We start from the raw sequence: 118,744 nt of genomic DNA, 5'->3' as shown, positions 1-118,744 counted from the left end.
ATCAAAATGCATGCGTTCACAATACGTGGCAGTAAAATTGAGCTTTAAGGGCGTGTTTGGATTGTGTACTGAGCGACAGCGTTTGGGAAAAAAATAAACAAAATCGGACTTTGGGAAAAAAAGAATGCCGTAAACAACTTTTGGGAGTACTCTAAAACCCCTTCAGAGCTCTTACTAAGATCTTTGGGAAGTTAATTAGCATATTTAAACAGTAATTACGGTTCCATCCATGCATTGCTTCAGGATTTTCGTCTTCTTAATTCTTGGTTACTTGTTTTGTACGTTTTCATTGTAGTATCTCAACTGATGCCACCAAGCGGCCAGTTCTTTAGCTTAATCATATTATTATATACAATGTCTAAGATTGAGGATTACATTTGAGGATTGTGTTTCTATTATATATTAAAGCAAAATGGCGTCAAAGCTATTAAATAAAGATGTGTTCCTTCGCTAGTTTCATCATCGTAAGAAAGCAAAACTCTACCCTTTTGACATTTGAGCCGATAATGTCATGATCCATACAGGACAGTGACTTGAGTAAGAAAGATGAAAATCGCTATAGAAAGTGAAGAAAATTCCAAATGTCTATTTACACCATTCGCTGAAAATCAATATAAATGAGATAAAAATGTGATAAGAATTAAAAACTGGTCAAATTTTTGAAGAATTTGATCAATCCCGACAAACCTTCTTGTATCTTCACAAAATCACGCCTTTAAGAATGTGCACTGCCTTTTGATCCCCCTTTCATCCTTTTGTCGTTGTCATTTTGGGGTTGCTTGTCCTGTCTAGATATTGTGAAGTGTATTCACTGAAACTGTTGATTTAGTGCCATCAAAAATTTGTGGTGGAAGTCTATGGTCTTCGCACGTACCAATGCTGATTCAGGTCATGAGAGGCTCCTTCCTGCAATGCATTGCTTTCTAGGCATCGACGTCGCCGTGATCCTCGCTGCCATGGGTACTGCATGATGGAGCAGATCGATCTATGGGCCATCAGTCATTAGTACACAAAATAGTTCAGTGTCGCAATCTTATGCTGTTAGTGTTCGTAAAATAAATGCTGCATGCAGCATGAAGTTGTGTACTCCACTAATCCGTCAATCAATCAGAATTTGGTGGCAAATGTTTTTGGTGGGTCGATCGTTGACCATTTCAGGACATAAACCGTCAGTAATATATGTGGCCTTAAGGTGCTGCATATGATTTTCATCTGTTTCTCACTTTCTCGGAAACTGAATTATGGCTGTTATATTACTAACTCTTTTCAGAATCCATGAGAAATCTATAAGAAATGCATGAGACCGGTGTTAAAATTATGAATAACATGTCCCATCGAAACATAGCTTTCGCATGTAAACTGAGATCATCGAGTTTATGCCTATTCCAGCAATGCGAGAAGTTGAATTCGGTTAATGATAACCGAGGCTTTTGAAGGGATTATTGGAGATTGAAGCCCGAGCACATCAATTATCTAGCATAAACAAATGTACATTACTTCTCATCTACACTAAATTCAAACAACTTTCATTCTATGTCGCTATAAAATAATGTAAATTTTGTTCCACAATACGAATAGCTACTTTGTTCGTACTTATAAATTTAGTACGTCACGTTTATACCTAGTTTAGAGATGAGATTGTCGGTCGCATAAATCACGGTTCCAAACCGGTCATTTTAATATAATTGTGTCACATAATTAGGGATAAATAGATTTACGCGATTACGACTAGATGTTGAAGTTACAAGTATGTGATTACTAAAATGTGGCAGCACCATATTTATGTGATTCGTGTGACCACAACTTTAAGCGACACAGGGTTTGATCCCCCTATTCCAACGCCGCCAGAAACTAAATTGAGTAAATTCCATTCAAATAACCAACAATTTTAGAGGGTCTGTTGGGATTGAACCGCGAGTGCTTAGAGATAAATGAATGCCAAAGGAATTCTTAGGGCGGGGTATGGGGCCAAGTAACACTTAATGATAGAAGGGCTTAGATTATCATCCCACAGGCTCCCGCATTTGGGCTTGAATCACCGATGTTTTGGACTTGATCGACAAAGTTTGACAGCGTGATCGACTATTGTGATGTGATGGACTTCGTTTTGATGCAAGGTGGATTCCAAAGATAAAAAAATATCTACAGATTTTACGTGTTTATTGTATTTTTAAATCTTTTTCATTGGGGCGTCAATTTTATTTATTGAAAATCCTTTGAAAATTTCTTCAATTAAAACACAAATAATAAAGGGAAACTACGTGTATTTTTTATTTTATTTTTTGCTTGAGGGGTACGAATTTCATTCATACAAAATCAAAAATTAAAAAAAGGAAAGAAATAAAGAAAAAAAAGGTAAAGCTGGTGACTGTAATCTACCTGAAAGAACTTTTTCACCCAAGCCAAAGCAGAAGTCAGAACCAGAGCCAGTTAACCGCGGTAAAAAATGCACTACAGCTTACGTAAATATCACCAACTATTATCACAGGTCTCAATTTCTCGGTCTCGTCACACGGTAGCAGTCCTTCGCAAAACAAAGCCACAGCTGCCGCTGAGGCAACACAATCCACGCCGCCTCCCCCCCCTTCTTCTTTCTTAACTCTCTCTTTTCTCCTTTGCAGGTAACTTTAACCCATTCTCATTCTCCGTTTTCATTTCGCCGTAGTTTCCACTTCCGGCTTTGATTTACTCGGACCACAGCTCATCGTCTAGGGTTTCGCACGGATTTCTCATAGATCTCGTTCTTCTGTTATTCTATTTCCGCTCTTGTCTGTACGTTTAATGTATCCGTTGCTTTTGGTGATTATTGCGTGAATCTACAGTGTATGGTGGTTGTTGTCATTTTGGGGTTTAGCATGCTGATGGGTTTAGTGTTTGACTCTGATTGTATGCTTAATTGCTGATTGTTTCCTGATCCAGATATCGGAGCCATATAAGACTTCCTCTAAAGTTGAAGAAAGAAATGTATAAGAAATTTAAACGACAAAAGGAAATTTGTCTCTCTTTTTATATTGTTATTATTTTGGTTAATTCCCCTTGAATGTAGTTGTTGAGGATTGAATTTGTTTGAATATTGTTATTCCCTTAGAAAATATAGGAAATATGCCTTAGATATTACAGTCCTTGATATGTTTTTCCTGCTGTTTCAATCCAGCAAAAGAAACCAAGTCATTTGCCTGAACTGCTGCCTCCTTCCCCACCCTGATCTGCGTCTATTCGTTTATTACATGAATTGTGATTAAGTTGTGCATAGCAAAAGTGCAACTTCATCTGGGACAAATGTGGACCAAATGAATTGATCAAGATGCTGAAAATGTATAACTTTTGATTTATTGTGTTAGTAAAGATGGTCATTGTTCATAAAGTTGCAATTGAAGTTTGTCATCACGCGATGGGTATTCGGCTAACCCCTTGCTTCTTTGTGCATATCTGGTTGTACTGCAGCCAGAAACTTGGTTGGGTAGTGATAATTGGACGTTCTTATGCTTTTCCAGAGAGCAGTCTGGTGGCGTTTCTAATTTCATGTAAAATGATGCTTCTCTGAAAATTTTTTCCCCTTAAATGTGATGATTTCTTCCAGTGGATGTTCAGGCCATTGTGTAAAGTAATTTTGACGTGGTCCAATAGATAAATGAGATACCTGTACATTATGGACATAAATTATGATTTCTTCCCCCAGTAATATATTGTTTCTCACAGCAGTAACATGTCATTTAAATTTTTGCAAAATGTGTTGAGTTGTATTATACGCTTTGCCAAGTATGTTGTTGCATCATTCAAATTGTCGAAAATGTATTTGCATTTATATCATTACTTTTTGGAACAGATCTTACTTTCATTTACTTGGATATAGATGAGATGTTTAACATTTATGTACTTATTTGTGCCTGTTGGCTAGGATTTAATTTTGGACTAGATGGCAGCAAGATTGAAGCAATTGCAGTCCAAGGCAAGCCAAGCTACACAATTTGTGTCCAAGCACGGTTGTGCTTACTACAAGCAGTTGGTGGAAGAGAACAAGCAGTACATTCAGCAACCACCTACTGTGGAGAAGTGCAATGAGTTGTCCAAGCAACTGTTCTACACTCGTCTTGCCAGGTTTATACCGTTGGTGACTTGATGCTTAAAGTATTTATTCTACCTGTTTTGCTTTTGTTGGATTGCCACCTTAACTACTATGTGTTAAATGGGGGAAAACCATTTTCTTCTGACTTTACTGCTTAGAAATTGACTTTTTACCTTGTCACAAGTTAATTCTGGTGATGGTTTGATGTGGCAGTAAATGAAGTTACTGGTTTTATTGAAATTAACTCTTCTAACGGAGAGAGAACTCAGTCTCCTATTGAAATTAACTCTTCTAATGGAGAGAGAATTCAGTCCCCCATTTTTAACTTATTACATTTTCAGTCCCCTGGTTTTAACTTGCTGATTAACGTTTATCTAGATCACTGTTATTGCAAAGAATTAATACCATGTTATGCATGACTTTGCATAGTATGTGAATGATTTCTGTGAAACTGTCTGTGTCTAGTGCTTGATTTTCTGGAGTCTTCTGATCACTAAAAGGGCAATTCATAAAGTTTAAGGTTTGAATAAATTGCAACTTTGAATTTAGTATAGCTCTGGATGATGGAAAGTTACAACTTGACATTGGATTACAATTACAGCATTTTATATGTTAGATTTACGTGTACTGCATATCTGAGTAACATAAATCATTTATTCTTTAGTGTCACTTGCGGAGCTGTGAGGCTTTTGCCATGTTAAATAGCTTGGTGGAGGATGAAGAATGGAGGCTTTTGCATGGTTTTCTAATTGGAATTGACCACCCTGAAAGGATGTATGAAAATATTTTGCCGGGTTGAAAATGCCTTTGGGGTTCTGGGGATTTATGGAATTGTTTTTCGGAATGAATGCCCTTGATTGATTTGGTTGGCTACAACTCTTTTTTATTTGCTCTAGAAGTGATGCTTTTGATTAATTTGATGGGTGCCTCTACTATCTGAATGTTGTAAGTTTCCTTGCAGAAGAAAGATGACCAGGTCTAATGACAATAATCAACACGTCAGTTAGTTGCTTTATTTTCTTTTTCAGTCTATTGGTCCTATTTTAAGATGGAAAGAATAGAGTGTTATTGGTTGTTTGAAATCATATTGCAGTTAAGTATCAGTTTGGGAACTAGTTTGCAAACTTCCCGATTTCTATACAGTTCTAATCATGGCTTTTATGTGATTCTAGGGGCTTAAGTATAGGTTTCAATTTAATCAGTTGTTTCTTTCACACGAATGTATATTGATTGTAATGATGAGAGCCAGATGATTTGCTTCTTTAATTGCATGCTATTATTGAAGTTTTACTTCTTGTTAAATATGCTGAATAGCTGCACTAAAATCATTACTTCTTACAGTATCCCTAGTCGCTATGAATCTTTCTGGAAGGAAGTTGATTACGTCAAGCATTTGTGGAAGAACAGGCACGAGTTGAAGGTTGAGGATGCTGGCATCGCTGCTTTGTTTGGCATTGAATGCTTTGCGTGGTTTTGTGCTGGTGAGATTGTGGGAAGGGGTTTTACATTCACTGGCTACTATGTTTGAAAACCAGCAGAGGGGTATAACATTAATCCAGGAAGCTGACTCTATGAGCCCTTTGTCATAATTAAGTTTGAATTGAGCCACCATCGTTTTACATGCAAGATTTTTGTTTCCTGCAAAAAGTTTTGAAGCTGAGAAATCAGTGGTCAAATTTATTGCCTCAATAATCTGTGAATTTGATATTTTAGTTCCTTCTCCAGTTTGAATGGATAGAGTAGTGAAATTTGTAATAGAGTTTTTGGTTGGAAGGTACTCCTACTCGTGATCGTGATGGATGTTGTTTTGACCAAAACTAATGCTGCTCAGTTATCAATTAGGCATGCACGGTGCCAAGGTCATGTGATTTGCGCAATGTCTGGCAAATATGCACATATTTTTGCTAACATGATTATCTCAAAATTCTTTAATTGACTTTGGGCAGGGGATGCAATATTTCGTCAGAATATGCGACATTTCAGTGTAATGGGATTTACATGTTGGAATGAAGTTTCCATGTCCTTGTGGATACTTTTTTCCAGGCTGCCCAGCCAATTCTAACTGACCTTCACTTTCATCCCGCTAAATTATGACTATGATAATGGGGATGCTTAAACCTTTGGTCAGTTTTGGGACTCTCAGGGTTCGGGGTCTATTACCCTTAATGGTGATCACCTGTGGAGACTGGAGAGTTCACCACGCTTTCGGATAGAGGTGAATTGCGGGGTATCAATATAATGCTTTTGTTTGAAATTGCCGTGGAGATGGCTTTGATAAGAATAAATGCTAAATAAGAGAGACGCTGAGGTAGCAGTAGGCAAATCCACTGATCGAAGCATTTGAAAAGTAGTTTATGCCAGATCAAAGTATTTTGGTAATTTTGCCATGTGGATATAATTCTTAGAGATTATACCAGAAACGTAAAATAGAATTTCCCATAAATATATTAACGATTCTAACTAGTAACTAATGTGCGTTCCAAACACAAAAAGCAGGGGACGTGAAGGTCACGGGCATTGGTTGATACTGCAAATTTCCCCCTATTAAATCTGTTATGATATTTTTATTTTTTCCTCTTGAGGCTCACGATTTGTTATTATTATTTTTATTAAATTTTCTTGTCCCATGAGGTGAGGGGGGCATGTGTTAATTAGAGGTCAACTACCATGCCTACAAGTTGAATCCACAAAGACAAAAATAGACATCCGCTGTAACCAATCAGCCAATCAGGAAAGCCCGCTACGTCCACATTCCGAATCTTCTGGAGGCCATTATGGTCATCGACGCTGTTCTTTTGTTCGAAGAAAACAAGTACTCAGAAAACAAATCGCAAGGCACGAAAACGAGGGGAGAGAGATTGAAAGAATCACTTGGGGGGAAAGCAGAAGGAGGAGGCAGATGACAGAGAGAGGAATGCAACGGGGCAGCAGTAGTGTTTCGTTTCGGACTCGTGGCCCTGCTGCATTGGTTCTTATAACCATCATCTCTCTCCTCTTCTTCAATGTCATCGCTGAGACCTCCAACAATTCTCAGGTATAGATTCACATAGTTCACAATTTTAGTGCCTTTAGATAAAGCTTTTAATGTTTGAAATGGTCGAGTATTAAATTCTCTTCTTTTTTCCGTTCCTTTTTTTTTTTTTGGTGTTTTGGATGTGGTTGGTAGGTTGGATGCAGCAAAACCTGCGTTGCAGAGAACTGCAACTGTAAATATACCTCTATCTCTTTTTCTTTTTCTTTTTAATTTATTTTGTAGTTGCGTTTTCTAAACTTATTATGCGTTCTATTGAGATTTGTACTTTTTTTAAATAAAAAAAAAAATTGGGAACAGCAATTGGGATTAGATACGGGAAGTATTGTGGAGTAGGGTGGAGTGGGTGTCCAGGAGAGAAACCTTGTGATGATCTGGATGCTTGTTGCAAGATTCATGATGAATGTGTCGAGAAAAAAGGTATTTTCCTTTATGCCTATAAAACTCAACGGGTAGCTCTAAATGCAAAATAGTATCAATTTGCTTTGTCTCATTTCGGATGAGGGTAGCTTTGCTTATTACTTTTGGTCAAGGCACTTAACCACAGGCATCTGGTTCGTTGATCATCAATTAGTCTTTCTTTTTTTTTTTTGTCAACAAACGAATTAGTCTTTCATTTCGCCGAAGGTCTGCACTTATGCTATTGGTTCCATGCAATGTAACACTATGAGGCATTAACTGATCGCCCCAAATGAGCAGGTGAACTTGCACTCTGTATACGAACATTGGGTTGCAGGGTTATAAAACAGCATTTTCCATTTTTCAGGCGACCATTAAAATGGCTCAACTTGATACAGATTTAATTCTTTTTTGGTTTCTTAGACAATTTTCCCTTTTTGTCCTATAGTCCACTCAAAGGATTAGGTTTGCATTTGGGTGCAAAGTGCTAAATAACTCATGCTGCATTGTTTCCAATGTTTCCTAACTACTTGTACCCTCCTCAAGCTACTGCACTTATTCTTCAAGTTACAATACCTCTCTGGCAATGATTTGGACCTACATGAGAATTGTCAGACTACTCCTAAAGAGTAACTATAGAAATTGCCTGGAACTGTGGCTTTTCCAGTACTCTTGGGATTTCTTATATTGAGGTCCATTTTCTTGCTTGGCCCTTCTTATATAGTTATATGTAGGAGCCCTTGGTGGAGGGGTTTTTATCTGCTAGCTTTGACTGCCAAAGATAATCAAACAATCATAGTAACTTCAGATAGAATTAAGATTAGTGTTAACCCAGCTAACGTTGTCAGATTGTTTATTTGGTACATGCTCTTTTAGGGAGATTACCTTAATCTCATGTTTTGACCTCTTTTTGGGAATAAACTTAAGATCAATTGCACTCCTTTAGCCTTGGGCCACTAGAGAAGACATCGCATTCACTTGTATTAGTGAAAGAGCACTAGAGGTTGTTATGATTTTAAGTGATCCTGCACAAATCGTGGCTGTTGCCTATGTAAATTTGGGGTACTTTTGTGTGCATGGCTGTATTCTTGTTATACATATTTGGTTTGTGGCCTTAACTTAGTACTTATTCTGGAATTCAGATACCAACATTGGGAATTAACTTGGCCACTTATAAACTAGAGTTGTTCCTCTGTTTGAGTTGTACATCTTTAGTAGCTTAACTTTTAGTAACTTTTACCGTGCTTTGCTAGTTAGGTATAGCATATAACAATTGGTGTCACTGTCCTTCACCTTGTATCTCCATAGAAAATTTTACCTCTTTGTTGCTAATATTTTCCTTTAAGAAAAGCAATTTGATGTTGGAAAATACTTCAATGGCTTGTTAATATGGAAATTTCTTCTTTCTCATTGTGCAAATTGTAGAGTGGTTGAGCAAGAAGGAGACAGAATAAGCTCGTGTACTACTTTAACGAAATACTAGCCTGATAACTTACTCTTTATGTTTTAATCTAATGCTAGGGTGAAATTTAAAGGAAATTGGTATGGGCTTTAGAATTTTGTATGATTTTTAGATGAATCTGTGGATGAGGATTGAATTCTAGTTGATTTGTCATTTCAGAGATACATATTTATTGTGTTCCTTTTTCATTAGCATTTTTGCTAGTTCGTGAGAAAGCATCTCAATGAAAAAATGATGCATTGTCTGCTAAAGCTTGAGCAATTTATACATCTGTTGTTGTGGGACAGTAAGAATTTCCTTGTACCCTATTCACAAAGTGTTTCTAAAAAAAAACTATAGAAGTGATTATTATACCTATTTTGCTCAAACGCTAACTTGATAAGGGAGTTTGCAGGTCTAACTGACGTTAAATGCCATGAGAAGTTCAAGAAGTGCATTAAGAAAGTACAGAAATCTGGGAAGGTCGGTTTTTCTAGAGACTGCCCATATGATACAGCTGTCCCTACAATGGTGCAGGGTATGGACTTAGCAATCATGTTTAGTCAGTTTGGCAACTCAAAGGTCGAGCTGTAATTGGCTGCATAACGCAAAGTCGTACAGGTATTCTTTCCAATCAACAAAAATTTGATTCACGGGAAAAGGAATTTTGGACAGAGTTACTGATGTTTTAGAGGTAAAAAACAATAATATAATTCTACGATAATATGTTCTGTCTGGTAGTGTGTTTAGGTAGATCTCTTTAGCAGGTTTCCTATGAGACAATCTCGCCCAGTGGAAGGTCCATTTTGCTTTCTCCTGGTGCAATAGGACATTCATTTGAAAGGGGATGGCTTCAAACTGAAATTATTGTACTGAATTTGTGATCCGATGACAGAAAACTGCGATTCCTCGTATGGAAGTTTCGTGTATCTACAATTTTTTCTTTTTGGGACCGGGGGGGAGGGGGGTTGTTGTTAATGTGGAGGGCTGAAAACCCGCTACAATACAGCATACCTAGGCGTTGTAACACCCAAAATGTCCTTCCCTAACACACAGTCCTCAGGTTTTGTGGTGGCTCTTCCGAAAAAATTCGCCCCCCAGTTGCAGTGTCAAGCTCATCTTGGCCAACGTGTCTGCACTGCACATTGGTTCCCCTCTCTCTATATGTCTGTGAACTCCCTTGTCTTTCTCACTAATCAAATCACAAAATTTAAGACTTTGAAACTTGTGTTAATGATTGTTACATGTCTATGTACTTTTTTTTTTCTTTTTAGGGTTTTCTTTTTTGGCTGCTACAGCCGGCGTCATAATAAGGATTTGACCGTGTTCCAGATAGGCTGCCAGAAGAACCTGTTCTTGATTGAAATGTCTTTTGATAGGCTATGATCTCCTCTCTCTACTTTTGGTTAAGAGGAACAGTTTCTAGAAACCAATTGACAAGCAGATGAGGCCCTGTCACATTTGGTTGGTGACTTCAAGGCTGTAACTTACAAGTCTGTGGTGGCTTTACCCAGAAATGATGGGGACGATAATGCAAAAAAAAAAAAAAAAAAAAAAGAGAATATAATTAATGTAGATGGTAAGTGTACCAAGAAACGAATTGACTTGCAAAAAGAATATAAAAGGACTTGAGTTAATGTAGATGTACTACTCTGTTTCTTTTTTCTTTAAATATTACTGTGAGTTGAATCAAAATTGTTGTAATAATTTAGGATTTAGGCTGTATCTCCGACGAAGTTTCGTAAACGACATTAAAGTCTTGACGCTCTTTTCACTTTGCATGATAAGGAATAAACTTTTAGTTTATTGTCCACTGCGTTCACACGCAACGGCGCCAACGCAGTAACATGACAAAGATAGCTAAAAGAAAATTATGCAAAATGACCATGATAAGGTTTAGGAATTAGGTCTCAGGAGGAAGGAAGATGACGTCCACGAGGAATTTGACAACTTTGACGCAGACGCGTGCATGTTCCGTCCACGAGAATATTAAGAGGTTGTGTTACAAAAGTACTAAGGCAGCAAAGATTTACCGAGTAAAGGAATGAGAGGAAAAAAAATACTTAAAAGATAAAAAGTAGTACGTGCCAATTTTTTCTTTTTTACCTTATCAAAGTACAATTAATTCTCGTGTAATAAATGATCGTAAAACTTAGATTGTTTTTATTATTAATATTTATGATTAATTTTGTATACACTGATGATGATGCATATATTATTAACTTTAGATGAATGATAACATATAAAATTAAAATTTATTTTTTACATATATATATATATCATGAATCCAACGATAATAATATTATATAACCGTTCAATCTGCAAGAGTTGTTTCACCATTTGAGAATATACTAGTAGTAAAAACACGAAGAAAAGAGCAACATTTTGAATGCTTGAATTGCTTTGCAATTTCCAAAAGAATAAAAGAAAGCTGATGGAACATGGCTCAAGGGTAGACACATGGGAAGCAACTGTACAACGAGCAAATGCTAAATACAATCAAATTTCCATTTATTCATTGACAATTAACCCCATTACTAGTGTATTTTATTGTCTACTAGCAAATCCTCCACTGATTTTATTCACATTATATATGCCAAACAACTGCAGTGCACATTTCCTTCAAAAAAAAAAAAAAAAAGGCTGAAATTAGAGTAGTGTGTCCTGACAAATCAAGGAAACAACATTACAACACGGTTACCGCAACTATAGTTCGATGACATGTGGAGAAGCGGATGGCAATTTTTTGGTCAGACAAGGAGTACCAAGTCAAAATCTCGTTAAAAGACAAGCACTTCCTTCCTAATCCCAAGTCGGAACAGCCCATCACTTTTCATTTTTAACCCCTTTTTTTGGCTGTGGTTTTTCATTCCTGCGTCTTGAGGAAGAAGTCCACAACTCTTCCTTTCTCTGGCTTCTCCTCTGTAAAGCGAATCCCAATTGATTTCTCAAAAATCGAACATAAAAAAAAAGGATTTTCATCCTTCGTCGAATTTCTTCCTCCCTAAGTTCCCTTCCGTAATTTTAATCCCCAAGAAACCCTTTCAGTGATTGAATTCTCCGCCATCATCAATCCTACAGTAATTTCAGATCAAAATCAATCAATATTCGAGCTCTAATGCTTTGATTCCTTACTATATTACTCGGAAGAAGAATGAAGAAATCAAAATTTCTCCATAATCCAAAAGACATGCTCTCCAAGAGCTTTAATCCTGCAAAATGGTGACTCTCTCTCTTCTTTGGCAATTCAATTATGCTTTTTTTTCTCTCTCTTATGTAATTCGGTGTGTGGTTATATTAAATGATGCAGCAAGACAGCGCTGAAGTTAGCTGCTTCGAGAATGAAGCTAATGAAGAATAAGAAGGAAGTACAAGTGAAGCAGATGAAGAGGGAATTGGCGGGGTTGCTTGAGTCCGGTCAGGACCAGACCGCCAGGATTCGGGTATTACTTTTTTTGTCATCTCTTTCTAACTGTTTTGGTAAATTTGTTTTTATGTTCTTCTACAGACTAATATAACTGCTTGATTTTCTTGTCTATGTTTCTCCGCAAAATTGTATTGTCTAACAAGCGTGCTATTAAATGATCTAGAGATCAAACATCTATTTTGCTATCGGATAATTGAGTTTTTTTTTTTATCACTTGGTTTGTTAAAAACTTGAATCGTATAAATTAAATTTGATCTCTATATGTCATGAAGAAGTAGCAATTACCTTGGCAATTTTTTAAAAGGATTGATAAAACTTAACGAGGGGATACTGTTGTAGATTGATTGGGTGACGTTTCTGTTTGTCTGTCTGTTTATTTGGAGGGCTTTTAGATATTTTTCTGAGAGCTTTATTAGTGCCAGTTCTAAATACTTAGAATACATCAGTAGTTGATCAACAGATCAGTAGCATAATATATTTAAGAGCGGAAAAAGGATCAAAACGGGGAGCCTTCTGGTTAAGCTAACTTTTCAAATGATTCCACTTATATGTCGATGTTCTATGGGCTCTATTTAGCAAAACATCCTTTTCCCTAAAACATCTGGCTGCCCTTGCCAGCTTATTCCCTCTGTTTCAATGAAGTGGATGTTCGTAATAACTTACTTTTTCATCTGGTAATGTGCTTTGATGCTTTGATGCTAAGACTCGTTTATACTAAGCCCTGGTCGCTTTTAGTGGAGTAGGACAAAGTACTGCAGTAATTGTTTTTGTAGTTGTCATTTTGTTTTTCTTTGGACTTTCGTTTGAGAATATATCTTCCTCCCTTCATAGTATTTATTACAGTATTCGTTTGCTAGCCAAACCATAGTTGTTTTTTTTTTGTGATGGACGAGATGTTTTTGACTTTCTTTCATCCTGCACAATTTCAGGTTGAGCATGTAATCAGGGAAGAGAAGATGATGGCAGCATATGACCTTATTGGCATATATTGCGAACTCATTGTCGCGCGCTTGCCGATGATTGAGTCTCAGAAGTATGGATAATGATGTCGTTTGGGATGACTTTTCATCTCTACTTGCCAATTCTGCAGTTTGATTCTACTCTCAATTCTGTTGTTGGTTTCTTAGTTTTATGCTTTAACCACTTGTCTTCTACTTGAAGTTAGAGGTTTCTTAAGTAGTATTATGCCTACAACAGTGGTTATTTGAAGGATTTGTGGATTGTAAGAATGGACAAAATCCATGCCCAGCCAGATCTGCATTTGTTAGGTGTCTATATGAATAAATTTTTAGTTGATATGCACATGTTGACACTTTTCTTGATGTTCAAGTCATATGAAGATGCCTGGCATAAAAGCGTATTCACTACATGGTTTAACTGTCTGGAGACAGATGAAAATGCCTAAATGGGAATTACTGTCTTAATGATGTTATCTTGCTCAAAATATGTGCTGTTTCTTTGTATGGCACTTCATTGGCCCTTTTCTCACAGACATGCACTTTGTGTAGATATTGTCAAGTTAATCTAAACTTTAGTTAGGGTTCAAGATTCATACTGTTCTTTGGTTCTTTCACAGGAACTGCCCCATTGACCTGAAGGAAGCAGTTACAAGCATCATATTTGCATCACCACGATGTGGAGATATACCTGAACTTTTAGATGCAAGAAAGCATTTTACTGCAAAATATGGAAAAGACTTTGTAACTCCAGCCATAGAGTTACGCCCTAATTGTGGTGTAAGCAGATTGGTATGTTATACATCTATAAAGCTCAAACAGTTACTTGTATGTAAATTGAAATATTAGATTCAACAAAATGCACTTTATGGTAGTCAAAGGTCTACATCTATGATCGTCACCTTGTGCTGCTCTTTTCTCAGTTGGTTGAGAAATTATCTGCAAATGCTCCTGATGGGCAAACCAAAATTAAAGCTCTGAGAGCAATAGCGGAGGAACATAATATCAAATGGGATCCAGAATCATTTGGACAGAGCGATGCATTGCCTTCTGATGACTTGCTGGTATAACAAAATTGCTTGAATGTTATAATCTCTTTAGTGGAGCACAGTCATAACTTCAAAGTTGAATATACATGAGAACTTTTTGAGTGTAATTACTGAATTATTCTATATAATGATCAGAATGGACCAAGCACCTTTGAGAAGTTCAGTGCAGTACATGCTGAAGCTCGTCCTCATGTAACTCCTGATATTCAAGCTCCACCTAGTCATCACATGATGGATAATCAACCTGTAAATTTCCCTGAACAGAACTTGAGATCTCAAGAAACCCAGAAACTTGCTTCTAGAGACAATACTCTCAGCAGCAACAGAGTATCTTCTGTTCCACAGGGTCAAATGAGGCCTTCAGGTATGTTACAATCTTCAGAAAATAAATGGTGTTATAATTTTTGGTGTGTAAATTTTACTTTTTCTCATAGATTTCTGTCCATCAGGAGATGGAGCAGACATGGGAGAAGTCAGTCTTTCATTTCAGAAGGAGAGGAATTCTTATTCCACTAGGCAAAGTTGGGAGATGGAATTCAAAGATGCTACCTCTGCAGCACAGGCAGCTGCTGAATCTGCTGAACGGGCAAGTATGGCTGCTAGAGCTGCTGCAGAACTTTCAAGCCTTGGCAGGGGTGCAACTCAACCACAATATCCCTCAGAAGTGCGTAGCTCTGCTGGTGATGCTCGTAGAGATGAGAGAACTGCAAAACATGGGAGCTCAAAATACAAAAGTGATAACCTTCCTAGAGATCCAGCTAACAGCTCCTTTTCCAATAGACAACCTAGGTTTCAAAACAGACCAATGGATGGGATTGAACATGATAACGGGAGATTCTCTGGGAACTCCTACGGTGATGGTCATGATTATGGAAAAATATATGCACATTCTGCTTCCTCAAGATCAACAGCTTCATATAAGATTGATACTGCTGCTCATAGTGTTCAAATGCCACCAGATGGTAATCATCATAGAAGCTTATCAAATGAGGAGGAAAACAAAGTTCAAAGCAGTATGCAAAAACAATCTGGTAAATCTCAGATTGAAGGTATGAATCACTCGCAAGAGGGTTTTAGTTCTGAGAACCTAGATTATTCTCGAGAAGGTAGGATTAATAAACAATCCAGTGTCCTCTCTTCCAGTTCCCATTCCAGCGTCTCTAGCAGTGATGAAAAATACTCAATTTCTGGCCACAACATGTTTGACTATGATGCTGGTAAGGAATTTTCTGTTGATATTGATCAAGAGAAAAATGCTAGAGATACTGTACAACCCAGCTATCATGCTAGTGCAGCTCCTGTAGTTTTTGATGATTCTGGTTCAGACACTGAAGATTTTGTGTTTGATAAGGGTTTCCGGATTGATGAGGAATCAAATTATCAGTTTGCACCACTGGGTAGGAACTCACCTCCTCGTCTTTCTAATAGTAAGGGGAATGAAAGCCTTGAATCTAAAACAACCAAATCACTGGAAAGCTCTATATCAGAATTTTCCACCAAAAAGCACTCCTTCCCCGAGTCTTCTGAAAGCTTAGAAGCACCTGTGGATGGCTCACAAGCAGATAATTTTGGTCCTGCGACCTTTGATGATTCAGATGGTGCAAATTCCGAGAGCGAGATTGATATGCTTCATTCTGTTCACCATGCGACAGTGGATTATGGTGATCTTTTGACTGAAAAAAGTAGCAGTCTTGGGTTTTCAGACATTGAAAGGCATAGGAGTGACTACTACAGAACAGAAACTGCTGTTGACTCCTCACAAAAATTTGGTTTTGGTGATTCACCTACCAGTCAATCTTCTTTCAGACTTGGAAAGTCTCATCGAGAGTCCATTAATGCTGGCAGCAAGTACGATAATGTAAAGCTTCATGATTCAGATGGTGCAAATTCTGAGAATGAGATTGATATGCTTTATTCTGGTCACCATGGGACAGTGTATTCTCAAGATCTTTCAACGGAACGAAATAAAAGTCCTAGGTTTTCAAATGCTGAAAAACATAGGAATGACAGTTACAGAGCAGAAACTGTAGTTGAGTCGTCGCAAAAATTTGGCTTTGGCGATTCACCTGCCAGCCAAATATCTACAGGACTTGGAGAGTCTCGCCAAGAGCCCACTGTTGTCGGCAGCAAGTCTAGCTTTTACAATTCAGTGGATGGGGTGGGAAACCTCGGTGCCTCGGGATCAAAGAGTTCGTTGGTTCATGAAGTTGAGGACAATGTAGGGGTATCACATTCACATGGAAGGCAGATGGATGATGAAAGTTCAGATGGTAGCATGGGGTTGAGCTTAAAGAAGTTGACGGGTGGCCTTCGGCAGAAGGGTTATATGCGCCCTCCTTATACAAGGAGTCAAGTGGATGATACTTCATCCTCGGCTGGAAGAGTTTCTGAAGCCAATCCAAACATGATTCCACAGCCTGCTGCTTATATTACTACTGAAAGCTTGGCTAATAAAGGAAAGAATGAAGGTGTGGGTAGTGGTAGAAGCTCAAGATTGTCAAATTACCATTCTGATTCAGAGAGTGACAGTTCCGTAGAGGAACTTAGGAAACAGCCAGCAAGTCGCAGACAAGACCCAAATATTCAACATCCAGGGAACAAAGATAGAAAGCAGTCAAGCTTGAGAAGTTCAGTAACATATTTTGATTCGGATAGTAGTGACTCGGAGGATGATTCTGCTCAAGTTTTCACTGGCAGAAGTCATTTGGGAAGTGGAATTTCTAGGAGGACAAAAGCTTCTCCATCGAGTTCTACCTTAGTTTCTAACTTAAAGGGTGGGTCAAACTCTAGGATGCAAGTAAATCCTGATTCTTCTGTGGAAAGAAATCCAAAAAGACATTATTATGGTGTCGAAACTCCTCAAGAATCTAGGACCCGGACTAGGAACTCAGACCAGCAGGCAGATTCCCAGCAGCCTAGCTCAGCAAAAGTAGTATCTAATCCAAGTTTTATGTCTAGTATTCCATTGCCAGAGGAAAACAAAAGCTCATCTAGAGTAGAACAGCTCCCCAGCTCAGAACAAAAGGTAGATACATCCCGATCACGGACTAGGCACTCAGATCAGCCAGGAAATTCTGAGCAGCCTAGCTCAGCGAAAGTAGCATCTAACCCAAGTTTGGTGTCTAAGGTATCATTGCCCGAGGAAAAGCGAAAGTCATCTGGCTTAGAACAACCAAAGAGCTCAGAGCGGAAGTTAGAAACATCTGATAGCACTGAAAATCAGAAGACAGCAAGTGGGAGTGCATTTAGTAGAGAGGATAGCTTGAAGAAAGCTAGTCATGTTCATCCAAAGCTCCCAGATTATGACACGCTAGCTGCCAAATTTCAGGCTCTTCGGACGAATCGTCAGTGAAATTTTTTTTTTCTCGTATGCTTTGATTCTTTGATACATTGCAATAAGGGGATCTGGCTCTTTAGAGGCGACTGGAGCTTGTTGTCTAAAGAGAATTCTGAGAAGGAAAGGATGTTACAGTATATAAAGTTCGCATAGTGGAAAAGTACGTTGGTTCATACATCTCAAAGGATATAGTGTTGATTGCTGTATAAAAGATGCCTCAATTTGTTTTGTACATGAGTTTTGGTTTTTACAAAAGATACCTCAAGTGAGCAAAATAATCTTTGGTTGGCCTTAGCTGTATGATTTTTTTAATCTTGTATCTGCTGCTCTTGAAATAACAACTCGTTGAATCCTGATAATTTAGATGCTGCTCTGTGCTGACGATCAGGAGCCCTTTCGCGAATCTAAAACCGATCGCTGCTCTTTGCCTAATTAGTTGGTACGACACCAGAGACAGGCTAACTAGAGCTCGTGGTATGTTGTTATTGTGTGGGATTTGAGATCTTTTCCTAATGCTTAATACCATAAAAGCAAAAAGGGGAATAAAGGAAACATCTTTTTCGTTGAAATTTGAAGCATACTGATAATTTGTTCTCTCACCGTATGGACATCCTCCATCCCACAACAAAAGAGAATTAAGAGTGTTTGGCTCTGTGGATTTCTCATGGTAATGGTATAGATTGAAATATTGCGAGAAATATAGTGAAATACTAACAAATTTGGTTTTCAAACTGATATTTTGTGGGAGATCAGGCAGCAAAACTGTGTTTTTATCAAGAAAAATGAAAGAAATTTATACATAATGCGTTATCAACAGAGGGAGTTGAGGGCATAGTTGAATCAGAATTTCATAAAACTAACTAGGAGACGAGCAAACAACTTGGCAAAGTTGGAGTGCCAATGCTAAATCCAATAATTGTTGTTGGAGTAGTTTCGGTGGGATCTCTTCAACACAGATTTGTCCAGACAAGTGACTATTTGAGAAAAAAAAAAATTTTTTTGATTGCATCGTTTTTTTTTAATCAACTTCCTGATTTTTCAAGTCCCAACTATCCTTTTATCTTTCTTACCTTACGTTACAAGCATTGATACGGTATTAGTTGATCACCTTTTCATTTTTTCAACTGCATTTTAGTTGAGTAAAGTGATTCATTTTCAACAAATATTTTCAATCATGAAGTCACAATTACAAACACCAATTGAAATTCAATCCATCCAACACAAGATGTAATAAAGATGAATCACGAGAGTAGAATCCAAAACATAATACGAGTAATCGTGACAACCCAAGGACATTTAATGCTAATAAGGTAGTTAAGACTTGAACAGAAATCGAAAACCATCCATCTGGAATAGGTGGTGCTCCTCAATGCGAAATGTCTAAATGAACGCACAACCCTAAGGCGCAACCATCATATGTCCTTGTTTGAATTGTGATTTTCTACCAAAAATTTTTTTTACAGTTTTTATGAATATATTTTTAATTTTTTTTAATCTAATATATATTAAATCGTTATAATACAATTTTTTTTAACAAAAAAAGAAGTCCTAAAAATAACAATTCAAATAAGGTCAGTGACTCAAGAAATACCATGCCTAACAACATGAGTTATAGGAGTATTAACTTTTGTGCCATGCCTCACAGCATGAGTTATAGGAGTATTAACTTTTGTTATACTAGGTATCCGTATAACAACTATCACGATCGGTCCACTCCTTAGTCCTTGTAGTAATCGGCAAAATTACTACACCTTGATTAAGGTTTTGGATTCTGAATCGTGAAGAAAACATCAACGTTAGAAGAGCTATAACCATTGAGTTTGGTACAGTAGTTATCACCAAGCTTGTAAAATTGGTGAAATGGGAGATTAAGAGTTCAAATCTTATCTTCCACTATCTGTCAGTATATGTAATTTACTATTTTAAAGTGATTTCAAACGGATGCATGATACATTTGGGATCGATGGTGATTTAATTCCCATCGATTTTCTCTTGAGTCTCTTTAGGTCTCCGTTCCATAGCATACAATAAATGTAGATCTATCATATTTCCAAAAAAAAAAAAAAAAAAATGGGGGTGGTTAGAAGATCTACCTGCCAAGATCGAAGAGGTCTGACAATCCAATGACCATCTCTAGATTAATGCGGCCACTGAACGATCACCGCAAGGGATGGTGACGGTGTACCATCAAGTCGTCCACGTCAATACTTCAATACTTCAATGCTGTCGCCCACGCAAGGGAAAATGCCGTACTCTACTTTCTTTGGGATTCCTTCTCTCTTGCGACACTCCAGAGAACGGGAAAACTTAAAATAAGGCTTAGGGTACTCTCTTTCTCTCTTCTCTCTGTTAGTACGATGCTAAATCGAGGCTTTATTTTGTGATTTCCCTCTGGTTGGAGAATGGCATGTTTATCATTCAACTATTTCTTTTTTTTTTGCTCAATTATTTGATAATTTGTTGCCTTTACCGGTGCATTCAAAGACTTTTTTTTTTTTGGTTTCTAAGCTCATCTAAGCAGTTTGTACAGGTTTGGCATAAGTTAATGTCTTCTTGAAATATTAACACTCTAATGTTGGGACTTGGCGAGATTTTGATCAACATGCTATGGTTCATTTAGGTTGAACAAGCCTCTTGATTCTTTTTTACAGTTAGATTCGTTTCTTGATGCACACAAGGTGGTGTTTCATCATCAATTCATGGATTCTACCCTCTTAACTGCTTTTATACGTATTGGTAATCTGTAAACTGTTGAGTGGAATGAAGACGTCAAGGAATGCCCCCTTTTGAAGTTCAAGAGCGACTAGTAAGGAGATATGAAGTCCGCAAAGTAGCAGGGCTTCTAATTATTTTGTTTAATACCTGGTTCATTTATATAGTTCTGGTTGAAGCATGTGTAATAATTTCCTTGCACATTATTAAACAAGGCAAAGGTAGATACATGGTGCTACAAAAATTTAGAATTCACCAGCATAGCTTCTGCTGTTTAGCGTTCTGCATGTTGGGGCAAGTTCACACATTGCAGAAATTTTTGCTTTCAACCAAATGCTGAGAATTGCTGAAATTCACCTGCTTACTCTTTTCTCTTTCTCCTTAACTGAACAAGACAAATACTATCAAAAAACTTTGTTTGGATTGCTGCTATATTTCTCCTCAATGTAGAATCAACCTTTTGATACATCTATCTATATCTCGTATAATAGTCAGCAAGGCAAAAAGATTAGTGTATGGTCCTTTACATGTTTAACATTAGTTTTGACAGCACTAGGCCTCAATTAGCCTATTATCCGTTCAATAATTTACTCTGTCATCTATGTAGTTGCTTGGGAACAATGGAAAACAAGGGATTGTTGCAGAGTAGGGAACTCTATCAGGTAACCTTATTCCTCTAGTTCGAAATCTGTGTGTTTCTCTACTGGAAAGCTTAATGGCACTCATTCTTTTACCATGACTCAGTACCTCCTGGAGACTAGTGTCTATCCACGTGAACTGCAGCCTCTCAAGGAGCTAAGGGATGTTACTGCAAGTCATCCGTGGTAACATTTTTCAAACTGTTAATTGCTCCATATAGAGAAGCAAGGAGAAGACTAGTAGACTGTTTCATTTCATGTTAATCTAGCCTTTCCCAGCTGTTTGCCCTGGAAACGAAACCAACAATATTTGCCAAAATTCAACTGGTGATAATTTTGAAACTGTCTGACAATTTACATGGAAAAAATACTATACTTGACTCACCCCTGGGCTCACAGAATACAATTTGATTAATTCTAGCATCTCTAATTTCTGGAAGTAAACTTTGGATAGTCATTTGAATATTGGATCCATACCTATCCCAAATTGACTTGTAAGTTTAAACCTCCAAAACAGCAGACTTCTATACTGTTGCCTTTAAACTAAGTTTGCTTTAGAATGCATACATATATGACAGTCAAATCAGTCATATTTTATGCCTTAAGATTGCTAGCTTCTGTTACAGGGCCACTATGGCAACTGCCCCAGATGCTGGTCAGTTGATTGCCATGCTCTTGAAACTAATAAGTGCCAAAAAGACAATAGAGATTGGTGTCTTTACTGGATACTCCCTACTGCTTACTGCCCTTACAATACCAGATGATGGCAGGGTCAGAGCTACTAACAATTCTTCATCATTGTGAATCAAACATATGGAACTGTTTCTTGGCTTACAATATTTATTCTTGCAGATTGTAGCAATTGACCAGAACAGAGAAACATTTGAGATAGGGCTGCCAATCATAAGAAAAGCTGCAGTTGAGCATAAGATCGACTTCATTGAATCCGAGGCTCTTCCAGTTCTTGATAAACTCCTTGAAGAAGTACGGTTCAAGTAACTTAAATTTGTTCTCTTATCTCTTCACCATACTAACCTTCTGTTTTATAACTTTTCATGTTTGGAGGTTAAGTTAGCTTATCTCTTTTAATATCTTCTGGTTCTGTTGTAGAATCTTAACCATGAAGCCTTTGACTTTGCTTTTGTTGATGCGGACAAATTAAATTATCTGAAGTACCATGAGAAACTGTTGAAATTGTTAAAGCTTGGTGGAATAGTTGTATACGACAACACACTTTGGGGAGGAACAGTGGCCTTGCCGGAAGAATCTGTGGCTGGGGAAATGAAAGCAGGCAGGCATTTCACAATTGAGTTCAACAAATTGCTAGCTGCTGATACCCGAGTTCAAATATGCCAGGTTCCTCTGGGTGATGGGATTACTATTTGTAAGCGTCTCCACTAAGCTTATGCTGGAGTACTTATTTGGTAGCTGTAAATTTCTGTTCTTTATCAACATGCTTGTAAGCACGAAGTTGTGGAGTTGAGATTCTTGTTTTGTGTTAATATCAGCCTTCAGTACAAGATTTTAATGCCTTTTTGAAATAGATAAAAGAAGTCATCGTTGGAAGGAAATTATTTGCTAGTCACATAAGATCATAGGAAATGCACATTGTTTTCTAAGGTTTCGAGCTACCATGATCGAGTATATATAGTCTGAGAAAACAAGAAATTCCTTCAAGCTATATTAGGGAGATTATAATAGTTTATTTATAATAATATGCTTGTAAATAATGTTTTTGACATCAAGGGCAGCAAGCATCATTACGGTTTGAGGAGCCTTATATTACAATAGCTAAGTACTAATTCTTCAAAAGTTTCTTGATAATCACTCGTTGCTTCTGTTTTGGATGTTTCCAACTTACAAATAGTACACCAATATCATATATCAGTGAGCTGGAGAATGAATTGAAGGATATGAATTTAGCTTGGGAACACTACTTTGCCTTTCTACTCTCAGACCCTCCTTATTTGCTTGGAAAAATTAAAGTTACTTCAATTGAAACTAGGCTGGTCTCTGCTGTCCTAACTCCCAAGGATGTCGTGGATTTTCGTTGGCAATTAGATAATTGTACTCGAAAGTGTTGGTTGTTTGAAGCCATTGCAGTTGGTAAAGTTGATAAAATGACAAACACATGCTTGCTGGACATGTCTCAGAACATTATCATTGCAGTTGGTAAACTAGCTAAATTAATACGACCAAGTGTCGGTTTTGAGGTTTGTTTTCTTTCTTTCTTTCCTTTTTTTTTTCAAATTTGATTTGTTGAGACATTTAACCTGGAGGGAATTCGTACTTAAAGCAATCTACAATCATGACACAGATAATCATCAGGAAAAAAAAAAAAAAAAAAAAGAGAGAGAGAGAGAGAGAGTCCTACTTTTCTCTTCTTTTGTTACTTCATCTGGACCCGTATTGGTGTGGTAAATTGGTCCGTGCTTAGAAGGTGAAGACTTAAAAATTAAGCGAAATCTGGTTTTGAACAGAAAATAAAACGAAAGGGACATGAATTATTTGATTTAGTTAAAAGCAGCCCGAATTCTTGATTCGCAGCATTTTCTTCGGGTCAGTATATTTGACTTATCATACACACTAGAAATTTTGTGTAGCAAATCCTTGAATTGTTAGTCGGATTGAGCTGGTAGTGAAAGAATCAGAACAAAATCTAGAAAATGCATTGCTTACAATCACGAGTAGGTAGGTGCGTTCAAACGTTTTTGCAAAAAAAGGAATCTTCTTATCAAATGTAACATATAAGTCAGTCATCGACTTACAAATTACAATGGAAAGGTTGCTACACGATGGTCTCCACTCTATAGAGTCTTCTTTTACTATTCAAAATTTGAAATCGTTGGCCAAATTATTCGTTCCATGACCTGCTACACAACTCTCAATATAGTAGTTGACTCAATGGAAATTTCTTTCAAAAATTAAAGGGAATTATTAATTACTCCTGTGGTTAATGTACATAATGTAACTGTAGGCGATTAACGGTCTCGTTTGGCAAATGAGTTTTTGGGTATTTGTTTAAAATTTTACTATAACGTTACTGTAAAAGTTGTAGGAAAAATTTTTAAAATGTGTAAATTTTTTAATATTTTGAAAGGTATAGTTTAAAAACTTCGAGAAGTTTTTTGAAGTTGCTGTAGCTAAAATTGTTAAAAAAATTGTAGAAGACAAAAGTTTGGTCAAAAACTTGTTTGCCAAACAGTTGGTTAGTTGGCTGTTCAGAACATCTGGATTGAAGAAAAAAAATCCCAATTGCTTCCCCAGAACGAAAGAAAGCTTAAAGTGGGGGAAAATAAACATTATGCGAACATATTTTGCAGATAGCCAATCCGTGATTAACTGAAAACCTTTCAAAATTTAAAGCCACAAAACACCTTTTCAGCAAGTAAATATTAATTTTTTTAAATAGAAAGGCCCAAAACGAATGTTCTTTCATAATTGCATTCCTTGTGGACTCTCCTCTTTACACAAGGATGAGGTCTTCCCATGTACCTATTACCTAACACCGCCCCTTGTTTTAGTTTCCCGTCAACGTAAATTCTTGTTGGGGCATTTATCCATAAGGGGACGAGGTAGGTTGCTATTGAATTGAGTTGAATTCAAATAGTGCACTATTCGAGTAAAAATGCTTCAGTTCAACCTTATCGAATTCCTCAAAGTTGAACTCAACCTCATGTTCGAACTTATTTTATCTTATTTAAACACAATCAAATTGAGCTCAATCGAGTTTTCAAGTTCGATTGTCTAGTAAGTATTTATAATTTTATAATAAATAATTTAAGATTATATTATAAATATATTAATCAATAAAACTCGATGAGTATTTGAATTTTGATTTTTTCTATTCAAACTCGATTTGATTATCTTATCAAATTGTTCGAATTCAATCAACACCAAGTACGAGATGAGCCTTCGACCGAGATACTTGCGAGCCCGAGTCGAGTGTGGAGCCAATCACTTACCGAATCCTTTTCGTGCTTAGACGATGGTATTGAAGATGTTTAAGAAGAAGAGATATAACTACAACTTTGTACAAACTCAACTCACCATTGTACACGAATTTGGCAGCACAAGTTACTGCGTCAACCCAACCATATGGGAATTGCTCTGCGCTTTCCTTCCTAGAGCAGCACGACTGGAAAATTCCAACTCTTAATAATAATAAGCAGATAAAAACGCCGAAACCAACTTGTCAGAAGTACGAAAAATGAACCCATAAGACTAAAATCGTGTCAGTATTGTACTCTTCTCCTAGGTGAGTCATATAATTGGGACAACCTCATTGAGTTGATTCCTTAATTACACCTTCATAGCAATATTCGTTGAATATCAGTAGTAACACCTTTCGTAATTGGACTTTCTGGCTAATCACAAATCGTATGGCATATCTACTATAGTATCTACATTCACTAAACTCAAGAATTTGATTTGAATTGGTTGTCAATGATGTATGCTCATTTTGGAGTATTTTGATTTGTATGACAAAAGTAGGGAGCGGCATTTTCCTAAAGCAACCGGCAAGAGTCGTAGGGTAGAATAGCTTCCCTTTCTGATCACCTCCTTCTTCAGCTCTCGGTGAAGAACACAACAACTAACAAAGAAGAAGGATAAATGGGAAGCGAGGGATTGTTGCGCAGTCCAGAATTACGCCGGGTACGTACGCACTGCTGGTCTCATTGCACGGCATTTTGGATATATTTTTCTGCTTGTTTTCTCGTTTCGTGTGAAGCTATTAACACTTGAAAAAAAGGCTTAACCATGTCTACGTTTCTGTCTAAAAGTATCTGCTGGAGACTAGCGTATATCCACGGGAGCCACAGGTTCTCAAGGACTTGAGGGCTGTCACTGCAACTCATCCAATGTGAGTTCTTGTATTAAATGTTCGTTCTTGTATATAATTTGAGTATGACGGAGAAATGGAAATGGTGCGGTTCTCTTGTATGTAGCAGTAGTACTTAGGACTAATAGCCGGCCGTACAAAATTGCGATTTTCAGGGGGAACCGACGCTGATGCGGGTCAGATCAGATGCTGTCTTTGCTGTTGGAGATAATCAACGCCAAGAAGACCATTGAAATTGGGGTGTTTACTTACAGGATACTCCCTGCTCCTCACTGCTCTTACTATACCCCAGGATGGCAAGGTTTAATTCTGCTCATCTTTAATTTTATTGGAGCTCAAAGCATGTAACCCCTATTTGGATTGCCATTTTTCTCCAAAAAAAAAATTTTTTTTATGAAGATATTTCTCAACCTTTTTTTTACCTTACATATATATATATATATATCAAATCGACACGATACTTTTTTTTTTTTACAAAAAATCGGAAAATAGCAATCTAAATACTTTTTAAAGTGTTACAGCTAGCTAACTACTACTAGGTCCTTTCTACCTTACGTTACTGTTCCAAATGAAGTCACTGCTACATAAATATCACCAGCTCCTACGTTTTTTTTCCCCTGATTTCCTTTCTTTTTCCGTAGATCATAGCCATGGACCCGGATCAGGAGGCACATGACATCGGATTACCATTTATTAAAAAGACTGGAGTTGAACACAAAATCAATTTCATCAACTCTGTGGCTCATCCCGTGCTGGATAATCTCCTGGAAGATGTGAGATTATTTTGAATAATTTGTTGTTGCACCATAGAAACTACTCCATCGAGTAATTCTTTCACGTTAACATGTTTATGGGACGGTTGATCATGGATTTCTTCTTCTTCTTTTTTTTTTTCCCCCTTTTGGGTGGGGGCTCTGCTGCTGTAGTCTAATGAACATGACAGCTTTGATTTCGCCTTCGTTGACGCGGATAAAGCGAATTATGCAAAGTACCATGAGAAGCTATTGAAATTGGTGACGGTTGGTGGAATAATTGTGTACGATAACACACTGTGGATGGGAACTGTGGCTGAAGCAGAAGACTCGGTTCCCGAGACACTGAGAGAATCCAGGTTTTACATAAAGGAGCTTAACAAATCACTTGCTGCTGATCCTCGGGTTCAAATCTGCCAACTCCCTTCAGGCGATGGGATGACCATTTGCAGGCGACTCCGCTGATCTTCCCGATTTAAAAGTGGCCTTGAATAAATTTGGTGAACTGGACGTCCTTCCACAGGACTCGTCACCAATGCCATTTCTCAGCTTTTCTGTGTTCGTTCGGTTTTTTTTTTTTTTTTGTCAACACAGGGGTAATCCCCTTCCGTGTTCGTTTCTTATAGACTACGTTTTGGTCTCCATTGAAAACTTGGTGGAGTTTCTCCAGTTCCAGTCTTGTGCCTTCCTTTTTATTATAAAAAAAAAAAAAAAAAAAAAAAAAAAACTCTTACCGTAGAAGAGTTATACATTCTAATATAATTATTTGTGCAAGTGAGCGGATTTCAAGTCTAGCATACAAAGGCAATTGTTCAGCTGTTGGCTCTTTGTCCATGATAGGTTCTCTATTAAGTCATGATAGGAAATGGTTTGCCTGCTTCGTGGTGCTTCGAGTGCCTTGCTGAATCCATTATTGTGATTCTTCAGCCTTCACTTGTAACACACTAATGATTTAGGAAAGAGTTGAAATAAAATCCCTTTGTTACTCGTACCATTTGAGCACTTCTCCATGTACACAGAAGCCAAAATGATGCAAACATGTTTCTCAAAGGAATCCTAGAAAACAAGAGTAATTTCTCAAAAAGCATAAACCCACATAATGATTAAAGGAGGTGGAGTAAGACATTGTTGAATATGTTTCCACCCCCTACCACCTGTAACAAACAAACAAACAAAAAGCTTAGGGGAAGTGCAATCTGGGAACTTTCTTTTGCTTTATCTGCACTAATAAGTTGGGCAACCTAAAACTCTCCTCGCCTAAAGATACAATTCAGATCTGCCTAAATCACAAAATGTGAGGTTCATGGCCTCCTATGGTCATTCTAAAGTAAAAGAATGGAAATGAAATGCAGCACATATCTATTCCTCTTGAGCATCAAAGTTACCAGAAGCTGAAGAATTACAATGGAACTTGTTGCTGGCGTTGTATTTCCTTTCCAATGTAGTATTTCATCACAACCGGAATGCAATTTATAATGCGCCACCTAGAAAAACAGCATTGAACAAAGGAGTGGAACTTGACGTGCCAAATAGCATCATCAAATTTACCAGGACCAATCATTAGCTATCCACCGCAGCTGCATTATCATTTTAAAACTTCATCCCACACAACGTTATTTGACTTTTGTAGCAAAGGTTTCTGCTACAAGGAGAGGAAAGGCAATCGTTGCATCACAGTGAACCTGCTAAAAGAAACAAATTGTAATGTGACAAAAATATACAGATTTTACTTTCTACTAATTATATCATCAAACAAGCAATAACTAGAAGGTAGTAATTGAACTTTTGTTTTAATGTGAAAATAAGACTTGATCTAATCTCAAAACTTAGCTGATAGCAAGCCTCAAGGCATCTGAGAATGCAGACAAAAGCAAAGGACTAAAAAATGTACAACTCCAAAAGAATTAACCTTCACAGCCTTCGCAGAACCTCGTATCTTTCCCCATGATACAGCTTCATCTGGACGGGCACCAGAATCACTTCCATCGTATTCTTGTGCTGTGTTAATAAAAACAGCAAAGTCTGCACCATTACGCATCATATTTGCATTACATATATGATGCTTGGGTAGTCCCCCTCCAAGAATTATCATTCCTGTCTTCCTGAGACCGACATGGACAGCCTCGCCGTTCATGTTCCTAATATCTGCTTGCGATTATAACATTTCACCAAATTGTTACCAGAAGTACTATGCCTTGGCAGAAAATGAGAATGATATGTCGTTACCCTGCACAATGTCAATAACCAGGCCAGGATTGCGGAAAGAATGGAAATATAGCATGTCACCCAGTGAGCCATCTGTTAAGCCAGGACAAAAGACAGGAATGTTGTTCTGAAAATAAATGGAGATTTTAGAATCAGTAAGCAGATATTGCAACCATATAACTTTTTATTTTTCCTCTTAGCATCATAATGATATTGTTCATCACAGTACTCCATAACTACAAAAACAAAATACATAAATTGATAAGCACTGAATGGGATAAAGCTATTCATGCCATGATTAAACAGAAAGTTCTCGTGTTTAGCAATTTTATAACTGTTCTTCAAATTCTTTTATCAAAAAATGGACAAGCTAGATTACACAGCACGACAACTCAAATTGAGAACCATTTGACACAAAAAAACGAGTAGTCTGATTGAATACCTACCTTGTAGGCCCAGTACAAATATGAACTCTCATCATTAATTTCTTTTCCAAGGCGGGAGATCACTTTAGATGGCGTCCACAGCATATTCTGCAAGAAGATAAGGAAAGCTCATGATATATTATTTTTTATGCTTTTCCCCATCAACACCAATTTGCTCTCCCACTAGAGAGGGAAAACAACAGAAAAGGATATTGAATTTTACAAGCACAAGTAAGGCTAATACAAATCTGCAATCATTCAAGACATCTAAGAGTAATCCACCAAAATTTTATCATCTTAAAGCAGCCAATGGATGGCATGGCATCCAGTACCATAAGCTATCCCAAAACAATGAAATTTTGATACCAAAATGACAGTATACAGCCTCGCAATCTTGATCCTTGGAGTGGCTAGCACGCATCATTTGCGCTTTTATGCTTACAGCTTCAAAACTACAGCATGCTATTTAAAGTACAATTAGATCCAAAACCAATTTGTCAAATGCCAGTGACACTAAGATGGACCCAAACCAATTCTGATGCAAGAATTAAGCTACAACAACACCAAATTAGTAAAACAAAACAAAGAGGGACATACAAGGATACCTTTGAAGTCTGCTCTTCCAACATCTTGTCAAAAATTGGAATAATCCAGTCCTCAAATTTGCAGTAATTGTTATTAGGAACCAACAAGTTACCAATACGATTCAACCCTTTCGAGCGTAAAGCAGCTCCAGGCAAAGAGAAGTCACCTTTATATGTGGGTGCAAGGCACTTGATAAGATCCTCTTCCACACCACCAGCTGTTGTAACAACTACATCAACCTGCATTACAATTTTCAAGCATTCACCTTTGAAAATCAAATTTAAATGAAGCAGGAAAAGGAGACCAAAAAAATCAACTAACAAAACATTTGCAGCACCCTATTACATAAACAATCATCACCCACCCATCAATTAATGTGGAACAAGTACATCCAACTAATCTAATATAAACTACTCCATACCTTATCTGACTCTATGACAGTGGAAATTGTTCTCCTAGTTGATTTAATAACATCATCCAACTATAAACTGGTAAAGTCGGTAAAGATGATGCATTTACCAGTAAAGATGAATGCAGACAGTGTTTAAGGTGACTAAGATTAAGTGAGAAACCAACCCGTAAGTAACCAATAAGGTACGTATGAGTCTATTCCAGAGCCAGAAATGTCAAGTATCCTTTACTAAATAAGCAGAATAGCACATGATTCCAGCAATTATGCGTATCACCTAAGTTTAAGGTCAACCTTTGTGTCTCTTAACTAAATACCAACTTCTACAAAGTCCATTTACCTACCCGACGTCCTGAATCATCACAGAGAGTAATGCCTAGAGACAATCAGTCCTAGCAGAATACAAACTGACCAAAGCACAATCAGAAGTGATATTTACACAACTGCTCACCATGTGATGCTGAACAAGATACCGAATGGTGTCTCGAACCCCAGAAGATACAAGATTTGAAGTGAATCCAAGGAAAACTTTACACCTAACTGACTCTCTAAATGCTGGATCTCTCTCCTCTTCACTGCAATCCTCCGTTGGACACTCGTCTGAAAGCCTCCAATCCAGCTTTAATCCATTATACCGAAAATCAAACACAAACATTGACAGCAAAAATTAAAATAGACAACTGGATGTTGAAACAAAAAAGACACCCTCATTTCAGGGCATTTCCATCCTAAGCTGTCAGCAAGCAGCATGTACTTAAAACCAATAACATTTCGGCCTACCTAAGCGCTTCATGAAATAGTAACTAAAAACTCAAACAAGATCGAACCTTTTGACAACTGAAATACGAAGAACTCAAAATCAAACAGAAAAAGGTGAGTGATCATCCGGTTAATCAATTAATACATCCTGGATTCGAGTGACTGACCATTTGGTTAACTACGTCAATGGCGTCACCGAGATTGGAGGCTTGAAAACCAGTGGAGACCATTGATTTGAGAAGCTCCGGATAGTTGACGCCTTGGTTGAAATCATAGCCCTGAATTACGGGGCAAGTTCCTTCTAGGGTTTCTGACTTCTTAAAAGCTGCTAAGCGGGCGGACTCCAAGGGGTTTCCGCCATTCATGGCGTCGCCCATCCTCTGCTTTGTTGAGTATCACCACTCAAAAAGTAAAAAGAGCGTAAGCTCAAGAAAACAAACAGAGACCTGAAAAATCAAGCGCTTAGACGACGCAGGTGTTGCATTAGTTTTTTGCTTTGCTTTAATCGGACGCTTCTGAAACTATACTAGCAAAGCCAGAGCCAGCCTCCCGTTCCTCCGTTTAAATGACTTTTTCATCCTCGCTTGTCTGTTCTATTCCACTGCTTTTCCCTTTTCTTAGCTCTCTTTTTAACCCTTCTGACATACAAGTAACAAGACGGGAAGGCAATTAGACCACCGGAAGTGCGCTCACAACTCCATTTACATCACTTTGGCCTCCGGTGTCGACGTCAGGTCGAAGATTTTCCGTTTGCAAAACAATTAGCTACCTTTGTACATACATTATGGCAACGACATGGATTCTTATAACTACAGTAGTAATTTTGGAGTATGTCATTGTAGTACCTTTGGGACGTTCGTGTGCTAGCTAGCTAGCAATCATCCGGACTAACGAATCCAACCGTTTGGAGCCAATCTCGAGCAAGCAGTTCGAAGCGAGCTCGATTCGAGTTCTAATCGAATTTAAGTTAATTAAGTTGAATTTAAAATCGAATTCAAGTATATATATATATTTATAATTTTGACAGTAAAATTGTATATATATTTTAAATATTTTATTATTTATTTAAAAATTATTATTTTATTTATTTTTAAAAATAAAATAATTATTTTTTCAAATTTTTTAAATTTAAATTTGAATTTGACATTTTAAACTCGTCAAATTCAAGTTTTATAAAATTAATTTAAAATTTAATTTAATTAGATAAAAATTTGACTCGACTCTATTCATTTTCATCCTAAGCAGCCAACCTAATTTAAGCACGGTACTTTGAGTTCTAGTCTGCTACTTCCGAAAATGCCCCTACAACAACTGGTATACTAAAAGTTGTAAAATGCCAAAATCACCGCAGATTCCAGGCTGAACCTCGATTTGGCTGCATCCTCGACCTCGAGTCGTGTTGTGGGGATGTATCACTAGTATCATATGGACGATCTCCCTCCGCCATTGATCCTCGACGTCCTGAGTCGACTAGGCGACTCAGCTGACCTCGCTCGCTGCCGAGTGGCATCCAAGACCTTCAACTCCCTCTCTCGAGATATCCGATCCATCAACCTCCACTGCTCCTTCGACCGCTACGCCAAGTCTCGCTGTCCCCTCACTCGATCCTCCATCACGCCCTTCAAAACCATCCTTAAAAACTTGGTTTCCGAGTTGAGAATCGTCGAGTCCGTCACAATCGGCATCGATAAGCCGCTCCGTACCGTGTCTTACGACGATGTAGAAGATGAAGATGATGATTTGTATCTGACAGAGGTAAATTTTGTTGGCGAGTGGTTGCCCAAGGTTTCCGATGGATTGACGTCTTTTTCAATTTCCGATTTTTGGGTGCAATCTTGTTGGCGACGATCCGAGGTGCTATCCCTCATTTCTTCTTACTGTGAGTCCCCCTCGTTTGACATTTATTTACTATATACTAGTATTTGTTGTAGTTGATTGATTGTCATGCTTTTTTCTTGTGAAATGAAATCACTAGTAAGTAATATTTGTTTCTCTGGTTTTTGGCTTACTTTGACTCAGCATCGCCCATTCGTTATCAATTTAGTGTGAACAGTTGAGAACAAATACACAATTGGGTTGCATTTCTAGCTGGATGTGGCTGATGAGTTCGTTAACTCGATATGGCTGGATGATGGCATTGATATTTTTCTAATGTAATTGATCAGACTTTGCAAAAATTTGGCAATGCTAATGATGGAATGGAAAGAAGAAGAGAAGACAAAGAAAAAAGCAAGTTAAAAAGAGGAGGGAAATTTTATATTTTGTGTTTTTTTCCCCCATTTACTGAATTACTGCCATTCAATTTTGTGAGTTTCCTGAAGGCCAGTTTCATTTCTACATCAAAACTGGTGTTAGTTTGAAATTGGACTCGTTTCCTGTACAAAATTTGCTGCATCTTTATGGTAAACTGTGCTAGTTACAACCTTTAAATTGAAAAGGAAAAAGTGAAAGAAAGATTATTATTTGCTTTCTGACCCGGGACATCAAAGAGGGTAGAGGATAAAGTTTTCATTTCACTGTAGCTTGGATTTCTTTTTATTTACTTCAATCTAGTTTGTAAGTACGATGATGGAAATTTTGTAGAACATTCCTTGAGGGACCTGCAGTTGATAGGATTCACATTTTCTCAATTCCTCTAAAAATTTGCCTTCATTTTTTTGGAAAATAATGTGTGAGCGCTTCTTGGTGTTTTGAAAGAGCTCATTGGGTTTTCCTTAAAGATGGTTCTCTGTTTATCAATTGATGGTGTTATTTTCCTTTTGTGTAGGTCATAAGCTGGCCGAGCTACAGATCAGGAATGCTTGGTTGTCAGTGGACGGTTTGAAACCAATGCCTAAACTCTCTAAGTTAACACTTGAGTACATTAGACTGGATGATGAGGACCTCAACAAGGTAAATGAGAGCTTCCCAGGTCTGCAAGTTCTCAACTTGATTGGGGTTGGAGGTCTTAAAGATCCCAAAATCCATCTTTTGCAGCTTAAAGCCTGTCGGTGGACTGTGTCTAATGCTGTATATTCTGTTACTATAGTTGCTCCAAATCTTGTTAAACTAAAACTCAAATGTGTGAGGCCAAGAGCACTTGTTATTGAGACTCCATCATTGGCTGATTTGCATCTTTCTGTTGAAGAGGCTAGCAGCTTCAAAGTTGAAGAGTTTGTCAATTTGACAAACCTTCATCTTGAATCCTTGGACCTTCGCCGGCTGCTTTGTTCGTTACCATTTGGTAAAACAGTTAAGAACCTGAAACTAGGCTTAACAAAATCTTCTGAACTAATGGGAGTATCTAAGTTTGGTTTTGAGTCCTTGTTTAGTGTTTTCCCGAATGTCAGCTCTCTTACTTTCACCCCTTGGGCTTGGTCAGTTTTCGAGATGTATATTTGCCCTGAAGGTGATGAAATTAGGTCTCGGATGAAGGGGTTGAAAGAGATTACTGCATATTTAGAGATTCATGATTTTGAGACTACGCTGTCATGCATTTTCTCCATTTTGGACAACTGCTCTAACCTGTTCGAAATGAAGTTATTTATCCACCGTGATGTCGTCTTTCATGTTACAAGTACTCTTATTTCAAGATGTATGACCCGTCATCCAAGAGTTATATGGAGATGGGGGATGTGGAAAGAAGGTACAGAAGATGCTTGGATTCTTGATGGCGTCTTATAAGCTTTATGGGTGCCGAAGGCTTAGTTGTTGATGTTTGATTCTGGTCGGAGCATATCTGCTTTCACGCTGGTACATATTTTATTTTCCCAAAATAATAAGAACTGGCTACGCTTAGTGTATGTAGCCAAATTAAACATCCACTTTGAGTGTGACATATTTGTGCGGCTTTGGTGAATCAAGATAGGCTTGTATTGGGGGAGACGTCAAGTTGGGGAGCGATGCAGCGCGTGTTCCACCTGCTTTGCATCATCCATCTGAAGTTGAACCTTTCGATGACTCCCCTATAAGTGGGATGCAGACCGCTGTCGAGAACAGCGACGAAGTCTACCTGAACAAATGCGTGCAAATAAATCACTGGCTTGTGTACATAATTATTCAAATGTTGTATAATACAGTAGTAGATACCATGATGACTTTGCAGAAAGTTATATTGCGGACACGTACTGTAGTTTCATGCTTGTATTTGAATTATTTAATAAAATTGCTGGAAATTTTTAATCCGGGTAATGATGCCATGTATGTTGCATGAATGTGATTGATAATTCTCTATAATTTCACTTAAGCATCGTTGGGGGTTGCGGTGATTTATAAAAAACACTTCTTACGTAAATGCTTTTAACAAAAGCGTTTTTAAATTATTATATGTTGGACTATTTAAGTTATGAAAGATTAATTATCAGACACTTTAAAGTACTTAAAAGCACTCATTCAATGCACTATAACCCCAAACTTTTAAGTAGTACCTTTTTTTTGTTTTTGATAATTTAAACTAGTACTTAAAAGCACCATTGTTCCATTTGTCACAATGTTAGGTGTTACATTTATGGTTTCTAATCCAAAACTTGATGTCGATGCAAAAGGTTAGGGGCTGTGAATTTCTGCATCACTTGCTGGCTGCTTCTAGTGTAACAGTGCAACGAAAGAGGAAAAACACCACTGGATCCGAGATTGCCACCAGCTTATACCTCCTCTTACTCCATATTTTGAATTGAGAGTCTAAAAGACATGCTAGCAATACAAAAGGGGAAACTATCAAATAAGAACTGAGATCAAGAGTTTGCAGGGAAGACAACAAAATGGGGCGTTCCGAGAATCGAACTCGGGACCTCTCGCACCCAAAGCGAGAATCATACCACTAGACCAAACGCCCAATGTTGCTCTAACAAAATTATAACTTTTAGAAGTTCTTGTCCCGAATCCATACTCCCAAGAGCTACAACAGGGAATGGTCTAATCTCTCGTGTTCGCTCTTATAACCCACGAAAAGAGCATCAATCAAGGATAAAGCCCCCGGCTTGACACATTCACCAAGATCCCTTCGTAATTGGGCTCAACCGCAGCCCAAACCAATTGATTATAGACAACCCAATCACTATTTTTTTTTTTTAAAAAAAAAAAGGCAAAGAAAGAAAGAAAATAAAAGAGTTGGCAAAGTACGCAATAGCGGGGAGTGGGTGTACTCCATGTAAGCGGCAAGGAGGGAGAGGAAAGGAAGCCGGACACAAAAACACTACTACAGTAGCATTTTCGTTATTTTCCCGCCTGGACCAACATTTTCCCGCCCCGACCACCCCAAAACCCTAACCCCCCCCCCCACCCCCAAGCCCCCCAAATCATGGGAACCAAACATCAGTCCTCCTCCGATCCGATTTCCGACCCCAAGAAGAAACGACGGGTTGGATTCTCCAAAATCGGTGAGTCATTCACTTCCAATTTGGCTTTCTTTACTTTCCTTTTTGTTCCTTCCCTAATTATTTTCTGTATTTTTTACTTTCTTTTGCTGCAAAAATGTTGTTGCAGATGCTGGTGTTGAAGCCAACGAGTGCATCAAAATATATCTTGGCACGGTTTTGTCATTTTTAATTTATCTCGGCAGAAAATTTAGAGCCCTGCTCATGACGTTCACTATTTCGCATTATTTGGACCCTTTTCTGAAGTAAACTGATTTTTAGCGTCTTTTTTTCAAAAAATCTTATTTGAAGTGAGCTTTAACTTTTTGGGGCCAGAAAACTCTGGAGTTTTCTTTCATAAGAATATTTGTGAGCTTGGCACTTTATTTTATAGTTGATATTGGCCGGGCAAAATGTAGTAGTAATTTTGCTGCTATTTTTCTTAAAATTGTAACTGGGAAGCTGCGATTGGTTTATGGAAGGTGACCATCGTGCAGCTTGTTTGACAGCTCACCTGAAATTTGATTGGGCTTGTTCGTGTACCTAAAATCATTCGGCAATTGGAAAATATGGCTGTTTGAAAATTAGGCTAACAAGAATAACTTTACAAAGAAGATGGGGACTGCAGGGTTGACACATTCAGTGAAGAGTAAAAAATATAAAATTGTGACCAAGTGTTTTGGGGGAAATATTTCAAGGCAGACGGGAAAAATATGAAGGACGGATGCAATCAATGAGAATAAATGGTCCAGAATTAGAGTTGTTTTTTTTTAAAAAAAAAAATTGTTATTTAAAAGTTAAGTTCATTTGCTTACTCACTTTTAATCTTTTATTCCTACAAGAGAGGCAATTCGCAACCTTAACTTCCTGTCATCTGTTTTTTCTTACTCATCTATAGTCTCTAGCAAAGAAGAAGTGGGTTCTCCAGACAGTTTCTGTATAAAACCGGTTGACTTGAATCACTTCTTTGAAGAGGATGGGAAGATTTATGGTTATCAAAATTTGAAGGTGAAATTTCTCCGCCTTCATGGATGTCATTTCTGTACTTTTTGACTGTTAGTATCTCCTCTGTGCAAAGTTCTTCCCTCAAGTTCTATGATAAGTAGCACTTTCATCTTTGCTTACTTTCTTTCCAATTTGCTCGTGTATGGCTAGTTGGTGTATGTCATCTTACTCATATACTGCACTTATTTACAGAATATGGTTCCCCTGTTGACATACATTGATTTAGTCTGTTCGATGGTGACTTTTAGCATACAGCATCCGTGTATGGTTATAGACTGTTTTAAGGACAATTGGCCATGATTATCTGAAGTATTCCTTTGGAAGGACTGGTTTGTTAAACATAAACAACCTCTAACCAAAAGATAATAATTAACAAGGACATTGAAGTAATGTTTTTATTTATGAGAACATGATTCAAGTATTTGAATATTTATCTGGTCAAATTGATTTTCAAAAACTCTTATATGTGGTTGATTGCACAATTTCAAAGGTGCAAATCCACTTCATGTGCATCAATGTTGATCTTTGCCTGTCGCTCTTTACTGGGCCTAATGCTGTTCTTATTATTTATGCAGATTACCATATGGGTTAGCAGCATATCATTTCATGCATATGCTGATATTTCTTTTGAGAGCACATCAGATGTAAGTGTCTGCTCTAATTGGGATTCATGATAGAGGATGCTAACAAGGCAGAATTGCTCTTTATCTTATCTCTCAAACATAGGGGCCATTTACGTAAGCTTTCGTGATTAGAAGATATGCACATAATATCTTACAGTCAAGTATGAATACTGTTGATTTTGTTGAGATACAAGTAGGATTGTACGTCAGATATAACTGTCTAGGGAAGGATGTCTTTCTGTTGTTCCTGTACCTGTTTTTCTTTCAATCTCTCTCTTGGTTACAATGTCCTTCTGACAGTTGTTCAATTATACTTTTTAGTGCTTGTTAGGGATGGAATTTGAGTTGATATTTCCTGCTAAATTGTAACACTAATATGTCCAAATGAAGGGTTAAAGTGTGAATCTTCCTTGATGAATATTTTTCAGTTCTGATCCTTCATTATTCGTTAGTGATTTGTGCATACTGTTTGTTACAAGGGAGGCAAGGGGATCACAGATCTCAAAGCTGCTCTTCAGGTAATATTAGCAATCAATATTTACAACTAAACTGTTATTCCTTGTTTATTCACATGTTCATCTAACCTTTTGATTGTGATCCTACTTTCATTTCTCATAGAATGTTTTTGCTGAAAATCTTGTTGAGAAAAAAGATGAGTTCCTAGATAAATTTTCAAGTGATCGCCGATATGTTAAGTAAGTCCTATTAGTGCCAATCCTACAACCTCTGCAGTCTCATATGTTAAGTAGATATATTTTGAAATACTTCTGTTGAGTTTCCGAGTTCTACTTCCATGCAGATCTGTTATCTCGACCGTGGCGGCACTGAAATTAACAGCTGCCAATGGACACAATGGTGATTCTAAATTCGACCCTAAAGAAGACACTGCAGATTTGGAGGTTTGTACTATGTTATAGTTCAAAAAACAGGGACCATTCTGGTCATTTGCGTGCTATATTGTCTGCTTCGTCACAGGTGCTTTCTATTGGCAATATTGTAAAGATGTCAGAGAATGTGTCCTTTGCTTTAAGAGTAATAATCTGGTTGTCTGAATCTGTTTTCTAGTCTCTGGTTGTAATTCCAGGTGCACAATCTTATAGCAAATCATCTTCATAGGTGAAAGGAAGGTTGTCTTGGAATTTATAGTAGTCATTTCTAATAAGGCATTAGATGGTCTAACTCTTAAAAATTTTCAATTCTTTGGGTCACTAATTGTTAATTACATGTACTTGCCTAGAAGAGGTGCAACATAGAATTCACTCATTTTCTGGAAAATGCTAAGAATTGATCTGGATTGCAATTATTTGGGAGTATTTGTTAAAAAATACTGTAGCACTTTTTAAAGATGTGATGTTTTTGAGGTAAGAAAGTGATTGAAAAATGTGATAAGGAATATTCTCACGGAAACCCAGAAATTTTTTTTTTTTTTGCCAAAATTGCAATCCAAACGAGGCGGTTTGTTTCTATACTTGTTTTTTGAGAGAGAGAGAGAGAGATTAATATGATACATATTTGTGTTTCTTATTTAGGTGTTCCGCATTGTTGGTGAACCTGTGGGGCACCTTTACAGTCGCCTAGTGCCATTCATACTTCTTCTCATAGATGGTAAGTTTTATTCATCTGATTGAGATTTTGGCACTTAAACTACAGCTTAAATCTTTTAAATGGTGCCGACTTTGAACAGGTAGCAATCCCATTGATGTTACTGATCCCAGATGGGAAATATACGTATTGGTTGAGAAAGCAATTGCTCATCAGGAGGATAGTCATCCTAATTTGCTTGGGTTTGCAGCTGTTTATCGTTTCTATCGATATCCAGATAGCATGCGCTTGCGTCTTGGACAGGTTTGCTTGAGTTTTTTTTTTTTTTTTTTTTTTATGTGCATATTCAAATTACCAACCTAGCTTTGTGTGAATTTTAGATGTACTTTGGACTTGAGTCTCTTATATCTTCTAGATGGTATGAGATCTTTGTTGATGGCAGATATTGGTATTACCACCTTATCAGCGCAAAGGTTATGGTGGTAGCCTCCTCAAGGTGCTTAACAACGTGGCAGTATCTGAAGATGTTTATGACCTGACTGTCGAAGAGCCAGAAGACTCCCTTCAACATGTTCGGACATTGATTGATGTGCAACGCCTGTTTGTTTTCGGTCCAATCCAGGCTGCCCTTAATTCTGTTGTGGCACGTCTAAAACAAGAAAACTTTTCGAAGAAAGTTCACTCCTGCCAATGTGGTCCACCTTTGAGTGCTGTTGAAGATGTGAGGAAGAGTTTGAAAATCAATAGAAGACAATTTTTGCAGTGCTGGGAGGTTCTCCTCTATCTTGGCCTAGATCCGATTGAGAAGTACCTGGAGACTTATCGTACAATTGTTTCATCTAGAATAAAGGCAGATGTGATCGGTAAAGATTCTGAAGGCGTTGGGAAACGGGTTATTGATGTGCCAACTGAATATGATCAAGAAGCATCATTTGTTATGTATAAGTCACTGAATGGTGATGCAACAAACAGGGAGATGGCTGAGAACCGGAGTAATCAAGAGGAACAGCTGCGGCAACTGGTGGATGAAAGGATGAAAGAAATAAAGTTAATTGCAGAGAAAGTATCATCCTTGAAGCATAGATGAGGAGCAGTCCTGTTGTACCTGTCGTTCAAGCTATGATTTATCAAATATCTGGAGCCCTGAGATTTTCGTCACACGGTTCGTTGTGGGTACATAACTACATAGATTTGAGTGCCGTGCTGTCTTCAAATGAACGTGACCTGTACCTGTGCCAAAATTAGATTAGTTTACAATTAGGATGTTAAGATTAGTGCTGCAGCACCTGCTGTCTTCTGTACTTTCTGATATTTGATCCAGGTGAAAAATGTTATTCAGCATCTAATTTGGCACTCATGACATCATATCCAAGTTTTATTAGTGAGACATTTCACTTGGAAAAACAAATGTGTTTCGAGTTTGTATATGCCAAATTAGCTAATCAAGCACAGAATGGCATGGGCCCGCAACTAATTGTAGTCTGGTTGCTATCTGAACTTCTGGGCTTCATTACAGGTGATAAGTAAATAAGTAAGAAAACATTTTCCTTTAAGAAAAATTGTTGAATTACAGCTTTCAATTTGTGGCTTCTAGTTTTTGTCATCTTGCTCCCATCATCCCGTTGAAACTCGCTTGGTATGTTCCTAGTGATTCATCAATAAGAATGAGGAACGCAAATTAGCTGCCATGACAAGCGGTTCATCAAATTCACTTCCTTTTCCCTTGACATGCATTCATCGAGTTCAGCTGAAATGTATCCTTCAAAAGCAATCTCAAATCCAGGAAACCATTTTTAATCTGTCATCTGGGACCCAGTTCATTTCTTCGCTAGGTTGAGAAATATCGGAAATTGTGCAAGGCAAGAGTGTCGCTGCTCAAATTTTGTGAACGCTGAACCCTGCATCCTCTGATGTCAAGTTTTCTCTCCAGTTCTCGAATTCAGACCCGCCGAACACCACTTGCTTGATCCCGACGTAGCTGTTTTGAAAAGATACAGGTGATATCAACTATCCATTTCATAAAAGGAAGGCAAGATATTCGATCTAAGCTTGTACGAAAAATGCAGAAACTTTCCATTTTACATAACCAAAAACAGGATGGATCCTTTAAAGTAACTGAAAATGTGACCGAGACAAGAGTGATGGAGGGTATACATTCCGTAAGAGAAACAAAGGACGTTCAGATATGACGTGGGGTGAAGCTTACTCAGAGCTTATTTGTGTCAAAGCATTAATCAAAACATCCAGAAGCAATGGTTCGCTAGTCCCAATGTCTACCCTGTCACAAGCAAATTAAACAAAATGAGCGATGAGCGCTATGACTCTCAGATCAGAGCCAGGGAATGAAATTTATAAACATAAACGTATACCATATACGGGCTAAGTTATCTTGAATCTCAAGATCTCCGATGTTATAAAATGTGGTTGGTGTGACATTGGCTCCCTGAACGGCATCATAACTTGGTCTTTTATCCGAAGCAGATTGTGACAGCTGTAAGAAGCAATACAAGTTTTTAATAAAATTCTTAACACTGACCTTTTATCACAAGACTGGTTCTCAATTAATCCATGACTTAAAGACGCAGCTCTATTTCGGTTCTTAGACTGTTGGAATGCGAAGCTTTAAACTAATTTTCACGCTAATCATGACTGTAGAAGGGATGGTTTATAGGCACGCACTTGCATATTCATTGAATTGCATCCTCCCAGTCGTCCAACAATGTGCCATGACCGAATAGTCTGCAGATTAATCCAGTCAGCTATGTAGCACTCGCAGCAAGAAGATGTCATTGCCAGGTGTTCAGGGAGTAAAACTTACATCACATATCAAGGAAACATCTTTCTCCAGAAGGGCATTATAGAACTCAAACCATATATATGAATTTGAGAACTCAAATCTGAAAACAGAATACAAATGTTAACTGATGAAAATGCACATTTCTGAAAATATCCTACAGAAAAATAAGGGGATGAAAAAACAATTAAGGATGGAATGGTGTTCTTTTATTTTCTTTTTCTTTTTTTGCACTCTTAATTGGTTGCAAAGTGAATCCTCCAAAGTCACCTGTAGCAGTACACAAACTAAATCCATAGAGCAAAACATTCACTCTGTCCCACCACCCTAAGAAATCCAATGACAATCCAATTCTATTTAGCAAAAGATGGAGAATACAGTATGCCATTTGCAAGTGTTCTAGCACCTTGCTGATCATGACTTGGGATTCTATATCCTTAGCTAGTAGCCTTTCCTCTTGGACTGGTAAAGGTTTTTGTTTTCCCAACTAGACTCAATTCAGATTCTCCACAACATACACAGAAAATCTCCATATCACAAATATAAAAAACCAAGGTTGTTCATGTGCTGTTTCCCTTTTTCCAGGAGATTTCAGCCAGGTCCTCACCCACTGAGATACAAGGCATTCCAGGAATAGTATGAGATAACCATCAGAAAAGAATTGAAAAGCAACTCTAGCGCAGTAAGATAAATATGTAATATTCAGTAGACTTAGTGACAATCAAATTTTCAAAAACAGCCACTGTTGTCGGGGAATATTCCAGTGCGTACAGATCAAAGTGGAACTGGAACACTTCTCGTCTTCAATAGCATTACAAGACTGCTATTCTGTCTCTCTTGGCGTTAGCCGTGCAAATGGAGACTCTTTCATTTAACATGATCAATCTCGAGTGTTGATTTGCAATTGTGAGTACATACAGAGTTGATTGGGTCGCCAAGAAGTCTTAGCATGCAGGCGACTTAGATGCATTACAATCCGAGTTTAGAGTTCCAAATTTAACATGGACATAATTCACCATATAATGCCATTTCTACACAGTGTAGGTAAATGTCTTTAGCTACATGGGCAGGGGTAGAGAGGAGCTAGCTGCTTGCGTAGAAAGGCCCATGATGACAAATGTCAATCATACGAAGCAAACAATCGTTTAAACAGATAGCCATTACGTGAAATTTGATAAACATGCCATTGAACTTACTTGTTGAATACCACTTTCATGGGGGCTGCTGAACCAGTTTTTGTATGTAATATTCTGTTTCTTTTCTTTCTCAATCTGTCCTCCATCTGACATCGCAGTTAACCACATCAATCAGCAGTCATAACCCCATTTTTCTTGGTCTTTTTGTGGCGCACAAACACACATATAAACCGGGCAGGTAGACAGTAGTGAACCTTCAATAAATAAACAAGGAAAGAAAGAAAGACAAACTCTCTACAAAAAATTAAAAGAACTTACTTTAGACCTAGCTTTATCTGGGTTATCAAGAAAACTCCCAAGAATCTCAGCAAACTCAGGGTCTCTATCATAATCTTTCTCCTCTTCTCTCCCTCTAAAGCCTCTTCCACTCGAAAACTGACTCTCATCCCCATCATCATCATCATCATCATCATCATTCTCATAATAGTTGTCTGCATCATTGTCTTGCAGGTTATTCGTTTCGAGCCTATAGTTTTCGGTCGCCTTAGTGAAGAGTGCAAAATTCCTCTTGTGGAAATGGTATTGACGTGGAACTCCAGCTGTTAAAAATGGCGGGTAGTCATTAGGTTGATGGGATATTGTTTGGGGTGGTGAAAGGTGGAGCAATTGGACGGAAGGGGTGCAGGGGTTTAAGACGAACATTGGGCTTTGGATGGTGGGTTGAAGGGTTCTGGGAGGAAGCTACCAAAAACTCCGAGCTGTGAGTCAGGGAGGCTGTCTTTGCAATTTGCAGCAATTGAATTGCAAGAACACCGAGTTCTAAGCCCGGGCCTATGAGAAAATCAGTTGAACTTTCAGTTCACGGTCTAAACCGGTTTGATCGGTTCAATCCTGAGTCACAGATTTATTTATTGAGTATTTATTTTGATATTGGAAGGTTTGTATAATATAGAATTTCTGGATTTAGTAATATTTCACTTGTGCCATGGTCAATTTGTGATTCGATCGATCCGTCTAGTCATTTCGATCTGATTTTCATAACACCGTTAAATTAAACACTAACAACTAATAACATCTGAAAACCATTAAAAAGGACATTTCTTTTTCACCAATAAATAAAAGTAATAATAAATGAAAAATGCATAATGCAATAGTAACTCTTTTCTTTTCTTTCCTTAATTTATTTTCCAGTCAACAACCTATAAAGACTAAAGTTGCACAGTCGGGTGGCAAAGTATTCGGCTACGGGGGTATTATCTAAATTCTTTAAAAAAAAAAAACTAATAAGGATATCCATATACTTATCAAAATAAGATATTTTCTTAAGCACTCGTTAATATGGATAAAAAACAAGTTACTTAATGAATGTACTAATTATTTCATCCTTGCAAAAACTATTTTTAAGAGATTCACATGTTAAATGACATGCTTGACCTTTTCCCTAAAAATGAATTCAGTAAACCAAGCACATACATGTTGTTTAATTAGGATAATTAGAATATCATACATGATTTGTTTGGTTTGTCGCTTTTGTAATTTATTTTTTGAATTTTATTTTCTTAAGCACAAACAGTCATATCCAACTTAATTTTATCACACCTTTGTTTGTTTGTTTGTTTGAATGGTCTCTTTTATCATTTGTAAAATTCTTTCGTTACTAGAAGTTTTCTAAAATTAAAAACACCATCTCTTAAATGTTAAAATTCGTCAATTATAATAATTTTATCCATATTAACGAGTGTCCATTGAACATCCATTAGCAGTAGGTTAAAACAATAAGAAGGGGATATCCTTACACCATTTGAAAGCGTTCTGGTTGGATTGCAGATATCATAAATTAGCAATCTACTTCAATCATCAATTTGGCAACTAATAATAATTCTAAACAAGCAATTTCTTCTCTTGGAATCATTCATTGCCTTTTGTTTGGCAGTAACGGTCTACTAAATAATCATACAAAGAATATTCAAATCCTACCAACTTATTTCTTGAAGATTTTGTGCAAAACATTTGTTCTTTGAGTAAATTTTATATATACTGACAGTGTATACACTATCACAGTTGAATGTATCATACATATACAAAATTTGAATTTTAAATTCAAATTCGGATATATGTCATGCATCTAAAGATGAAAGTATATACAATAGTGTCAGTGTATAAAAAATTAATTCTTTTTCTTTTTGGTCTGCATTGGCTTTTGATATTATTATTCCGAGGTCTTGTGTCAAGTTGAATCACAAACATCATCCAATTAAGCTGCAAGTCAACATTTGCATTTAATTTTTCTTTTGGGCGGTTGCCCTAGAGGGATGTGTTAAAGCATTACTGATCATATATAACATATTTTTATCTTCACATTTACCAATTTTTATTTAGTTTTTACTTTTTTAAACGTATAATGAAAAGAAAGAGAGGGGAAAAAAAACAATTACACTATTATGAAGCTCTTTCATATGCATTTTTTGGACTCTTTTTTTTTTGTTTTTCTTTTGACAAAACAAAAAACATTGAATCGATATGCCTAAAAGACAGCAAATTTTGGACATACAAATCATTTTGTTGCAAACATTGAATTGAGTTCACTAATTTTTTGAGGAAACCCAAAAAAAAAAAAAAAGGAAGTCCGAAGTCCCAACCTGCCTGCTTCCAAGAAGATTAATCAAACCGAAGGGCAAAGTACAAGAAATCTCAAAAACGGCTCTCATCATAAGACAGGAAACCCGCAGCGTATTGCTGTAGATAACGCCACACTGAGAAGATATTCCGTCCTTGCTCACAGCCCCCTCGCCCAAACCAAACCCCTCTCCCAAAAAAAAAAAAAAACCGATAATAATTTTACCCCTTGAAAATTGCCCAGAATAGAAGAAAGCTAATAAGTAGCACGGTATACTACAATTGTGATTTTAGAAACAGTAAAGATGGATTTGTTACCGCCAGCAGAGGCAGCTTCACCAGACCTGATGAAGAAACGGAAGAGTGGCTTTCGGTCCTTGAAACTAGTCGAGGTCGACATGGACGCCGTTTTAGCGGAAGAGCCCTTCGGAGTAGACTATGGCAGACTAGACAATGGCCTGACTTACTATGTCCGATCCAATCCAAAGCCTAGGATGAGAGCTGCTCTTGCCCTCGCTGTCAAGGCCGGGTTTGTTCTCTCTCTTCCCTCTGCTGCCATTTCTTCAATTTCTTGTTTGCAGTTAATTCCAGTGCAATTAATATGAATTGGGTTCTTCTGTATTTATTTTTAACGCATTGCAACTGAGAATAGAGTTTTTTCTTTTTTAAATATAGTAGAATTGTGCACACTGAGTTCTTTATAGTGGGTTGTATAGGTGTGTGTGTGTGTGCAGACTTCAGTTTTTGATAATTATGTGGAAACGGGAGGATTTTTATTTTTGGGTAAAAGCAATATGTTTTTACGTTCTCCCCTTGAATTTTTACACGTGTGTAAATATGTATGTCTGTATGTGATGAGGGAAGGGTTACCATGGATATGTGCATGTATGTTCAAAATGCTATCTTTGACACTAAAATATACGCCCGTATGTATATTCCTACAAGTTTAACTAAATAATGTCCTTTCATGGCTTAATGCATATGTATACAACCACAAGCCTTTGCCTAAACCTTTTTTATCTTTCTACAGCTATATGCAGTATTTTTGGAGCGATTTGGAAAATCAAGATTGTGGAATATGTGTACTTGTAAGTTTGTGATATATGCATGCGTCAAAATGCTGTCGTCTGTAGCTTATATATCCATGTAGTAAGTAGAATACAATTTGCAAAGGGGAGAAATGTGCGTATGTAATAGTAACTAGATAACCACAAGCCTATGTTGAGACCTTTTATATGTTTTAAACAGCTATATATATTATGTAAAGAATTTCTTTTGAAAGAAAGATGGTGCAATACATGTATGTGACAAAATGCTATTATTTCTTGTCTATACAGCCATATGTACTTGTGTGCTTGTATGTGCCAAAATGCTATCCTTTGTTGTCTGTACATCCATGGACAAGGATTATGCATAAGCGCAAGCCTAATGCATGACCTCTTATGTATTTCATCCAGCTAATCAGTAAGGAGAGGACAAGTTTTAAATAAAGATGGTGCAATATATGCATGTGTACCCATGTGCATTTTTCCTGGTTTTTTTTCTTTAATTTATGTCTGCTATGATGTGCTGGCGATGTGTGAAGCTAATTGAACTAGTTGACGTTTGAAAGGTGTGCATATTATTGGAATGACTGATATAGTTAGCAAGCTGAGTTTCTAATTCATGGCAGCTCAGTTTTGGAAGAGGAGGAAGAGCGTGGAGTTGCTCATATTGTTGAGCATCTTGCTTTCAGTGCTACTACAAATTACACGAATCATGATATCATCAAATTTCTTGAAAGCATTGGGGCAGAATTTGGTGCCTGTCAAAATGCTGTCACATCAGCTGATGAGACTGTTTATGAGCTGTTTGTTCCCATTGACAAGCCTGGACTACTGTCTCAGGCTATTTCGGTCTTGGCAGAATTCAGTATGGAGGTGCCAACAAGATTTTTCCTGTTCTAAAATATTGTCGAAAGTGTACGGGTATTTCCTTAATTTTCTGCTTGCGATTTCCAACTTTCTTTGCTTCTATTACATAGGTCCGCGTGTCAATGGAAGATCTGGAAAAAGAAAGAGGAGCTGTCATGGAAGAGTATAGGGGGAATAGAAATGCTAATGGAAGGATGCAGGATGCCCATTGGATTCTTATGATGGAAGGTTCAAAGGTTGTTCTTCAACCCTGCTCCAATTCTTGTACAGCCCACCTTACTTCCCTCTTGCTTTTACAAATTGTCCTCTACTCGATACATGGAGCTGTATGAAGTTCTGGTGCCTCTACAGAATTACTTAAGTGGATGAAAATAATAATTTTCCCATTGCTAATTTGATGCTTGACATTTAGCAGTTCTTTTTTATTTCCCCCCCTGATGCTTCTTCAGTTGTACAAAATCCAAATTTGGGCAGTAAGACTAACAAAAAACATAAGAAAGTGGATGGACAAAGATGAAAATTAAAAACTACTTTTCCCTTTTCTTTTAATATTTTAATTTTGTTATTGATTCATGTTTTCAATAATCTTTAGGAATCTTTTCTTGGAAACAGGTTTCGTTAAGTTGGATTAGCCTATTCTCTCGTGTTTCATTTCAATTAATTAATGGGTGGCAATAGTTTAGGCCACTAAAGAAAAAGGAAAGAATACATACTTGTTCATGAAGCTCAAAGGCCAAATATTTCATGTTTTGTTTATTTTTGGGGTCAGGGTTCAGGGTTCAGGGTTTGAACAATGACTTTTTATTCTCCTGCTGACTGGTTGTTTCATTTTGAAGATTAACACTTCTAATATGATTGTAGTATGCTGAGCGCTTACCCATTGGATTGGAAAAGGTAATACGTACAGTTTCACCTGAAACAGTGAAGGAGTTTTACAGAAAATGGTACCACCCGCAAAACATGTGCGTGATTGCTGTTGGAGATTTTCCTGATACACAGGTTTGAACATTTTCTGCTGTTTGATTCTGAGAGATAACCATGAAGTTGTTTGAAGTTAAGCCTTTGTGCATTGTAATTTTCTCCTCTCTTTTTCTCTTCATTGCAGGGTGTTGTTGACTTGATAAAAGCTCATTTTGGACACAAGTTTTCAGCTGCAGTCCCTCCAGTTATGCCATACTTCCCTGTTCCATGTCATGAAGAGCCACGCTTTTCATGCTTTGTGGAATCTGAAGCAGCTGGGGTCAGCTTTTCACTGCCCTTTATCCATTTGAGGATGCACTTATAAATTTCTTGTCTTCCTACTATACGTGAAAGACATCCTCTATGCATTAGTAAATTTTTTTTTTATTTAATAATTGGTTAGATAATACATACTAATAGATTTTTTTCCCCATTTGGCTTGTTAACAGTCAGCAGTGATGATTAGTTGCAAGATGGCTGTTGAAGAGCTTAGAACTGTGAAGGATTACCGAGATTTGCTGGCAGAGTCCATGTTTTTTCATGCTTTAAACCAGAGATTTTTTAAATTATCTCGTAAGAAGGATCCACCATATTTTTCGTGCTCAGCTGCTGCAGATGTCCTTGTTCATCCCTGTAAGGCATACATAATGACTTCATCATGTAAAGAGAAGGGGACCATTGAGGCACTGAAATCAATGCTCACTGAGGTATGCCTCTTTTGTGATCTTATCTAAGTACTTATTATACATTTCAGTGATACCTTCCATTTCAGGTTGCTAGGGTTCGTATGCATGGGTTCTCTGAACGTGAGATAACTGTTGTTCGTGCTTTGCTGATGTCAGAGATTGAATCTGCATATCTGGAGCGAGATCAGATGCAATCAACCAACTTGCGAGATGAATACTTGCAGGTAGTAGTTGGTTAATCTCTCTCCCTCTCTCTCTCTGCTTGGCTTCTTACCTATACTCTCTTATTAAAGGAAAACCCCAATGGTTTTGAAGCAATCCTTTTAAATCGCATGCCTTCACCTTTTACTTTCAGCATTTTCTTCGGAATGAACCTGTTGTTGGAATTGAGTATGAGGCTCAACTTCACAAAACTCTTTTACCCTGTGAGTATTTCTGAGTGCTTCATTTTAGGTAGCTAACAAGAACCCAAGCTTGAAACTAATTGCTCAGCCTTCTTTTTCTTTGACTAGATATTACGGCATCTGATGTATCCAGATATTCAGAGAACTTTATGACATCACATAGCTGTGTCATAAAGATAATTGAGCCTCATGCAACAGCCATAGTGGATGATTTGAAAGCTGTTGTTCTGAAGATCAATTCCCTTGAGAAAGAAGGGGGTATTTCTCCGTGGGATGATGAATACATTCCAGAAGAAATTGTTAGTACAAAGCCAAATCCAGGGTACATTTACCTTTCTGATTATCAAATATACTATGGATGAGTACGTTGTTTTAGTAATCTATCTTGTTAGGTTTTGGTGATATTTCTCCTTATCAACCAGTTTTTATATTGTCAGTTGCTATTTACAAGGTCATGCTGTCTAAATCTATTAACAATTATTGATTCAATTTTACTTTGTTTCAGGTCCATCATGCAGCAGCTTGAATATTCCAATATTGCAGCAACTGAGTTAGTTTTATCAAATGGCATGCGAGTTTGCTATAAATGCACTGACTTTTTTGACGACCAGGTATTATTAAATCTGATGAAATTTGTTTGATTTGAAACTCCATTCTGTTGTCGAGATTCTCAAGGAATAATGCATGTTAAGATTCAAGTCTTGGGGCAAGTTTGTCAAGTTCAGCTATTATTTTCTAAATGACACGGTCTGGAGTTGAATTAGTGAAACTTTTGATGTTATGATTTTCAGATTTGGCGAATTCTAGGATCATATTATAGCAGCATCTGCTAAAGAAAACATGAATAGTCCATTGCATAATTTTTGGGATCCATGTAAAGAGAGGAACACTTTGAAGGAGTTTAGGAAATCATTTTGCACCTTAAAGCTGATGATTGGAATTATTGTAGCTGGATAGATAGCTTCTCAAAGCTGGTGTATCTTTCTTCATTCTCTAGGAGTGTAGATGTATATAGAGAGGTGATATGTCTCATATTTTGGCTCCATTCCTTGGCCCAAAACAAAGACATAGAAAGAAGGAATGGAATTGGAGACTAATATATACCCAAGGAAAGCCTTGTAACTGTTACTTGATAATAGCTCCTGTTAAGAAACTTGATTCTGGAGGGTTGGAGCTTGCCTTAGACAAAGGTTCTCCTGCTATAATAAAAGAAAATAGTTAGAACTCTTGATGTTTAAATTACTTGGACTCTTCTGAAGAAGAATCTGAGTTATTTCTTATGAAAAAGATTTCTGTTAGATAGTTACTCCTGACAAGATTTCAAATTGCCATGAGCATGTTTTCATAATTAACTATTTGTTTAAATAGGTTTTATTCACAGGTTTCTCTTATGGGGGCTTATCTGAGCTTCCTGAAAGTGACTACTTCTCATGTTCAATGGGTCCAACAATTGCTGGAGAGATTGGTGTTTTTGGCTATAGACCTTCAGTGCTTATGGATATGCTTGCTGGGAAAAGAGCTGACGTTGGCACAAAGCTTGGTGCATATATGAGAACCTTTTCTGGTGATTGTTCACCTTCAGACTTGGAAACTGCCTTGCAGGTTGGTTTTGTTTGTTATAATATCTATTACATGGTCAGCACACCACGTAAAAGCATAGTCAGAGAGTTCTTGACACAGCATAACAGCTTGGCAGGCCAAACAGATTTTGTAGGGTAGGTTATGGCTTTAAAACTTGCAGTCTATAACAAGATTATAGGCAAATTGCAGGTGTCAAAATTCTCTAATTCTAATAGAACAGAAAGTTAAAGAAAATCACAGAAAGCACGCAAACAAGGAGGATATCAGATTAGGACACTTTAGGAATCACTTCTAGAAACCTCTAGGCATCTGCATCACTTTATAAGACAAAATTCTGCAGGGATATTATTAATGAAGGAAATCTGTCTTATCTTTGTGGAAACGAATGAGACTTGTGTACACTTAGACGTGACTCCTACTCTAATTAAAATTCTTAACTAGAATAGAATTATAGTAAAAGCTTGCTTATTCACCCCAAGACTGACAAATAAAATACTAATTACCACAAGTAATCACCAAACAGTAAATTAACATAAACATAAAATTCCCGTGAGGAGCCAAAATTACTGAAATATCCCTGGTAACTCAAATGAGAAGATAGACACATTAAGACTTAAACCAACTCCTAAATAGGTTGTTTGTGTTCAAAAGCACGCCAAATCAAAGCTTGGGCATTGGAAAAATCCTTGCCACACCTCTTATAAACCTTAGGTGATTCCTGCTGCTTATCTCTATCAGTTCTGTTGTTCAATTTTCCAGATTTATTCTTTACTTCTTTAACGTAATCCATAGTTGATTTTGTGAGAGGAATAACAAGCATCATTTTTTAGTTTTTTTATTTGTTCTGGGTAGAAAAAGCAGTAGATTAGATGATTGTAGACGGATTTATGCATTGGAGACTGCAACTTTGTTTCTAACCCAGATTTCATGAGCATCGATACCTGTTTTGTTGAATGAATAGCTTCTCTGTGCCCCTTTGTATTTAATTCAATTTTTTGGGTGTAGGACTAATAAATTTTGGATTTGCTTTCACTTGTATCCTAAATATTTCACCATTTAATGTTTATCATATTGTGTCCAGTTTTAATCTTTTTCATTTACATTCTTTCCAGCTTGTATATCAACTTTTTACAACAAACCTGGAACCAGGAGAAGAAGATGTTAATATTGTGATGCAAATGGCAGAAGAAGCAGTGCGTGCTCAAGAAAGAGACCCTTATACTGCATTTGCAAATCGTGTCAGGGAACTCAATTATGGGAACTCTTATTTCTTCAGAGTGAGTGATGAAGTAATTTTGGATCTTTTAGCAGTTTGTCCCATTTATCCAACTTATAAGTTGAACATTTTCCTGCAGCCAATAAGAATCAGTGACCTTCGAAAAGTTGATCCATTTAAAGCATGTCAATTTTTTAACAATTGCTTCAAGGATCCATCTACTTTTACTGTGGTGATTGTTGGGAATATTGAGCCTGCTATCGCATTGCCACTGATATTGCTGTATTTGGTAAGTCACTTCCCTTTCTGAAGGATATTTGAGTTAGGAAAACCAAGCATCTCTATTAAAGGTATACATTTCATCATGCAGGGAGGGATACCTAGGCCTCTTGAGCACATTTTAAGTTTCCACCGCGACGAACTCAAAGGCTTGCCATTCACTTTCCCTTCAACCATAATTAGGTATCTGTAGTTGTATACTGTTTGCGCATAGTAAAAGAATAGAATGTTTTACTTTTCTTTTTTTTGCATAGGAACCTCGTCCATCTAGTGTCATTGGATACATGACTGTGTAATAGCTTTATCTTTACACATGAATAAGATGGACATGTTCTCTCAAAAGCCAAAAGCTAATGTAAATGTTGCATTTGGTTGTAGAGAAGCTGTTCACAGCCCTATGGTTGAAGCACAGTGTTTGGTCCAGCTATGCTTTCCTGTTGAGCTAAAGAATGAAAATATGGTAAGTACATTCTTCGTTTGTAATGGACTTGGTTGTTCCAGTTGCCCAGAGATTCTGTTTTTTCTGGTGATTTCCAAATTGAATTCTTCTCCCCTTGAAATGTCAGATGGAAGATGCCCACCTCGTTGGCTTTCTGAGCAAGCTTCTGGAAACCAAGATATTACAAGTCCTCCGCTTTAAGCATGGACAGGTTTCATAGCTCTTCTTTGCTTTATTATCTGCAAAGTGTCTTGTCTATGGCCTCAATCATGTTATATTGTATATCAGATTTACTCTGTCGGCGTTTCTGTCTTCCTTGGTGGCAATAAACCCTCAAGAGTTGGTAATGTTCGTGGGGACATTAGTATCAATTTCTCTTGTGATCCAGACATCTCATCTGCATTGGTAATTGGTTTCTTCCCTTACAAATTTGGGTAGTTTTTCGTGATTAAGCAAAAATTCTATTTTGCCCTATTTTGCCCAGGTGGATCTTGCTTTGGCTGAGATACTTCGTCTTCAAGATGAAGGCCCTTCAGATGATGATGTCTTAAGCATTCTTGAAATTGAACAAAGGGCTCATGAAAATGGATTGCAGGTCAAATTTATCAATTATATTTTTTGCTAATAATGGTTAGAAAGGAACTGCAAAATTCCTTATATTTTTGAACTTTGACAAACTCACCAATTTTCTGCTTCATCAGGAGAATTTCTACTGGCTGGATAGGATTTTGCGTAGCTACCAGTCAAGGATATATTGTGGTGATGTTGGTGCTTCTTTTCAGGTTGGTGTCTTTATGCTGATATGGCGAATTTCAATATCAGTGGTTTTCATGTTTTGCTTGTGCTATGTCATTGGCATGAGCAAGGACTTTGTTGGAAAAGTATCTTTGAAACTTATTGCCATACTGACATTATCGAGTACAAGCAATAAGGGCTAGAAGGATTAAAACCTTTCTTTTTCGAGTGATGCAAATATTTTCTTATGATTTTGGGATTTGAAGCATTATATCCAGATTATGTGTATTGACTGCTTGAAGAATTGAAATTATCCTGTTTATGTTTTCTTTGTAAGTCCACATCTTGAGTTCATTTTTCTGAAACGATTAATAAAGCAAAAGAAAAAGAATTAACCCTGTCTAGAAAGTTTGCTATAGGTTTTTTGCTACTGGAGTGCATTTTTCTTCTGAACAACTTGACACGTTACAGTATTAAACTGAGGGTAGCAGTCATTACACTTTCGTTTCAGGGGAGTTCATCTGCTTTAAGCAAACTGTAAAAGTTACCAATCACAAATCATGTGCCAGTCAAGGTTCTATATGATTTTCTAATTGTACTGCTCTCCAAAATTGTTATCTGTGAACCGTGTGTAGAATTTGTTAGAAAAATGCTTTTTAAGTATGATTCTCTGTGTAGGTTCAAGATGAGGGACGTTCCAAAGTAAGAAACTCATTGAGACCATCAACAGCACAGCTAGCTCTGCAGAGAATTTTACCTTTTCCTTGCATCAAGCAATACACGGTTGTAATTCTAATGCCTCAGGCATCTCGTTGGAAAAGGTTAAAGTCATTTATCAGATCTGGCAGAAAACACTATGGTAGGGATGCAAAGGTCAGTCACTGTATCTAATTCCTGGTGGTCGACTTTTTGTTCACATGAAATATTCTGCACACATGCTGTCTGCAGCTTCAACGTTCTTGTTATATATAATTTTATCCTTTATACTACTTGAAGGTGCTTGCTCTAAATTTGAGAACTGCATCTTATTAACTGTTTTTTGAGTAGGTACTTGTAATCAGAGTTTTCAGGAGCACCTACTATCATTTTATGTTTGGTTGCCTTCTTCAACAGAACTACCATTTAACTAATTGATTAACCTTGGCATCTTCCTATTATCTCCAGGAAGCTACTTTTTAACTTTAGTACTCAATTATTGGTGCAGTTTTTGGCTGGCATTGCTGGCTTGGCAGTTTTGGGTCTAAGTTTATGGAGGTACTCACGAAGTACACTGAGATCATAGCGAAAGTTGTTCTCCTCTTCCCAACCAGATTACAATGTCGTCGTCAGACTTATAGTGGACTATGAGTCGGCATGCTTGTTCACATAAGGTGGATGGCACATTCAACAAACAAGAAATAATCCTTGAAGAATTGGACTAGCCTTCAGGTGGAGGAGCACTTCAAATTCTTTTGGAGATGATTGAAGCTTGGACTTTCAGTTTATACTGCATATATAAGTTGATATACGAGAATATTAGTAGACAACATTTATGAGACACGTGGAGGTGATCAATAAACCTGGGAAGTGAGTGCACCGTCAACATTATTAGGCCTGATCAGAATACAAGGTAGGATAGCAGCTGTGTGCAATGTATCATAGAGATTGCCTGGTCCGTAAAGATCAGGGATGTTAGTTAATGTACTATTTTGGATATTCTATGAATTCGAATGTGTACAATGCTTCACTGTTATTGATGGGGTTTTGAACAGATTTAACATGGAAAGTTGGCGTGCTCACAGATTGTGCGAGCGAGAGAGACTTCATCATCATCATCACTGTAATGCGAATGACGATTCTTACAGGAATAAAATTGCTTGAGCACTCACTATTTCTGCTTCATCGAATATTAGAGGCCCGCCCTCAGTTTCCTACTACGCTACATTGTGGAGTAAGAACTCCCAAGAATTCTCTTTCTTCATCCCCAGTCGAATCACTGTTTGCAGCTCAGGAATCTATTTATCATCAAGGCAAAAAGAGTAAAGAAAAGAAGTTGGAAAAAGAATTTGCAAACTGCCACAAGACAGACGTCCCAGACTCCCAATTAATGAATCAGACTTGCATTCCCAGAATTTGCGGGTGTTGACAATCTCAATCCTAAAATTAACCGTCAGCCTTTGGATTGGTGGCCAGCACCAAGTCCTTAAGGCTTGATGAGGTGGGAAATCAAGAGTTCAATCCTTGCCTTTCACGAAGTCCTTAAGGCTAGATTGATGCGTAGTGCATCCATCTGGTTTGATGATGGTTCAGTCTTTATTGGCTTCCAGTAGGTTCAGTTGGGTCTCTCCCTTATATTAGGATAGAGTAGGATTATAAAGATAAAGTAACGATTGACCAAAAAAAAAAAAAAACAATCGATCCTAATATTAAGTTTGGTTGGGCCGAGAAAAAATCTGTGGCAAGGCGGCCCAATATAAAGAATCCACAAATTATCAGTTCACGGGCCGGCCCATCATCAACACTACCAGCATTCACCCGTCAGTAGCCCTAGTAGTTGAAAGGGTCTAACCCCTCCCAATCATCCACGTCTTACAACTGGTTTGCCGCCTCGCTCCAGTGTTGAGGTCTCTTGTAGTCTTTCTCCCGCTCTCTTCTCGCCCCTTTCCACCAGCGCATGTATCTGAGAAGCACACACATTCTAATTTCTTCTCAGATTATTAGAATTGCTTCCGAGCAAACAAAATATTGATAATCTGTGTTTTCGTTGTTTGTACTGATGCAGTGTTAAACAAGCAGAGGGGCAAAGAAAATGGTGGACAAAACTAAAGGAAGAAAAGAGGAGGTGGTTACCAGGGAGTATACCATCAACCTCCACAAGCGCTTGCATGGCTGGTAATTTTACCACGCACAGAAAATTTCACCTATGCCCTTCTCCTGTTCTGTCTTTTTTGTGAAAATTTAGACTTGCCTTCGTGACAATTTATTTCAATGATGTGTTTTTTTTTAAGTCGAGGAAGGGTCTTGATCGTTAGGATTGATAAGATAGTTCTTATTTACTTTCCGAAATAGAATTTATTTTCGTGGTAGCTCTGGATAATAAGTTGCAGCTTCAGTAAATGGGAATGGGAAGGGAACCAGTTGTGGTGTCTTTGTCAATTCTGTAGGATTTAACCCTTTTTAGTTGTTGTTATTGGTCAAGTTTTATGGTAGTTCTTGTCATTTGTCCTAGGTGTTTTGGTTTAGCTGTAATCCAAAACTTTGACGCTGATCACTCTGTCATTTGTTGTTTCCTTCATGACACACGCAAAATGTCCTCTACTCGGGTCAAGGCTTTTGATTTGTTGATGTCCTTTCATGATTAACCAATAAAAAGACGGTTTTGTTCTGAATTTAGGAGTGTTTCTATTTTCATGAATTTTAAGGAAAGGTGAGATAAAAGAACTTGAAACTTTACCAGCCTGTGTTTGGTTTGAGCTGTGGAGTTTGTTTTCACAAGAGCAACAATTCTTGCAGTTTATATCCTGTAATTTTTGGAGGAAAATTTCTATGCTTGTCTGACTTTGTTGACAAATCCATTTCTTTGAAACTTTTTTCTGCTCAAACAGACCAAAAATACAATTAATTCCCTTTATTGCTTTTCTTCTTAAAAAAAAAGGTTTCATACACAATGCCGTCCTTTAAAAATGTGCATCACTTGGCGTTGTTTGTGGCTTGACAAATTATGGCTGCTTTGATGGATGGTACTTGCAATACAGTATTTTGGTCATTGACGTTTGTCATCCATGTTGCTCTATTTTGTTGCTTGGGTTAATTGTGCGGTCTTATCATGGTTAACAGCACTTTCAAAAAGAAAGCTCCTAAAGCCATTAAGGAGATCAGAAGATTTGCACAGAAAGCCATGGGGACAACAGATGTCAGAGTGGATGTGAAGCTGAACAAGTACATCTGGAGCAGGGGGATCCGAAGTGTCCCAAGACGTGTCAGAGTTTGTATCGCTCGCAAAAGGAATGATGATGAGGATGCGAAAGAAGAGCTTTACTCTCTTGTTAATGTTGCAGAGATCCCACTTGAAGGGCTGAAGGGACTGGGTACCAAGATTATTGAAGATGATGAATAGTCTATTACATTTGACTGGAATGATACATTAAAGTTTTTGTTACTTTTCTTCGTCCATGAGATGGATTTGGTTTTTTCACAGTTTATTCTGTTCTTAAATTACCAGAGTGCGTGGCTTATTCAGATGATGTTGCTGCAATACATGTTTTTTGGCTAGGAAGCTGCAAGTTTTGATGCTTTGTCCTTGTCAAGCAATTCTCTTTCAATGCTGAGTTTAAGTTATTTTCTGTGGCTGCCGAACTGGGACTTTTTTGCTGTATATGCTGCCAGTTATGTTTGGAATGCATCTAGAACCAAAGCAACTCAGGATATGCACTTTTATGCTCAAGCGAGCCTAATAGAGTTGAACAGCGGCTTTGATTGGTTACTTCGAAGGCCGAATTCCAAGCGAGAGTTTGCTAAATCTGAGCTTTGAGTGAGCATCTTAAATTTTTACATGTAAATTTCAAGTTCTATGCTTATTAAGCCAAGTTAAAGCTGAGTTTGAATCTAACACATTTTATTTATTCACGCAAGCTTGGTTATTTTATTCGAGTGGCTTGATTAGCAATGAAGCTGTAGCTGTGTCATAAAACCTGGCAGATTCGTTGCTATGTGATGTAAATTCAGCAGATACTTACATTTTCGTAAGCTTTTGTTCCAAAGAAATTATTCAGCATTTGCGTATCCAGCTAGTTATTCAGTTGTCATTTCTAGACGAGCTTTTGTTCAAAAAGAATTATTCAGCATTTGCGTTGTCTAGCTAGTTATTCAATTCTCATTTCTAGCATTCGATGTAAATACGAAGAAGCTATTTTCATGGCGATGTGGCAATCACATTGTTGTTGTGACTGGCCTATGATCAAGTACAAGCCTTCGTAGATGATTGGAGTTCTGAGAGCTAAGCCTTCACTGGCTATCCACTCAAAAGAAAAAGCAGAACTAGTAAATACCACACTCAATCCCACAAGACGTCTAAAATACACGGGAATTGGCATTCAAGCACAGAAATGGTACCAGGTCCATGCTTTGCAACCAGTCATTTTGTCTCTTAGCCAAGTATTAGCGAACCAGTCTGGCAAGTGATACCTTTTGAAGGCTTTTCAAGCACAAGCACAACTTACAGCATGGGTATAGAACCGGGATATTTGATTGAATTCTGAAATACCAATATGTGAACGAAAGCAAAAGAACCAAAAAATACTAAACAAAAAATTCTGTGAAACCGTCAGTCGAGCTAAGCTATGTTAGGATGTGCACTAGTTGACCATACAATCACAAAAGACAAGATGCTTCTACCACGGAAAATGATGCATCTTGACAAGTAACCGTTCTACAAAGTAACCATTCGACTTGAGGACCAGTGAAGCCGGTCCTCTTGCCAAAGAAGCCAACTTCTCTTCACTGAAGAATCAGAAGATTGTTGTGTATGTGTTTTATCTGTTCATTTTTAACAATGATCCAAGCGGAACTTAACTGGCCTTGTAAGAATACATATATCCTCGAAGTTTTCTAACTTCTTCAGATGACTCATTCAGTAAATGGTCAACATAAAGGCAGACTCCAGCTCCACTGCAATTTCAGGGAACCATGTTCTGCTCATTTACTCAATAAAGAATTAAGTTAGCATAGTTCAAAGCAAGCTCACCTGAGGGGACCTAGAGGAAGCCACAAAACATCCCATCTATACTTTGACAATCTGTGAAATAAAGGAAACAAACATTAAGTCTTCATTTAGATCAGATTTATAATCAGTCAAGTTTGAATGCAGTTGCTTGTTTACTAAAATATGAGACAACTTATTTTTATGAAAGTTTTGTGCATTATATTGTGAAACCCCAATACTAATTGCAACTACGGCTAAGTTCAAGTAACTTTCATCCTTGATTAAGGAAAAGAGATATAAAAAAGTCGGTTATTCTACCATTCTTTACAATGTTCTTCAGATCAGATAATAATTGCAACTATGGCCAAGTTCAGATTAAGTGAAGGAGATGTGAAAAAAGTTGGTTATTCTACTATTCTTCACAATGTCTTCTGACCAGATTGCAATTGAGCTGGCGCATACAGACTTTTGCAGAGTCAGGTAATAACCAACCTCAGCATGTGATGTAACCAGAAAAACATCAATAGTAAGCCAGGACAGCAGGAGGACCAAAGCCATCGGCGACGGTGCTTCGAGTTATGCAGTAACCCCTTAATGGCCAGGAAGCACACCAAAACGGCTGACCAATCTGCCATATATTCCAAGTCAACACTAAGGGGAGCAAAAAAAATTGAGTTTTTTCAATATGATTGCAAATTCTTAAGTAGCACATCATATGTGTCAAAAATTCCAATTACTTAATATCATCTTAGTTAGAGATCAGTTGACATATAGCTGCTTGCGGATAGGAGCAAAAGAGGAAACCAACCTGCTGTTATGATGCTCCATGAGTCAACCTCGTACATAAAATAAGCATGATAGCGCTGTTCATCAGTAGACAAAAGAATGGGCATTGAACACTTATATTGAGCACTTAATAGGATATAAAACCGTTCGAGAGCATTGCGTGGTACATTTCATTGGTCTCCTTGCTATCATCTACAAAAACCTAGATGTGACTTTTGAAAATTTTCAACTTAACAATTTAATGTCCTTGGGGAAAGTACTGTGAAATAAAGAAAATTAATGCATTCTGTATTAGCTGGAACTTTACATATGATGATAAATTACCAACTTGATACGCAGGCTAAGATGAGGGTTTTGGCGGATGTCTATTATGCAGATTATGCAGCAACATGGAAAAAAAGAAACTGTTGGAAGATCAGTTGTCATAACTTTTCATCCCTTCCCAACCCCTGCCAACTAAAATTTGTTAACTCATGATGAGTTTTTAAAGCTACAAATGCAAGAGAAAGGTGAGCAAATTCTACTTAACTTCATTTCCTGGCTAATAAACTTACAAAACAAACAAAGAATTAGTTCTCCTAGCGAACTTGCTTAACAAAAAATTGGTGAGATATTAAGTCCTAGGCAGCCTAGAAGGTGAGAACAAGCCGATTTACCCCAAATGCTAAATTCAAAGCATCTATTGGTTATTCAATTTTGTCCCAATGAAGTTCCAATTTCTTAAGCAAACTTACAAATTGATGTATACATGTAAGAGACATCTGTACATCCTGCACTGTAATGTTTGTAAAGGAGGAAAAGAAATTCTAGTGAAGCAAATACCAATTCCCATGGAAAAAAGGCCTGGTGATAAATTGAGTATACAAGAAACACCACGTAGCAGAAAAGTAGGCCAGCAAACACGCTCTACAATTGAGAAGACCAGAAAAAAATAGAAAAAGAATATATGAGATGATAAATTGAGACGGAAAACAATACAAAAATCGATTGCAAAGTAGAGAAATAACCCTCCAAAGAAGAGACTGTTGAGCTTGACTACTCTCTAATGATCTGACCAGATCCTCTTGTTCTGCATATCCAAATTGCAACAACATGAATAACCTTAAAATATACTTACAAAATACAAAAAGCAACAACCAAAGTTCCGCTGAGATTAGCTTTTTTTTTTCATAATTATTCCCGAACTGAAAATGGAGAGGAAAATAGAGGAATACCTTGAGGGTCCATGGGACGGGAATCATCGCGAGTGGGAAGAGAGAGATTATCATCCTCATCCCCCGATTTCCTCCATTTCCTCGTTAGCTTCTGCATCATCAATTTTGTGTAATCCCCACCACAATCTCTCTTCTCTTCCAGTAAGTTACTGATTCAGTCTAGTTTTATTCTTTCATTCTCTGCTGGATAATCAAACTGGCTCACCACGACGTCGTGGTGACGCATCTAAATGTGTATAGTATAATGCCGATAATTAATCGGGTTAATTACACTTTGTCCCACCAGCTTTTAAACACTTTATTAACATGTACACTTTGCTTTTTCAAAAAAAAAAAAAAAAAAGTATACTTTGCCCTTGAAGAAGACTAGTCAAGATTGAAAATCTTTAACTCTATAAAAAATTAATAAAATAAGAGATTAAATGTTACGATAAGATTGCTTCTTTCGTTGTTGAAATCTTTTTTTTTTAAGTAACGATTAACTTTTTATACATTAATAGTATAGTAATTTTTTGGCATTAGTAGCAGTCATGTTTAAATTTCAAACTTAAATTCATGTGTATGTGGCATGGTTTAAACTTGCTCGTATAAAAAAAATTATATATTAAACGTGTATAAAAAAGTTATCCTTTTAATAAACTGTCTAATATCTACTATTTTTACCCTTTTACTGTTAAAAAAGGTGAAATTTGATTAATCTATTTTGCTCATCTATATTTAAAAATACTAAGTCGAGTCACAAGTAGCATTTGTTTCTGAAGTCAAATAATCTTCTTTATGGTTTTAATATTGGTTTTAACTGGTCAAAAATATAAAAATGAAAATTCTTCAAAAAAAATTGCTACGAAAGTGCAACTAGTAGATTGACCCTAAACATACCCAAAATTCTGGTTTGGATTGCCATTTTCTAGATTTTCTATATAAATATATACTGTAATAATTTGATATATGTGAGATAAAAAGTGTTTGAAAAATGTGATCACAAAAAAACATAAAAATTTTTCTTCAGAAAACTTCAATCCAAAATCTGTGAGGTGAAAGAAGCAACCGGAAACTCCCTACCTTGAATTTCAATTCTATTATTTTGACCAAAAAAAAAATTGCAATTATGTTCTTGTCAGTTTGCCTTCTAGATGTTGTTAATTGTGTACAATTTGCAGACATTATTTAAAATTTGCTAATTCTATACAAATTGTCGGACAGTATCAAAAGATACATAATTTGTCAAACACTATTAAATCATACAAAATACTAATGTCCAACTTCATGAGCCCCATGAACACCAAATGAGAGCCACCGTCGAAGGGCACTCTTGTAACTTCATACTCGCTTCCACCGTTCATGAATCCAAATTACGCATTACGCTCGTTCATGAATCCACCCTCGTTACGAATTACGCTTCTCCCTATTATGATAATCCAAATTTTCCATATACATTTTGTTGTGATGTCAATATTCCTGTCATCCTAGCAATTGCTACAAAGCAAAGCAACACGACCTCGTCTTCGAAATTAAAAATTGACAAAACTTACAAGAATAGGCTCACACAGTATTCCTTTCTCCACCAGTTAAAACACATATGATTCATGATGCCCATCTTTCAGTAGTGGAGACTATTCATACCGGACACGGACCGAACATCATCAGAAATACTGTTCGGATCGATTTTGTACAAAATACATACACAAAATATAACTTTATATTATATATGCACGGTGCAATTCACTTTTAACAACATATAACCATAAAACAAAATTTTATAAACCCGCACGTGATGTAAAGAACGATGTATAAAATATAATCTAAACCTTATATATTTTTTTGGCAAAATCTTGGCCATCAACTATCCGAAAAAGTTGCAAAAGCAACTGTTCCTACCCCTCCTCCATTCATACCATACATGATTGCAGAGACAAGTAAAATAGAGTATCCACAACCGCAACTGAATGCAAAAGCAAATCAAAATATAGAAATACTGCTTGGTTACAATAACAAAAACCTCGTTCATACGCATATGCCGGAGCCCAAAAAATCGTGATACTGTATTCGACACACTTTTGAGTATGTGTAAGCATTTGATTTCATAAAAATTTTAAGGTCAATAAACTACTTGAAAATTCAAGCATCCATAGGCTATATTCTATTTTTTTAATTTTAAAGATCTGCTCTTCCAGGATATCTGGGGAACGGGATGACATCTCTAATGTTCTCGATGCCAGTAGCAAAAAGAATCATCCTCTCAAAGCCTAGACCAAACCCACTGTGCTTGACAGTTCCATATCGTCGGAGATCAAGGTACCACTCGTATGGCTCGAGTGGTAGATTCATCTCCAATATTCTGCATTAAGAAAAACAACAAAAGCAACAGTATCTTTATTAGGTAGTGTTACAAGAGTTTACCCAAATGAGATTTGAAGGTGTACTGGAATATAAACATGTTGTCACGCGTCCACCGGGACACTCGTTGAAAAGCATCGATCAAAAATATCAAAGCACAAAAGGAACAGTTAAAAGGAGAACAAAACAGGTTTGAGGGACTAGAAAGTTATCAAAGCTAAAGCACTAACAGTTGCATACCTTGCTCTAAGAACCTCGTAATTCTCCTCTCTTTGGCTTCCTCCCACCAATTCACCCACCTGAATTAAGAGAATAGATCATCAAACTAATACCTTTATTCCCACTAAAGTAGAGCAAAGAATAGCCTTCACATGTGTGTGCACGCGCACGTTGGGGGTCGTGGGGGGTTGGGGGATTAAATGCCATACAAATACCAAAACCTACTGCATAATAGCATATGCCAAGAACATACCTTCGGTACAAGGACATCCATTGCTGCAACAGTCTTCTTGTCTTCATTGAGCTTCATATAGAATGCTTTAATTCCTTTGGGATAGTTGTAAACAATGACAGGCGCTTTAAATTTCTCTTCAGTCAAGTATCTAGTGACGGAGCAAAACAAGAATCAGAACCCAGGCACAGGCATATGAATCTGGAAAAAAAAAATAACAAAGAAGGAGATAGATGTGTTACCTCTCATGTTCAGATGCCAAATCTATTCCCCATTCTACTTTATTCTCAAATTTCCTTGCTTTTGACACCTCCTCAAGAATTGCTACGGCTTTTGTATAAGTTATCCGGTAGAAGTTGCTTGAGGCAACCATTTTAAGTCTATCGATGCAAGTTTTGTCAATATGGGCGGCCATAAACTCCATGTCAGCGAGGGAATAATCAAGTAACCACTGGCACAAGAATTTCACATATGCTTCTGCACAGTTCATATCATCCTACATACACAACATTCAACGTCAGCCATCTCTGGTGAAGCAACAAACATATCAACCACCCATATTCCAGATTAAAAAAATTAGAGAAAATATAAGAGACTTGACAAAGAAAAATGCGCTTGAAAGCAGTCCCCAGTTGCAGGTATATGTCAGGATTTCTGCATTCAACAGCAACAGAAACTGACTTTCAGGTTTTTACCCAATGCCACAAAATTGATATAGCAATTGTTTCACATTTAATGGGGGAAGGGCAACCGGAGTTCTCATCATTTGAGACACCATATAGTTGCAATTTTACTCTAAAGAAGTGTGCTTATTAAGTGCAAAAAGAGTCATTAATTTTTTCAGATTGAAAATAGTAATTACCTGGAGATCAGCAAACGCAATTTCAGGCTCCACCATCCAAAACTCCGCCAGATGCCTTGACGTATGTGACTGTTCAGCTCGAAAAGTTGGTCCAAATGTATAAACACTACTGAGCGCACAAGCATATGTCTCAACCTGAAGTTGCCCAGAAACAGTCAGAAATGCTTGACGAGCAAAGAAATCTTCAGAATAATCTATTTTTCCATCCTTTTTTGGTATGCCAGCACTAAGCTTACATCTGTTCCCCAACCTAAACCTCTCTTGCAGCTTCACAAGATTCTCTTTAGCCTTAGTGAGCACCGCAACAGCAGCACTAATTTCTTCCTTGCTAGCTTTAGCAGATTTGAGTTGAGCAACGGCTTCTCCCTTCTCCTTAACGAGGAGCTCAGCAGCTACTATGTCAGCTTCTAAAGGAGCAGGGTTCTCCTTAAGCTCCTTTTCCAATTTTTCAGCCTCATTAATTAAAGTTGTGACCTGAAACATCTCACCAGCACCCTCACAGTCACTGGTGGTTATGATAGGAGTGTGGACATAGAGAAATCCATGCTTGTGGAAAAATGTATGGGTGGCATAAGCCAGTTCATTACGGATACGAGCAACTGCAGAAATCTGGAGAACAATTCACGAAATTGTAAATAACAAGAATACAAATGGGAAAATGCAAAAAGAGATATTCAGAACCAAAAAACCATTTTTATGCACTTAAAATAATTCGCCACAGTAGATTACAAAATCAAAGCAAGTGGAATGAGCAACAGCAGGACAAACTTCACGAAACTGGTCATCTCCCAAATCTAAATGCAACAAAAAATCTCGATTAATTTAAAAAAAAAAAAACCTTGTTGCAACAAAACACGGTTCTCTCTCCCATATTTTTATTCAATTATTAATGAGTAAATTTTATATACACTGACAACAGTGTATACACTGTCACCGGTAAATTCACCACACGTGCAAAATTAGATTTCAAATTCAAATTTTGCATAATTCTCTGTCATCAAAATTGATATACACTGTGAATGTAGGAAAGATTAATCCATTATTAATTCAGCAACCAGCATCCAGTAATAATTACTAAATATCATATATTTCATCATCTGCATTCCAGATTGTCACGCTAACTTATTCAAATCCCCGGATACTCAAACACGGATAAGTCGGAAGATAAGAAGATTAGTGATTACAGTGTTGGTTCGGGGGCGAAGATGCACAAAATCCCTAAGGAATTCCAGCGTAAGCCTGGTCTTCGGCAAAGGATACTTGGCCGCATCAACAGTCCCCACATCCAGAACCTTCAGAACCTTGAGCTCAATTTTCTGCTTAGTCCCCTCGGGAGGCTTCTTAAGCTCGCCTTCCACGTACACGGACGTGCCGGTGGGCACCAAATCGCCGAGCTTGTGCACGCCGGACTCCACTATGACCTGCAGATTCGCCGGACAAGAGCCGTCGTTGAGTTCCAGAAACGCGAAGGCACCTTTCCCCTGTTCTCGGCCTGTTTTCACCCATCCTCCGATTCTCACAACTTGACCTGCTAGTCCCGCCCCGCCATCGGGCCGGCTTAGAATAGAGTGGATCGGGACCCGGCGGGAAAACTGGGCCTCCTCGACGGTGTCGCTTAGGGAGAGCAGCTCTAATGGCGGCGTCGAATCGATCGACATTACGTGCTTTGATGAAGAAATGTGAATATTTTTGTTATGTTTTGGTGGTGTGGGTAAGGAGACAGAGAAATGATGGAGCAGCGCTAGTTTTCTGTTGTGACGAAAAACCCTACTGAGGAGCCTTGGTGCGTTTTTGAAGATTTTATACTGCATTTGACTGATCCTTTATTTGTGTGTTTACAAAATGGGAAAGAAGTTATTCACTTATTCCAGGCTTCCAGCGAATCCGGTTCTTGACGGTAACGGAGATTCTGTCCGGACTACGCTGCTTCTACTCTTTACTTTTTAGGAGATTAGTACCGAGCTTGAATTTGAACTCCATCAATATCAATGCTACTCGAGTTCGATGGAATATAGAAATTTGAGCTCAAATTTCAATTCGACTTAACGGAAATCAAATTCGAACTTGACTCATTTGAGATAGAGTAAACTGCAGGCCTTATTGAGCTTGAGTTTTTTTCTTGTTTTTAATTTTTTACATTTTAGATTTATTAGGTTACCATTTTGCTATCTATCACAATTTTTTACTAAACATGGAGTGTTTGGATATATAACTTATCCCAAATAATATTTCGCTTGCATCATAAACACATTTTCCAATCCATCTTTTTATATTCCCAACCACCTTTTTATCTCACATACATCACATCACAAAAAGTGCTACAGTAATTATTCCAAATAATATTTCAAATAATACTCTATCCAAACAAAATGGTACATAAATAGTCATTTCATAATTAAAATATATAATACATAAATAATATAAATACTCAATTAAATTCATTGAATACTCGAGCATTTACTTCTGATGTTTAAACTCGACTCGTTACTTTTAACGAATAGCTCAATCTCGAGCTCAAACTCGATCAAACTGAATTTGAACCAAACTTTTGATCAAATTGCTCGTAAGCTACTCACGAGCAGCTTGACTTTATAGCACCTCTGCCACGCTTGCATCCACAAATCCTTTTTGCTAGTAATTAATAACAGGGCTAATCACACTTCGAACTATGGCTAAAATCACACTTTATCACCGTCGTCACCCTCAAATTTATACTCTTTACCTCAGTGCAATGACATTATTTATCTTTTATTTTATGACATTAGTCAAGATTTAGGCCCTGTGCAATGACATTATTTACCTTTTATTTTATGACATTAGTCGAGATTTAGGTTCTATTTGATAATTCAATTCAGCATTTAATTTTAATGAATTCAGATTTTAATATATCCTTACCGTTTAATAATCAAAAAACTGAACATTTGAGTTAATTAAGTAGCACTGAATTTTCTAGACAAAACTTGTTTTCAAAATTAAGTGATTGGCTATTCACTTATTATTAAATATGATATGCACTCAAATATATTAGATTTAATATTTAACAATTCAATGACTTAATGGATTCAGATTTCAATTTTATCAAACACACCCTTACTATTATTTCCCTTTATTGCTACAAAATACACATATATCTTCTTCATGGTGTCTACTATACAAACTATCAAATAGATAAAAGCTAAAAAAATATTTATGTTTAGTTTATTATCCTTAAAATTTGGATTGTATTGAGAGATTCTGGTCGAAACCTTCCACTTACACTAAAAAAAAAAGATTAGAAATTTTTTAAAAATTAAGGTAATTTAAACTTTTACTTCTAGATACTTCTTTATTAGAGTATTAGTTTATGTTAAAGGTTAAATTGACAATATTATTACTTTTTGTTTGTCAAATTAGTCAAATATTAATGCTTAACCAAAATCATTAAAATGGGCTGATATGCCTTTTTTAAAATTTAGAGTAGGAAAATAGATATTAAATCAAACTTCACTTTTTTGGACCAAAAAAAAGGCAATACTAATAAATTGTAAATAATTTCGGCAACAGAGGACAATGTTGTCATAACTCTCACTTCCTTTCTCTCGGAATTAAGATTTTTAAAGTTGACTAGTTTTCGTGAGGGATGATGCATATATTTTTAAGGTTGAGGGCGGTAAAATAGAACAACTCTCAAAGCTTGGAAAGGCAAAGTGTTATTAACCCTTAATAATATTTTGCATTTCTCCAATTAGAGGACACTTGTAAGGAAAAAGAAAAATGGAATTTGAAAATTGAACAAAAAAAATTATGATTCTCCAAATAATGAGTTGAATGAGTATTTTCTATTCCCACAAAATATTTTATTTTTTGGAAACAATTATTGTAGCACAAGAGAATGAGAATAATAATAATGTTATTGTTCACCTATGGAAGATGGTAACGCAGTTTGTAATAATTTATCAGGGGGCGATTCACCATTTGTGATTACTAGATGTTAATGTCTCAAATAGAAACAGTCTATGATGTTAATTCTAGTTGCCGTTGAAGGAACATTACAATTCACTTTTTGTTTCTGAACAATGAAGATAGAAATTGAGGTTCGAGTTGTTGAGAGATGGTTAGGCAACGCAATGCAGCAAATAATTCCCGCTGGGGGATCATCATTTGACGGCCCAACAGAGCCCCAAACATTTTTAACCCCCCCTGTCTGTAGCAATCAGGCCCAAATTGTCAGATGGCCCAATCTCAGATGAAGCTCCCCGACTTGCCCAACGCCCGCTATTATTAATATGTTTAAGACTAAAACCCTAATGTCCGATCTTCCGTTGTCCACCCTTTTCGCCCATTTGCAGTATCAGCAACTCCAAGCAGATCTCTCAGCAGCTCAAACTCCATAGCTAATCATGGGTAATCTCGGCCTTCCGATGCTATTTTTTCTAACTAATATACTTCTTCCATGTTGTTGTTTGTTTGTTTGATTTTTTTTTTTAATTTAATTTTATTATTATCAATTGTTATGCACAGGTAAGGTTCACGGTTCATTAGCTCGTGCCGGTAAGGTGAGAGGTCAAACTCCCAAGGTTGCAAAGCAGGATAAGAAGAAGAAGCCCCGCGGCCGTGCCCACAAACGTATGCAATACAACCGCCGCTTCGTCACTGCCGGTAACTCTAAACTTCCTTTTCCCTTTATTATACTTACAATTCAAGATTTAATCTTTACTACTCGGAAACTGGAATTTTCGTGGAAAAACTTTTTTTGTTGGGGGTGGGGGTGGGTTGATAGTTGAAGGTGTTTTTTGGTCCTTGTTCATTAATTATGGCAATTGCTGGGAAAGGTATTAGGATGAATCAATTGGTGAATCTGTTAGTTTTGCTGTCGGAATTTTGCTGACCGGACCGAGATATGCTTATAAATTTCACTCGTAACACTGGGTTACAATATGATTATGGTGGTGTAATGAGCAAACATGCGCTTTCGTTTCCGCTCGAATACTGCACTGTTTTATGCTATCTAAAAGTTTGTCGTTCTGACCTTAGTGGTTTATGTTATTAGGGAAATATGGTGCGGAATGGCTATTAATCATAAAAAATATAATGCATATTAGGCCTCGTGTAGATGTTTTAGTTTCAGCTGGGGAAACTGTTTCATTTGATTTCCATGTGATTACATTAGCCTTTTGTGCTTTACAGAAACTTTCCTGTTTTGACATCTGTGCGTAAAAATGGTGCAGAAAGGCTTCAAGTTGTCATTCTTACTTAACTTATGATACTTTGGTGACTAATTTTGCACTGTTGTGTGGGAAATGGATATTAAATCTTATGTGAATTGACATGAAATTGATGCGTTTATTCTGAGCTTATTCATGTTTCAAATTTACACATTTCCTCTTAGAAAATAGTTTAGGGTTTTCACCTTGTAGATGTAATAAATAAGAAAGGGCTACACGCATAAAGGAGATACACTTGGACACCAAGAAGAAAAAAATTACTTATAATTTGAAAAAGTTTAGAATGCTTGCCTCTATTATCAAAACTTCCCCATGCACCAAAAATCTCACCTTGTTGATTGCCTGCAGTTGTTGGCTTTGGAAAGAAGAGGGGGCCAAACTCATCGGAGAAGTAAACATGAGGACTAAGGCATGGTAGTTTTAGTAGGTGTAATTCTGTTTTGAGCTTGATGCATTGTGTGGTTGATCATGTTAGTCCACTTACTGTCAATTTTTGTTAATTTATGGTTATCCTCTTCATTGTAGCCGGAGGATTGTTTGAATCCTTGAAATGAGATTGAAGGAAGGTTAATTTGGCCATTTTCTCCCTGATTGTTTATCGTTGTGCTTGCCTGTAGCATAAAGGAATAGGGTTCGCAAATTGTTATTAGTTCTTTAGCACTATTTCCTTTTGTTGCACTTGGATTGTCTGCAACGACCTTGCAACTTTAAGCATGCCTAGTTATTATAAACTCCAGCATCCCTATTAACCCCTAAAATCAACACCCTCCCTCCCCCCCCCCCCCCCCAAAAAATAAATAATAAAGAAAAGACCAAATTGTAAGGATGAAAGGATATGCAAATTGTGAATAATCAGTATAACTGTTCCTGCATGCAATTTTCTTTTAAAGGAGGGTAGAAATGGCTGGTTCGCATGTCGAATTATTAATGGTGTGGTCGTTCTGTGCTGAAGCACTAAAGCTTCCTTTATGCGACATTTCACAGGGTTCTTATTCGTTAATTGTTGTAGTTAGCTGGAAGGTTGCCCCGATGAATCAGTTTTTAACTTCCACTAAAGTAATGTGGTGTTATTACGCGATTATTAACTCAATGGTATGGTCACCCGGAGTAACTGTGACATATACCACCTGTTCTTCGTCTTAGGTAGCTCACTTATGGAATGACTTAGGGCCAGGGGCAGAAGCTCCAACACGTACCATGCCACCTTGACTATAGTAAGTTTGGTTTCTCTATCTTAGAATATATGGCCTGCACTTCCAAGGGGTGCCAAAATGCGGCCAGGAGACGTGACGGTAAGCCATATTCACAGTTCATACAACGCTACTGTAAAGAACAAAGAAAGGTGTTCCAATATTTTTTTTAAAAAAACGAACAATAATGAAAGTGGACTGAATGAGAAAGGAAAACGGGGGAGGAGGAAAAGACGTCTCTCTATGATGTTTTCTTTTTGAGTTTGTTTGCAAAGAATATTATGGGAATTGAAGGAAAGTTATATTATTATTTTTCTTTTTTTCTCTTTTTTCTTTGGGTTAATCAAACACATACAGCAAAGTATTTTTTTTCCTTCTTTTACATTCTTTCACTTCACTTTCCCGTGTAATTTTTCCTCTAATCAAAAATGAAAATTATGGGGCAAAGAAGTTCGATTTGTCTTTCATGATTATTGCTCCTCCCAGTTATTCAGTTAAACCCACAGATATGATCACGCGGCCAAAACTTTCCCCATTCTTGAACAATCTTCCATTCGTTCCTACACACTTCCGTCATTCAATATTTGTGTGGCTCTTAAAAGACTCTTTAAAACCGGACAAACGAAAAGGCAGCCCTGATATGTACCAGTTCATTATAAGTTTTTTCCTCCGTTTTTTTTTTTTTCGGTACCAAGTATGCAGAAGGCAGCTGCGCTGGTGCTATTTCCCTGCAAAGTCGAAAATTTCTGCTGGGGAAGAAACAATTCATGGATATTTGTCTTGATTTGATTAATGCTACATTCTCGCAGAACTTTGCTTAATAGTTGAAATTAATTGGTTTCAATGTAATTAAACATTTCAAAGTTGTGTTAACCATGGTGATAACTAGTCCGGTAACTTCTTGGCATCAAGGTTCCAGACAACATGCTTGATATGAGCTTCATGTTAACCTTATTTCTTTTGGCTTCTTTGCTTTAGGCACTACGTATTTTGGAGGCATTTTGACAACAGGAATGCTACAAGAAGTTGGATTGTAAAATGTCTGTTAATTTGCAGACTTTAACAGTGTTTCGCGAAACCAGGTTGTAACATTCAAATTGAGTTTTGTGAGGAAAAACATGCCCTTCATACAATTCAGTCATCAAATAGTTCTGAAAATTTTTAGTAAAACTTTCCCAGTTGCTTCAAGCAGCTTAGAGCTCATCATGCAAACTCTCTTTCTGCACAGATAGCGTCGCAGGACCGCCAAGGAGGTGAGTCACAGCCAATGCTGCATGTAAAGCAGCACCATATTGAAGTACATTTTCGTTTACTTTGAAATAAGGGGAGTGCCCTGGTACAGATTGTCCCTTGGAATCATTGTGCATTCCTACAAAGTAAAAGTACCCCGGGATTGCCTCAGCAAAAAAGGCAAAATCTTCTGCTCCCATCATTGGTTGCAATTCTATTATGCTCTTAGAACCCAGCATATTCTCAGCTACAGTTTGGAAGTGATCATGCAACCGGTTGCTATTTACGGTTACCGGGTAAAAGGGCCTGTAATCTGCCTCGAAGTCAACAGTCGCATTGCATCTGTGTACGGCAGCTTGTCGAATAATTACCTGGTAGATGCATATGCAAGAAAAAGCAATATTCATAATTGGATTTCTTGTTATGGAATAATCTGACATTGATTACTTTTATGTGAATGCTATCATTACAAGCTCAAACACAGACAAAATATTCTCAAGGAATACGACTTAGGAGCAAAATAAAGGAATCAGGCACCAAACGAAGAACTTGCCTCTTCAATTCTTTGTTTAAGTTGCCTGAAACTGTCTTTTGAGAAAGCCCTGAAGGTACCACCTATTGCAACTGAATCAGGAATCACATTGAATGCGGCACCACCTTGGAATTTCCCAACAGTTACTACCTGCAAGGCCATGCCTTTTGATTTAGTAGGGACAATGTCAGATGTAGAAGTAACATCAGTTTCAGAATATATTGTATAAAGATGAAGATGGCGGAGAGTAAAGACAAGGATGTTAGGTTCACCAGGAGTATGTGAATAAATTTGGAGCCCTAGCAGTTACTTAATCATGAGCAGCTTATAGAAGAATATGATGGCACTAGTAATTATCTTACAAGACAGAGATAGAACCAAAACTAGGTTATGAGACTAGAGTTTGTAAAAACTACAGTGAGCAGCCCACCAACAGCAAATAAAAGCTGTGCCCTATAATTAAAAAATTAATGGCACAAAATCATCCCAAAAGCAAGTCAAGCCTGCTGTAAAAAGGGAAAGAGATGACACAAGTCATCATTATAAAGTGTAAAACTATCATAGTATTCGGTCAAATTAGACTTGAGATTCAGCAAAGATAAGTAAAAGCATTTGTTGCTATGAACATAACCGTGACTCCTACTGAGGAATACTACCTGTGAATCTAATGGATCGGCTTCACGCGAAATAAGATGTTGTAAACTAATAATTATATTGGAAGCCGCCAAGATTGGGTCAATTGAGGTCTGGGGAAGAGCTGCATGTCCGCCTTTTCCTTTAATTACAGCATCAAAAAAACCATTTGCAGCCAATATAGGCCCAGGTCTGGCAGCAACTGTGCCAATTGGATATTTGGAAGAGACATGCAGTCCAAAGATGGCATCAACATTCTCTAATATCCCAGTATCTAGCATTTTTCTTGCCCCCCCACCACCTTCTTCAGCCGGTTGAAAAACAAGAATGACAGTTCCCTGAATAGGAGAAGAAAAATAGCGATATTCTATCATCAATATTGTATGACTCCAGCAGTAACTGTTAGCTAAGAGCAACACAACTCTTCAATCAAAAAGTTTACGCAACATTTGCAAACGAGAATCTTTGTAAAGTGCTACTTCAATGACTACAAAAGGTATATAGACGAACAAACATAGCTGACAAAGCCTCTGAAGAAAATCCAATTTCTTCTAAGCCCACCAAATTTTGCATCTTTGAGAATCACATCAGCGATGTTTGTTCAGAGTTTTGATACTCTTGCATCCCGAGGAACAACATCTCCGATATTAGTACATGGTTATTTGCCATATTGATCTTACTTTTCTGATATCTTTTACATTTGCATTCAATTTTCATGGTTTTTGGACTGAAGTAATGTAGATGTCATCACTCATTGGTTTTGATTATCTCATTGCATCTGTTGAGGTAACATGAGATTTCTGCTCAATCCTACTCTTGAAATCCAAATTCTCTCTTCTGCATCAAATGGAGTTACTTCCTATAATTACAATCCTGAACTTCCTACGTCTTGTAATGCAAAGGTACGTGAAGCAAATGTGGAATTGCAAGTGCTCGAGGGCTTTCCATATATTAGTTATTAAATGCTTCTGTTTTTCCTCAAGCAGAATGTAACCATTACCAGCAATAAAAGCATGTCCCGTCACACTAACATTTTGCACATTATGAATTTTCACCCCTAATCTCAGTTTGAAGATGGCCATCCTTGGCAGGCAGTTTTATGTTTCAAGGCGAGATTAAGTAGGAATGAAGAACATTCCGTTCTCCTACCTCGGCTGAACAGAAAAGTAGAATGGGCAGGGAATGTAAAGTAGAACACTTACTACAGGTAACCAATGGAAAGTCACAAGGAACAAAACAATACAACAGAAACGCAAATTCACAAGAACTCGGATCAACATAACGCTTTGCATAATATTTGGAAGTGAAATAAGGAGTTTTCCACTTGCTTAGTCAATCACCTATAGAGTAAAGCCACAATGGAGAACTTGTCAAGAGAACTAAAACTGTAAATAAAACTCTTTATCAATATCATTTTTCAAACTGTTTAGCGTGATTATTACAGAAGAATTTTTAGTTGGATTTGACTATAAGAATCCCATTTCATAAAGAACTTGAAGCAGAACCAATGAAGTTCAAATCTTTAATTCAAGAAGAAAATGATAGCAAGAAACCTGTAAATCATTACGATACTCTTGAAGCATCCTTGCAGCCCCAAGAAGCATTGCGACATGAGCATCATGTCCACAAGCATGCATCTTCCCTGGAATTTTGCTTTTATGTTCCCATTCGACATTTTCCTGTAACATTCAGAACAATCACAAACAAATGACTAATCCAAAAACTAGAATAACTCCAAAACTGATTCACAATTACCAAGAAAAATATCATTAAAACATAAAAATAGAACAAGAAAAAAGAGCACTGGGATATAAGTTGGGAGTATGTAAGTAGAAGTGACACCATTAATACAGAACATATATACTAATCATTTCTAGGTTTCTGAAGAAACCTGCATAGCTAGAGCATCCATATCAGCTCTAATTGCAACAAAAGGTGGCTTGCCAGTCCCAATATAGCCAACAACACCAGTAATAGCCACCGGATGCTTATAGGGGATGCCCATTTTGTCAAGTTCAGTTCTGACCAGTTTACTGGTCTCAAATTCCTCAAAACCGAGTTCTGGGATTTCATGTAGGGTCCTCCTAATATTCACCATCCAGTCAAAAACCTCTGGCCTTTGAGCCATATTTAGGAACTTCATGGGAATTTCAGCCAACCTTTCTTTTGTTAAGAAAGGAGAATCTGAAGAAGTGGACTTCACAGAAGACAATAAAAGGCAGATAATCAGAGAGAAAAGGATTTCGAAGGGATCCATGATGTGTCCTCTACTATGCAGAGGTTATCACGGAACTTGGGAGCGGGAGAGAGTGCATACAGCGTTTTCAGTTTCAGCAAAAGGGGTTTCAGGCTTTTAGCTTTTTGGTGGGGAAATCTGAAATAGAGGAATCCCTCAAGTCAAAATTACAGAGTAGAGCTCGGCCTGATTTCGTAGTTGGTACGGTTACCCGTAGGTATAAGAATATAACAGAGAGAGGAGAATTTAAAGAGACTATATATATATAAGGAATTAATAGGTATAAAAATGTGATTAAATTAAAGGGATGCTTTGATATCACTTCTAAATTTTTTTTATTATAAATGAAATTCCAATCCTAACTTACAGTCTAAAGAGGAACTTAGTGTCCTTTTTTTTTTTTTATGGACACTGAGCTTTAGCCAGTGACTTGGTAATTGGCACTTTGGTTTGTTGGAAATGACGACTAAAACAAAAAGTGTATTTACTTTTTACGCTAGCGGTGCATAAAAGTTAATTGATATATAGATTTAGATACGTTAAGATTCTAAAATATCTTTCACCACTTCTAGGGATTGTATTTACATTTAGCTACGTCTGAAATTTTGAATTTATACTGAGGATTATCAAAGATTTTTTGTTTTGTTTTGTCAAGTGAAATTTCAAAAATTACAAGAGCCATTTTTGTTTCGTGACCTTTTAATTCAAATTTATTTATTCCTCCTTTGGATACGTGGTCATATTAATTCAACCTTCTTTACTTGAGAATGTTACGCTCACGTTGCATTAATCTATGTTAGGCAAAAAAAATCTATGTTAGAAAAACTACGCATCCTCATTTAAGAGAATTGGAAGTTTTTCACTACTAAATTAACTCATGCATACTGGCAAGAGTTGTGAAGCACATTCTCACAACTTCTTTTATTTTTTGGTTCGACGGTGTCTCCAAAATAGTAGAATAGAAAAAAAAAAATTTTGAGAGAGATTGAGAGTTGAACCAATCAGCTCATGTTTATCCAACTAATGTTCCTACTTAGCTAAAACTAGGTGTTGACAAGAAAATTTACAATTCCTAAACACAATTTGACATAACAATCTAATTCTTTTCAAAAGGATGTCTTGGTTTATCTAACTTCCATTCTCGTTTTTATCAAAAAAAAAAAAAAAAAAAACACTTCTATTCTCGTTTGCTAAACCAGAAGCTTAACCTGTATTCAAGTTGTGACGTCAAAACCCAATCCATTTAAATTTAAAGAGTTCGGCCCAATAGATGGGATTCGTTTTTGCGAAAAGGGCATCCAATCGTTCACCCCACATACCCCGCACCACTTCACTAATTGTACACAAATTGCATTCGTGCCTATTTGTTGCTGCCGCGTGGACTTGGACTCCATTTACCCGCGGATTTGTACTTGGCTTTAATCTCCCACGAAATTACGAAATTACACTTGAGAAATATTTCTCATCTGACATATCCAATCGCCCAATCCAAAGTATCCAACACGATTAAGTTAACAGGTCAAAAAGACCGACCTACCCCCCCCATCCCCCGCCTCCATTTCCCCGTTTTCCCCCCGATATTTAGAGCCCTAATTTAATCATTCACTAGTCTATCTCTCGAATTTGACGCAAAAATTCGTCGATTTGATCGTTCGCTTGTTCGTTGACTCTGAAAACCCTAACCCCCCGATCACAAGGTACTGCAGTTGTATTCTTTTTCTGTATAATTGATTAGATCCTTTCGGTTTTTATATATCGAAAGTGTTATTCTGTTGAATCTGTCGGGATTACTTTTGTTGCTTCAATTTTCAGGAGATCGGAGAAGAATAGTTATTCGTGTAGAATTCTGAATCATACGTCCAAGATGTTTACTAGAATATTCGGCAAGCCAAAGCAGGAGACTAATGCTGTCACAACTTTGGATAAATTAAATGAGGTAAATTTTTTTTCTTTTGCGCTGAATTCCTAATTCGCTAAAAGGTAGTATGGATTGTTTGGACGGTTGTGACCTAGATGTACATGATAGGTTGGTTTCCTTTTTGACGTAATTGGCTTTGAGAATCTTATGGTTACATGGAAAAATTTTGGAATATGAACTCCATGTTACGATGAGCGATGAAACTAAAATTTTTTAGAGACGTAAATTTGGGGATTTCAGTATGTTATAACTTGTCTATTGATTACACATGATCAAGTGATGTGCGGTGCTGTATTTTTTAAATTTGGTTTGTGCTTTCCTGGTTAACCATACGCGTTCTCATCTTTAGTGTTATAAATCAAGTTTAAAAGGAATCTTTTGGAGTTCTCTCTCTCTCTCTCTCTATCTCTTGTTTTTTTTGTTTACTGGTGTATTTTTTATAATTTTGTGTTTTCCCTCAAGAAAGATCAGTATTAGATTGCTTGCTAAGTGGTGGCAATCGTGAAATTGAGGTCTTGCCATTGGAGAATGGAGAGTTTGGAAGGAAGATGTGTATGTTGTTTTTCATCAAGTAACAGCTGTACGTCCAGTACATAAGAATGAAAAGAATTTACTCCTGTGATTCTTTGTTGTTCTGAGATGTATTTCAGATGGGATTTTTATGATTGTCAGCTCTTAAATTTGAGGCAAAAGGCGACGGAAAATGGCTTCTGCCAAACTTCTAGTATGGAAATCACTCATTGGAAAATTTTTGCCTTTTCCTCCTCTTTTTTTTTTTTTTTTTTTTGGAATTTTGCTGATGGCTGGTGATAGTAAGATAATCAGGAAGTTGGGAGAAAAAGCTTTTCATTTTGTGGATCGATCAAGATTCTACACAAAGAAAGGACTGAAAACAGAAATTTGATTCAGCAAACAATTGCAAAGTCAATCCTCTCAATAGATGCTTGTGCCTCCTATATATTGAAACAAATGGAGGGCATGGAAGTTGTAATCAGGATTGCATATGACATGAATTAACTGAACGGGCCTTTTTTTTTTTTTTTTGGAGACTGTGTCTGTGACATGTACTAAATTATTCTCCCTGCTTGTCTTTGATGATATACACGTGTTGATGGTTGTTTGCCTGCAAGATAGTTTAGCTGAGTGGAATTTTCAACTGTCTTCCTTGTCTTAGACTTTAGAGATGCTAGAAAAGAAGGAGAAAGTTCTTCAGAAGAAGGCATCTGCAGAGGTTGAAAAGGCTAAGGAATTCACCAGAGCAAAAAACAAGAGGGGTATACTTCATATCCTGTCTAGATGCACAACTTTTAGTTACTTTTATCCTGTACAACAACCTGGCATTAAATTCATGGCTAGTTGAATATTAAAAGTGTTGGCCTAAAATTGCAGCGGCCATCCAATGTTTAAAGAGGAAAAGGCTCTATGAACAGCAAATTGAGCAGCTTGGTAATTTCCAGTTGCGCATCCATGATCAGGTCTTTCTCTCTCTCTCTCTCTCTCTGTGTTGAGGTAGGGGTGTGTGTGTTTACCGAAGTGTAGTCAGTTCCTTGCTATACTGCATGTTGCCAATCGTGAAAGCTGTTAATGTTCAGATGATCATGCTAGAAGGTGCAAAAGCTACAACAGAAACTGTTGATGCCTTGAGAACTGGTGCATCAGCAATGAAAGCAATGCAGAAAGCAACGTAAGTAGAAATTAAGCTATTTATCATTTGGAAAGTTTTGAGGGATGACTTGTTTTGGTCTTTCTTTGAGGGTTGAGTTACTTTGGTCCTTCTATTTTGAGAGAATACTTAATAGTAGTACATATGCTGTCTAATTTTGTTCCTTGATCTGAACTCATTCCAAACTCACTGACATATTGGGAAATGCAATTTCTTATTGCAGAAATATTGATGATGTGGATAAGACAATGGATGAAATAAATGAGCAGACAGAGAATATGAAACAGATACAGGAAGCTTTGGCTACTCCTATTGGTGCAGCAGCTGATTTTGATGAGGTTCCTGGCCTTTTTTTTAACTCCCAACTGTGATATGTATGTCAATTTATTTCTAATCTTGCTAAAGCTAACTGGTGGTATTTTGCCGATTGCAGGATGAATTGGAGGCAGAACTTGAAGAATTGGAAGGCGCTGAGTTGGAAGAGCAGCTTCTTCAGCCTGCAATTAATACCCCCGCGGCACCTGTGCATGCTCCTACACCAGCTGGCAGGCAACCAGCTCGCCCTGCTCCTCAGAAGCAATCAGCTGAGGAAGATGAACTTGCTGCATTGCAAGCAGAAATGGCTCTTTGAGCAGCTACATTTCTTCAGTTTAACGGGTAATTTGGCCTGTATTTGTGTATGTGGCATTTATGGCACTAGTGGATCTGTATCTATCTTCCCTGTTTTCAGCCATTGATGAAAGCACTGAGCTTCTTGGAATCATTTGGAACTGCGTGGCCCAATTATCTTTAGTGTATAATTTATAGCGGCCAGTGTTACTTCAGCAAATATTAAATAACAGAATTTCTTTGTAATTGATCCATTGGAGTGTATTTTTGTGTTGTCGTGATACATTTAGTTTTCTGCAGGTATTGGTCTGGTGAGATTGTTTGGAGGTTTAGTGTATCGTTATGGAGAGTAGTGGTTTTCATAGGCAGATTTCTGCCTGTTTGCTGGTTATGAAAATCCGTGTACATAAGTGGTGCGGCGGAAATTGGAGCTGTCTGACACTGTAATAAGTTGTTTAATGCTTATAAATGGACTTTTACCTTCACTGCTCGAGATGTATGTAATCTTTTTAGTGCTTCGCTCGTTTACTTGCCTCCTGACTGTCCACAGAGAAAAAAACTCTACTTCTATACGTTGCTGGCGTCAATTCTTGGGGATCTTGATTATACTTCATCAATCTTCAGTTGTGGGCTTTGGTCAAAAGATTCACCGAGTTGTATTTAGCATTCATTTATGCTTCCATTGCTTTTGCAATTATGCTTGATCGGTCTTTCTGGAAGACTATGCTACAATTTTGTCATGAGATTATAGAAAAGATTTTATTTGCTTAGACTTCTTATGGGAGCAAATTTCCTATAAAATACTTTCTCCATTTTACTTTGATAATTTTGTTTTTCTTGTTCATCCGCTGCAAATTATAGTCTACTATCTAATGGAATAATATAAATCAACTTTTACTTTCTATAAAATGCTCTTATTTAATGTACTTTGTTTTAAGTAACTATAAGCTCCTTCATTTAATAATTGTTTTGATTCATGTTTTAAATTGTGCAACTTTCTTAATAGTTTTGTTGTTGTAATTAATGCAAAGGTATATGAGTAATTATACCCCTAATATTAATGTAACTGCATTTTAGGAAAAGAGGAGGCTAAATTTACTCTTCTAACCGCTTTTTTTTAAATTATGTGAAAAAAATTAAAATTATTAAAATGGGACGAGGGGGTAGTTGAATACGAGAGAGGTGAACACACACACCGAGTAGCTAATACTGTGAACGCTTCAAATAAAAGCATCATAAATACTCCCTCCCTTTTTTTATAACTGACGTTTAAGGTTTTGCACACCAATTAAGAAAAGTTTTTCATTGTTTAAATCTATACACTACTTTTCTTTTGTACCCTCATTAATTGTCCAATTCACCCATGTTTTCTCTCACTAGAGTATTAAATGGTGCTGTTTTACTAGGCCAAAAGCAATGCAAACTAACTCCCACCAATTATGAAAAGAGAGATAAAAGGGTAAAATTGTGAAAAAATAATTAATGCTACATGGGGATAATAAAACGACAGATAAAAGTACTTAAGAGCAAATTTCTTAAACGTCAGTTATATAAAAAGGGAGGGAGTATTAATTTACTTGATAAGCGTGCTTTCTCTTCTTGCACCCTTAGGCTAGAAGAGGCGTTCCTCGTTGCCGGCCGCCTATCTCGGTTAGACGTGGTAAATGCGTGTGGTTTCTTGTAAATCTCCAGTGAATCTTAGGTTATTTTGTCATAACATTAGCTAAACTACATTCTGTTGAACAATTCCTCTTTGATGTACATTCTGTTGAACGTTTCCAGCTAGGGATGCAATCAAGTCTACTCGCGAGTTTGAATCGAGTTTGAATCATGAATACACTAATCGAGTTTGAATCATGAACAATGACTCTTGAGCTCAATTTGAATTCGAGTTCGAACTACTCGTTACATTTAACGAGTTGAGTTCGAACTCTAAAAATAAATACTTGAATGCTCGATGAGTTTAATCGAATTTTCATATTATATTTATATTATATATTTTGAGAAAATATTTATAGATTTAGTTCAAAACTCGAACTCGAATAGATCGGGCTTGATATTTACTCGAGCTCAAACAAGTCGAGCTCGAGTTCAAATTTATATACTCGTTCAAGCTCGAGTAACACTGCTTGTGATCGAGTTTGAGTTCAAGTATGATGCTACTCGAGCTCGATTCGGCTCGATAGCACCTCTATTTCCAGCTGTTGTATTTGACATTCTGTCAATGATATTATTATATACGAGATATTACTAAAAATGCACAATGAACTTTGAATTTTGAACAAATCTTAACTCTGCTTGGATATTTTTAAACAGTCGCTCTCTACTTCCTCTAATAATTCTTTTTTCAAAATTATTTTTCCAACTACATGTTTACGTTACATGCATGGCGTTCAAACGTTAAAAGCCTAGAATATCGTTTCCAAAAACCATTTCAAAGAATGCAAATCCAAATGGAGCCATTTCTATTTTCAAGATATTATGCTTTTCTATCATGTTAATTTCCTATGCTTTTCTATGCTGTTTCCAACAACATTTTTATTAAAAATAAAAAAAAAAAATTTACATGCCCAATAACAAGATACCTGTTATAGAAAAAATTTAAAGAATATGACACTTAACAAGATTCCTGTTATAGAAAAAGAACATGGCTGGATCCTTAGACCTCAGTTTAGCGTCGTGTAAATTTTGGAAAACCTACGGCCAACCAATCTTGTCCTCGTCATTCCAGATTTTGTAGCCTTCAAGAAATTGTTACCAGTAGTGCTGAACAAATTTGTTACGAATAGACTAAAAAGAAATTACTTGGCACTGGAAGTTTTCCAAATTTGCAATTACTGGGAACAATAATATCAAACAGCTTCACAGATTGCAAGGAGACGAATGCATACAAGCAAAACTTTCCCAGTAGAGTTGTCATAGAACCAGCAGAATTAAGATCCCATTCAACCTACACCCCGAAGCTGTAATGTGATTGGATTTGGGAGTGGGGTTGCTTGTGCAGACCTTCCGCGATTTAAGAGAAGTGCACAAAATTGGGATGTCCAAGCTTCAGAAGTAGAAAGAATTGGATTTGAGCTTTGAATTAATTGTAGAAAAGACAGGATCTCATTATCTAAGATGAGTTGAGCTGAAATACAGAGCAGAATTGTCTATGTACTCTTTAGTGAAAAATGTAGGTAACTGCCAGAGCAACAAGCATCAGGACATATGCTATTCCTTGATCAACCGAAACCCCTGCAGCAGAAAGAAATTTTTACACCAGATTAGAATCAGCAGCACTTGTCACATAAATTATGCAAGAGAACGCTAAACATGAGACCTTGAGATTTGCAGCCCTAAAACCAGCGGAAGAGAAAAATGTTGCCAAAAACTTTGGAGAGAGGGGATGGAGCATACCATCGCTTGATGGGGAAGGTGCAGGGGCAGGAACTTGAGCAGCATTGGCGGAAGGAAGCAACAGAGAGAAGACGAGGGCAATGGTGATCATAACAAAGCATATCCTGAGCATTTCCATTTGCCACGATTTAGAGGTACGAATTTCCTACCACCCCCCTAAGCCTATGCCTGATGTGGCTTGTCTTCCTACTCCTTCCTTCTTCACTCTGAGACTATTTTAGTCTATGAATTCATTTGAGGTTTCCTACTCCTTGCTTGATTGATTGAGATTAGGGTTTTTAAGGGTGTGGGACTCTGAAATTGAAATTGAAAAGTGACGTCTACCAATATGTTTTGTTGTTGTTTTTGCATAATTTTCTAGACCCATCTGGGCCGTTGGCCTGCTTTTCCTGCCACATGTACAAAATGAATATTCCATATGCGTCTACATCGTCCAGTAAGCGCTGATTGCCTCCCACTGCCCACATGCACCAAAGCAGATTATTCTCTCCTTTCATTTTCTCCATCTTCAAATTTCAATCTTCCATGTGGATTTTGCAGTTCCTTTTGGCCCGCGAAGTCTTGGCTTTTTCTTTATCTGTGGTAATGGTGTGCCACAGCAGATTTGGAAAACGTATTGTGCATTGTATGAATTTGTACGTTAGAAAAACATATTTATGGGATTTTGGCATTGGCAGTCTTGAATTTCTATAGTCGGATGGCTGAGAGCTTGCTTCACCTTCCAAATCCCACTTTTGTGGTAGGGATACCCAAAGTGTGGAGAATAATCAAACCTTTTATCTAACTAAGATAAGCATAAGATATGTGTTTGAATTGCTTTTGACTTATCTTAAGAACTAATTTAGATTAAAAATATGGACTTAAAAAGATGCAGGTCCCAAAGGGTTTAAAACTCCAACCTCACGATAGGTGTAAGTTGATCTCCATTTGGCCCCATCCCATATAAAGGGCGAAACAAAGGTAATGAATTAATCATGGGAAGTGTTTCTCATACCAAATATATGGTTATGTACGGAAACAGAATAGCTAAATAAAATAATATAACCTTGAAAATATAATTGTGCATCCATCCATAGGTACCGAAAACACATTGTTTACAGTAATTATATATCTATTACCATAGGAAGTGTTTATATGTATTACCTAAGATCAATAGTCGGTTTGGAAACTGATGTTCAATGAGATTATTACACCACACAGCTATAAATCATGTTTCTAAAGTTCAAAATATAGTCGGAAACAACGCAAACTAGTGGTTGCGTTTTCATTGGATGAAGAAGCAAAATTTTGTCAAAATCTTTGAAAAATGAAAGCGCTTTAACACAAGGGAAGCCAAATAGGTTGTTTTGTCTTCTTTTTAATCACTTGTTTTACTGGACTAAAGTCTCTTGTATGGTGAAGAATAAAAAATGACAGCAAATCCCCATGCACATCACATCTAAAAGCAGTTGGAGTCCTGCTAGGATTACGAAGCCTGTAACCTCGGACTTACAGCAAACCCACCATAATAGGTACGCGCAGACACCTAAGTCTATACGGGTCATCTTCTTCCCAGATGCTTCCAGCTTGTCTTCATTTGTCCCTGGAGATGAACCCAACTCCCCTCCTCCTCCCCCCCCCCCCCCTCCCCTCCTTTACCTCCATTGTTTTTGAGCCCTTCCCAATGCCTTCCCAATGTCCATTTACTTCCACTGAACAATGTATGTAAGTTATGCAATAGTTGAGGCACTAATATCCACCATCATGTGATGCTGCAGGGCTATAATGTATTTTAAAAGAGAGAGAGAGAGAGAGAGAATTAATGGCGGAGGAGACTCCATGTTTCCTTTTAAAGAGAAACGAAGAGAGCAAGAGCAAACACGAGAGAGAGAGAGAGAGAGAGCGCGCGCTGGGGGCTGGGGTGCGTGGTGGGGAAGAATGTCCATGGTTTGAGAGTCTAAATGCACGTCTCTAAGGACTTCAAATATTTATAAGAATCTTCAGTTGGTTTTCAGGTGATCCACTTTCAGAATTTGAGATTGAATATACACTTTCTACCATTACAAAGTGGTAAGAAAAAATGACACACAATGCCAAGGATGTTGGTCTAAAGATCAAGTTGGGAAGATCCCAGGACCAGTTAATGATATTTAATGGAACCACTTAACCTTCAATAGTATAATTACTGTATATTGGTGCAGGCACAGCTTTCCGGTGACACTGCGTTATATACTCAGTTATAGGTTTCGACTGTCTGCTCTCCCGGGCCAAGGGGAACAACTGCAGGCAACTCCAAATAGTCAAAGTCATCCGTAACTCCAACCTGTTTTAGACATGAAGAGAAGCTGCTAAATAGAAGAAATCTCGTTGGGTGGAAATGAAGCACTTTTTAAGTTAATACTCTCTCTCTCCAAATTTTGGAGGACATCTATTAATCTAATTGTGTGATTCATTCTCTAGTAAGAGCAAACTGTTTGCAATGAACACAACTACCTCATTGAAAAGGTGATCAAGTTGTTCTTTGGCCTGGGGAAAGTTATTTGAACACCATTGCCGCAGAGTGAAGATGTTATCTGCGAGTTGTTGAATTGATAATTGGAGAGGGAAAGAAATCTGAAAATCTCACTGTTTCGTTCATCAATATATGAAACAAAGTAAATTAAAATAAAGTGACCTGTCCATCTGTTAGCTGCTGCATGAGCTACTTCAATTGCATTCTCTGCCAACAGGAGGTCATAGACATCAGAGGACATTAGAATCACTAATTTTTAAAAGAATTTAACCCCAAAAAAAAAAATACTACTACAGTTAAAGCATGGAAAGAAAGTGTAGGAGCCCTCAACTCATTGCCTCAAAAGTAGCTGGATCATTGTCTGCATACTGTCCCATTTCATCCTGGAAAATGGAGCAAAGGCATAATAGAACCTAATGAGCAAATATATACCAGTAGCTTTAAGATAAATGCCCGAGAGAGGAGAGATCTGTCAACCTTTAGCTCATTATGTTTCTCTTCAATGGCTTTCAGCTCATCCAATGCCTTCTCTCTGTCAACCTAGTACACATGCACATGTTAGATACAAGGATTTACTATAATGCATATAAACACTTGCCAAATGGGTTAGAATGTGATTACCGATTCCTCTCTTCCCTTCTTCAAAGCATGACATTGGTCTTCAAGTTCAGCAAGCCGCTTCTTACTATTTTGAAGATCAGCTTCCAGTTTCCGATGCACATTCCTCAGCTGTAATGTTTTGGCGTTAATTCCAGGATAGTTCAAATCAACAACAGGTCAAGGTTTTCAAAAGCATTATATGACAATAGTACCTGGTTTCCAGCACAGCTTGGTAGGCTCCAAAAGTATACCTGGAATAAATGGTAACTCATGGAATAAAGGTTCGGGAACATTGTATAACCAAAATAAACTGTGTAATGTTCAGCTACAGAATGTCAAATATGAATTACGTTTCTAACTCCGTATGGACAAGTTTACTCACAGAAGTCCCTATCTTGTCTTTTGAAACAAGGTCATCATCCACTAAACTCTGGACAACATCTTTCACCGTCTGGCTGATAATGCCTTTCTTGGGACCCAATTTCTCCAGTTCCTTGAGCTGAAACTCATGAGAAAAATTCAGAATCCAAGAGGTAGAAAAAGAAAAAGAACAATGTCAATTCATAAAGGAGCAGAAAAAGGTGGTTTCAGCCTTTCAGGTGCAAAGACATTAAAATTATTTTCTAGTAGATTAAAAGAATAGAAGAGCAAGCAAAAGCACATGCATCTATTAAAGAACAGGGTACATTGCATTAGTTATGACCAAGTTAAGCAGCAAATTATCAATTGTATGAAAAAGTGCAGAGGAAGAAAAACCTAAACTATGTCCTTGGTTAGAGCGAAATACAGTGGGACTTAGTACGAGAATAACTGAACATGCTGACAACAAATCATAAGCCAACTTTCAAAAATGTTTGCAGCCATAGGGGGGACATCAGCTATTTGGAATATACATGGAGTATCCATGAGTTTAAATATTTGAAGGCACACCATCAAAATATGAAAAGTATTCAGTTAAAATGTTCTCAGGCATTCAATAAGGTTTGTAGGGGTTTCATATATGCTAGAATTAAGCAAATAAGCGCCGCCTTCAGTACCATTGAATCTCAATCTATGACATACTTTTAAAAGGATTGTTCTGCCCTTGGATTTTAGGTTAGGATTTACTAATTTTCCAAAAGTGATTAACCAACATGAAGGCCAAAATACCCAGATTATCATACACATAACACCATAAGCATCTGTGAGAAACAGGAAAAAGATGAGCGGGCCTTGGGAAATAGTAAGCAGATGCGTAAAAAATATCTCACATCTATTCTCAGTTGGTCATCTGAATGTGCCATGGAATTGAAGACATTTTGCAAATGCAAACGAATACAAAATGTGTTAAGTGCATCAGCTAAAATGTCATTCGACATCGCATTACTGCATTCATAATTACAGCCAGTACAGGAGAGAACATCACAATTCATTCAAGTCTAATCAACTGTTGCCAAATTAGCAATCGCAACAACAAATAAAATCAATAAGAAACAAATGCAGTATATGGGTTTTGCATCGAGTGACACTTTGATGCATCCAGGCAAGAAGGGCGTGTATTGAGTTCTAAATTTCAAAACAAAGCAGGATTGTGTACTTACAAGGAAGAAGTCCTGTGACCCATAAAATATTTGTAGCATTTTCTCGCGCTTCTCATCTAACGAAAGGCCTCTTTTCTTAGACTGCAGCACCATCAAACGCATTACAAACCATAAGCATGTAGCATGTATGCTTAATGATAAAAACACTAATAAAAATTTGAAAAAAAAAAAACAATTATCCTCATTCAAGTGTGCAATTTCGTAACAATAAATTAATTAAACAAATAAATAAAGTCTGTTCAACTAATTAGAATCCCCCGCCAAAGACATTTAATTGAATTTCTAACGGTGCTTGACAATTTCTTCCTTGATACCCTAAATAAAAGCTCTAAGACCAACGTAAATCAGGAGAAATACTAATTTGAAACGTTAGCTACCTGGAATTTGATTAGTTATCAGCCTATCAGAGGAACTAATCCCATTCATCTAAAGTTTTTAACCCAAAAAAAAAGAAGAGAAAAATACTAAATTTCGACGGACGGTTGATTGATACAGAGATAAGAATGAGGATTAGGGATGATTTCGACGACACTAACAAAATCAAATAGATCTAAACGCAGAAATTATAGCTTTTGAAGCTTTATTTACTTACCATTGGTAGCAAAATATTCAGATGATGCTGCAGGCGAAAGCAGGGTTCAGAAGTGTGAAGAAGAAGTAGTAGTCACACGATTTTAAGAGTTGCACACACACAGAAACGCTGAGATTATATATTCGTCCGAAATCGCCCATCTTGGCGGGAAACAAATTTTTATAGCCCCTTTGACGAAATTAGCTTTTGCTAGGTGCTACCCTCTACGCCTTAGCTCGCGACATTTTCGCTTACTGAGAGGCACACGCTTACATGTGCAGGTTTACGCTTTTCGGCAGTTACAGTACGCTTTAATTAAGAAAATGAATTAGAGATTTATTCACTATCCTGTATTCCACGTGCCAATACATAATATAGAAAATATAAAAATCAATTATGTGCCTCTTGAATACGTATGTGCCTCAGTTGCCTTTATTGCATAGCTGGTGGCCGCAGGTCGATTCTACGAAAATAGCGGTGTTAATTAGGTTAGCAAAATAACCACTAAGCTTAGCTCAGTGGCCACCAAGATAGGTCTTAAGCTCAGTGGCCACCAAGATAGGTTTTAAGACTTTGTTTGGATTGTAGGCGAGTGTTCAAATTCTACCTACAGCCAAAAAAAATTCAAAATTTGTGTCATCGCACTCCCTTGATCTAGTAAGGTCTGTGTATCTACTAACCCCTAATACAAAACCTCTTTAGACTTTCCCTCTTCAATAGTTTAGAATAGATAGGTTATACAATAGTTATCGTCGAGATCGCATCCATCACATCATTAGGACGCGAGAGCTTTCCAATCTGTGTTTTCAGCAAGTATGCAGGAGACTCGGGCCCAGAAAAGAGGCTAGTTCGGAGGAGAACGAGACAAGTTAAAGGTCCAAATTCAAGTTCACTAATGGTAAGCTTGTTCTAAGTTGATGCATAAGTTTTCCTTTCACTATCTATGTTTATCAATTATAATCTTTGTATATATTGATCCCACCATTCTAGGTTAATCATCGGGTTCGGGGAGTTGGGTGGGCGAATCACCCCACCAGTTGTTGGCAGCAATAGGTCACAACGCAATCCTCCCACAATAAATCCGCTTTGAAATTGACTTATTCGCTCGTCCAATTGTATATGCGTGTATATATATATATATATATATATATATATATATATATATATATATGTATTTATTATAATTTTATTAATTGAAGAGACATTGGTCTAACAACTGAAATTGAGATGGCTGGAATTAAAGGCCCTGGATTAAAATCAATAGAACATTTATTCTAGATATTTCATAAGAGATTATAATAGAAATTTCTCTTGATTACTATTCCATCAATTATATAATTATGCAGGTCGAATTCAGAATCCTCTGAAATTTGGAGTCCTGTAGTCATATTATATTACAGAGCATAGGAGCTCTATTTCCACTATCTAAATTACTACTAATTAGCTACAATATGTCAATGCAAAAATGCCAATAGTCGTTGCAATGTAGTACTCAACTTTGTGAAGAATGTTGAATTCAATAAACAGGGCTTCATGTTCTTTATAGTCTACTAAGTTGCTTTCTGTGTCATCCCTCACTCAATAATCAGGCATTAAAGCATTTGACTATAAATAGTACAACTCCTAAAAAAAAAAAAATCCACGAGTCCAGCACAAATTTCAATAAAAAAAAAACTTTGCTCAATTTCTCCATAGAATGCAAAATCAACAGAGAAATGATCCTTGTCATCAAATTTAACATTTCTTCGCATAATGGTGAAGGCCTGAGGCCATCACGAAGAAGGCCAGAATTAAATGAACGACCGCTGAAACCACGGCCCGGTTTTTTTTTTTTTTTTTAACTGCGATGTTGGCCATTATTGTTAAACCTCCAGCTCCAAACCCTCGTGACCTGGATGGATTGAGGGCTCTCAGCCCGCGTGGTAAAAGTAAAACATAATAATAATAAAAGTAAATCTTATATACACTGACAATATTGTCATACACTATCACCATTTGATTGGAGGAACTAGGCTGATTATGTATTAGTCAGTTGCTTGCTAAGTTCATTATAGTGTTGGTGCCCTTGGATTAGATGCAAAAGGAAGCACGACAAGTGCAATGTCCATTCTAACGTCAGTTCTAATAATGGAGAAAGAGTGAAGCACTTCAATAAATGTACCCACGTTTTATCTGGTCATATTGTTTGAAATGTCAGCCTCTCTCATCCTAAAAACGTTGAAAGAAGAAATTGTTGCAAATGTAATAAGTAACTGTTCGTTCTAGTCACTCAACTGAAAACTTTAAAAGCTCTAGAGTGACAAAAATTGATTAAAAGCAAGCATGGCATCTTCCACAAGTAATTGCTTTACATCAGAATTTAATGCCTATCTTCCACAAGAAGAAGGCCTTGCAATGAATGGAGGTTTTTCTTTCAAAAAAAAAAAAACCAGTAAAATACTCATAGGGAATTTTAATTTGTCCTACCTACGTGCCTATTCTAAGCTGAGTCATATTTATCTTAAAGCATGGGCTGTTTAGATGCCTTTTTTGGGCTATACGAGCTTTTCCGTTGATTAGCTGGAAAAAGAGTATAAACCACCTAGCCATAAAAAAGGAGATTAAGTCCCTCTTTGAATTACAAGTCAGGGTACGAATCCCACCTGCGATGAAAACAATTTAAATGAAGTATCAGAGCACTTTTTTATTTAGTCAAATCTGCATGCTTGGGCTATTCTGTAGAACAGGATATATTAAGTTATTAGAGAAAAAGAGTGTATACACATGTTTTTTTTTTTTTCGGGACCGAATGTATACACGTGTTTCAAAACAATTAAATGCATCATCATTCATCAGGCAATACTGCAATAGCCTGTGCTATGTAAAGCTTCTATAGTTATACGGTGTCAGATGTAATATCAACAATCAAAGCAGCTATATACGGGCTGTTTAGATGTTAAGAGCATTAGTAATCAACTATGGCAGAAACCCAAGAACTTTGGCCTTAGATAGTTGGCTAGCTATTAATTTCATGCTTTCAGTTTTGACAACAATAACTCTAGGGATTATGATCTTTACGATGGATCCCTCATTTTTATTACCACTGTACTTAATTTAGGCCTTACTCTAAATTGTTTATGGTTTTAATTGGTGGCTGTTTGTTGTTTGAATCAAACAAAACACAAAAGATCGACATGATTAGTGCTGTAGAATTCAGCTTAATTTTTAGTAATTTGACTTTGTGTTGCGGCTTAAAGTGAGAAAACAAATGTTTTACTATTAGTATTTTGTTTTAAGGCATGGACTTCAACTGTTTGATAAAAGCTTGCTCAGAGGTTCCTGTCCACATTTCCAGTCAATATCCCACGATGAAGTAGCCAAGAAGTTACTTGAGAGTGCAAGATAACGCAAGCAAAACCTCCTTCGGCCGTGAACTGAAGTAGTCCTTTCAGCATCTGAGGCTGTTAAGTTGTGCAGATGATTTTGAACGGTGACTAATCGTCCGGAATAAAAGTTCAAATGTGCCCGTGCGTGCAGACGGAAGCATCTCCTTTAGCGTTAGAGCGGAGTTTCTCTTCAATAGCTCATGCAACTGAACGCATGCATGAGATGGGCAATTATACATAGAAGAAAATTGACAGAAGCCAGGGAGGAGATAATACACCGTATTCTAATTTGATTACCGAAGACCAAATCAGGAATTATTATATGGTTTTGGGAGACAAACCGTCTGCTGGATTTGGTGAAAATATATTTGCTGATTTACAAGCTGTCGATGATTAGGGTATATAGTTGTACGAAAGAATTGTGTGTGATTTGTCTGGACAGAAATTTCTTGGGTATCAAATGGGGACCCGTTGGCAACTTTGAAAAGGCCATTCCATGCAAATTTTGTGACTACTGACAAGTCTGGGATGACAAAATTAGGTGACATTACTGTGCATTCATGAACTTTTCGCCCAAGAAGTAATTGCACTTAAACCCTTAGACGACGTCTCCACTCTGCACCAGAAACTGAAGTCACCTACTCAAGCGTGACCTCAACTTATCGAAAATTACACTTGATTACGAGTGAAAAGGCAAGACGGCTTTTTCCAACAAAAACAAAACTAGAAACCCAGAAACCTCGAAATGCTAAATTATCCATATATATATAATCACATAAACTTCATTAAATTCAGAGAATCACACTGAATTTCCTTTACACGGCTGGATAGGATCCATCCACATAACATCCATCACCCTAATAAAACTCTTGGAAAAATATTAGCAAATAATGCTCATGTCTTACATTCCTAGTTAGGTGTTTGACAAATCTCGAGTCCTTTTGTTAATCAAGAATTGGAAACGCTGTTTGATGGTGCCCTTGAGGTGGCAAAATATTGTCAGACATCTGGTCAAAAAAACTAGCAGTAGGATAAGAATAGATAGGTAAACAGGAACCTTCAACTTCATTACTGACTTTCTCCTCTTGCTGTGCGCTTTGTACGAGATTATAGTTAGATGATCTAGACTCCAATTCCACGAAAAATCCCACTTCTTCTCCAAATAAGTTGTCATTCCAAGAGGAATAGCTCTTAGCAAGAGAGCACGAAGGTGAAAGGCTTGAAATCTCTTGAGATGATGAAGTGGTGAAACCATTTTTCTGAAGCGTGCTGTTTTCTTGAACTTCGAAGAGCTCTGGAAGTGAGAATTGATCAGTAGATGACGAGTCGTAAAGCAAATCTGGAACAACTTCAGTCATACTATACCCCAGAACCATATGATCCATTGATGAATATTGCACGGGTGCATCTGAACCTACGATGGGATAAGTCGAATTTCCATAACAATCTGGCTGGGGTTTGTTGAATGAAGTTGCTAAGGTGAAAGCAGAGGGATTGCTAGTAAAGTTATTTGAATTGCTGTCGACGATTGGTATTACGGTTGTTGGATTGGTGGCATTGACTGCCGATAACTTCTTTTTTAGCTTGGTATTCCAGTGGTTCTTCACATCATTATCTGTTCTTCCTGGAAGATGTGAAGCTATGACCGACCATCTGTGCATCAGCATAAATTGAAGAGTTCCTTGCATAATCAGAATATGAGGGATTGGTTAAAAGAGATTGGAGAATTATGGAAAAGAGTCTAGTGGACTTGCCTGCTTCCTATGTTAGAGTGGAGTGTCAATATGATACTATCTTCCTCATCAGTAAACCCTCCATGCTTGATATCTGGTCTAAGATAATTCAGCCACCTCAGACGGCAACTCTTGCCACAACGTTTCAGACCTTTATCATAAAAGATCAGCAATGTCTTAGAAAGGGGATCATCCAAGATTCCAAGTTGTCAGGTACTCCAAAAATTAAAACATCAAGTACATATTGCAAATTGAACAGGCAGGGTAGTCATGGAGATAGAAAGGCAGGCAGGTTAAAATAAGTAGTTATTTGCGGGACAGCAATCCAAGAAATACCACCAAACACAATTAAGTTGGAATTTTGCATTACACGGCTTGTAAAGGCATCAACAGTAATGAAACAAAAGCATAAGCTGGAGACCTGCTTTACGGGGTAAAGCAATCCAGTTGCCACCCGTGCCATATTTCTCGATGTAGTTTCTGAGAATGGCGTCCTCTTCAGGAGACCATGGTCCTCTCTTAACTTTGGTTTTGTCACAACACGGAGCTCTTCCCATTTCCACAAATATTAACTTACTGGTACGATTTTGAGGCCCAACAACTACTTGATCACCAAAAAGAGAGCGAAGGAACTTCAGAAAACTCGACCGAGACGAGAACAGAAACAAGTGGGCTTATTATAATGCCCTATCCTTTTAAATAGGCATCGAAAGAAAAGAAGAGGGACAAAGCTTTAGTGTGACCTTAGTCATGTCTTGACTCTGTCAAAACCCCAGTTGGAAAGTTTCTGCAGTTACATTTTCCTTTAATGTGTGCCCCTTTATCCGAAACGAAATGGAGTAACTCGGTCAATGTTGGTTCATCAGGAGTTCAGTACTTACTAAAGGAAGTACTCCAAGTCAACACACATGCTCTTTTACCTCTTGGATTAACTTTACCTTGCACTCCTAAACTGATACTACTTTTTTTCTTTATACCCTAAACTTTAATTTTGAACATTTTGTACCCTAAACTTTCAATTTTGGACACTTAAAACTTTAGCCTCTCAAGTTTGTCCCCTTTCAATCTAATAGTTGATAACGTTTGCAAAATTAATAAGTTAAAGGACGATGAAAATTGATAATAATGTATTATTTCATTCTAACTGCGATCCTTTGATTTTTTTTTTTTACTACTTTCAAATACTGTCATTGATTTCTATATTCCAATCACTAATATTTTTAGCAAAATTAATGAGATAAAGGGTGGTACAAATTAATGACAATGTGTTTTTCTTTTTATTTTTGGTCGCGATGCCATGGAATCTTTTAACTACTTTTAACACATTGTCATTAATTTGTCAAGTTCTTTATGCTGTTAATTTTTCTAAAGTTGTTATTGATTATATTTAAATGAGACCAACTTGAGAGTTTAGTATGTATAGTGTTCAAAATTGATAGTATAAAGTGTAAAATGTCAAAAATTAAAGTTTATTATACAACGTAAAAAAGTGGTACATGTTCAGAAGTACAAAGCGTCTAAAGTTGAAATTTAAGGTACAAGTTGGAGGGTATAAAATGAAGTTAGTCCTCGTCGAGAGAAGTTGGGAGTGTAGATTAGTTCACTCATGGAAGGAGAACGATTCATGTGCTCACAAGTTAGCCAAGATAGGTTTTCATACGAAACCAGGTGTTACAAGATTGGAAGATCCACCAAGTTAGCTGAGGCCCTTGCTTGCTTCAGAAGTAATGGGGTAATGGGAGGGGACTACACGTCTACACCCAAGCTTGGTTTCTTTGTAAAGGTCTATGACCTTCCTTCCCCAGGATCCAAAAAAAAAAAAAAAAAAAAAAAAAAGGAATTAGTCCTTGCTTCTTTTGTTATCAAACCAGGGGCCACCAAATATTTGTTTACCCTCATATATTCACACATGAAAATTTGTAATGGTCAGCCACCATGCATCAAATCCCATAGACTTTACATGAAATACCACCACTATGATCTTAATTTGTCTTTTTGGTTGAACGGTTTCTTATCTTCTTCCAAAAAGTATTTTGTTTTCATTTTTATTTACCTTTAATTATTTGCAAAAACTTTATTGTGCTTATTTAAATATAAACTTCTTCAAAAGTTACAACCATAAACAGTGACCACATAAAATCATGATTAGGAAAAAAAAAGTTACCAAGTTCTCAAATGCAAAAAACATGTGAACACGATGGCAGCAATTAGTATCGTAAGATCTAAATTTTGTCAATTTGCATCGGATCCTAGTAAGATCGTTAGAGTTTGTAAAATTACAATTTGATCAAGAATTTTGTAAATTTAAGTCCAGGTTATATAAATTAAGAGATATCTTCATAGTTTGGTAGTCAGAATCTTATATTTTGCAAATCTAGATAGCTCGTACTTATATTTTATTTTAATGTATAGCCAAAAGGTAAAATAAATTTACTTTTAGAATACGTTTTATATAAGTAGATTTTACTAATCTTTATATTTTGCAACTAAAATATATTTATACATTTTAATTGAAGGAATGTATCATTTTTTTAAACATCTATTTGCATATAATTTCATGAACTACAAGGACGGAATACTTCTTCACAAAAGGTTGTATGTTCAAATTACACTGCCGGTATGAAAGCTATTTTGGCGAGCGATCTGTAACAATTTTTGTAAGTGACTTATGATTTCAAAATCATGACCTGACCCCTGGTGGTAACGGGAGTCGAACTCACCCAAACTTTTTTGCACCTATAAAATTTACAATCTCACAAGTAAACAAAATGGTGGTTTTGATTCTTTTTTTTTTTTTTGATAGGATAGGATGTTACAATTCCACTATTCTACTTTGTCAAACTACCTATAGAAGATCCTTTTTTATATACCTTGACTACAAAGCCCTTACTTTGGCCGTGAAATTTCACAGTATTCACTATCAAACGCATCATGCAAACCTGTATAATCAATTAGAGCTACCATTTTTTTCTCTTTTTGACCTTTCTTTTTTGGTACAACTGAGATCCAACCTTTCACGGAAGGAGCAGTTCTCCAGGTACTTAGTTTGATTAGGGTGGAACTCTTCCAAAGTGCGAGCAGAAGCCAGAAATTAAGCATTTTTCTTCCTTAATCCGAAGCGAAATTTACCCACCATAATTAACGTATATTTTACTCAATACGACGGTTTCAACTTGAAACAATTTTCTGTCCTTCAAGAACAAAGGCTTTAAACATCCTTCCAAATGTACTAATAGAAATAGAAACTAGAAAGTATACATACATTCTGGGTAGGTTTGAATTTTTCCTTTCTTTTTCATCTAAAGCGAAATTTAACTACCAGAGTTTTAGTGTATATTTACTGAATATGACGGTTTCAACTTCAAACAATTATGTGTCCTTCTAGAGCAAAGACTATAAACATCATTTCATGCCAAATTTCCAACCGCTTCAACGTGGAAAATTTTGTTTAAAATGCAAACGAAAAGACTGAAATATCGGTCTTGCTTTTCCGATCAGTTCATGATTGCTTAGAACAAAGTACTGATCTTATTATATCTTAATATGCAAATATTTCCAGAAAAAAAAAAAAGAGAGAAATTTTGAGCTGTACCCTTTTGCTTCTTTGACTTCTGTTGTAGTCATATTCAGTCCAAATAGGTGATTATGAAACTGATGCCTGAAGATTTTATTTGATTCTTCAAAAATTTTGAAATAAATCGCCATTTTTAAGTATCTCACATCATCTTCTCAATACAAAATCCGTTTTTCTCAAAAATAACAATTGAGGAAAAACCTTCAATCTCCAATGAATTAGTGTTCACCGGCAAATATTTCCGATGTATTAGCTGTAAAAAATCATGTAAAATCTTTATTGTACAGTCTAGAATGTGTGTTTACGAACAAGCACAAGTCAAATGCTATAACATTTGTCATGTAGTTTTAATTTTGACTTTTCTTCGTATAAAAACAATTGTTACCAAAAATATCAATAAACTACTCTGGTAACTTGCATGCAATTGTACTTTGAATCAGAATACGTATATGAAACCATGCATACTTTCCAAAAGACATAAAAACCAATTTTTGAACTCCGACGGCCCATGTTGCCGTTAGAGGAGAAAAAAAAAAAAAAACTCTGACGGCCCAACACAGTCCACAACAATTCCTGCACTTTTTGTTTAAGCGGGCCTAAAATCAAATGGGCAGTATTGATCCTGGGTTATTTAAGTGACACGCGCTAATCAGACATCTCAAATTTCAAGGACCAAATAAATTGTTATCCTCCTCCTTTAGAGGGTGGGCTGACTAACCTTAATTGGGCCATCAATTTGTTATAGTCATTAAAGCCTTTTTTTTTTTTTTTTTTTTTTTTTGGGGAAGAAATAGTCATTAAAGCTATATTGGATTTACAGAGATGCTGAAAGCCCTTAGCTAAATTCAACTAAACTGCCATTAGAATTTCCAAGTTCGAAGTGGGTGTATCAAAATTTTTAATCCCAAAACTACCATTATTAGCAAAAGACGGAGACAAGCTCAGAATATAATTTTAGACAACTCGTTCCCAGTGTTTGAAACTTGAACCGGAAAAATAAATCCGATAACTTTTCAAATTACGGTTCAACAGGTTTTCGATTCAATCCTGATTTAATGATTTTTAAATTATTTAATAGTATTAAATTACTTAGATAAAAACTATATATATATATAATGAAAAATCAATTGAAAAGGTAACCAATTTTTTATTGATTTTGATCCGTTCTTAGTTGTAATATAGGACCGGATCGGAATCATGATCAATTCATTGGTTCAACCAATAAGTGAACCGGAATTTTTAATCACAAAAATATTAGTCCATTAGCAAAACGACAGAGACAAGCTCATAATATACTTTTAGATGACTTATTTCCAATATTTTGAAACTCGGATCAGTAAGTGAATCTAATGAATTTTTTATTCACGATTCAATTACAATTCAATGAATTTATAATTATTTTAATATTAAATTACGTGGATAAAAGTAACACACACACATATATGAAATATTTAGTAAAAAATCGGTTCAAAAATTAATTTTATTTTTTATCGATTTTGATCAGCCCGAGCAATTCTTGATCGATCGGTTCATTTGATTTCTTGAATTAAATATAGAATTAGATCGGACTCCATGATGAATTCGTGTTTCAATCAGTTGAACCGACCAGTTCAATCCGATATTCAAAACAATAATGCCCGTTTCTTGCGGCAGGTTGACCGCTTGACGATAACTTCAACGTGTTGCTGGGGAGTCGGCCGACAAAATGCTTTTAATTTCTTAGATAAGTGGCTCCTAAATATTAATAAAAGCAGAATACTCTATCACAATGTCTCATTCATTAGTATGAGACTAGACTGGTAGATGTTGTCTCGTATTTTCCACATGACTCGTGGCATGCAGATTTCGGGTCTACTTGGCCTAAATTAGTGAATAAAAACAAAAAGTTAGGCTGTGACATCCCATGCCGCGCGCTAGAATTCAATATCTGATCCTTTGCAACGAAGGTTAGTATGTTTTTCTTCTAATAATAATTAATAAAATAACTAGGTCGGGAGTTGCACGACCTTTAATTTTAAATTAATGCCATGATCAATGGCGGTGGCACGATGTCGTGCCGTAGAGAAAGCTGTGTATGTATTGCCTTTGATAGAGCAAAGAAATTTTGGGTTAATTACATATCGTTGGCATGGTTAGTAAATCTGTTATCCAATGAACTTTTGACAGCTGTCCTAGTCATGGATGTGATCTCACTTTACACGTTTGGCTTTATTTCTTTTGACTCCTCCAGAACAAGTGAAAACTGGATTAAAAATCAATTAATAACAAGGAAAGGTAAAACCGGTTTCCTGTCTGTCCTTTTTTAAAAAAAAAATATATAATTTGTATCTTCATATCATGGATCGCCATGAAGTTGACATATTGATTTCTTTATGTACAACGAACAGGGATCCAAAAAGTCAATGAACAAATATCAGAAAGAAGTACGTAGGTAGGGGAAATCAATAAAAGTAGCATTGAGAGCGTGTAGTGGTGTTCTTTATAAGTTATGGTACAGTGTAGGTAAAGAATGAATGTATGTATAGGGTGGCTATTGTTTTTCAAATATCCATATGGCATAAAATTACATGGATGTGTTGGAAATTTTTCCTTTTTTTTTTTGAAAAGGAAAAAAAAGGACAACCGGACAAATGGTGGTGGTTATATTCATTTGGAAATAAGGACACAAAATAAGGTTTAAGAATCTTGGAAATATGCCAGCGGAGAATTTGATGAAATTTCATCTGATGGTGCCGGTAAATGACACAGAAAGATAATGGAAGAAGATAAACGAAGCTCTCCAGCGTGCATTAATTTTCCATCTGATAGATCACTCAAATACAAATATTTGCATATAATTAAGAAAATTGTTAATTACTAATTTGGTGCGCAAGAAGCCGTTTTTGACGCTATGACTTTTTTGAGCAGTTGGATAGAAGTTATTGCTCAAATTGACATTATAATATCCCTCGCTTGCTTGCCGACTGCCAGTTTTGTTTTCGCAACCTGCATAGTCGTTGTCCACTTTTCTTTTTTTTTCTTGGCTCAGTAAGTAGTTCACACTTATCGACGACTAGAACTACAAAATTTGCATCGCAAAATTCTGCGTCAATTCGTCAGTCTAAAGCACCCAATTCTTTTAACAGTACTAGTGTGTTTGGATAGGAGAGTATTTGGGATAATTTTTTTTGATGATACGGTACACGCGAAATTAAAAAAAATATGATGATGATACAAACAAATCAGTGTATATAAATAATGTACAAGTCATACGAGTAAATTCAGGGCCCCATCAATAAATAGGGGCAATTGGATGACACACAATTATTCCTATGTAAAACCTCAACTATTTTTAGTCCAAATTGAGAGTTCCAACCGCTGGTTTTGGATCTCTTTATTATGCATCGTGACCATTAATTGAGTACCCAAGGAGGGAATACGGAAGTACCAATTGTTTTTTGTTTGCTTTATATCTTCCAAGATTTATGTAATCTCAACCCAAAAAAAAAAAAAGAAAAAAGAAAGCGGTCAAAGAATTATACTGGAGTATTTAATTACTGGTTTGAAGCGTCGGTCTTGAAGTGTAAGCAATAGTACGACGGGGCAAACGCGTAGAAGACGTGATTTCCTAGACCAACAAAAGCATAATTGATGAACAGCGGGCAAATTTTTGCTCACTGTAAAGATCTGTATGTATGAAGTTCTTCTATTGAATTCAAGAAATATACTAGTGATGGCTATAAATAATGAAGCTGCAGTTACATAATTGCAAGGCGGTTCCATACCATTGTAGGACAAAGCTCGCTCTGCTAATTAAAGTGGCTACAAAATCCATCATCATATCATGTGCCCCCTGCTCTCCGTACTCTACTATTACTTCGCACAACGCTCCGGATTGCGTGCAAGACCGGTTACAAGTGACTGACAGTCCAAAGTCCCCCCTCTCCCTTCCTCCTCAATTTGTCCTGGTCAACACCCAGACTCGATCAAAAGAGGAGACTTTAATTTTAGCTACAAGGACCTTTAATCAATTCAATCATACCCCCTGCTGCTAGCTATAATTCAATGGATAAAATTAAATTAAAGATGAATTACTTTTTTTTTATGTATAATGTGAAAGTTTATATTAATGAACCATATGTAAAATTTTCCAAGTACTCTATTAATGGTGGAATGGAGCGCATTTGCAAGTGATCCATAAAATTCTAAAAGGACATCCTAATCGCGATAACAGTGACAGAAGCCAAACCTCCTCTCCCAATCCGTTCCTATCCTTCCTCTTATAAAGAAAGAAAAAAAAAAAAAAAGAGCTTCAAACGTTGCATTAACTGTTGCATTGCGTCTTCCGTGAACGGATAAGGAACCAGAATTTTCTCCAGATTTCCTGGCCACGTCAAAACAAAAGAAGAAGATCTCTCCACCCTCCCAACTTTTCCTAAAGGGCAAATCTCAACTGTCCCCCCTTAAAAACACACTGCTTTACCATCTTTCTCCCCATCCCTCGGGGACCGGACCCCTCCCCTCCTCACATTCTTCCCAGCCTACAAATCCCATCACTGTCTCTTCGATCCAGACACATAAATATAACACATACATCTCCTCTTGAGCATCATATATATTTTACCACTTCTGTCCGTACCCCATATGTATCTGCGAGTAGTAACCACCACACCTATGCATGTACACAGTACAATTTCCAGTGATGAGAAGCAAGAAAAATGAACAAAGGCAATTTCAAAAAAGGCCAAGCCTCGAATGATATGATAGCAGCAGCAGCAATACACACCGGGGGGGATTTTAACCATATTGATCGTTCATAAGGGAGGGAATTACAGAAAGCATAGAGAGACTTGGCTTCGTCCATATTTACAGAGTACGGAGTGGGGAGTGACATTTAATGGGGAAATACAATTTACTTACATATCCCATGACACCAACTTTCATCACAATTATATAATATAATAATAAAAACCCGGAATAAGTTAAATAACACAATCTTCAGCTGCTGTTAGTCTGTCCGCTCAAAGCGCTACCCAGTCCCTTGGAGTTTTGAGCAGCAGCCCAAAAACACCCAATCTTTCTTTGCATCCAAGACACAGAATCTGCTGCTACTCTCTTCCGTCTTCATCACCCTCCAAGCCAAGCACCATTTTTGGTACTGCTCCTAACTATATATATTTGATACCAACCTACTGATAATGCAATAATAATTAATGCTTTTACGAAACTCAAAATATACTACTACTAATTACCACCGCTTGTATGTACAGAATCTTCAATTTGTTGGTTTTAACAACAAACCACGCCCCCCCCCCTCCTCCTCTTTTTTTTATCTTAACCTTCCCTGCTTCTCTTTTCCCCGAAAAATTATACGGTCGTCACATGCTGGAGAGGGTCGCCAAATCTAAAGCCCACCTTCATCAACAAAATCATTACTAATGATTACCCAAAAACAACACGCTTCATCATGTCCACACCACCTCCAGCTCTTCACTGGATCAGATCCGACACCCACCCAACATCGGGATTCGGGGGGGCATCAGACGGGCTCGGATCCACCCAATCCAAGGGATTCTCTTTGCTCAGTTTCTGGAATATCTTGGCCCTCAAATCCCTCCCGGACTCCACCCTCTCCATCATTGGCTCCTCTTCGCCCCCTCCCTTGTCCCAGTTGTCAAAGTATCGCATCCCGTTCCGGGCCACCGTCCTCGTCGGGGTCGATGGCAAGCTGTAGGAACCAGGCCGGGTCATGACCACTCTGGGCGTCCCGGATCCCGGGCCACCCGCCTGCAAGGCCCAAGAAGACGGCACGGACTGAACTTTATTCAGCTGCAGCTGACGCAGTGACGCCATAATCTCACTGACCGAGTTGGAACCCAAGGACCGACTCAGAGAGCTCATGGAGGTGGAAGTCGTCATCGGAGACATCGGTGGCGACTCAGACGGCGGCGAGCCCGATTCCGGCGACGACATGAACTGCAGCGCCTTGCCAAAAGACCCCTCGAGAGCAAGTCGATGAGGAGACCCATCGTACGAATCAGCGCGTGGGCTGAGAACCCTCAGTTGCTCCGGCGAGTGAGCAAAGAAACACACCCTACGCTTACAATTAAGCCCATCCTTGCATGGCTGCGTACGATAGCGAGCAGGGTGGAGCCAGCACTCAAATACGCCGTGTGCGAACTCGCAAGCGTCACCTTTCTTACAACTCCCCTTGCGAAAATCCGGGCATGCAGTGCCGGAATAATGATACTTGCGCGGGTCCCTCCGGCGAGCTTTTTCTCCCGGATGAGCGTACGGACACTCGGTCCAGTCATGCGACCTGCCACGCATGCACTTCCTCACTTTAAACTCGAACATACGGAAGTGATCGCATGAGTAGGCGTCCACCGGAAGATCCAAGTCTTTCCCGAAACCGTCGTCGTTTTCAGCGGCGTCGAGATCCTCCAGTACAAGATCAGTCAAGTTTGTTTTAAGGTTGGACGGCAGAAAACGTTGGAGGGCCGTGAGAGCATCGTTCTGGAGGCAAAAGGAGTAGTCATCGAAGCTGGGGCTAGAGTGAGCATTGGCATTAGGGCTCAAGGTCATAGAAACATCGGCCGTTTGATCATCGGTGAATGACGCCGGCCATGGAGGAACGTGGACAACTGGGTTTGGGTGGTTTCGCTCTCCGATCATCATTTTTTCGCAGGGTGATTTTCAGTTGCGTTGATTTTCTTTCTGGATGATGGATGAGGGCAGCGGTTTCTTTCGGTCGGTATATAAACAGCAGGGAAGTAGTGGGGTTAAATCATGGTTGGGTTAGCCTAACCCTGGTTTGGTTAAAATACTGTGAGCTATGCCTATGCATTACTGATGCGGTTAAAAAAAATAGTGGGATTTGCTAAGCTGACATCTTGGAGCCGAGCAGACTAGTTCGTTGTTGGGCGCGTGTAATAATGTTAATGGAGGGTGGATAGAGTGGTTGGCTGTGATTTAGCTGTGATGAACTGGATGGGTGACAGCCGGGTATTATGAGGTTGTCTGGTTAACTTTTTCTAAAAATTTTTTAACTGACGGCTGATAGAGTTCCGAAGGCGGTGGAGTGGGAAATGGACTAGAGTAGGACATGTAGAAAGAGTTAAAACTATAAATGCCCCAGAAATTAATTAACTTAATTGAAGTAACTACACTCCTATTTGTCATTTGCCTCTAGTCGGATGGTGTTTAGGAGCTAGAAAGAAAAATTATGTCCATTGGATTAGACAATTGGAGGCCAGGCCTTACCGGATGAATGATATCTCCATCCCTAGACTTCTATGCTAACCACGACTCTCTTTTTGGTTTTTGCAAACCACCTAGGCAATTAATTCTCTTATCTTATTCTTATGTTTTAGAAAAGCTTTTAAAGAGTAAGTAATTAATTGAATTTGAAGAAAATCGCATTTCTCGACTTTCTTGTGGCCTCCATATTAACACTTTGTTTGAATTATATTTTTCTGAAATTTTTTTGTAAAAAAATTACCATAACAATTTAATATATGTAAGATAAAAAGGTGATTGAAAAATGTGTTTACGAAAACACGTAACAAATTTTTCTTTGAAAATTTGCTTTCCAAACAAAGTCTAAGATTCTCTGCATTTGCCCACTTCCCTTGTCACGACAAGAGCGTGGATTCTCTACCGTTAGTGTTTTAATCGTAGATAACAGTCAATTGGGTTGATTAATTTGATTTAAAATTACGTGGATGACATTTAATGTGAAACACGATTTTTAAAGAATGTCAAAGTTTGTTTTATATATTTATGCATTATTATCTTAAAATCTACAATTGTTAGGTTAGTGTCTGTAATTTTTTTTTTCAATGAATTTTAGTGTTTTGGTGCCAACGAATAAATTAGTATGCCAAATTTATTCTTCAATTAGTATACTGGTTGCCCTGCCATTGAAAGGAAATTCGATGAGATAAATTGTGGTTAACCTGAAATGACTGCTATCTTTTCCTTAGTAGTGGAACTGACGCGTATCAAATAATATGTTTGTTTTTTTTTAGGGATAAATGGAGAATCACCATTGATTTTTTTTTTTCCCTTTCTCTAAAAGGTAAGTATATCATATGTTTTTGAGCTGTTGTGTGGCACTAATCTTATTTCCAAATGGCAGGAATAACTTACTTGCATCCCTTCCTTTATATTGGGTACGAAATGTCTTGGATGTAAGTTACTTAGAGTAAATCTTTCCTACACTGACGTTGTATATAGTTATCATCGTTGGATTCATGACATGTGTACAAAAGTTGAATTTCAAATTCAAATTTTGCATAGTTGTCAATCATCCAACGCTGATAATGTATACACTGTCAGTGTAGGAAAGATTAATCCATTCACTTTTCTTCATTGCATTAATTTTGAAGCAGCTAAAATTTTTGGAGGAGTTATTTTTGGGTTGAGAAAGAAGGAACAATGAGTTATTTTTTTCATATGTACAACTAAGAACGAGTGCTGGCTGCCTCCAATTATAAGAGCAAATTAGTTATCAGTGTTAAATTTTGGAGTTAAGGTGCGTTTGATAAAATTGAAGCTTGAATCCATTAAATAATTGAATTATCAAGTATTAAATCAAATACATTTGAATACATTTAAATCAAATATTTCGAAAACAAATTTTATCTAAAAAATTAAGTGACACTTAATTAATTCAAATATTTACTTTTAACTCCGTTAACAACCAACAGGAATTACATACACTTCAGGAGGTATTTTTATCCATTTTACATTTGAGGAGGGGTGAGCAGAAATCAATATTTAATATCTAATAATTACGGGGCAATGAATGATGATGTGTACCACGATTGGCAAATCGTAAAAGCCCCCGAACCTCAGCACACGTAATCCGACTCTCTGTCTAATTTAAGAGAGGTTTGAGTTCTCGGTACGTATTTCGTTTCCTTTTTGGTTTCTGGGGATTCTTGAAAGCCGAGAGGAGAGGAGACTGGGAGAGGCGATCATAATAATTCGTCAATTGCCGCCGCGTGGCGGTAGAATTTGGAAGATAAACCTGGATGACATGTCGAGATAAAGATTAAACAAATAATGGATCTCAATTTAATAGGAGACGGTACAAAGATACAATTAGTAGACTGAAATGGTAAAAGCTGTGGATGGATCCCTTCTTCTCTGATAAATGCATGTGCAGCAGCGTACTGGGCTCAGACTCTTTTTCTCAGGAGAAAGAGAACAGGTGGAAGAATAATTACTTAAAATAGCTAAAGTTAAGGTTGTGTTTGGATTGCATTTTTCTAGATTTTTATGTAAGGTAAGAAGTGATTGGAAAATATGTTCACGAAAAACGTAGCAATTTTTCTTGCTGTCCAAACAAGCCTACTAGTAGGTGATTCTTTTATCAAAATTAGAAAGAGAATGACGGTGGGGAAAAAAATAATGAAAAAAGAAAAAATGCTTGTTGTTTTAGCACACTGGGATGATTTGAACCGGATAACGGAAAGAAAGAACTCGGACAATTCATGGCAAAAACAAAAAAAAAAAAACCCCCTGGCAAACAAATTGAGGGGAAACAAAATACAGTACCGTCTCTAACGAATTTTCCATCGTCATTCATTTCCCCAAACCATATTAAATATTCTCATAACTTCAAAATCGGTTTTACGGTCTCAATCTGTGTACCTGATACTGCGTGCATTTCTAATGTGATGGAAGCAATCAATGCGAGACTGCAGCAAAACAAACAGTAAAAGAAAGCATTATTGTCAACATTTTTTTATGTCGAATGCAAATATAATCAAATGAGAATTTTATATTTTGTTCTGCTTAAAGTTATTCACTTATTTTTATAATGAGAATTTTATATTTTGTTCTTTCAGGGCATAGTTTTATTCGGGGTACTCAATATCTACAAATGTTTATCTTATTTCACAATAGGAAGTGGAACGCTATTTTTGTGTCTCTTAAAAAATGTGAACTAATGAAATGGTGTGTGTTTAACTTTGCTGAAACAAATATCCATAATCATTAAAAATAAGGATCAATCTTCTATACACTGACACCATATACGCTTTCATCATTAGATGCATGACGAATTTGAAACTCATATTTTGCATATGTATCATATATTCAACCGTGATAGTATAGACACCATTAATGCATCTATGGGTAGTACATGCGGAGAGGGTTCTTCTGAAATGTTCTTGTGACCGTCTTGTTTGGAAAGGAATTTTCTATCAAAAAATCTCTATGTTTTTCATGAACATATTTTTCAATCAATTTTTTACTTTATATATATTAAATTATTACAGTACATTTTTTATAAAAAAAAAAAAAAAAACTGCAGACAATTGCAATCTAAACACGGTTAATTTGGAATTTAACGTATTCCCGCCGCAAAGCTCTGTGACTTGAGTAGCTAGGCTTCAAGTTAGTTGACTTGTCTCTTGAGGCCGCTCCACATTAGAAATGTCTTCTTCAATCACCGGAATAATTTACCTGTTCCGGAAGGAATGATCCAGATTAAAAGCGGATTGAGATCAGATTTTGGCTAATGGCAAAAAGTTTATCTTCTTTTGATGAGCGTCTAAAGGGAGTGGGATAGATAATACTCCCTCCCTTTTTTTATAACTGTCGTTTAAGGAATTTGCTCTTAAGTACTTTTATCTGTCGTTTTACTATCCCCATGCAGCATTTATTATTTTTTCACAATTTTACCCTTTTATCTCTCTTACAGGATTCTTAATTACTACTCCTAGTAATTATTGCTTCTCTCTGCCCTTCCATATTCTTTCCTAGAAAACATGGGTGAATTGAATAATTAATGAGGGTATAAAAGGAAAGTGGTGTATAGATTTAAGCAATGAAAACTTTTCTTAATTGGTGTGCAAAACCTTAAACGACAGTTATAAAAAAAGGGAGGGAGTATATCCGTGATGCATAGATTCGTCCTCTCCCCTTTCCACGTCGTCTTAAAGAGACGGCTCGTCTTAAAAAACTAACTACCTCCACCTGTAATTAGTCTCTTCGTTACGCAGTCAGGTGGTGGTTATGAACATAGTTGTCTCGTCGCCGTCAAAGTTGGAATTTCAATTTTCAACGGCACAAACATGTTCAATGCTCGGTGATGAACAATTGCCATGACTAGAACTGTGAGGCAGGAAGTTAATTTTAATTTTCCCCCTCATCAAGGAGATAGACCTGGCGTGACTATAGAAGGAATGATGACAATGCGGGCTCAACATCAAAAACAAAAACTTGGATATTAATATTTGCCTATAGTACTTAAAAATTTTTCTTTCATAAGCTAACCAAACATTTCTTTCGTCAACATTTGCAGTCCCATCATTTGTTTTATCATATAACATAATAAATAAAAAAAATATATGATTAAAAAGATAGTAAAAATGTAATTAGTACAAATGAAAATACAGATAACATTTCCCATAAAAAACCAGTCAAGTCGAACAGAACTATTATTATCATGTTAACACTAATTCGTTATTTGATCACTACATTCTTTTCCGCGTGCGACACAAGAATATATAGAAAAATTTTATATTGCGTCGAAGCACTGTAATGGCTATTTTCTGACCAATAAAAGTGTTCCACGTAGAATATATCAAGTGGATTCCACTTTATAATAGAGCGTGAATTAATAAGTGAGATCTTTGTATATTCATGCGAAGTTTTTCTATCAGTTCTTAACAAATTATTATACATGTTTAGCAATTGCTCTGATACGTACATTAAAGCAGAGTACACGTGACACGTGGCTGTTTCAACTTTGAAAAAGAAAATATGAATGTTAAGGTGAACTATATACATAACCTTGTCGAGTTTCCTTGGAACCGGCATTCAGATGCTACATCCCACTTTTAGAAATAGGGTATCGTGTGTTTCTGCTTTCTCCTTTGAGGTAAGAGTATGGACGGACAAAGTTAGTGCTGGCCGGCCATCTTTTTCAAGTTTTATTTTGTGTCACGACGTAGGACCATGTGGTTAGCAGCTTCAAGACATGAATCATGGTCAATAATTGAGTCTTGGACTAATTAAAGAGAAATTTATGGTCGCATTCGGATCAAAATGTGAATAAAAAACGGGACACGTAGAAGTAAACGTTTGCTTTGGCATTTATGAAGTCATGTGCTCGAAAGTCTAATAGTACCTTAAACATTTTCAACTCTATTTACTTCTACAACAACAACTCTTTACTAAATGATGCCACAAAAGGCAAAATCGTTGGTATTTATTTTTCTTGTAACACCTGTACTGTTTTAGTAAGCCCAGCCTTTTGTAATTATTCTTTGGTTGTTGGCGCATAACATCCGCAGGTGAAGTAGAGACTATGGAGCCATTCAAGACCTCCGCGCCCCGTCTCAAACTTTCCTGCATTCTATCCCCACTTTTAATTTTTTTTTATCAGAATTAAAAGGTAAGCAATTTTAATTTAATTGGTCAGGAACTAAAATGCATAACTATGACATGTTTCCAATTGAAATTTCTCAAAAAATATTTTCCGAAAACTTTGAGAAAGAACTAATCGACTGGCATTATAATTAACCACTGACTTGATACGCTGGCGGGACCAGGTGGACTGCGTCTCATTTGAGTGTTGTAGTTTGTTACTCTGAGACTACCCAAATTACTAGGTGTTTCTGCTGTACTGCTCAAATCATCCCTTTGTACTCGGATTTGGGGCAGGGACAGTCATCATCACGCGGAACGTCCTTGAGCAATTCACGGTCAAAAAAATTGTACGGTCCAGATTTCATATTGTATCTTATTTTTAAGGATATATGTGGGATCCATAAAATTTTGTTATAAAATTACACGTTGTTGAAAGTAAATTACATCACGTACAAATAGAGTTACGCCGTGTGTAAAATACACATAATCTTTAATAAAGGTTGCACAAACGATTGCACCTGCAACCGTTCCTACCCCTTATCCCTTTGCACTCTATGCATGCATATTCTTTGGCAGCTTTTAAGACACCTCCTTGGTTAGTTAATAAAAACGCGGTACGAAATTTACTTAGCAGCAAGTAAGTTTTTTTGTTTTTCTTTTTCAGCAGAGTCATATTTTTATTTTTTGTACTTCTTTTAGCTGTAAAAATTTAATCTCTTTGATGCTACTGCTACTCTACATCTCGTTCTCATCAAAGAATGTAACTGTCCGGTAGATGCACAATCAAAGCATACTTTAAGTAGGTCTTATGAAGAAGGGTCTGCGTGTTTAACTTCTTTCTCCAACCGTACTTTGCTCGAGTAATGGAATTCTCTGCAATCTTCAATAACAAGGCAGCAAATTAACCAATTGCATGGGATTACTCTAGTTGCTGATGAAAGCTTAAAATTACACGTAATCACAAGTCTTTATTTTCCAAATGTGTGTGTGTGCTTTTTTTTTGTGTTGATTAATTATAAAAGAAAATCTGGGATTTAAAGAAGGTCAATATGACATTCTTGAAAAACCAGGGGATGCTGTGGCATTGCTTGGAATTGGAGCCACTCGAAAACTTTGAGATGTTGTTTTTAAGTATTAATCAACTGCTACTACTTAATCACATGATGTGTAATGTTTGAGATTTTTCTCTTTCCAAGAAGAAGAGGGGGAATCAGGAGGAAGAAGAGATAATGAGGATTTGAATTCAGGATATTTTAACTTGTGAGGTCTCAATTTTAATAACTAGACTAAAATCTACTAGACTATCTCAAGTATTGGAATGTAGGTTTATAATTTTTTGAATATCATTTATGGTAGGTAGCTTTTTTTTTAATAAAATTGAAAAAACGTGTTTTGTGAATAATGAGGAAAAAATTTTTTTTTCCAAATGATACAATCGAAACGAACTCCATGACTAAAGCTTTTTTTTTTTTTTTTTTTTAAGTGAGATTGAGTTCTGCTCTTACGCAGTCAAACAAGGAGCGTGCGTTGCTGCATTCGCGACGGCAGCTAATCCTCTGTTACTGAGAGTAGAAACAATCATCAGAAAGTAGAGGAGAGCTTGGCAAAGACAACACAACACTCCACAAATGGTTAAATCTTTGCTGTCTGGGTGCGTGCACAAAAGAAGCAACCAACCCAAAAATGTAGGGAATGAGGGGCTTTTCAATAATCAGCCAAGAGGAATTATTTAGGAGGGGGTTAGGGGAGGGTGGGCCCTATCCACGAGGAATGTATAGAAAGGCGCCACAAGGATGGGGGGGCACATGTCCTTCAGCCCAATCCCTGCCCCACTATCCGACAAAACCGAAATCTGAGCTCTCCGTACGAGGCATTGAATGCGACCATCCCCACAATTACCATCCATCTGTCCGCCCTGCGCACGTGACGTCCATCTTCATTCACACGTGTCCTCGTCCTTTACTTCTGTGACCCCAATACATTATTCTGCTTTCTTATTTTCTTTTCTTTTGTTATTAGTACCTGTGACACGACCCGGCACAGCCGCCGGGCCCCACTTGCCTGCAGCAGCAGCAAATGCCACTCCGAACTCCGCTGCACCTCCGATCCTTTAAACGTGGCCTATCGTCTGTGTCGTCTTCTCTCTTCTCCTCAAGATTTGCGTGAACTTTTGACTCCCAAGCTTTATGCCCCATTTCTGCCTAGCCCTACAAGATATGGAATATTCCACTTGCAACCTTGAAATTTGTACTCTTTTAGCTAAATCCCTGTGAAACGTGTTTTGTTTGGATAGGGTATTATTTAAAATAATTACTGTAATATTTTTTGTGATGTGATGTATGTGAGATAAAAAGATAATTGAGAAAATAAAAAAGTGTATTGAAAAATATATATATGATACAAGTGAAATATTATTTGGGATAATTTCACTATCTAAACAGACCCGATCCAGAAAGGAATCCGGCGGAAGGATTGGGTCGCTGAATCCCAATTTACTCATACATGTTTGTAATTTGACGATCTCCCAAGGCACCGTTTGGATTAGGGAATCACGGAGAAAGGACAGGAAAAGAACAAGAGGGATTTATTTTTCTTGTTTGGAATCATTTTGTAGGAGTAGGGGAAGCAAAAGATGAGGAAATGATTTTCGTCAGCAAAAATGAAAGGGAAGAAAACCAGATCTAATAAAGTAATTTTAAAATTTATTTAAGGATCTTTTGTCTGCGTTAACTAACACTTGAGAAGACTTCTTGCCGCACCTAATAGATCAGAGTTCAAACTTGACTTCCAAGTTGGGGCGAAGGGAGTAGGGAGGCATTTCGGAGATGGGGGAGAGGGCAAAAAAGGAAAAAAAAAAGGAGATTAATACTTGACCATTTTTTTCCTTTCTTAATCCAAACAAAATTTGATAGCATTTTCTTTCTTTTACTTCCATATTCAATTTAAACAAAAAGAATAGAAATTCAAGGCAATAGGTAAGAGAAATTAAAACCTAGGGAGCACAATACAAGCGTAATTATTCTCTTTTAGTTGGAGGTGCAAATGGTAACCTCTTTCTCTTAATCTTCTTTCACAGATCTACTTTTGTATATGATTTGCCAATTGCAAAATCTAATAATTAACTCCTCCATTCTATCTAATCACTAAACCTCACGTTTATCCTTTTTCTTACCCAAAGTATCGAACGTCTAAATCAATTAGCGGACTCTATCATTTCTTCAGGAGACTTCATTAGGTTAAATGACACAATAATGTTACATTGACTAAAAACTTGCAGATGGTGGGTACTCACCTTGTTTTGTTTCAAAGAGATGGTAGTATAATATAATGGGCCTTCACCTAAATTGTCCGCCGATCAAGGTCAGGAGGAACGTTGTCGATGCGAAACTCTTTCCCCATAATTGACTTTAATTGCACGTAGACCTTAAAATGTTCACATCAAATTTTTTTTAAAAAAAAAAAAAAAATTCTGACACTGAATATGGAAGATTTGTTTTTCTATTGCATTGTTAGAATTTTTTTCAACTTTCTCAAGTAGGAACAATACAAAGAAATCTATCTAAGAACCTTCCCCAAAGACTAGAAATTTTCCTCGAATCATATTCATAAAGATTGAAGAATGCTTCCGTGTAAATTGATTAATGGTGAAAGTTGGACGACCAAAGTTAGTGCGACCGGTCCAGTAGTCTCCTCTTCAGGAGCAAGATTCCGTGTTCGACTCTCTTCCCGTACTGCACTGGAATTCTTGGGGCGGGCTCTTCCAGCCTGGGGGGATTAGTCTGGTCAATTGACCAGAATACCCCCAGTCGACGGGAAAAAAAAAAGATAAAGCCTTCACTTGTGAATTGTGATATATGAGGCCTGAGCCATGCTTTGGTGACAAAAAGTGATTGGGATTGCAAACCATCGCTATGGTATTTTGCTGAGTTCTATCAGGGAAGTAACGTCTAAAATTTGGGGATGTCAATTCCATAGAGATTTTGAGATCTGGTTGAAAGCAAGTGACGCCAGTAATCAATGGTCACTTTCACTCGTTCACTATTTCCTAAGCTACAAGTAGTTCTTATTTGTTGCTCTTCATGTTGTATAAGGGAAAATGCGGATTTAGTCCTCAATGTTTAGTCCATATACAGTTTTATCAGTCTTTCAGATTTTAGCAAAAGCAAATCTAGTCCTCAATGTTTAATACTCCATATACAATTTTAATCTCTAAAGTTTTGGTAAGAACAAATCCAATACCTAATGTATCAAATTTAAATTTAGAACATTTGAAGAATCTTTTTCTAATTACTGATACAATTTAATCACATCTAGTAATGTTTCCATTAAATTGGATTTCAAAATAAAGAAGCGGAATAGTAGCTAACTTTAAATAACAACTAATAACTCATGAGCTAACTGATTATTAACTATTAAAATGAAGAAAATCTTTTGAACTAAAACTAGTCGGAACACCCTTTTTTAATGGATACATAACTCATTGTCATTCTTTATCCCGGTTGCTCCAAGTAAAAAATCATAGTACTTCATTTTTTCGGAGCAGATTAACAAATTTTTTATTAGTTAATTAGTAACTAACATGCTATCATGTGAGTTATTTATATTGTTCAAGATCACTGGCTATTAATCTTTTTTTTTTCTAAAAAAAGTTTAATTCAACAAACATGTGAGCGCGTGATTGATTCTATCAATATTTGAAAAAATCAGCCAATTGTTGTAAATCTACTTTAAATTGGTAATACTAGAAATTATATTTATTCTTGTCAAAACTTTAGGGACTAAAACTGCACATGAACTTAATATTGAGAATCATATTTATTTTTGTCAAAATTTGAAGTACTGAAATCACACAAAAACTAAATATTAAGGACTAAAATAGCATTTTTCCCGGTTGTATCTTCATAGATTGTAGAAATAACAGAGTCCAAGCTCTAATTTCAAAAGCATGGGTCACAACGTCAGGCTCTTTTTCATGTGGCAGGACCATTTATGAAAATGATGCCTTAGGAAAAATTTGCCCAAGCATTGATCTAGAATTTCTAAATGAAGGTTCAGTTAAAAATTCCAACTAGTTATCCTCCAGCTTTGTCGCCAAATTAATTTTCTCCTAATAATAATCTGTTTGGATTGTGAATTATTAGAAATATTTTTACTGTAACACTTTTTGTGATGTGATGTATGTGAGATAAAAAGGTAATTGGAAAGTAAAAAAGGTGTATTGGAAATTGTAATGATGATGTAAACAAATAAATTTGGAGAAATAAAGCCCAATCCAAACAAACATGTAATCTCATTTCCACCTCAGCCGCGTGAAGAATGGTTTACTAGACCGAACACCTTGGACTGGGCTTACCCAATTCCTACCATGACACTTGTAAAATAATAAAAATTATAATAATACTAAAAAAATTATTGTAGTTTGACCGGTAGGTGCCTAAATGGGGCAATCATAGGAGGGTTTCAAGTGTTAATTTTTTTAGAAAAGCATAATTAATTTAAAAATCTTTTAAAAAAAAGTGTAATTAAATTTTGATAAAGTATATAAATGCAAGCGATGCAATAAATATAATTGTGTTTATTATATATATATATATATAGTGTAACGTATTAATGAGTGGTCACCCCCAATAAACAAGTCTTAACACTAGTATTAACCAATATCCAGCACGGTCGTACAAATCCAACAAGGAATGGTACTTGAAACAGAATTCCCTGGAAAGAGGAGCCCAGTGACCCCAAAAAAAGGGCCCCGGGTGGGGAGGGTGGGGGGAAGGGCCAGTGACCGACATTGACTTGTACTGACGGGCTGTTTGGACGAGTGCATCTTTGAAATTCTAAGCCAACTTCCAAATATTTTTGGAAATCTCTTAAAATCGCCTTTTGATGCTTATGCTAATGTTCTTCTGCCCCAAAAGAAGGCACTAACTGCTAAAGAGTTCTAATGACAAAGAACATGTCATAATTACCACTGTCAATCTCAGGCACCTTTTTATCCTTTCGTACACAACGGCATCAGTCAAGGTGATCTCTCACAATTCAATTCTCTATGATTTGCATGCTTGGAATTAGAATTGGGCCTCTGATTTTTTCATCTGTTACCTTTCCATTGAGCTCAATCAATTGTATTTTCGTATACTCTAGGACCGGACGGATGATTATCTTAGCTCGAGAGTTGGATATTTAAAAGAATCAGTCGTGCAACAGTTCTTTAAACAAGTCTATAGCCAGTGGTGACTGGTGAGTGAGCATCATAGAGGCGGTGGCAATGGAACCAATGCCGTAGCCCGTAGCCGCCGCCACTAGAGCCACTAATTAACCACAACAACCACCTCTACAGCAGATGGTCGGCCATTTTTACTGCCAAAACTTTTTAACTTATTTGTGGAATCAATCAAATGATCGTCTGCCAGCGAAACTAGTAAGTTCCTGCAAGTTTCAGAATCATATACAGCACCAAAACTGGGACGCACCTCTATTTATAGTAGGATAGATCATAATCTGCTTCCACTGTGTAGGATATTATCTTGGCAGGGCTTTTACGCGTAACTAATGAATTCAGTCAGATATTTCTCCTTTCGGAATGCATTTCCTTTTTGCTTTAGGTGGTAGGGGACTGGAACTTGGTTTGTTTGGCTTTCCATCACATCTCGGGAAACAAACCCAAATTTTTACTATCAGACAGAATCCGTGACTGCTGTTAATATCCTAATATTTGTAGTAGAAGAATTAGCTACTGGTGCCTGGTGGTGCTCAGCCATTTGCATTAAGGACATCAGCTTATACATGGATAAGAAGATATACGCACCCTCTCTTATTCTTACCGACCCGCCGTGCCTAACACAATCGCTGCCATTCATTCGATCATGTAAAACTACTACGTACTATCAAACAAATGAAAAGGAGCCATACAAGTATATATCACCTTACCATCGATTTCCTTTGACTTGCATGTGTAGTAGGCGTCGACGTCAACTTTCACGAATATGCTTCTCCGTGAATTTAACATCAAAAGTTGTCGCAACCATCATGACCTCAGAAAATAGAATATGGAAAGAAGGTTAGGTTAGGTATTTGCTTTTTAAAGTTAGGATAGAGCTCAACACTTGGGAAACAGTAGTAGTGTTTTGTACTGAAAAATCTCCACCAGATGCTGCAATGATGGAGTCTATTATTAATAGAAACCAGAGTAGACGTTGATGGCTTAGGACTTAGAGCTGGATCGTCCACTTTTTCGAAGGTGCCGCTGCTCCAGCCCAGGTAGCCAAAATGCCGCAAAAAAAAAAATCGTGACGAAAGCAAGTGTAAATGGTAAGATGTGTGAAAGACCCCGCTAAACGTTAAACATAGGCTCGTCAATCGGGTTATTCGAGTCGGAGTTCAAATTCAGTTTATTTAATTTATAATACTTTTAAATTTTGAATCATGAATTTTGAATTAATAAATATAAATATTATATTCAACTCACAAAATATTCTAATTTTGAGTCTTATTCAAATTTAATCAAAACTCACTTATTACTCCTAAAATTTTTAATATAATTACTATAACTATTAAGTTAAAAAATTAATTTAACATTCACAGGATTACAATATAAAAATTAAATATGAATAAGTAATAATTCTTAAAAGTATATAAATCAAAAATATTTATATATAATTTGTTCAAAATATATGAAAAATAGTAATAAAACATACGATCATAGACCAATACATCTTTAAAGGTTGGAATTTCTCCGTAACCTTGTAACTTAAATCCAAACATGTTCAATGATTTGGGTTTCTAGTCCTTAAAGAAATCAACCAATATTATATCAACGTAAACCTTACTCAGCCAACAAGAAACGTTAGAGTTTCAGTTATGCATTGTCAATATTACTAATATTGGCTCTCAAAAAAGCTAGTAGAGGAGTTTTCAGATATATTTTTGTATTTTGTAATTTGTATATATTTAGTATTTAGTAATAATATATTTGAATATATAATTATATGTAATATCAAAAAATATATATTATATATATAAGTAATTAAAGAGTCGGATCTATATCAAATTTGAATCTAATGACGCCCAAACTTGATTTATATTTAAATCTAACATATTTTTTAAACTCAAACTTAGATCGACTTACTGAAAGATAAGACTTATTAAACTTTTTCTTGGATTAAATGAGTTGAGTTTGAATTCACCCGACCCCATCAACGGTCTTAGTTGAATGTCACGACCAGCT

General features: G+C 37.0%; 18 protein-coding genes, 2 long non-coding RNA genes, 1 other non-coding gene and 1 pseudogene across 36 annotated transcripts; 12 read left to right on the top strand and 10 right to left on the bottom strand.

Moving 5' to 3' along the window:
- Positions 1–2,466: 2,466 nt before the first annotated feature.
- Positions 2,467–5,943, top strand: LOC113696290 (uncharacterized). 2 transcript variants are annotated; one of them, XM_027215725.2, is made up of 3 exons: positions 2,467–2,621; positions 3,899–4,098; positions 5,408–5,943. In XM_027215725.2, exons 2-3 carry the CDS (start codon positions 3,917–3,919, stop codon positions 5,592–5,594), a joined length of 369 nt encoding a protein of 122 aa, XP_027071526.1. In that variant the 5' UTR covers positions 2,467–2,621; positions 3,899–3,916; the 3' UTR covers positions 5,595–5,943. The 2 variants fall into 2 exon arrangements, with proteins under 2 accessions (XP_027071526.1, XP_027071527.1); XM_027215726.2 differs by having other exon boundaries at positions 2,516–2,772.
- A 901-nt stretch (positions 5,944–6,844) lies between these two features.
- On the top strand, positions 6,845–9,851 carry LOC113695225 (probable phospholipase A2 homolog 1). 2 transcript variants are annotated; one of them, XM_072054978.1, is made up of 5 exons: positions 6,845–7,100; positions 7,233–7,272; positions 7,398–7,517; positions 9,353–9,558; positions 9,705–9,851. In XM_072054978.1, the coding sequence occupies exons 1-4, from the start codon at positions 6,966–6,968 to the stop codon at positions 9,529–9,531; spliced, it is 474 nt and encodes a 157-aa protein (XP_071911079.1). In that variant the 5' UTR covers positions 6,845–6,965; the 3' UTR covers positions 9,532–9,558; positions 9,705–9,851. The 2 variants fall into 2 exon arrangements, with proteins under 2 accessions (XP_071911079.1, XP_027070044.1); XM_027214243.2 differs by having other exon boundaries at positions 6,871–7,100; positions 9,353–9,851.
- Positions 9,852–11,667: 1,816 nt separating this feature from the next.
- On the top strand, positions 11,668–18,000 carry LOC113695447 (uncharacterized). 3 transcript variants are annotated; one of them, XM_027214543.2, is made up of 7 exons: positions 11,668–12,159; positions 12,248–12,380; positions 13,294–13,397; positions 13,941–14,112; positions 14,244–14,384; positions 14,505–14,733; positions 14,819–18,000. In XM_027214543.2, exons 1-7 carry the CDS (start codon positions 12,092–12,094, stop codon positions 17,719–17,721), a joined length of 3,750 nt encoding a protein of 1,249 aa, XP_027070344.1. In that variant the 5' UTR covers positions 11,668–12,091; the 3' UTR covers positions 17,722–18,000. The 3 variants fall into 3 exon arrangements, with proteins under 3 accessions (XP_027070344.1, XP_071911076.1, XP_071911077.1); XM_072054975.1 differs by having other exon boundaries at positions 11,687–12,159; positions 14,804–18,000; XM_072054976.1 differs by lacking the exon at positions 11,668–12,159 and having other exon boundaries at positions 12,335–12,380; positions 13,294–13,453; positions 14,804–18,000.
- Positions 18,001–19,818: 1,818 nt separating this feature from the next.
- Positions 19,819–22,627, top strand: LOC113695448 (probable caffeoyl-CoA O-methyltransferase At4g26220). 3 transcript variants are annotated; one of them, XM_027214546.2, is made up of 6 exons: positions 19,819–20,030; positions 21,026–21,080; positions 21,163–21,242; positions 21,683–21,827; positions 21,909–22,040; positions 22,167–22,627. In XM_027214546.2, the coding sequence occupies exons 2-6, from the start codon at positions 21,039–21,041 to the stop codon at positions 22,455–22,457; spliced, it is 690 nt and encodes a 229-aa protein (XP_027070347.1). In that variant the 5' UTR covers positions 19,819–20,030; positions 21,026–21,038; the 3' UTR covers positions 22,458–22,627. The 3 variants fall into 3 exon arrangements, with proteins under 3 accessions (XP_027070347.1, XP_071911078.1, XP_027070348.1); XM_072054977.1 differs by lacking the exon at positions 19,819–20,030 and adding an exon at positions 20,060–20,111; XM_027214547.2 differs by lacking the exon at positions 19,819–20,030 and adding an exon at positions 20,148–20,512.
- A 3,431-nt stretch (positions 22,628–26,058) lies between these two features.
- On the top strand, positions 26,059–27,645 carry LOC113694623 (flavonoid 3',5'-methyltransferase-like; annotated as a pseudogene).
- Positions 27,646–27,724: 79 nt separating this feature from the next.
- LOC113697150 (deoxyhypusine synthase) lies at positions 27,725–32,000 on the bottom strand. Its single transcript, XM_027216628.2, has 7 exons — positions 31,202–32,000; positions 30,727–30,894; positions 29,887–30,105; positions 29,303–29,389; positions 28,878–28,983; positions 28,561–28,796; positions 27,725–28,333 (listed from the first exon to the last, which is right to left on the bottom strand). The coding sequence occupies exons 1-7, from the start codon at positions 31,409–31,411 to the stop codon at positions 28,265–28,267; spliced, it is 1,095 nt and encodes a 364-aa protein (XP_027072429.1). The 5' UTR covers positions 31,412–32,000; the 3' UTR covers positions 27,725–28,264.
- A 374-nt stretch (positions 32,001–32,374) lies between these two features.
- On the top strand, positions 32,375–35,197 carry LOC113697321 (F-box/LRR-repeat protein At4g29420). 2 transcript variants are annotated; one of them, XR_003449830.2, is made up of 3 exons: positions 32,375–32,913; positions 33,802–34,766; positions 34,878–35,197. XR_003449830.2 is itself a non-coding variant. In XM_027216901.2 (2 exons), exons 1-2 carry the CDS (start codon positions 32,460–32,462, stop codon positions 34,695–34,697), a joined length of 1,350 nt encoding a protein of 449 aa, XP_027072702.1. In that variant the 5' UTR covers positions 32,375–32,459; the 3' UTR covers positions 34,698–35,197. The 2 variants fall into 2 exon arrangements, 1 of the variants encoding a protein (XP_027072702.1); XM_027216901.2 differs by having other exon boundaries at positions 33,802–35,197.
- A 578-nt stretch (positions 35,198–35,775) lies between these two features.
- Positions 35,776–35,847, bottom strand: TRNAP-UGG (transfer RNA proline (anticodon UGG)). The gene has a single exon. It is a non-coding gene; the product is annotated as a tRNA-Pro (tRNA).
- Positions 35,848–36,149: 302 nt separating this feature from the next.
- LOC113696239 (histone acetyltransferase type B catalytic subunit-like) lies at positions 36,150–40,894 on the top strand. 2 transcript variants are annotated; one of them, XM_027215646.2, is made up of 10 exons: positions 36,150–36,391; positions 36,498–36,539; positions 37,266–37,375; positions 37,948–38,016; positions 38,475–38,513; positions 38,614–38,690; positions 38,795–38,894; positions 39,525–39,600; positions 39,680–39,840; positions 39,980–40,894. In XM_027215646.2, exons 1-10 carry the CDS (start codon positions 36,313–36,315, stop codon positions 40,622–40,624), a joined length of 1,398 nt encoding a protein of 465 aa, XP_027071447.1. In that variant the 5' UTR covers positions 36,150–36,312; the 3' UTR covers positions 40,625–40,894. The 2 variants fall into 2 exon arrangements, with proteins under 2 accessions (XP_027071447.1, XP_071911075.1); XM_072054974.1 differs by lacking the exon at positions 36,498–36,539 and having other exon boundaries at positions 36,298–36,391.
- On the bottom strand, positions 40,884–44,312 carry LOC113696240 (uncharacterized). Of its 2 annotated transcripts, none has more exons than XM_027215647.2 (7): positions 43,786–44,312; positions 43,528–43,613; positions 42,356–42,434; positions 42,217–42,276; positions 41,907–42,028; positions 41,744–41,815; positions 40,884–41,515 (listed from the first exon to the last, which is right to left on the bottom strand). In XM_027215647.2, the coding sequence occupies exons 1-7, from the start codon at positions 44,167–44,169 to the stop codon at positions 41,413–41,415; spliced, it is 906 nt and encodes a 301-aa protein (XP_027071448.1). In that variant the 5' UTR covers positions 44,170–44,312; the 3' UTR covers positions 40,884–41,412. The 2 variants fall into 2 exon arrangements, 1 of the variants encoding a protein (XP_027071448.1); XR_003449712.2 differs by having other exon boundaries at positions 41,418–41,515; positions 41,744–41,810.
- A 1,930-nt stretch (positions 44,313–46,242) lies between these two features.
- LOC113697129 (zinc protease PQQL-like) lies at positions 46,243–56,061 on the top strand. Of its 3 annotated transcripts, none has more exons than XM_027216599.2 (21): positions 46,243–46,612; positions 47,756–48,002; positions 48,107–48,232; positions 48,858–48,995; positions 49,102–49,236; positions 49,406–49,663; positions 49,729–49,866; positions 49,998–50,067; positions 50,155–50,368; positions 50,552–50,657; positions 51,415–51,648; positions 52,740–52,904; positions 52,983–53,132; positions 53,214–53,305; positions 53,501–53,582; positions 53,689–53,772; positions 53,850–53,966; positions 54,046–54,156; positions 54,263–54,343; positions 54,975–55,169; positions 55,501–56,061. In XM_027216599.2, the coding sequence occupies exons 1-21, from the start codon at positions 46,389–46,391 to the stop codon at positions 55,576–55,578; spliced, it is 3,045 nt and encodes a 1,014-aa protein (XP_027072400.1). In that variant the 5' UTR covers positions 46,243–46,388; the 3' UTR covers positions 55,579–56,061. The 3 variants fall into 3 exon arrangements, with proteins under 3 accessions (XP_027072400.1, XP_071911073.1, XP_027072401.1); XM_072054972.1 differs by lacking the exon at positions 55,501–56,061 and adding an exon at positions 54,808–54,870 and having other exon boundaries at positions 54,975–55,116; XM_027216600.2 differs by having other exon boundaries at positions 46,469–46,612; positions 47,761–48,002.
- Positions 56,062–56,775: 714 nt separating this feature from the next.
- LOC113697130 (large ribosomal subunit protein eL31) lies at positions 56,776–58,558 on the top strand. 3 transcript variants are annotated; one of them, XM_027216602.2, is made up of 3 exons: positions 56,776–56,899; positions 57,058–57,167; positions 58,113–58,558. In XM_027216602.2, exons 2-3 carry the CDS (start codon positions 57,085–57,087, stop codon positions 58,390–58,392), a joined length of 363 nt encoding a protein of 120 aa, XP_027072403.1. In that variant the 5' UTR covers positions 56,776–56,899; positions 57,058–57,084; the 3' UTR covers positions 58,393–58,558. The 3 variants fall into 3 exon arrangements, with proteins under 3 accessions (XP_027072403.1, XP_027072402.1, XP_027072404.1); XM_027216601.2 differs by having other exon boundaries at positions 56,844–56,951; XM_027216603.2 differs by having other exon boundaries at positions 56,862–56,947.
- A 944-nt stretch (positions 58,559–59,502) lies between these two features.
- Positions 59,503–62,218, bottom strand: LOC113697128 (uncharacterized). Of its 2 annotated transcripts, none has more exons than XM_027216597.2 (7): positions 61,977–62,218; positions 61,770–61,831; positions 61,585–61,668; positions 60,785–60,839; positions 60,469–60,604; positions 60,019–60,069; positions 59,503–59,942 (listed from the first exon to the last, which is right to left on the bottom strand). In XM_027216597.2, the coding sequence occupies exons 1-7, from the start codon at positions 62,074–62,076 to the stop codon at positions 59,843–59,845; spliced, it is 588 nt and encodes a 195-aa protein (XP_027072398.1). In that variant the 5' UTR covers positions 62,077–62,218; the 3' UTR covers positions 59,503–59,842. The 2 variants fall into 2 exon arrangements, with proteins under 2 accessions (XP_027072398.1, XP_071911074.1); XM_072054973.1 differs by having other exon boundaries at positions 60,785–60,812.
- A 1,701-nt stretch (positions 62,219–63,919) lies between these two features.
- Positions 63,920–67,449, bottom strand: LOC113697254 (asparagine--tRNA ligase, cytoplasmic 1-like). The gene is made up of 6 exons (XM_027216797.2): positions 66,811–67,449; positions 65,627–66,235; positions 65,007–65,260; positions 64,786–64,915; positions 64,554–64,612; positions 63,920–64,314 (listed from the first exon to the last, which is right to left on the bottom strand). The coding sequence occupies exons 1-6, from the start codon at positions 67,435–67,437 to the stop codon at positions 64,131–64,133; spliced, it is 1,863 nt and encodes a 620-aa protein (XP_027072598.2). The 5' UTR covers positions 67,438–67,449; the 3' UTR covers positions 63,920–64,130.
- Positions 67,450–69,854: 2,405 nt separating this feature from the next.
- Positions 69,855–71,409, top strand: LOC113694848 (small ribosomal subunit protein eS30z/eS30y/eS30x). Of its 2 annotated transcripts, XM_072054971.1 has the most exons (4): positions 69,855–70,009; positions 70,127–70,264; positions 71,179–71,244; positions 71,356–71,409. In XM_072054971.1, the coding sequence occupies exons 1-3, from the start codon at positions 70,006–70,008 to the stop codon at positions 71,223–71,225; spliced, it is 189 nt and encodes a 62-aa protein (XP_071911072.1). In that variant the 5' UTR covers positions 69,855–70,005; the 3' UTR covers positions 71,226–71,244; positions 71,356–71,409. The 2 variants fall into 2 exon arrangements, with proteins under 2 accessions (XP_071911072.1, XP_027069546.1); XM_027213745.2 differs by having other exon boundaries at positions 71,179–71,409.
- Positions 71,410–73,088: 1,679 nt separating this feature from the next.
- On the bottom strand, positions 73,089–76,881 carry LOC113692008 (IAA-amino acid hydrolase ILR1-like 4). The gene is made up of 5 exons (XM_072054968.1): positions 76,307–76,881; positions 75,969–76,094; positions 74,439–74,753; positions 73,804–73,932; positions 73,089–73,621 (listed from the first exon to the last, which is right to left on the bottom strand). The coding sequence occupies exons 1-5, from the start codon at positions 76,670–76,672 to the stop codon at positions 73,214–73,216; spliced, it is 1,344 nt and encodes a 447-aa protein (XP_071911069.1). The 5' UTR covers positions 76,673–76,881; the 3' UTR covers positions 73,089–73,213.
- A 1,307-nt stretch (positions 76,882–78,188) lies between these two features.
- On the top strand, positions 78,189–81,326 carry LOC140009452 (vacuolar protein sorting-associated protein 32 homolog 2-like). The gene is made up of 8 exons (XM_072054969.1): positions 78,189–78,348; positions 78,464–78,587; positions 79,744–79,843; positions 79,959–80,044; positions 80,162–80,253; positions 80,456–80,570; positions 80,666–80,889; positions 81,142–81,326. The coding sequence occupies exons 2-7, from the start codon at positions 78,516–78,518 to the stop codon at positions 80,861–80,863; spliced, it is 663 nt and encodes a 220-aa protein (XP_071911070.1). The 5' UTR covers positions 78,189–78,348; positions 78,464–78,515; the 3' UTR covers positions 80,864–80,889; positions 81,142–81,326.
- Positions 81,327–83,646: 2,320 nt separating this feature from the next.
- LOC140009453 (uncharacterized) lies at positions 83,647–84,297 on the bottom strand. The gene is made up of 2 exons (XR_011816876.1): positions 84,164–84,297; positions 83,647–84,078 (listed from the first exon to the last, which is right to left on the bottom strand). It is a non-coding gene; the product is annotated as an uncharacterized lncRNA (long non-coding RNA).
- Positions 84,298–86,167: 1,870 nt separating this feature from the next.
- LOC113692442 (meiotic nuclear division protein 1 homolog) lies at positions 86,168–89,782 on the bottom strand. The gene is made up of 10 exons (XM_027210850.2): positions 89,504–89,782; positions 88,912–88,992; positions 87,714–87,830; positions 87,544–87,582; positions 87,353–87,460; positions 87,209–87,271; positions 87,063–87,114; positions 86,894–86,938; positions 86,713–86,792; positions 86,168–86,542 (listed from the first exon to the last, which is right to left on the bottom strand). Exons 1-10 carry the CDS (start codon positions 89,504–89,506, stop codon positions 86,453–86,455), a joined length of 678 nt encoding a protein of 225 aa, XP_027066651.2. The 5' UTR covers positions 89,507–89,782; the 3' UTR covers positions 86,168–86,452.
- A 3,819-nt stretch (positions 89,783–93,601) lies between these two features.
- LOC113692892 (uncharacterized) lies at positions 93,602–95,191 on the bottom strand. Its single transcript, XM_027211500.2, has 3 exons — positions 95,002–95,191; positions 94,602–94,731; positions 93,602–94,500 (listed from the first exon to the last, which is right to left on the bottom strand). The coding sequence occupies exons 1-3, from the start codon at positions 95,135–95,137 to the stop codon at positions 93,792–93,794; spliced, it is 975 nt and encodes a 324-aa protein (XP_027067301.2). The 5' UTR covers positions 95,138–95,191; the 3' UTR covers positions 93,602–93,791.
- A 7,674-nt stretch (positions 95,192–102,865) lies between these two features.
- On the bottom strand, positions 102,866–104,878 carry LOC140009451 (zinc finger CCCH domain-containing protein 20-like). Its single transcript, XM_072054967.1, has one exon. It carries the CDS (start codon positions 104,809–104,811, stop codon positions 103,624–103,626), a length of 1,188 nt encoding a protein of 395 aa, XP_071911068.1. The 5' UTR covers positions 104,812–104,878; the 3' UTR covers positions 102,866–103,623.
- An 11,524-nt stretch (positions 104,879–116,402) lies between these two features.
- On the top strand, positions 116,403–117,082 carry LOC140009384 (uncharacterized). Its single transcript, XR_011816803.1, has 2 exons — positions 116,403–116,541; positions 116,662–117,082. It is a non-coding gene; the product is annotated as an uncharacterized lncRNA (long non-coding RNA).
- Positions 117,083–118,744: the final 1,662 nt, after the last annotated feature.

This window comes from Coffea arabica, chromosome 6e (genome assembly GCF_036785885.1).
Source record: "Coffea arabica cultivar ET-39 chromosome 6e, Coffea Arabica ET-39 HiFi, whole genome shotgun sequence".
Classification (NCBI taxonomy): domain Eukaryota; kingdom Viridiplantae; phylum Streptophyta; class Magnoliopsida; order Gentianales; family Rubiaceae; genus Coffea; species Coffea arabica.
The sequence above is the reverse complement of the archived record's forward strand: the minus strand, read 5'-3'. Positions and strand labels throughout refer to the sequence as shown.

Bases quoted from the DNA above. Each gene is read 5' to 3' on its own strand.
- LOC113697321 (XM_027216901.2), top strand. From the start codon at position 32,460: ATGGACGATCTCCCTCCGCCATTGATCCTCGACGTCCTGAGTCGACTA. The intron at 32,914-33,801 runs GTGAGTCCCCCT...CCTTTTGTGTAG, and splicing joins ATCCCTCATTTCTTCTTACT to GTCATAAGCTGGCCGAGCTA.
- LOC113696239 (XM_027215646.2), top strand. From the start codon at position 36,313: ATGGGAACCAAACATCAGTCCTCCTCCGATCCGATTTCCGACCCCAAG. The intron at 37,376-37,947 runs GTGAAATTTCTC...TTATTTATGCAG, and splicing joins ATGGTTATCAAAATTTGAAG to ATTACCATATGGGTTAGCAG. The intron at 38,691-38,794 runs GTAAGTCCTATT...ACTTCCATGCAG, and splicing joins AGTGATCGCCGATATGTTAA to ATCTGTTATCTCGACCGTGG.
- LOC113692008 (XM_072054968.1), bottom strand. From the start codon at position 76,672: ATGGATCCCTTCGAAATCCTTTTCTCTCTGATTATCTGCCTTTTATTG. The intron at 76,095-76,306 runs GTTTCTTCAGAA...TGAATGTTACAG, and splicing joins TGGATGCTCTAGCTATGCAG to GAAAATGTCGAATGGGAACA. The intron at 73,622-73,803 runs GCAAGTTCTTCG...TGCATCTACCAG, and splicing joins TTAAACAAAGAATTGAAGAG to GTAATTATTCGACAAGCTGC.
- LOC113696290 (XM_027215725.2), top strand. From the start codon at position 3,917: ATGGCAGCAAGATTGAAGCAATTGCAGTCCAAGGCAAGCCAAGCTACA. The intron at 4,099-5,407 runs GTTTATACCGTT...TACTTCTTACAG, and splicing joins TTCTACACTCGTCTTGCCAG to TATCCCTAGTCGCTATGAAT.
- LOC113695448 (XM_027214546.2), top strand. From the start codon at position 21,039: ATGGAAAACAAGGGATTGTTGCAGAGTAGGGAACTCTATCAG. The intron at 21,081-21,162 runs GTAACCTTATTC...ACCATGACTCAG, and splicing joins AGAGTAGGGAACTCTATCAG to TACCTCCTGGAGACTAGTGT. The intron at 21,828-21,908 runs GTCAGAGCTACT...TTATTCTTGCAG, and splicing joins CAATACCAGATGATGGCAGG to ATTGTAGCAATTGACCAGAA.
- LOC113697129 (XM_027216599.2), top strand. From the start codon at position 46,389: ATGGATTTGTTACCGCCAGCAGAGGCAGCTTCACCAGACCTGATGAAG. The intron at 48,996-49,101 runs GTTTGAACATTT...TCTTCATTGCAG, and splicing joins GAGATTTTCCTGATACACAG to GGTGTTGTTGACTTGATAAA. The intron at 53,583-53,688 runs GTAAGTACATTC...TTGAAATGTCAG, and splicing joins AGCTAAAGAATGAAAATATG to ATGGAAGATGCCCACCTCGT.
- LOC113695225 (XM_072054978.1), top strand. From the start codon at position 6,966: ATGACAGAGAGAGGAATGCAACGGGGCAGCAGTAGTGTTTCGTTTCGG. The intron at 7,273-7,397 runs GTAAATATACCT...AATTGGGAACAG, and splicing joins CGTTGCAGAGAACTGCAACT to CAATTGGGATTAGATACGGG. The intron at 7,518-9,352 runs GTATTTTCCTTT...GGGAGTTTGCAG, and splicing joins TGAATGTGTCGAGAAAAAAG to GTCTAACTGACGTTAAATGC.
- LOC113697128 (XM_027216597.2), bottom strand. From the start codon at position 62,076: ATGATGCAGAAGCTAACGAGGAAATGGAGGAAATCGGGGGATGAGGAT. The intron at 61,832-61,976 runs GTATTCCTCTAT...TTGGATATGCAG, and splicing joins CCGTCCCATGGACCCTCAAG to AACAAGAGGATCTGGTCAGA. The intron at 61,669-61,769 runs GTTATTTCTCTA...TCTCAATTGTAG, and splicing joins AACAGTCTCTTCTTTGGAGG to AGCGTGTTTGCTGGCCTACT.
- LOC140009451 (XM_072054967.1), bottom strand. From the start codon at position 104,811: ATGATGATCGGAGAGCGAAACCACCCAAACCCAGTTGTCCACGTTCCT.
- LOC113697254 (XM_027216797.2), bottom strand. From the start codon at position 67,437: ATGCAGTATAAAATCTTCAAAAACGCACCAAGGCTCCTCAGTAGGGTT. The intron at 65,261-65,626 runs GTAATTACTATT...TTGTGTATGTAG, and splicing joins TTGCGTTTGCTGATCTCCAG to GATGATATGAACTGTGCAGA. The intron at 64,613-64,785 runs GTATGTTCTTGG...CTCTTAATTCAG, and splicing joins TGGATGTCCTTGTACCGAAG to GTGGGTGAATTGGTGGGAGG.
- LOC113696240 (XM_027215647.2), bottom strand. From the start codon at position 44,169: ATGTTCGTCTTAAACCCCTGCACCCCTTCCGTCCAATTGCTCCACCTT. The intron at 42,029-42,216 runs GTGCGTGCCTAT...TGCTTCTTACAG, and splicing joins GCAATTCAATGAATATGCAA to CTGTCACAATCTGCTTCGGA. The intron at 41,516-41,743 runs GTAAGCTTCACC...TTTTCAAAACAG, and splicing joins TTGACACAAATAAGCTCTGA to CTACGTCGGGATCAAGCAAG.
- LOC113692442 (XM_027210850.2), bottom strand. The intron at 87,831-88,911 runs GTAAGTACACAA...CATGAGTTTCAG, and splicing joins GGTCACAGGACTTCTTCCTT to CTCAAGGAACTGGAGAAATT. The intron at 87,583-87,713 runs GTGAGTAAACTT...CATTTATTCCAG, and splicing joins AAGACAAGATAGGGACTTCT to GTATACTTTTGGAGCCTACC.
- LOC113694848 (XM_072054971.1), top strand. The intron at 70,265-71,178 runs GTAACTCTAAAC...GATTGCCTGCAG, and splicing joins CCGCCGCTTCGTCACTGCCG to TTGTTGGCTTTGGAAAGAAG.
- LOC113692892 (XM_027211500.2), bottom strand. From the start codon at position 95,137: ATGGGAAGAGCTCCGTGTTGTGACAAAACCAAAGTTAAGAGAGGACCA. The intron at 94,732-95,001 runs GTCTCCAGCTTA...TTTATGATAAAG, and splicing joins TGCTTTACCCCGTAAAGCAG to GTCTGAAACGTTGTGGCAAG. The intron at 94,501-94,601 runs GCAAGTCCACTA...GCTGATGCACAG, and splicing joins CACTCTAACATAGGAAGCAG to ATGGTCGGTCATAGCTTCAC.
- LOC140009452 (XM_072054969.1), top strand. From the start codon at position 78,516: ATGTTTACTAGAATATTCGGCAAGCCAAAGCAGGAGACTAATGCTGTC. The intron at 78,588-79,743 runs GTAAATTTTTTT...TCCTTGTCTTAG, and splicing joins CTTTGGATAAATTAAATGAG to ACTTTAGAGATGCTAGAAAA. The intron at 80,254-80,455 runs GTAAGTAGAAAT...TTCTTATTGCAG, and splicing joins AAAGCAATGCAGAAAGCAAC to AAATATTGATGATGTGGATA.
- LOC113695447 (XM_072054975.1), top strand. From the start codon at position 12,092: ATGAAGAAATCAAAATTTCTCCATAATCCAAAAGACATGCTCTCCAAG. The intron at 14,113-14,243 runs GTATGTTATACA...CTCTTTTCTCAG, and splicing joins ATTGTGGTGTAAGCAGATTG to TTGGTTGAGAAATTATCTGC. The intron at 14,734-14,803 runs GTATGTTACAAT...TTTTTCTCATAG, and splicing joins GGGTCAAATGAGGCCTTCAG to ATTTCTGTCCATCAGGAGAT.
- LOC113697130 (XM_027216602.2), top strand. From the start codon at position 57,085: ATGGTGGACAAAACTAAAGGAAGAAAAGAGGAGGTGGTTACCAGGGAG. The intron at 57,168-58,112 runs GTAATTTTACCA...CATGGTTAACAG, and splicing joins CACAAGCGCTTGCATGGCTG to CACTTTCAAAAAGAAAGCTC.
- LOC113697150 (XM_027216628.2), bottom strand. From the start codon at position 31,411: ATGGGCGACGCCATGAATGGCGGAAACCCCTTGGAGTCCGCCCGCTTA. The intron at 30,106-30,726 runs GTGAGCAGTTGT...ATTGTAATGCAG, and splicing joins ATCTTGTTCAGCATCACATG to GTTGATGTAGTTGTTACAAC. The intron at 28,334-28,560 runs GTTAATTCTTTT...TTCTTTTAGCAG, and splicing joins GTTCTGCGAAGGCTGTGAAG to GTTCACTGTGATGCAACGAT.